Below are 144179 nucleotides of genomic sequence, written 5' to 3' on the forward strand. Positions count from 1 at the left end.
ACAACTAGAGCTTTCTTTTGGTGGTATTTAATCACCGCTGGGGTTTTTATTTTTTGCTAAATTAAGACAAAAATGTTGAAAAAAAAACATGTTTTTCTTTGTTTCTGTTATAAAAGTTTGCAAATAAATAATTGTTCTTCATAAATTTGGGCCAAAATGCATTCTGCTACATGTCTTTGGTGAAAATAACCCAAATCAGTATTTATTATTTAGTCTGTAGGAAAGTTATAGAGATCACAAACTATGGGATACAGTCAGGTCCATAAATATTGGGACATCGACACAATTCTAACATTTTTGGCTCTATACACCACCACAATGGATTTGAAATGAAACGAACAAGATGTGCTTTACCTGCAGACTGTCAGCTTTAATTTGAGGGTATTTACATCCAAATCAGGTGAACGGTGTAGGAATTACAACAGTTTGCCTATGTGCCTCCCACTTGTTAAGGGACCAAAAGTAATGGGACAGAATAATAATCATAAATCAAACTTTCACTTTTTAATACTTGGTTGCAAATCCTTTGCAGTCAATTACAGCCTGAATTCTGGAACGCATAGACATCACCAGACACTGGGTTTCATCTCTGGTGATGCTCTGCCAGGCCTCTACTGCAACTGTCTTCAGTTCCTGCTTGTTCTTGGGGCATTTTCCCTTCAGTTTTGTCTTCAGCAAGTGAAATGCATGCTCAATCGGATTCAGGTCAGGTGATTGATTTGGTCATTGCATAACATTCCACTTCTTTCCCTTAAAAAACTCTTTGGTTGCTTTTGCAGTATGCTTTGGGTCATTGTCCATCTGCACTGTGAAGCGGCGTCCAATGAGTTGTGAAGCATTTGGCTGAATATGAGCAGATAATATTGCCCGAAACACTTCAGAATTCATCCTGCTGCTTTTGTCAGCAGTCACATCATCAATAAATACAAGAGAACCAGTTCCATTGGCAGCCATACATGCCCACGCCATGACACTACCACCACCATGCTTCACTGATGAGGTGGTATGCTTAGGATCATGAGCAGTTCCTTTCCTTCTCCATACTCTTCTCTTCCCATCACTCTGGTACAAGTTGATCTTGGTCTCATCTGTCCATAGAGTGTTGTTCCAGAACTGTGAAGGCTTTTTTAGATGTCATTTGGCAAACTCTAATCTGGCCTTCCTGTTTTTGAGGCTCACCAATGGTTTACATCTTGTGGTGAACCCTCTGTATTCACTCTGGTGAAGTCTTCTCTTGATTGGTGACTTTGACACACATACACCTACCTCCTGGAGAGTGTTCTTGATCTGGCCAACTGTTGTGAAGGGTGTTTTCTTCACCAGGGAAAGAATTCTTCGGTCATCCACCACAGTTGTTTTTCGTGGTCTTCCGGGTCTTTTGGTGTTGCTGAGCTCACCGGTGCGTTCCTTCTTTTTAAGAATGTTCCAAACAGTTGTTTTGGCCACTCCTAATGTTTTTGCTATCTCTCTGATGGGTTTGTTTTGTTTTTTCAGCCTAATGATGGCTTGCTTCACTGATAGTGACAGCTCTTTGGATCTCATCTTGGGAGTTGACAGCAACAGATTCCAAATGCAAATAGCACACTTGAAGTTAACTCTGGACCTTTTATCTGCTCATTGTAATTGGGATAATGAGGGAATAACACACACCTGGCCATGGAACAGCTGAGAAGCCAATTGTCCCATTACTTTTGGTTCCTTAACAAGTGGGAGGCACATATGCAAACTGCTGTAATTCCTACACCGTTCACCTGATTTGGATGTAAATACCCTCAAATTAAAGCTGACAGTCTGCAGTTACAGCACATCTTGTTTGTTTCATTTCAAATCCATTGTGGTGGTGTATAGAGCCAAAAATGTTAGAATTGTGTCAATGTCCCAATATTTATGGACCTGACTGTATATCTGAAAATTGATCAATCCTGAAGTACTGACAGCCAATCGAATTTCTTGAGGCCCAAAAATGTCAGAACAGTACAGATATCCCCCAAATGACCCCTTTTTGCAAAGTAGACAGTCTGATGTATTTTATAAGAGGCATGGCGAGTTTTTTGAAGTTGTAATTTTTTTGTTATAATTTTTCGGAAATGAAGAAATTTCCATATTGTCACCAGTGCAGTTCAGCGTCATCATATAACTGGCATGGCGGTGATCAGGGACACTGAAAAGTGAAAGTACGAAAAAAAAAATGATAATTTGTTTTTTATTTTTTTATTAGTTAAATTTTTTTATTACATTTTTTCTCTTTTTTAAGATTTTTATGTCATATTTCACTATGACCAAAGTAGTATAAAGTTACCATAGTAACATTGTAATACTTTGGGGAAGTGATCAGTATTTTTTTTTTTTTTACACAATTTGCTTATAGCAAAGAATTACTTTGCTATAAGCAAGCATTTACCTGAATGACATTGATTCATTCAGGGTTTTTTTTTGTGCTTAGCTGTGATTTGGCCACGGCTAATCACATGACACAGCTGGGCTGTGATTGGCCCAGCTTGTGCATGTGATCGCTGTGACCATTCACAGCTAGACACAGGTGTATACAATGGATGGCATGATAGGAAGCCATCCATTGTATACAACTGTCATGTGACTTGCTGTGATTGGTCACAGATCTGTCATTGGCCGTGTCTGATGTACACGGCCGAAGACAGATCGCGCCGCAGAGCAGCCCTGCAGGCAGGCACACTGCGCATGCCTGAATGGACGCCATATGGCGTCCACCCGGAGGGACAAGGTATTCGCCTGGCCACCATCTGGCTATAGGCCGGGCGGCAACTGGTTAATGACACAGGTTCTGAGGCTAATTTAACACAGATAAGGCACCAAGTGAGTTTAATCACCACCTTAATCAGCCACAGAACCTGTGTAATTAATATGTGTTCGGTTTTAAAGGGATGAGGTGACAACCCTACTCTCAGGCAGGGGCAGACTGACCATTTGGAAACTCGGCACTGCCCGAGGGCCCAGGGTCAGTAGGGGGCCCCTGGTACCTTTTTCATAGTTTTTTTTGAGTTTGGGCAAGGACACAGGGGCCCCATGATCCCCTATTGCCCGGGGGCCCCATGAGTTGTAAGTCCGCCCCTGCTCCCAGGTCACCAGAACTAGTGTCCCCAGAGGAAGATTTACACTCTATCACTTTTCTGGGGACAACTCAAAATTTGGAGGTTTTATTTTACTTTCACTTTTAATGATAATGGTAAACTGGACAAATAGAAAGTGAATCCCTCTAACGGGGCCACAGACAGCAATGAAAACTGACAGGGGTTCTAATCCCTTTCCAGTCAAAAACTAAAAAAAAGTTTGCCTTTAGTTCTACTTTATATCCTGCTAGATCACATCAGGCTGGTTCCTTTTGCAAGTATAGCTATGTAAAACATTAAAAATAAGTGCCTATACTGTTTAAAATCCAGTAATACACTGTCTAATCCTGCTTTGCACATGCTCAGTCGCTCTCTATTTTTCGACACTGTGCCAAAAATGTAGAGGCCAATCTACTTATAGCCTAAAGATTAACTGCTGGTCAGGGCCTTGGGCTTCAGCAAAATGACCGCCTCCAGCAAGAAGGAACAGGAACTATGCTGGAGGCAACTTACAGCACACACTAATTTTGGAGGCATAATTATTAATATTTGTTAATATGGAATGTATGTTCCTGGCTAAAGAACAGTATTTTTTTTCAGGATGTTATGGGTAAAGCTCTGCATTAAGAGAGGAATGATAGAAGGGAAGGGTGCTGTGAAGATTTACTGCTGCTCAGGGGCTCTGGGCTTTCTGCAAAATGGCCGCCTCCAGCAAGAAGGAACAGGAACTATGCTGGAGGCAATTTACAGCACACACTAATTTTGGTGGCATCGTTAGTAATGTGGAATGTATGTTCCTGGCTAAAGAACATTATTTTTTTCAGGTTTTTTTGGGTAACGTTCTGCAATAAGAGAGGAATGATAGAAGGGAAGCATGCTGTGAAGAGGGGAGATGGACATGTGACTTCCTCTTCCTGATACAGGATATTTGGGGCACCCACACCATCAGCATACCACCCAGATAATGGTAACAGGGAGCTGGGCCATTGGGGAAAGCGTTCCCTGTGCCATAGTGAATAGTGGGGGTGGCCTAAAGAGGCGTGGGTAAATAAGTCTTTACATCATGCATGTCAGGGCTTGTACTATCACACATGAGCTTATTTATTAAAGTGACTGTAAGCTCTGAATAAAAAAAAATGAAATAAAATTCTATTCAAGTATGTATTCTTAGGTCAGAAAAGTAAGTTCTATAGTTCTCAGTCACCTCCAAATCTGCAAATTCTTTTATTGTTGCTGCTATGATCGGACTTCCTGTTAGAGGGTGGCTCCGTTCATCCTCTATGGTCCCACTGTATGTAGGAATGTAGTCACCCTCTTTTGCTGACTCCTGAGATGACTATGGGATGTGTGTCGTGCATAGAGCAGTGGATATGACTGCAACTAACGTGTGAGGATAATGTGAACTAGGCAACTCAAAAAAACTGCATAAGAAACAGGGCAGCCATTGTTCTGTCTCTCCAATCTAAGCATTGAAAGTGTGATCTCTGTAACTTACAGTTGTGATGAGATAGTGATAACTCCAATCTTAGTTGAATAACACAGTCAGTGACTCAATCTAGATGACACCTTGTAGATCTTGTGAAGTTTATTCCATAAACTGAGAGAATCTTACAACAATGAACATCTGATAGGTCAAAAGATCAGAATGTGATCTGCTTCATGACATGAGGTTTGAAGCTGAAATGCACTACTGGGAAAAGGGGTGGGCCATAAACACACAGCATGAACCAAACCAAAGGAAAAGGAGGAGCAGAGACAAAATGCAAAGAACACTTAAAGGCATATGCCAGTCATGTGAAACATGACAGCCATGTTCAGAATTCACAAGTCAGCCATGACATTTTGTAGAACAGGAGACACATAACAATATACTTGCCAACTATACCAAATTTGCTGGGCCTGTCCCGATTTTCAGTAAGCTGTCCCGCCCTGGCCATGTCCTGGAAGCCAGTGCCACAAGGACAGCAGCAGCCCTGTCTGTTCTCTCTCCCAGCAGTTGCACCATCCCCAGCTGACTCTTGCTAACCTTATAACAGCTTTAGCACCACCCCATAGCAGAAATACTGCTACAGGGTGGCAGCTATGCACAAAATCATGTATATATGTGAGTTTGCATCTCCATGTCATTCGTGGCCACGGTTGTCAATCACCGGGTCCCAGCAGGTGATTACTCTACGGCACCCGGCGATTGCCGAGCATCTCCAACGTGGGGGGGAAACTGTTAGTAAACAAAACAGTTCTCTCCCCTGTCAGCTCCTGCACACTGCTTTGCATGGCTGTGCATCGCCCCACATGTTAACCCCTTCCTGTCCAGTGCCAGTAGTACAGTGTCAGTGCTTTTTGTTAGCACTGATCACTGTATTGGTGTCACTGGGGATGTCAGTGACACCAAGTGAGTTCTCTCCAGCGTCAGAATTCCCTCTGCAGTCCCGCTATAAGTCGCTGATCACCGTCATTACTGGTAAAAATAAAAATTCCAGTATCCATACCACCATCTGTAGACACTATAGCTTTTACGTAAACCAATTAATTTACACGGATTGGAATCTTTTTTAGCAAAGACATGGAGCAGAATACATTTTGGCCTAAATTTATGATGAAATTTGATTTATTAAATTTTTTTACTGGACATGTGTAATAGCAAAAAGTCAAAAATATTGTTTCTCAAAATTGTTGGTCTTTATTTTTTTTTATAGCATAAAAAATTGAAAAAATGCACAGGTGATCAAATATCACCGAAAGAAAGTTCAATTTGTGGGAAAAAAAGAAAGTAAATTTCATTTGGGTGCAGCATTGCATGACCGCGCAATTGTTAGTTAAAGTAACACAGAGCGATAACCCCAAAAATGGCCTGGTCAGGAAGGGGGGGGGAATCCTCAGGAGGGCAAGTGGTTAATGATGTTTTGGACATTTATAAATATATTGCTTTTTACTTTTACTCCTTGTGGACAATTGTGTTACATCATGGATTTTTATTCCTTGGAGCTCCTTACACAATTGTTACCATCCCCTACTGACTGCTTTGCTTTTCCTTCTCCAATATTCACCCACTGATCTTCTCTGCACCCCCAATCCCCCCATCTCCAATCAATACCATCCTCTGTGACTCCCCTGTAGCTGCTGAATTTTCCTCCTCACCCCTACCATCAGCTTCAGCTGCTGCAAGGGAGCCACAGGAGGATTAAAACTTTGCAAGAAATATAAAGCTGCAACCTGGAAAGAAAAGAAAGTTTGTGGCTACAAAAATTCTTTTCTGTAGCAACATGAGGAGAAATTGTAGGCTTGGTTGGTTGAATTTTGAAATCAATGGTGGCACCATCGCATTACAAAACACAAAATTTCTAACTTTCTAAAGAAAATTTGTTCGGAATTCGACCCATGTATGGTCTGCATTAGTAAATAAAAGGCCACACCGCTTTTTTACCCTCACTTCCTGTATTGGAACCCCCATTGTGTCTCTTTTCCTTTGTAATACCTTTTTTCTGTAAATATTTTCTTTGCACCTTTTTTACCTGTTTTTATTAACAGGTTGCCGCCCGGCCTATAGCTAAATGGTGGCCTGCAAAACTCCTCGTCCCTCCGGGTGGACACCATATGGGGTCCTTTCAGGCATGCGCAGTTTGCATGCCCGCAGAGCCACGCAGTGGCGCGATCTGTCACCGGCCGTGTACCTCGGACACGGCCAATGACAGATCTGAGTACCAATCACAGCAGGTCACATGACAGTTGTATACAATGAATGGCTTCATTCATGCCATCCATTGTATACTAGTGTGTTTAGCTGTGAATGGTCACAGCGATGACATGCACAAGCTGGGCCAATCACAACCCAGCTGTGTCATGTGATTAGCCGTGGCAAAATCACAGCTAAGCACAAAAAAAAAAAAACCTGAATGAATCGATGTCATTCAGGTAAATGCTTGCTTATAGCAAAGTAATTCTTTGCTATAAGGAAATTGTGTAAAAAAAACTGTGGTAACATTGTAATACTTTGGCCATAGTGAAATATGAGAAAAAAATCTTAAAAAAAAAGAAAAAAAAATTATATATTTTTTTTTCATACTGTCACCAGTCAGTGTCCCTGATCACCGCCATGCCAGTTATATGATGACGCTGTACTGCACTGGTGACAGTATGTAAAAAAAAATAGTGAAAATAATTTTTTTAATTTTCTGAAAAGTTATGACAAAAGAAATACAACTTCAAAAAACTCGCCATGCCTTTTATGAAGTACGTCGGACTGTCTACTTTGCAAAAAGGGGTCATTTGGGGGATATCTGTACTGTTCTGATATTTCCGGACCTCAAGAAATTAGATTGGCTGTCAGTACTTCAGGATTGATCAATATTCAGATCTATACCATTATCAGTAGTTTGTGAACTCGATAACTTTCCTACAAACTAAAAAATACATCCTAATTTGTGCTATTTTCACCAAAGACATGTAGCAGAATACATCTTGGCCCTAAATTTATGAAGAACAATTATTTATTTGCAAACTTTTATAACAGAAACAAAGAAAAACGTGGTTTTTTTTTTTCAACATTTTCGGTCTTTTTTTGTCAATTTAGCAAAAAATAAAAACCCCAGTGGTGATTAAATACCACCAAAAGAAAGCTCTAGTTGTGTGAAGAGAATGATAAAATTTTAGTTTGGGTACAATGTTGTATGACCGTGCAATTGTCATTCCAAGTGTGAGAGCGCTGAAACATGAAAAAATGGCCTGGGCAGGAAGGGGGTAAAAGTGTCCTGTATGGAAGTGGTTAAACAATATTTCAAAATGATTAATATTGTTTCTAATGCAGTAATCTAGAATTTAAAGAATCCATGTCTCTTTGAAGATCGCTACTTTACTGAAAATCTCTGGAATATCCCTGTCTGTGGTGGCAGTGTATAATACAGACATTTATTAAACGTCATTATTGTTAACACTTGATATTTAGAGTGGTTTCAAAAAAATATTCAGGCCCTCTTAATTTTTTTTAAATGTTATGTTGCAGACTGATAGTACAGTTGTTTAAATTCGTTTTTTTTCTCATTAATCTACACTCCATAGCCCATAATGACAAAGGGAAAACAGAATTTTAGAAATGTTTGCAAATGTATGAAAAAGGAAAAACTGAAATATCACATTGGCATAGTGTAAGTATTCAGACCCTTTGTAACAATTCTAGCTCAGATGCCTCCTGTTTCTCTTGATCCTTGCTGAGATGTTTCTACACATTGATTGGAGTCCACCTGTGGTAAATTATATTGATTGAACATGATTTGGAAAGGCACACACGTCTCCAGAAAAGGCCTCACAGATTATTATTATTTATTTATTACATGTACTTATATATCACCATCAATTTACGCAGCGATTTACATATATTGTACATTCATACGTTCCGTTTCCTGTGTTTCCCAGTTCCTGTGTTCAATTGAGGCTGGTTGTGCTCCAAATCGAGGCTTGGCTCTCTTCTATATATGCATGGTGGCGGAGGACGGCTCCCTAGCCCCGAAAGAAGTCTTTTGATGATGAAACGCTTCAGATGGAGCCTCCCTCTGACGTAGTCACGCTGTCGGCCATCTTTGGAAGAAATTTTTTTGAATGCTTTTCATTATTCCTAAGCTTGTAAGTAGGATTTTTATTTACACAAAAAAGGCTTATCAAACATATTGCACTATGAGAGGTATGCTTTAACTTCCATGAAACTATTTTGGTATTGTATTGGGGAGGATTCATTGATGTTGGTGGAGTTCACATCCTGATTTGCGAAGTTTGGGAGATCTTTGATCCTGACATGGCATGAAATGGGTGCATGCAACTTTAAGCCTTGACATGTTTGGTATCTATTTAGTTGGCCCAACCTCATCTTTTATGTTTAAAAAAAATAGTAATATATTGTGCTTGTGTGACCTAAAATTAACTTAGGCATATTTTATACTTATATTTTGCATTTCATAAACAATTGAGCAAATATCATGTGACATAACCAGAAATTGGAACTATCATTGTTTTTTTGTCTTTGTGCTGTCATAAATTGTATCATTTTTGGGGGTTTTAACTAATCTTCAGGCCTAAAAATTATTTTTTAAGTATTCAAACAAAAAAGGCTCTGGCAGGGGTGAAGCATCAAAGTCCACATCAGATTCTGTGTGCACCAGTTTTAGTAAATCTCCCACTGTGCATCTACAAGTTGTGGTAATATCAGAGAATACCATGCATGATCACCCCAAATACATCACCAAGGACCATTCAAATTAAAAATTCCACATTGGTCACATTGGTTTTCATACCCCCTGAATCTTTCCACATTTTGTCATGTTACAACCAAAAACAAAAATTTATTTTTTGGGGAGTTTATGTGATAGACCAACACAAAGTGGCACATAATTGTGAAGTGGAAGGAAAATGAAAAATGGTTTTCAAAATGTTTTAGAAATAAATATATGAAAAGTGTGGCGTGCATTTGTATTCAGCCCCTTTTACTCTGATACCCCTAACTAAAATCTAGTGGAACCAACCAATTGTCTTCAAAAGTCACCTAATTAGTTAACAGAGTCCACCGGTGTGTAATGTAATCTCAGTATAAATACAGCTGTTCTGTGAAGCCGTTAGAGAACATTAGTGAACAAACAGCATCATGAAGGCCAAGGAACACACCAGACAGGTCAGGGACAACCTTGTGGAGAAGTTTAAAGCAGGGTTAGGTTTAAAAAAATATCCCAAGCTTTGAACATCTCACAGAGCACTGTTCAATCCATCATCCGAAAAAGGAATGAGTATGGCACAACTGCAAACCTACCAAGACATGGCTGTCCACCTAAACTGACAGGATGGGCAAGGAGAGCATTAATCAGAGAGGCAGCCAAGAGGCCCATGACAACTCTGGAGGAGCTGCAGAGATCCACAGCTCAGATGGGAGAATCTGTCCACAGGACAACTAATAGTCATGCACGCCACAAATCTGGCCTTTATGGAAGAGTAGCAAGAAGAAAGCCATTGCTGAAAGAAAGCAATAAGAAGTCCCATTTGCAGTTTGCGAGAAGCCATGTGGGGGACACAGGAAACATGTGGAAGAAGGTGCTCTGGTCAGATGAGACCAAAATGGACATTTTTAGCCTAAAAGCAAAATGCTGTGTGGCAGAAAACTAACATTGCATATCACCCTGAACACACTATCCCCACTGTGAAACATGGTGGTGGCAGCATCATGTTATGGGGATGCTTTTCTTCAGCAGGGACAGGGAAGCTGTTCAGAGTTGATGAGAAGATGGATGGAGCCAAATAAAGGGCAATCTTAGAAGAAAACCTGTTAGAGTCTGCAAAAGATATGAGACTGGGGCGGAGGTTCACCTTCCAGCAGGACAACGACCCTAAACATACAGCCAGAGCTACAATGGAATTGTTTAAATCAAATCATATTCATGTGTTAGAATGGCCCAGTCACAGTCCAGACCTAAATCCAATTGAGAATCTGTGGCAAGACTTGAAATTTGCTTTTCACAGACGCTCTCCATCCAATCTGACAGAGCTTGAGCTATTCTGCAAAGAAGAATGGGCAAAAATGTCCCTCTCTAGATGTGCAAAGCTGGTAGAGACATCCGCAAAAAGACTTGTAGCTGTAATTGCAGTGAAAGGTGGTCCTACAATGTATTGACTCAGGGGGGCTGAATGCAAATGCACACCACACTTTTCACAGATTTGGAAAAAAATGTTGAAAACCTTTTATCATTTTCTTCCACTTCACAATTATGTGTCACTTTGTGTTGGTCTATCACGGGTGTCAGCAACCAGCGGCTCCAGAGCCGCATGCGGCTCTTTTTCACCTTGGCTGCGGCTCCGGAGCACACTGCCCACCAGGTGACAGGCAATAGGGCAGCAATGGGCAAACTACGGCCCGGCGGACCTTTTAATCAGGCCCGCGGAGCTAGGCTCCCGCTAGGCTCCTCTCACAGTCCGCCTTGAAGACTGGTGTAGCATGAAAATCTGTCTCCTATGAGGATCTGTCCCCCTCGATGTATCTGCGCATGTGCCGGGATCGCCGATCGGCTGCTAATGCCTGAAACTGGCACATGCGCAGATACGTCGAGGGGGACAGATCCTCATAGGAGACAGATTTTCATGCTACACCGGAACGGCGCGGGAACACGGCGAGAGGAACGCGCGGAGCAAAGGTAAGTGAATTAACACAGGGGGGACTTGGGGACTTAATATAGGGAATTAATTACTATATGGGGGATTGAATTAATATGGGGGATGAATTACTATAGGGGGGATGAATTACTATATGGGGGATGAATTACTATAGGGGGGATGAATTACTATGGGGGATGAATTACTATAGGGGGGATGAATTACTATAGGGGGGATGAATTACTATATGGGGGATGAATTACTATGGGGGATGAATTACTATGGGGGATGAATTACTATATGGGGGATGTATTTTCGGTTTTAAAAATGTGGCTCTCAAAATAAATTTCAATCGTGGTTTTGGCGAGATTTGGCTCAGTTGAAAAAAAAGGTTGCCCACCACTGACCTAAGGCTATGATTGTGATTATGACGATACACTGTGGCCCTGATTAACCCTTTGCTTACTGGGCCCTTAAACCCCCTTCATGACCAGAGCGCTTTTTGCAATATATGCAGTGTCGGATTTGTTTTAAATGTTGCAATGGTTTTGCGGCTCCCAGTCTTTTTTTCCCTCTCGGAAACGGGTCCAAGTGGCTCTTTATGTCTTAAAGGTTGCAGACCCCTGGTCTATCACATAAAATCCCAATAAAATACATTTGTTTTTGGTTGTGACATGACAAAATGTGGAAAATTTCAAGGGGTATGAATACTTTTTCAAGGCGCTGTATATTAAGGATTAATACCTAGCTCTTCAAATATGGAATGAGGGGCAACTGTATACTGAACATCCACATTGCATGTACAGAAAACAAATTGCTGGATATATCCTTTAGAAGAAGTGTGCCATCACAAGTACAGTCACTCAATGTCCAAATATGACTAATGATGGACACATGTTTTGTCACTGTCCATGGTCCCATTCACACTTGTGTTCAGGGCTAGAGTGCAAATTCCAGCAGCAAGTATCAGAGGAAAAACAAGTGCTTGCTAACAGCTGTGGCGGCTCAGCCGATACAAAACAATGACAGGTTATTCGCAACTGCAGCTATTCACAGCTGATCACACATCCAGTGATTAGCTGTGCTTAGAGAGAGATGTTCATATTGTTTCTATTATAAAATTTTGGAAACACGTAATTTTTCTCTTTCACTGATGTGCATTGATGAGGCTGCACTGATAGTTGGCACGGCTAGGCACTGACTGGTGGCACTGATGGTGGGCAGTGTTGGGCACAGATGGGTGGCACTGCTGGGCACAGGTAGGCGGCACTGATCAGTGGTGATCAGTGCCAATCGGTTTGCTGACAATTGCCAGTTCTCAGCAGTACTTTCCTCACGCTGTGACAGCGTGAGGAAAGTGCAGCCGATAACCGGCAACTGTATTTACCTGGTGATCTCCTGTGGCATTGGACTAAGCTTATCACGTAGTAAAAGGCCGCTGTGAGTAGCCTTTTACCACAACACATGATCAGCTTTGTCCGTAGGACACAGCGATCACGGAGATCGCCGGGTGCGCACCACTGGGGGTATGCGGGAAGGTGCGTTCTGGGAGGATGTCATATGACGCCCTCCCAGAACTGGACAACTGCGCTGTAGCCATCATACAGCTATAGCATGGTTGGCAAGTGGTTAAGGGAAAAAAGCTGTCCAAACCTGCCTGGCCCTATGTGAAAAAGTACTTGCCTCCAAACTAAAAACTGGTTGTCAGGAATGGGCTCACCTGCCGTGTGGGCTGCAGTACCGGTGCTTGCCAGCGGGTGTGTCAGGAATGGGCTCAACTGCTGTGTGGGCTGCAGTACCGGTGCTTGCCAGCAGGTGCTTTCAGCAGCCAGAATCTCACTCCTGCAATCAAACCATCACCTGAGGCTGATTGCAGGAGGTATATTTAAGCAGTACCAGGCCTGCGATCAGTGCCTTGGTGTTTTCCCATGTGCCCTGTTGTCCTGATCCTGTTTCCTGCCTGCTTGACTCTGACTCTGCTAGAACTCCGCCTGCACTGACCCCGACTATTCCTGACCATTCTCCTGCCTGCTCCTTTTGTACCTTGTCTGCCCGATTGTTCCTGACCCGGCCTGCCTGACCACTCCACCTCTCCAGCCCTGACTACAATCGTACATATCTATTATTAGTTGGAGGTTTGGTTTTTGGTTGCATGTGCATTTGTATATTTGTGCTCCTAATAAATTTTATTATTATTTCATCATTTCTGAAGCCTGCTGTTCCCTGTGTCAGTCCACACATCTCTGGTCATACCTGGATCCCTGACACTGGTTTTGCCACCCTTGGCAGCAACAACTGCAATCAAGCATTTGTGATAATTGGCAATGAGTCTTTCACAATGCTGTGGAGGAATTTTGGCTCAATATTTTTTGCAGAATTGTTTTAATTCAGCCACATGGGAGGTTTTTCAAGCATAAACATCCTGTTTAAGGTCATGCCACACTATCTCAATTGGATTTAAGGCTGGACTTTTACTAGGCCACTACAAAACCTTATGTTTGTGTTTTTTGAGCCATTCAGAGGTGAAGTTGCTGGTGTGTTTTGGATCATTGCCTTAATGAAATTAAATCATCATTTAAGAACTGCATTTTGTATTTATTCAACTAATGTTTGTGTAATATTAAAATTTGTTTGATGATTTGAATCTTTAAGTATGACAAATATGTAAACAAAAAAAAAAAAATCCAGGACGAAGGCAAATACTTTTTCATAGCACTGTATGCTAAGCAGCCATAGTTGTTTGCAAGCACCTGTCAAGCTGGCCACAGGGCGCCACTGCTTCTTGCAGCTATAATTTGCACTATAGCCATAACTGCAAGTGAAAATAGGGCCTCAAGATGCAGATAGCACCTGAATCATCAGTGAAAAGATCAGCTGTAAAGCTGACCATACACTGATTAAAATTTGGCAGCTTCACCAGGGATTGGACAAATCATGATAAGTGTGTGACCATCCCTACCTAATAAAAGTCATTTGACTTCTTTTGTAGGGACTTGCTGGAAATGTTTTCTTGATCAGCAGCTGCAGCCAGTCAGCTACAGCAGCTGATCACCATATTCTGTCAGGGGTGGGTGCAGCTGTCAGAAGACATTGTCCTGGCTGGGGGTGGGGGATTACTCCATCTACCATGTATCCAAACCACTGTAATGACGTGTCATCCAGTCAAGGGCGTACAGCGCGCCACAGCTATCACATGGTACCTGGACCAATCACAGCACAAAATAAATCACAGCTGTTGTGAATGTAAACCACTCATGACAGTTAAAACATTGCTGTTACAGTGACCACTGTAACAGCAATCGATTTGGAGGGGGTATTACTACTGTCCTGACATTTTCACGGCCTCAAGAAATAAGATAGGCCATCAGTACATCAGGAATGATCAATTTTCAAATACATAGACACTATAACTTTCACAAAACCAATTACACTTATTGAGATTTTTTTTGTACCAAAGACACATAGCAGAATACATTTTGGCCTAAATTTATGAAGAAATTTGATTTTATTGGAAATGTTTTAGAACAGAGAGTTGAATTTTTTTTGTTAATTTTCTGTCTTTTTCATTTATATAGCAAAAAATAAAAAACCCAGTGGTGATCAAATACTATCATTGTGTGAAAAAATGATATACATTTCATGTGGGTACAGAGTTTCATGACCGTGCAAATACCAGGTAAAATAGTGCAGTGCTGAATAGCAAAAATTGGCCTGGTCAGGAGGAAGGGGGTAATACCTGCTGGAGGTTAGTTAACCACTTGCCCTCAGGAAGATTTTACCCCCTTCATGACCAGGCCATTTTTTGCTATACCGCACTGTGTTACTTTAAGGCTAGGTTCACTCATATGGCTCCGTATATCACATGTGATTCGCACAGGAAATCGCATTCCTGTGCAAATCATAAGAATTGTGTGCGGTGCGCTTTGAGCCATACATTATTTATGGCTCAAATCGCACCGCATCCGCACCAAAAAGGTGCAGGACCCTTTTTTGGGTCTTCACTAGAATTGGATCGCATGGGTGGATTTTCAGAGGCGTTTTTTACCTGTAAAATCTCTAACGCTGAAAAACGCAATAAAATGCGGCAAACCTGCGTTTTTGGACTTTGTGCAAATAAAAAAAGTTGAAAAACTTGCGTCTTAAACGTGACTTTAAACACCTAACGCTACCAGCATTATTAAACACACCCAGTGTGCATGGAGCCGAATACAGTGAGAAGTGCTAATAATATACACTGACACTATACCAATGATACTGGCTGGGAAGGGGTTAATCTAGTGGCGATCAAAGGTTTAACTATGTGCCTACCAGTGCACACAAATTAGTTTTTTTTATGGAGAAACACACTACAGTCCATTTAACATGGTTTCCTATGGAACAAGTCCCCATCTATGCATTTCTGAGCTGCTGCATTTTTTTGGAAAGGGTCAGGACTTTTTTTAAACGCAAAAAGTAGCATTTTTGCTACAGTACAATTGCTGCTGAAATACGTGTAGTGCCTTGACACGTTTTTGGTGTGTTTTGCGCTTCTTTTCTGCCCAGCAACTAAAACATTTTGCCTTTAACAAAATTTAAAAAAAAAAAGGCAAAATGCAGCAAAAACGTGTAAAAATGCAAAGCAAAATCATTGCAAAAACTGATCAAAAGATCGTACTTATATGTGACTATAAATCACAAAGTTAATAAAAACATATGAAATACCATATCATAAATATCAATGAAACCATAGAATAGTGGTAGGAATAGAACCCCCCACTTCTGTGCTAAATTGCACATAAAAATGGGTTGTGACAAATGCCCTAAGCAGGAGGAGCTTCTAGTCTTCTGCTGCTGGTCACATGTTCAAAAAAAAAAAAACAAAAAAAAAAACAAAAAAAAAAACACAGCCTTTGGAATACAAAGTAAAAATAAATAATTAGTATCAAATTGTTTTAAAAATTGTCATACAAATCTATATTTAAAATCAAATCTTTATTATTTTTGGCAATACCATGGTGTGGGTGGATTTCTGCCAATCACAGGCTGTGCCATGCTCCCCCACAGGGGCGGACTGACCATTTGGAAACTCGGGCACTGCCCGAGGGCCCGGGGTCAGTAGGGGGCCCCATGAGATGCCCCTGGTACCTTTTTCATAGGCTTTTTTGAGTTTGGGCAAGGATACAGGGGCCCCATGATCCCCTATTGCCCGGGGGCCCCATGAGTTGTCAGTCCGCCCCTGCTCCCCCAGCCTATGTCTTAGAATAACAGGGAGATGAAGCCTCTGTCAATCAAGCTGTAATATCCCGCCTTCATAGTGTTTAGCTGGTTAGTGAGCATGGAGGAGGAGACAGGGAGGGAGTGGGCTGTCATTTACCACTGTGTATACATCCACACGTGTGACTCAGATGTGATGGGGAGGAAATGCTCAGCATAGAAACTCACTGAAAACTGAGCATGTGCAGAGCTGCCACCATGGTTCTGCAAAATCCACAGCTGCATTTGGGACTTGCACAAAAAGGGGCGGGGGGGGGGGTAGAGAACAACAGGATCAACCAAAATACACAAAACAAATCTCACAGTGACTGAGTGAATATGAACAGCATGTAATATAGCATTTCTTGATTTTTTTTAATGATGTGGGTTTAGTGACACTTTAACAATTAGGTTTTTATTTATTAAAAATATTTCAATATGAATGTCTCAGTATGTGTGCAAAAGTCATGACCCATACTGTTTGTAGTATGTGTACACTGTAAACCAAGGGGTATATTTATAAGACAAATTTCAGCTATTTGTTCTGTAAAAACTGCATCTACATAATTTATTTTGTGCAAATATGAATGTTATTACGGTTATTTTGTGCAAATATGAATGTTATTACGGTTTTTTTTTTAGGAATCAGGAAAATACCACAATATGACCAATGGATGGAGCTGAAAAACATAAATACGAATTTAAAGGAGTTCTATGGTCACAGCATAGACAGCATAGACTTTCATTTTAGGCAGTTCTGATGGGCACTGATATGTGGCATTGATGTGCACTGGTAGGCACTGATATGTGGCATTGATGTACACTGGTAGACACTGATATGTGGCATTGATGTACACTGAAGGGCACTGGTATGTGGCATTGATGGACACTGACAGGTGGCACTGATGGAGCTACACTGATCATCAGTGCCCTGATTATCAGTGTAGATGTCCCCTCAGAGGAATGCCACTTACCGACTCTCCTCTCATGTTGTCAGCGGGAGGAGAGGACTGCCGATAACCGGCATTTCCTTGTTTACATATGATCAGCTCTGATTGGGCACAGCTGATCACATGACAGAGCCCATGTCATCGGCTCTTTACTGTGATTGGTGATCCCGTGTCCCAGGGTCACGCATGTGCACTTAGAGTAGGAGGATGTCATTTGACGTCTTCCCAGAACAAAAGAGCCACCTCCCATCATTTCCTTATATGGCGGGTGGGAGGCGGTTAAGTGTAAAGAATCAGTTACTGCAGAGAGTGAACTACTATACAGAATTTATAGTGTTGCTGAAATGAAACTCCATTGTTTTAGAAGTTTACTGAAATGATAATCTTTAGGCCTTGTTCACATTAGTGCGGTTTCAGATGCAATTTCAGTTGCACAAAATCACATTACAAAGGAAATCACATTCAATGGTACCTATTCACATCACATGCAAATTTGGGGAAGGTACCTGTGCTACTTTGGTGCAATGCAGCTTGATTTTGTGCCCCACAGCTTTCAATGGAGATGCACCAAAAACGTATATGCATGCATTTTTGGTGTGCATTTATCTGTGATTTTTAATGGTTGTTAAGGGGTCAGCACCCACCAGCTTCCTAACAACCAGTGACTCATCACTTCTGACAGCAGGGATGAGTCATTGGTTGTTAAGAAGCTGGCCAACTAATAACCAGTGTATCATCTCTGCCAAACCCTTCAAGACCATGCACCTCCTCCCCACTCCTACAGGATTGCATATATAGACCAGAATGGGATTCACTTGTGTAAAACTGCTTTTATTAAAATTATTTTAAAAAAAAGTTTACACTCAAGTGCCCGTCACTCAGCACTAAGTAAACTGAGCACAGACCTCTAGGGCAAGACTGTCAAACTGGCGGCCCTCCAGCAAAACTACAAGTCCCATCATGCCTCTGCCTTTGGGAGTCATGCTTGTAACTGTCAGTCTTCAAATGCCTCATGGGACTTGTAGTTTGGCAACAGCTGGAGGGCCGCCAGTTGGACACCCGTGCTCTAGGGGGAGCCACCCCCACTCCAAATACTCTTTATGTTAATACTGGAAGTGATGTCACCCACTGAAAGCTCCGCCCCTGAATAGGAGCATGGTTACTGGTTTTAATTGTAATGATATTTGAGTACCATCAGAGGGCACTAGTGTGGAAACACAAACAGATTTAGACGTGTATACATCCCAGTGCAGGTGACACCCCAATATATTTGCAGTTTGTCTTGACCTTACAATGATGTTTCCATTACAAACTATGGCAACATTAAGTGCATATGAAATAAAGGCATTTCTTCAAAAGTGCATTTTATTTTTATTTTGTCCTTATGCTACAAAAATAATGGAAAATAAACAAGAAAATGTACAGACAGACAGACAATCTTAAAACTTTTAAAACTAAGTGTGTATATTAGGTCAGCATTTCTCAGTATTTTTTTTTTCTTTTTTTTTTTTTATTGACAGCACCCTTTAAAAAAGTATACAAAATCCAGAGACACTCCAGTCCCATTACAACAAAGGCTGCCCCCTTCACATCACAGTCCCCGCATCAGTGTGTTAAGTTTCATTGTGTAACATTCATTGTATTTATATTCAAATGAAAAGTATATTATATATTTTATTATTTGTGATGAAAAAGATCCTTGGCTATCTGTGAAACACTTCAAAGTTCTACCACCATCCACTTTTCTAATGCTACAGCTTTGAAGGACACTTAATCCTAAACTAATGTAGTGGTTGGGGAAAGACTATATGGACATAATATCTGTGATGTCAGTATGCATTAGACCTCCATACCTTACAGGAGTGTATGTATTTTAGATATGAACGCTTATCAAAAAAGTTTAGATGAGATGTGAGGCACGCTCAGTATGCAGGTACGTCACACTTCAGGCTATTATACACGTTTTTGAAGTTCGTTTCGGAGGAGAAGCACCCCCCTTCATCAGGGCTAGTATACAATAAAATATTAAAGCACGTCATAAACATTCTATACTTACAATAAAAGTGTTGACAATAAAATTCGAAATATTCATAAATTCAATATATTTTTAATAAAAATAAATATATTTATAATAAAATGAAAATGTAATATATTAATAGACTAAAATAATTTTATTATACATATTGAATTTTTTTTTGTGAACATTTTGAATTTTATTGTAAGCCCTTCAAATTTTGTCACTTTTATTGTAAGTATAAAATGTGTATGATGTGTTGTAATATTTTCTTGTATTTTAGCCCTGATGAAGAGGCTTCTCCCCCAAAACGTGTGAACTTCAATAAACATGTATAATAGCCTGAAGTGTGATGTTCCTGCATATCGAGCATGCCTCATATCCTGTCTAAACTTGTATTATAAACTTTAATATCTAAAATACATACTCCCATGTCAGGTATGGAGGTATAAAAGTTTATAATAAAAGTTTAAATGAAATATGAGACGTGCTCGATATGCAGGGACGTCATACTTTGGGCTTTCTATATGTGTTTATTGAAGTTCGCAGTTCACAGGGTGCACAAGAACGCGTTTCAAGGGTGTCAGTATGCATTAGACCGCCATACCTTACATGGGTGTATGTATTTTAGATATTAATGTTTATTAAAAAAAGTTTAGACAAGATATGAGGCGCGCTCAGTATGCAGGGATGTCACACTTCGGGCTATTATACATGTTTATACGTGGCTATTATACGTGGGATCCCTTTGAAGAGCATAATATCACGGATCACCTCCAGTGATTACCAGACTCTAGATAGGTCCAGTGCTGTTTTATACATATTTTCTTCCTACAATAAAAGTTGACATTTTTTAAAATATTTTTTGGAGGCTATTGCAAACATATTTGACACCTGAAGAGCCCCCTATTGTTGTTTTTTTGTATTGTTATACATTATATTATGCATTCGTATTAACATTCCATTTTATCATATCATGATATTGTTTTTCCATTAGGTAATTTATCAGTTTATTGGCATGGTTGCATTTTTAATCAGTGTATTCAAATACCCGAATTTGTATTCTCAAATAATCCATATAAATACCTATACCCTAGATATGAAGATAGTTTTTCCTAAATGTATTGATGAGCTTACGGATTTACAGCAAATAGGAAAACAAATGGTTTCTTGATAATAGTCAGCTAATGCTTCAATTTACTTTTCAAACCTTCAATAAAAAAAAAAAAAACAATAGATGGGGAAAAAAAAATAAAATTATATATATATATATATATATATATATATATATATATATATATATATATATATATATATATATATATATATATATATATATATATATATATATATATATACACAACCCTGTTGTCTTGTGTACCCACTGATGACAATGAAATAATCATTTTTATAAAGCTATTTCTAGCACATTTATTTTTCAATATAGACTCAGATTGACATGAACAGACTTGTAGCTTATTCGCATAAATTACACACCCTAAATGTTGGGAGGTATAGCAGGATATGACTGTTCGTGGCTGTGTTTTCCACATTGGTACAATCCACAATACTGATGTAGTTACACCATGTTGAAATTTACCAATCCTCATTTCCATACACTGAGCAAAGTAGCGGTAAAATGCAATTATGTTTGTGATTCATGCTTACAATATAATATCCTGTGTACATTTAAAAGATATATATATATATATATATATATATATATATATATATACACATAAAATGTCCCCCATCATTCTCAGAGTGGTGGAGCTATATGCAGCCATATGTGTTTAGGTTTTGTGCATCAATGCCAACTGTCTAGTAGATAGTCTTTATTGGTCCATGTGCCATGCTTGGTCCTGTTATATTACACTGGTGGCATGGTGGAACAATGGATAGTATTGTTACCCACTAGGTTAGCACTTCTGAAGTAAGTTGAGAAGCACACCAGGATCCCCATTATATATGAGGATAGTACTGGTGCTCTATTATTTTGTAGGGGAATAATTCCACAAAGTAGAAGAACATGAGGTTTGTATGTGTTTTGGATTGCTGCTTTATGACAATGATGATGTCTTGGGCCCAAAACATGCCAAGATGCCATTGGCACATTTTGTGCATTTATCCCATTTATGTGTATTGTTTCATTATGTGGGCCAAAACTGAAATGCAAGTACACACTACATTATTCCACCCAAAAAAAAAAAAAAAACACAAAACCCCAAAAATAAAATTAGTTATACATACAAATGACATTTGGAGACAAACAGATGGCCCACAGAGAAGCATGCAGCAATCAAAAAGTGTATCACAGTAGCCACACATTTAGTGGATGTCAGAGAACATCATAAAAATTATTCTTAAGCTAGGTACACGCTATATGCATTGTGACCAGTTCCCAAGGAAACAGCCAAAATTCACTATGTGGGTGTCCCTATTGGTAACCTCCCATCCAACATTCAATTGGAAAAAAAAATAAAAACTGGTATCCCTGGCAGGAGCAGCTTTTCTTTGACACAAATGACATAATTAATGACAGTAACACGATGTATGGGTGACTGTGTACCACCTCTGAAAGCACTGTTATCCTTGGCCATGGCCTATGTTGGCTGTGCAAAGTCCGACCCTGCAAATCACTGTACAGTATGCCAGTGCAATATAAAGCAGGTAATAATGATCAGTTCCCAGTTCTGTCCATGGACAGAAATCTATGGACGGATCTGAAAGCGACTGTAGACCTTATTTTCTAGCATTTTGTTATTGCTCTCTGTAATTAGTGCTAGCTTACTATGTCCCAGGGTCATTCTCTTGCCTGTTTCTTCCCTTTTCATATCAGCCAGTGGGGTGTTCTTGTTTGTGGAAGTGCCATTGGAGTTGGGGGCTTTATTTAGGGACACTTCATGTTTTATTCTTGGGGAGGATTTAATCTGTGGGTTGAGAAACTTATTCTGGATTTGTTCAAACTTGGTCCTTAAAAGAGAAGAAGGCTTGTCAACCAGATCAGGTGAAGACTTTGATAAGGCATTTCTCTGCATCCCCATGAGGTTATTCGGTTTCAAGTGAGATTCTGATGGTCGTTTCTGATCATTGACTTTTTCCTCTGTCTGTTTACTTGTTTCTGCTAGTGTATCATATGAGTTTATATTCACAAACTTTGCCATGACAGGCTTATCTTCACGAATGACTGTGGCAGCCTGGTTCCGAAAAAACGGTGGGGTTTTTACACTTGACTGACTATCAGAACTAGAGTTGCTGTCTGAGTGAACAGAATTTTCAATGACTGGTGGAGGTATAGCAGGGGTTTTCATGGGAATCCATCTGGACCTTGTAGGACTTTGTCCAAAAAGATTGCTGTTCTCATTTTCTAGGCTTGAGAAATAGTCCGTTTCCATTGAACAGGCATACAGGCAACGGAATTCTCTGTCAAACTCTTCCACTATGTTTCCCTTGAAGTAGGTCACCATGTTGTTGTGAACTTGACTAGAAAGCCAGCTGAAACTGAAAAATAAGAAGAAAAAAAAGTTGGACTAGACATCTAGGCGGGATAATACAATAAAATATATACTGGATTCTTCGGATATAATCTAAAAGGTGTGTAATCTCAAAGTCATGATCAGCAACCCTGTATTCTAAAAGAATTTTCCATATATTGTATACCTTCATTTGTTTGTATTGAAGATGCCATTGCGCTCTGTTTGAAATGATTAAAGTTTTTTAAACCCCAAACCCGGCATTCACTATACCTGGTCTACCACAGTACACACAACATGGAAATGCTATTATTTTAGTAAATATAAACTGCTAAATACCTTTTATCATCAACAGTTAGAGCGGTCTTGTGGCTTCTATCAGTGGTCAGCTAAACACTGGTTAAAGCTTGTAGGAGGAGTTTTCTTTCTGCTCTAGGAGGATGCAAAACCCCTGACTATTGTCTGTCCAGTGCTGATTGGCCCTGTGCTGTTTGCATGCACATTCCCAAGAACAAAAAAATAAATAAAAAACCTCTCTAGCAATACACACAAAACTGAGCATTGGCAAATGCCTACGGTTCAGTCTGTCTTATCAGGAAATAAGAGGTGGACTTAAACGAGGGAGTAACAGAGCAATCAAGATCAAATAGCCTTTTTACACAACGCAGAGGATTAATGTTTGTCTGTTTTTCTCACATTTAAAAACCATAGAAATCTTCCAATGGGGACACTAGTTCTGGTGACCTGGTAGTCCCCAAGGAATTCCTCTAATTTCAGGGATGTTCCCTCACTTCCTGTTTTGGCAATGGGACAGGATGTGAAGGCAAACCTCCCCAATGGGACACAGATTGTGAAAATAAAATAGCAAGGGTTATAACCCTCCCTTAGTCTATCCAAAATGAGGAAAAAAAGTTTCCCCTATAGTTCTGTTTTAACCACTTTATAAACAGCAGGGCGGTGGCAGTCCAGGGGCGGGTTGCCGTTCATAAAAGGCACCCGCCTTTTCTAGCTGTGCGCGCTCCCTGGGAGCGCGCAGCACCGATCGTCGGACGGGACCCTTGTACGAGGTCCTGATCATGTGATCACTGATTGGCCAATCAGTGATCACATGCAAAGTAGTAAGCAAGATGTCACTTGTGACATCATTGCTTACTACGTGTGAAATCTGTGAATGATCACAGAGGTCATATGGTACAAGGCTATTCACAACAGCCTTGTACCATGTGACAAGCTGTGACCAATCACAGCTCACTCAGTACTTCTCAATGACTGCAAGAATGCAGACAGAGAGAAAGAGAAATGATTGCTTTTACATCCTATATGGGTGTAAAAAAAAAAAAAAAAAAAAAATCTTCATCACCCCTCACAAGTAGTACAGTGTCACCATGGTGACACTGTACTGCTAGGGTGACAGTATGTAAAAAATAAATAAAAAATAATATAAAAAAGTAAATTAAAAATGTAAAAAAAAAGGTTTAAAAATTATAATTTTTGGTTATAAACTAATTTGGATTTTTGTTTTTACTAAAAAAAAAATAACGGAATAAATTGTGGCCAAGATTTATGATTAAATATTATTTATTTGCAAAATTTTATTAAAAAAACACTTTTTTTCAAAATTTGTGGACTTTTTTATTTACATAGTAAAAAAAAAATCCCAGCGGTGAATAAATACCACCAAAATAAAGCCTTATCTGTCTCAAAAAAATGGTAAAAAATTCATATGGGTACAGTATTGTATGACCGCGCAATTGTCATTCAAAGTGCAATAGCGCTGAAAGCTGAAAATTGCCCTGGACAGGAAGGGGGTAAAAGTGTCCGGACAGGAAGTGGTTAAAGAAAGCATGGCGTAAAGAGGGGGAGCTGCATGCGGAAGGCTTTTTTACTTTCATGAATAGAATGCATGAAGGTAAAGAAACTTTCTGCCTTTAGATCCACTTTAACTATGAATTGCTGGTATATGCACAGTAGTACATAGTTTCTCCTATCCCTTCTTAGAACAAGCAATATCTGAACGTTCTAACAATGAAATAATCAAGAGATTTTGCAAACAAAGAGACACAAAATAGTTAAGTGTGCTATATACAGTGGTATTTTTTTTTAAATTAAAGGCTTTTATCCAGATTAAACATTTTAACAAAATACATCATGTCCTGCGATTAGCCGTGACATACACAATTGTGATAAAACAAGTAATCATAGGTAAACCTGTGTCAAGACAGAAAACTAGAACTGTAAGTTGTCAAAGCTGCATCTCTCAGAAAGGAGATTATTTTACATTTAACACCCAATTCCGGAAATTAGTCAAAATCTACCCTTGTTGTGCTCCCCCCACACACACACACGTACGCACCATGTTTAGGGCAGGGGTGTCAAACTAGCGGCCCACCAGCTGTTGCGAAACTACAAGTCCCTTCATGCCTCTGTCTCTGGGAGTCATGCTTGTAACTGACAATCTTGCAATTCCTCATGGGACTTGTAGTTTGGCAACAGCTGGAGGGCTGCCAGTATGACACCCGTGGTCTAGTGGGTAGAATGAGAGGTAGTATTACTTGCCCTGCTGTCCTCTTTCCTGGCGTTCTGGTCTGTAAGCAAGCACTCTTGGCTATTATCCCTGCTTTGTAAGTGGCAGGGGCAAGTGTGAAACCGTGAGCACCCTACAGGGGGGGCTGCACTGGGGAGGGAGCCTGCTGGAGTGCAGATTAAGGGCTCTAGTACACTGCAGCTGATAAACTGACATTCAGGAGCTTTTCTGCGTTTTTTTCAGCAGCCCCTGAACCCTGCCGCATTATGCACATGATGGGATCCACAGTGAATACAACCAGAAAAGACAGGTCATCTCAACACATACTGCTCTCTCTGCTTCTGCTCTATTTCTCTCAAAATGTCTGAAATAGTTAATTTTTTTACTGTTTTTCAGTGCATTCTGGGCATTTGGGAAGGTCTCCTGATGTCATCTTTAAAAAACGCTTCTAAACGCAAACGCCTTTTTTATTTTCATTTATGGTGCAACAAATAAAAACCCCAGTGGCGATTCAATAACACCAAAGAAAGCTATTTGTGTGAAAAAAAGATACAAATTTCATATGGGTACAGTGTTGCATGACTGCGCAATTGTCATTCAAAGTGCAACAGTGCTGAAAGCTAAAAATTGACCTGGGCAGGAAGGGGGTGACAGTGCCCGGTAGGCAAGGGGTTAAATGCCAAACATGTCTATACTTACCTGCTCTGTGCAGTGGTTTTACACAGAGCAGCCCCGATCCTCCACTTCTCAGCTGGTGCTCCTGGCCCCTTTACCCCACCAAGTGCCCCTAGAGCAAGCTGCTTGCTTCGGGGGCACTTGTGTATGCTCACTCCTGAGCCGCCTCTGTGTGTCCAAAATACACACAAAGTGCACTCGGCCCCGATCCCTCCTCAATGGCTGTGAATGCCATTGGCTCCTGCTGCTGTCTCTAAGCCAAGTAAGAGAGCCAATACAGCCTTTGTTGTTGTGCACATCCCTAGATCGAGCTCAGGTGGGTATAGGAGGGATGGGGGGGTAGCTGCACCCAGAAAGTTTTTTTTTTAGCTTTATGCATAAAATGCATGAAAGTAAAAAAACGGAGTCTTTACAACCACTTTACACAACCCTCCATCACGCAGTCAGATCATTTCCTAAAACCTGACTTCCCTGATCAGCTTTACTGCAGTATCTGACAAACTACAAGATTTACATTTGTATAAGAAATTCTCTTATAGTCAATAATATTATCAGAATTAATTTTTATAAATAAAATTTTGGTCCCATTTTGTTCAAAACGGGTTTCACTACCAGCTGAAATATTGTTCTGTTAAAGTGCAGCAAGAAAACCAAGGTTTGCAGATAGGCTGCATAGACCCAGGACGGAATATAAAAATCTATTGTTTGTTAAGATTTACATTCCTTTCTGAATCTATGCTGTGTACAAAAACCTACACTAAATAAATTGGGCATCACACCACAATCAATAAAGCAAAGCAGTGAAAAATATAGTTGGGAATAAGTTGCATAATCGTGACATATTTAAACACATAGGTGTCTATTTAGAAAACAATTTGTCTAACATTTTGCTCAGTGAAACTACATGTACATCCATTTTCTGTGAAAGGGGCAATAATGAAATGGTATTAGGCTATTCCCAGAGCTGGTGAAGGTTTTACATTGATTTAAATATGTAAAATACTGCATTTTGCCACTAGATGGTGCTAAATATCATTGGAAATTCCTATCCAGTGGCTTAAATGCAGTGTTTTCTGTTTTAATTTAGAGCAGAGCTCCAACCAAAAATGGGAAGTTCCGCTTTAATCCTTTGTTCCCCGCTCCCCATTAAGGATTGGCACCTTTGGGGAGCGGGTACCCGAATTTGACAGGTACTTGCTCCCACTTCCGCTGCGCTTGCCTAAGGTGATCAAAAGCAGAAATTTTCTCCCCCCTCCCTCCCCATAGTCTTCTGGGACACACGATAGGTCCCAGAAGACAACGGATAATTCAGGAAACACAGTGCTTCTCGCACATGCGCAGTGGACACCCAGCTGTGTAGCAGCAAGCTGTCACAGCCGGGTGCCCACACTGAAGATGCCGTCGTCGGGGAGAGAAGACGGCCGGCAGCAGCTGCAGTTTTTGTAGCTGCTGACTTTTATTTTTTTCAGCTGGAACTCCACTTTAACCACTTGCCCTCCAGAGGATTTACCCCCTCCCTTTCTGACCTGGCCATTTTTTGCGATACGGTATTGCGTTACTTTAACTGACAATTGCGCGGTCATGCAGTGCTGCACCAAAATTAAATTTACTTCCATTTTTTCCCACAAATGGGAAAAAAAGGTGGTATTTTGGTGGTATTTGATCACCTGTGTGTTTACTGTTTGTGCTATAAATACAAAACCGACAATTTTGAGAAAAAAAACCAATATTTTTTATTTTTTGCTATTAAACATGTCCAGTAATTTTTTTTTTTTTAAATCAAATTTCGTCATAAATGTACACCAAAATATATTCTGCTACATGTCTTTGCTAACAAAAATTCCAATACGTGTAAATTAATTGGTTTACGTGAAAGTTATAGTGTTTACAAAAGGCAGTATAGATACTGAATTATTATTTTTTTTTAAATACCAGTAATGGCGGCAATCAGCAACTTATAGTGAGACTGCTATACAGAGCAATACAAAGCAGTGTGCAGGAGCTGACAAGGGAGAGATCTATATTGTTTACAAAAAGATCTCTCCCAGTCAGTGATACTCGGTGATCGACGGGTGATGGCAGGGAATCACCCAGTGAGGTTGCCAACGGAGGCGCGGGTATCGCGTGCATGTCCCGTACTAGGAAATGCAAAATCACGTATATATTACACAGACGTGATTTTGCGCAGCCCTACCCTGTAGCAGTATTTCAGTATTACAATTGACCAGCACAGGAAATAGCTTAACATATTTTTGCACAGAACGAATGTACATCCACTTTCATTGGGTGAAATGGTTATGTACATTTTTGTTTTAGAAATACATCTGATGGAGTTGACACTGGCAATGCATTTGGGACCCTCAGCTGCCTACATTGCTGTTTTGTTGCAGAACATATTTAGACACAGATAAAGTGTGATACAGTCCCATGGTCACTGGCTCTGGTCTATTCCAGTGCCTTGTGACTAGTTAATGAGACCACCTAGCAGACCAATGAGCCAGCAGTAAGGGCATTAACAATAAATTAGATGTCAAAGCCACACGAGGTACACCAGTTGCTTGATGTTCGATTGTAACTGAAGTGTATGGCCACCAACATGATGTGTGGGAGGTTGGGTGCCATCCCTGGTGACCCCAATGGACTTGTTCAAGCCTAGTATGAGAACATAAGTGATAAGTCACGTTACCTGTAGGAACCAGCGATGACATGCTCGCAGTCAATCAGAAGAAATTTTGAAAGCGACTGTCCAGAGAATTTCTTCCCAGACTTCGTACAGTATGTATCTCCTGTTATAGTTCGCATCTTCATATTCTAAAATAAAACAAAGATATTGCAGAACTGTGTTTTTTGTATTGCATTGGACAACCAATTTTTTTTGTTGGTTAAATAATTAAACAAGTCAGCATGCTTCCAGTGTTCCAATGATGCGGGATTGAAAATACAATTAGAACAACTATGTCTGTTTTTCTCACATTTAAAAACCATAGTTAAAGTGTTACTAAACCCCGGACCCTGCATTCACTATATCTGGTCTCCCACAGTACACACAACATGGAAATGCAATTATTTTAGTAACTATAAACTGCTAAATACCTTTTCTCATCAGCAGTTAGAGCAGTTTTCTATCAGTGTTCAGCAGAACACTGGTTAAAGCTTGTAGGAGGAGTTTTCATCCTGCCCCGATTGTCCTATGAGACTGCAGGACCACCGACCTTCAGTCTGGACAGTGCTGATTGTCCATGTGCTGATCACATGCGCTCTCCGAAGAAAAAAAAAAAAACTCTCTAGCAATACACACCATGCACAATATGCAGACTGAGCATGTGCAGCTCCCCCCCCCCCCCCCCCCCAAGGCTCTGTTCTATCAGCACCCCTACAGCAGTATTTCTGCTATAGGGCGGAGGGGAAGCGGTTAACTTTGATGATTTTTAAAATAAACTTCTAATTAGATGGGCACAGTGCGTATGACAAATTTTGACTTTCCATGCACATGTCTACCTTGGCCCCACCCTCTACCACCTCCTGAGCCTCCCAATTGGCAAGTTAGACTAGCAATCACCAACAAGAAGTGGCAGAAGGAGAAAGCTAACTAATGAAAAAAAAAAAGTTCTTAGAATTTCAGAGGCCTATATTTGTCAATCTACGGATTATTTTTCGCTAAAGCCATCTTCTGCATATTAGTGTGAATTGCCTGGGTTAGCGACAGGTCCTCTTTATTTACAAACTTTAAGGAAAGCTACATGCAATTCAGTGTGTTTGGCCAGTACAGGGCAGCTTCCAGGCAAGGCAGCTCTGAAAGAGAAAAATGCATCTCAATTCAAAGAATAAGAAAGAACAGGTAAACCTCACCTTCTTCAGTGATGCCTCACGACTAAACTCTGGAAACATGGCTGTACAGCCAAACTCTTTAAAAGACATGCTTCAAATAGAGATTTACAATATTATATGCAGTTGAAACTTACAGGTAGATGAATTTTGTCGAATCCCAACTTCTGAAACGTTTCTATAAAGTACTTCAGGTTTTTTTCATCAAGCAAGAGGTAAACGGGGACTCTTCTTTTGCTTGCTGCTTCTATGAGATCACATAGGAGGTCAACGTCTGTGAAAAGATCCATGACTACTGCAATGACCTATAAAAGAGAAAATCTTTGTTACTATTAAAACTCACACTCCCAGTTCAACATTGACTCTTTTTAATCTGTAAACTGCTAGTTAGTCTGGCTGAAAAAAGACAAAAGTCCATCCAGTTCAACCATTAAAAAAAAAAAAAAGTTATAATCCTTTACCCACAGTTGATCCAGAGGAAGGCAAAAAATCCAGCAAAGCATGATCCAATTTGCTTCTGCAGGGAAAAAAAACTTCCTGATCCCGCAAGAGGCAATCGGATATTCCCTAGATCAACTTTACCTATAAATGTTAGTATTCAGTTATATTCTGTGTATCTAAGAAAGAATCCAGGACTTTTTTGAAGCAATCCAATGAGCTGGCCAAAACCAACTCTTGAGGGAGTCTATTCCACATTTTCACAGCTCTCACTGTGAAGAAACCTTTCCGTATTTGGAGATATTTCTTTTCCTCCAGACATAAAGAGGGCCCCCTTGTCCTCTGTGATGACCTCAGGGTGAATAACTACACCAAGTTCACTATATGAACCACTGATGTATTTATACATGTTGATCATATCCCCCCTAATCTCCTCTTCTCGAGAGAGAATTCAGTTCCTCTAATCTTTCCTCATAGCTGAGCTCCTCCATGCCTCTTATCAGTTTGGTTGCCCTTCTCTGTACTTTCTCCAGTTCCCCAATGTTCTTTTTGTGAATTGGTGCCCAAAACTGAACTGCATATTCCAGATGAGGTGTTACTAATGATTTGTACCAGGGTAATATGATATCTCTCTCTCTGGAGTCTATACCTCTTTTAATACAAGAGAGGATTTTGCTCACTTTAGAAACCGCAGCTTGGCATTGCATGCCATTATTAAGCTTGTGATCTACCGGAACTCCCAGATCCTTCTCGACCATTGATTCCCCCAGTTGTACCCCCCCCTCTAGTATGTATGATGCATGCATATGCTTAGCCCCCAAGTGCAGAACCTTACATTTATCAACATTAAACCTCATTTGCCACATAGTTGCCCAATTAAACAGAGCATTGAGGTTGGTTTGTAAGTTTTACTCTAGGTTCACACCTAAGCATTTTTTGCAGTGTTTTGCAGAAACGCAATACGGTCCATGTAACATGATTTCCTATGGGACACATTCACATCTCTACGTTTTCACCCGATGCATTTTTTGGAAAGGGTCAGGGACTTTTTTTAATGAAAAAAGTTGCATTTTTGGTTCTATAGACTTCAATGGAAATGCTGCAGAAAAGCCTGTAGTGCGTTTTTAATGCATTTTAAATCTGCTTAGCAACAAGAAAAAAAAAATTGCAAAAACACATAACCAAGGCAAAAAATGCATGTGCAAAAACACAACACACTGCAGAAACGCAAATTGCATACTGCATAGGTGTGAACTTAGCCTTAGGGTCTTTCACACTGGACAGGAACCATCTGATTTACAGCCCATGGATTGAATGAAAAAAACCTCCTGTATGTACACCTCCTGTATGTACCCGGCATAACACAGCATCCGGTCTCCTACTGCACACAGTTTTTGGAAGTTTTTGTTGGCTTCACCTGCCAGTAGCCAGTGAGGGGAAGCAGTGAATGCATAACCCTGCCCCCGCATTACACACTGGAGCACAAATAAAATGTATGCCATAAATTGGAGGGGCTGCATTGTGGGTGGAGTGGGGGCAGCAAAATGCACCCGAGTAGACAAAAACAATCCTTGCACCAACTCTGCAAACATGCTTAAAGGCTTCCTGGTGAAGAGGAGTAAAATGTCCCCACCACTGTCCTACTGAATATGAACAGTGCTGGCCAACGACCCCCCCCCCCTCGGCATGGATGGTGTCCGAGTGTCTGAGCAGAGGCTGGCTCTGTGCCCCACCAGAGGCTCTCCTTATCTAGCCAGCCCCGACTGAGCCGCCCTGTCTCCCCCCTGCACGCCCCCTGCTGGTCAGTTCGGGAACTCAGAGTTGGTGCAGCAAGCGCGGGCCAGCCGGACCCACCCCCAAAAAGTACCTGGAGCGGAGCTTCAGTCTGGAATTGGGGTTGGGAGGAGTCAGGGAAAAAAAGACACTGGGAGGGGGAGCTTAGTCGCTGCACAATGGGCCTCTGGGTTGTACTGGCACCCTGGGCCAAAAGTTGCCAGTCAGCCCATGTAACATGGGACCATGGAATGTAACAGGAAGTCAGATCACAGCAACAAAAAAAAAAAAAAAAAGGAATTTGGAGATTTGGAGGATTAGAAGGGAGGATTAGAAGGGATTTTAAGTTAAAAATACATATTTTAAAATATGTTTTTCTTTTCAAACCAGAGATAATTGTCACTTTGTGAAATCCATAAATATGAACTGATCTCCAGATCTGGCATTTTTTTCGCTAGATTAAAGGTCTGTAGGGCAGGCCTGATTTTTTTTCTTTTTCGTAGTAAAACGTTTGAGCAGGTTGAAATATCTTGTTTTTGTTGAGGGACTGTTGCTGATCTGCCTTCTTTCTTCATGGCTCTAAAACAGAGCGCTTGTGAAAGTAGTGTGCTTCTGTTCATTTGTTCATAAGTGTATAAACTATGCCAGTAAGCTCATCCATGAATACAAGTAAATAAATATACATTTGTTTATTTTTAAAGATCGGTGTCATTACTCCAGTAAGAACATCGACGTTGGGATCAATCTTGAGCCTAAGGGCTCATGTACAATGCAGATGATAATCTGACGTTCAGAAGCTTTTCTGCATTTTTTTCAGCAGCCCCTGAACTCTTCCTAATGTTTTCCTATGTGTCCATGTACACTATGTCGTTTACAGTCATTTTTGCATTCAGGAATAGATTTTATCAGCATTTCAAACACCAAATGCATGTAAACGCTGCTACCATTGGAACAGTGTTTAGAAGCGTTTTTTTTTAACTGTTCCATATCCAAATGCTGTCCAGAGCCTTTTTTCATCATCAAAAATGCACGCAAAGCGTTTTCCATATATTCAAATGGACCTAGTACACCAGTGCAGTCAGTTCCAGGTTTTGCATGAAGGAAAAAATGGTAGAACGTGCCGCATTATGCTCATGATGGGATCCATAGTGACTACAACCAGATAATCTCAACACATACTGCTCTCTCTGCTTCTGCTCTCTCTATTTCAAAATGCCTGAAATAGTTCTTTTTTTACTGTTTTTCAGTGCATTCTGGGCATTTTGGTAGGTCTCCTGATGTTATCTTTAAAAAATGCTTCTAATAACGCAAACGCACATAAACGCGGTATGCAAACGCGGCTAAACCAATATTTTTTAACCTACGTTTTCCAGCAGTCAGTTTCCATCGTTCAGAAGTGTTTTCCAAACGTCCCATGTACATGGAGCCTAGGGCTTCATATACACGAGTAGCTCCTAAGCTTGAGTTTAGGAGCTTTTGGAATTTTTTGCCAAAGCTTCTAAACTCAAACTCCATAAAAGCCTATGTATCCATGTACACATAGGCTGTTAGCATAGTTTAGGAACTGCTATGTTTAGGTGAGGTAAACCTCCCTCTCCAGAGCACAGAAGAATCATTTTCAGGATAGGAACGTTTTGACCACCTGACTCTGGGAAACGCAAAATCGTGACAAAACTGTGGCAGCCGCATTTTCCCACGACCAGCAATCAGGGTAGGCTCATGCCCATGGAGCCTAAATCTATAGGTTATTCAACACTAACTGCTACAATGGAAACACTTGGCTAACAATTGTAGGATCCTATCAGCATGGATCTTCCATCTGCAGGTACATGTAAAAAGCAAAAATGATATCCTCTTTGGTTAACGGGAAAAATTCCCCCATTTAATATAGGTTTTGTAATTCAAATAATGGCATTTATGTTATGTGCAGGATATGCTTCTTGCAGTACGTAGATTGTACCACGAACCCCTGGAGAATCAGGATAGGGAAACTTTACTGTGGCAGAATGAATGTTAAAAGATAAACAGCCGTCAAATGTATGTAAGCATTTTAGAGAAGTACATGGAGGAGACATATTTTCTCTTCTGTGGAGTAGAAGAGGTGTGTGTGTCAGACAGGGGTATGAAGTATGGTGGCAGGGACTGAGAAAAATGTGCAATATACATTCTCTGGCCACTTTATTAGATACACCTTGCTAGTGCCAAGAAAATACAGTATCACCTACAGTACATCATTACACCACCATCCTGAACCATTCATACAAGGCAGAATGGATCCATGCTTTCATGTGGTTTACATTGATTCAAAATGCTACCATCTGAATCTCACAAAAACCAGTCTGCCCATTCTACTCTGACCAGAAGGCATTTTTGTCTACACAACTGCCACTCACTGGATATTTTCTCTTTTTCGGAATATTCTCTGTAAACCCTAGAGATGGTTGTGTGTGAAAATCCCAGTAGATCAGCAGTTTTTGAAATACTCAGACCAGCCCATCTGGGACCAACAACCATGTCACATTCAAAGTCACTTAAATCCCTTTTCTTTCCCATTCTGATGCTCGGTTTGAACTTCAGCAAGTCGTTTTCACCACGTCTAGATGCCTAAATGCATTGAGTTGCTACCATGTGATTGGCTGATTAGCAATTTGTGTCATTAAGCAATTGAGCAGGTATACCTAATAAAGTGGCCAGTGAGTGTATATGTAAGGCACTGTGTAAATTGACGGCACTATAAGTACCTGTAATAAAATACAATTATGTGTCTTTTTAATTACTATAATAAGATGCATTTGTAATCCTCCCCAAGCCTAGGGCATTGAGTATTTAATGTAGCTTTAGATAACTTTAGATTGTTTTGCTGGTTTTTTTTATGCCTTCCTCTGGATCAACTGTGGGTATAGGATTATAACTTTTTTCTTTTTTTAATGGACTTTTGTCTTTTTTCAGACAGACTAACTATGTAACTATGGCAGTTAACTATGAGAAAGACCCTATCAGCAGAAACGCCTTAGAATCTATCATGTTTTGATTGTTAGCCATATTTGAATAAAGAAGTTATCGAGGATCAGTTACTGTGTGCCAGCATTTTTACTATCAATTAGACCAACTTTTAACCAGATACTAAATGGTTCTTCAGGGGTCCCTTGGCAAAATTCCTAAAAACTGTCTCAAACTTCACAAAAATTGTTAACAAGCCAGCAGGTGGCTCAAACGTTTTTTCCCACAAAGCCGCCAGTATCCGGGGAATTGATGACCTCATTGGTTGATAAAAGAGGACATCAAGTGCCTTCAAGGAATTGTTTGTCCCTCCCCTGCCCCTCTATCAGCTCTGGGGTAACTAGCTGGGTGAGGGAGAAGAGAAACACTGGAATACCAGTCAATATCAATATGCAAAAGGTGTATTTGCTTTGTAAGAGTAAGTCACCTCTAGTGTTGGGTGGCCTACGTGTGTGGATGCTGCTGCAATATGTAAAACTATATTTTAGAATGGGGTGCCTCGAGATTGTGCAGAATTTTAATGAGTGCCTTGATAAAAAAAAAATTAAATTAAAGGATAGAGAAACACTGAATTGGACTATTGCTTGGCTTGCAGGGGCTTGGTCATGCTCCAGTGTCCCATCTTAATTGAATAAGAGTGGAGGAGGAAGAGAGCTCTCATTTTTAAATGTTTTTGATTTGAATAAATGCTTGCCAGTGGGCCCAATTCTTCAAAACATAAAATATCATATGCTTTTACATACATTTTAGGTTACACAAAAGTCTATGGTTCACAATACAAAGATGATTAATCTTCATAAATGAATAATACATATTTCAATTTAGATAAATTTGTTCTTAACAGGTATATACCTGTGTGAGATTGAATACAACGCCCTGGGGCTTCCAGCTATACTGTGAACATTCTAGCAAAGAATGCTAGTTGCAAGTAGTAACATATAACACATGGCAAATTTAAAAAAGTTGACCTAAATACAACCCTAATTCAAAAAAAGTTGGAACACTGTATAATCTATGCAAAAAACAGAAGGCAATGATTTGCAAATCTCAAACTCATATTTTATTCATAATAGAAAACATATGAAAAATGTTTAAAACTGAGAAAATAGAGCATTTTCAGAAAAAAATAAAGTCATTTTGAAACTGATGGTAACAACATGTCTCAACGTTGGGACAGGACAACAAAAAGCTGGCAAAGTAAGTGGTACCAAGAAGGAAAACCTGGAAGAACATTTTTCAACTAGCTTATTTGGCAACAGGTCATTCACATGATTGGGTATAAAAAAAAAAATAAAAAAAAACGCATCTTAGAGAGTCAGAGTGGTTCACCAATTTGTGAAAAACTGCATCGAAAAACTGTCGAACAATTGCAATGTAAATGAACATTTAAGTGTGGAATATTGCTGAACTCCTCGATACATCATTCTGGAAATATTAAAAAAAAAATAATAACACATTCAGGGCAGGAACACAGAAAGTTGACGTGTTTCACACTAAATAAATACAGTGCTTACTCATGATTCAATTGCTCACCTGGAGTGGTATCATTTTGGTCTTTTGTTGCTCAACGTAATATTACAAATAAGTTAAATATATCATCCTCTATAGTACATAATATCAAAAGATTCCAAAAATCTGGATAAATCTCTGTGTGCAAGGGACAAGGCTGAAACACAATATTGGATGCCCCTGATCTTTGGGTCCTCAGGTGGCAATAAAAACAGGCATGATTCTGTGATGGACATCACTACAGGAGCTCAGGAATACTTAAAAAAAAAAAATCACTGTCTGTGAACACAGTTAGCTGTGCCGCCCAAAAATGAAAAAGTAAAGCTTTATCATGCAAAGAAGAAGCCACATCTGAACTTGATCCAGGAATGCTGCGGTCTTCTCTTCCACTTTGGGCCAAAACTCATTCAAAATGGTCTGTTGCAAACTGTTCTATGGTCAAACGAATCAAAATTTTACATTGATATAAATTTTTGCAAAAAAGGGTGCCATTCCCTCCAGACTAAAGAGAAGAGGGACCCCTCGGCTTCTTGTCAGCACTCAGTTCAAAAGCTTGCATCTTTGATGGTATGGAGGAGCATTCGTGTGACTGGAATGGGCAATTTGCACATCTGGAAAGACACCATCAATGCTGAAATATACAGTGCCTTAAAAAAGAAGTATTCATACCCCTTGAAATTTTCCACATTTTGTCATGTTACAACCAAAACTGTAAATGTATTTTTTTGGGATTTTACGTGATAGACCAACACAAAGTGAAACATAATTGTGAAGTGGAAGGAAAATGATATATGGTTTCAAAATGTTTTACAAATAAATATCTGAAAAGTGTGGCGTACATTTGTATTCAGGCCCCTTCACTGTGATACCCCTAACTAAAATCTAATGGAATAAATTGCCTTCAGAAGTCACCTAATTAGTAAATATAGTTCACCTGTGTGTGATTTAATCTCCGTATAAATACAGCTGTTCTGTGAAACCCTCAGAGGTTTGTTAGAGAACATTAGTGAACAAACAGCATCTTGAAGGCCAAGGAACATACCAGACAGGTCAGGGATAATGTTGTGGAGAAGTTTAAAGCAGGGTTAGGGTATAAAAAAAATATCCCAAACTTTGAACATTTCACAGAGCACTGTTCAATCCATCATCCGAAAATGGAAAGAGTATGGCACAACTGTAAACCTACCAAGACATGACCGTCCACCTAAACTGACAGGCCGGGCAAGGAGAGCATTAATCAGAGAAGCAGCCAAGAGGCCCATGGTAACTCTGGAGGAGCTGCAGAGATCCATAGCTCAGGTGGGAGAATCTGTCCACAGGACTACTATTAGTCTTGCACTCTACAAATCTGGCCTTTATGGAAGAGTGGCAAGAACAAAGCCATTGTTGAAAGAAAGCCATAGGAAGTCCAGTTTGCGAGAAGCCATGTGGGGGACACAGTAAACATGTGGAAGAAGGTGCTCTGGTCAGATGAGACCAAAATGTTACTTTTTGGCCTAAAAGTAAAAGCTCTGTGTGGCGAAAAACTAACACTGCACATCATCCTGAAAACGCCATCCCCACCGTGAAACATGGTGGTGGTAGAATCATGTTGTGGTGATGCTGTTCTTCAGCAGGGACAGTGAAGCTGGTCAGAGTTGATGGGAAGATGGACGATGCCAAATACAGGGCAATCTTAGAAGAAGAATGGGCAAAAAATGTTCCTCTCTAGATGTGCAAAGCTGGTAGAGACATTCCCAAAAAGACTTGGAGCTGGAATTGCAGTGAAAGGTGGCTCTACAAAGTATTGACTCCAGGGGGCTGAATACAAATGCACGCCACACTTTTCACATATTTGTAAAAAATGTTGAAAACCATTTATTTTTCTTTCACTTCACAATTATGTGCCACTATGTGTTGGACTATCACATAAAATTCCAAGGCACTTTATATCAATATCTTTTTTCATGGAAGGCCTTGCATAGTTCAGCAGGACAATACTAATCTATGACAACAGTATGGCTATTCATAGTAGAAGAGTCTGGGTGCATAACTGGCCTGCCTACAGTCCAGACCTTTCACCAATTGAAAATATTTGATGCAGGTGAAACTCGAAAAATTAGAATATCGTGCAAAAGTTCATTTATTTGAGTAATGCAACTTAAAAGTTGAAACTAATATATGAGATAGGCTCATTACATGCAAAGCAAGATAGTTCAAGCCGTGATTTGTCATAATTGTGATCATTATGGCTTACAGCTCATGAAAACCCCAAATCCACAATCTCAGAAAATGAGAATATTACATGCAATCAATAAAACAAGGATTGTACATAGAACAATATCGGACCTCTGAAAAGTATAAGCATGCATATGTACTCAGTACTTGGTTTGGGCCCCTTTTGCAGCAATTACTGCCTCAATGCGGCATGGCATGGAAGCTATCAGCCTGTGGCACTGCTGAGGTGTTATGGAAGACCAGGATGCTTCAATAGTGGCCTTCAGCTCTTCTGCATTGTTTGGTCTCATGTCTCTCATCTTTCCCTTGGCAATGCCCCATAGATTCTCTATGGGGTTCAGGTCAGGCAAGTTTGCTGGCCAATCAAGCACAGTAATCCCACTGTCATTTAACCAGGTTTTGGTGCTTTTGGCAGTGTGGGCAGGTGCCTAGTCCTCCTGGAAAATGAAGTCAGCATCCCCATAAAGCTCGTCTCCGGAACGAAGCATGAAGTGCCCAAAAATCTCCTGGTAGAAGGCTGCATTGATCCTGGATTTAATGAAGCACAGTGGACCAACACCAGCAGATGACATGGCTCCCCAAATCAACACAGACTGTGGAAACTTCACACTGGACTTCAAGCATCTTGCAGTGTGTGCCTCTCCATTCTTCCTCCATACTCTGGGTCCTTGGTTTCCAAATGAGATGCAAAAGTTGCTCCCGTCAGAAAAGAGGACTTTGGACCACTGAGCAACAGACCAGGTCTGTTTTTCTTTAGCCCAGGCACGACATTTGAAGCCCATGTCCAGGAACCGTCTGAGTGTGGTGGCTCTTGATGCACTGACTCCAGCTTCAGTCCACTCCTTGTGAAAGTCCCCAACACTTTTGAATGGCTTTTCCTGACAATCCTCTCCAGGCAGCGGTCATCCCTGCTGCTTGTGCACCTTTTTCTTCCATACTTTTCCCTTCCACATAACTTTCTATTAATGTGCTTTGATACAGCACTTTGGGAACATCCAACTTCTTTTGCAATTACCTTTTGAGGCTTTCCCTCCTTATGGAGGATGTCAATGATGGTTTTCTGCACAACTGTCAGGTCAGCAGTCTTTCCCATGATTGTGATTCCTACTGAACCAGACTGAGAGACCATTTAAAGGCTCAGGAACCCTTTGCAGGTGTTATGGCTTAATTAGCTGATTAGAGTGGGACACTTTGAGCCTAGAATATTGCACCTTTTCACAATATTATAGTTTTCTGAAATTGTGGATTTGGGGTTTTCATGAGCTGTAAGCCATAATCATCACAATGATGACAAATCACGGCTTGAAATATCTTGCTTTGCATGTAATGAGTCTATCTCATATATTAGTTTCACCTTTTAAGTTGCATTACTGAAATAAATGAACTTTTGCATGATATTCTAATATTTCGAGTTTCACCTGTGTATATATCACATTGAAACAAAAAATACAACAAAGAATATCCGGGTTTAGAATCCTATATCAGGCAAGAATGGGATAACATTCCACTCCCAAAATTCCAGCAATCGGTCTCCTCAGTTCCCAGGAGGTTTACAATACAGGAGTGCTAAAAGAAGAGGGGATGCAACACTAGATGGACCACTCGGTCTTTTTTCTTCTGTCACCCTTCTATGTTTGTACACTGTGGTAAGTGTGGCCCTGTCCCAACGTTTTTGAGACCTGTTGCTGCCATCAATTCCAAAATTTCCTTATTTGTTTTTCCTAAAATGGTACATGTTCTCAGTTTAAACATTTGATATGTTTTCTATTGTGAATACAATATGGGTTTATTAGATTTGCAAACCATTGCTTTCTGATTTTACAATGTTTTTGGAATGGTGGGGGTGTAATTTTCATATAAATATTGCAATAATATAATATGTAGTTAAATTGCACACATACCACCATAAACAAAATGTAATTTCTTTATGTACTCATGCCATGGGGCAGCTGCCTATAGCAGCAGTTAGGTTTTGAAAAGAATCTGACGGGATACGAAGGGTAACTATAAGTTAAAGTTAAAATCTGAAGGCCAAGGGGCATTGACAGAAGAAAACATAGGGTGACCTAGAATTTGCTTTGTTTTACTAGTTTTACATTAACTGAGCCCTAGGACTTCGTTATGCAGGTTTTTTTTTTTTGCATGACATATTGGATTTAAATGGTTTCTCAGAAAGCTGACAGCAGAGTGAGAAATGTAAAAATACTGTACATCCTCCTGCTTATGTAAAATACAAGTAAATCCAGTTCTCCAAAATAACTAAAGACATACGGTAACATTGCTCTGGATTGATTAAAGATCTATTTTTCAAATTCTATAGGACTATGATGTGATCTTCTTATAATGCAGGGGCTAACGTGTATCTAAACTGTATAATTGTAATATTTTACCAGTTCATGTCCTGTTCTGCAAAATTCGGGGGAGACATCTGTGCAGTTTTACCTATAGCAGCCACCTTTCCCTTAAGGCAAGCTGGCCTAACTTGGATGCCCCCAGAACTTTAGGCACAATGCTATATTTGCAGAACTTGAAGGCTACCCAGTAACCCAGAGGCAGAGTTTGAATAGCATGTCAGATGTCTTCAAGATGGTAATGTTCAATTCAGATACTGTGTGCAGTAGTGACCAGACTGGTGGCTGACCGGTTGACAAGCAAGGAGGGGTCTGAGATAATAGCATAGTAGGTTATCCATGCAAGGGTCAGGGCAGGTAACATTCTGTAGCATAATTTGTATCTAGGCAATGGACAGTAACAGATCAGGGAAGGCACAAGAGCCAGAATGCCAATGCTATCACAAGCTCAAAGTCCTGAGCTTGTGATAGTCAAATAAAGCACAGCAGCACTAGAGCCTCCTTGACGGCATAGACAATTTTCTGGAAAAGGAGAATTTAGCCTAACAAGGCTAAGTGGACCAAAATTTAAAAATGAACATTTGCGATGTTATAAGGAGTATATAAAAATGTTAACTGTGCTTTAGCAGTATTCTAAAAAATGTTCTTCTGAAACTAGCAGGGCATTTCCAGCGTCTGGGCACTCCTATGCCTGGAGCCTCATAGCTGTTTATTTGCAATGTGAGATCTCAGAGTTTGACAGGCTATTGGCAGCGCAGATGGATGGGACACCCATGCCCTCTGCCCATAGCTAAACCCTGGACCTGGAGCCTCATGCACCAAGGCTAAGCGTCCATTGGTCCTAATGCTGATGACTAGACCTTTGTCCTAGTTGTTTTTCATTTTTTGTTTTTGTTTTTTTTAAAGACATGGCTTGTACACTTCAGGTCCCCTATATAGGTTTTCTTAAAAAACAAAAGGATTTTATGACAAAAATTGTACAAATACAGATATAAATCATTTTAAAAATGTATAATTTTATATAAAAATAACCTGACCCAGAACCTCTCTAGTTTACCTTTAATATCAGTTTAAATGCCAATAATGTGAGCAATAAGGATTTTTACAGCACTTGTTTGTGACACTGACACACACACACACGAATCATGGTCAACTTCTGAATCATGGGAAATGTAGTCTCTATGAGCAGATTGGATGTGATGTGTGGTTCCTATAGAGCAGCGTTTTTCAACCACTGTGCCGCGGCGCACTAGTGTGCCGTGAGATATTGTCTGGTGTGCCGTGGGAAAAATTGCAATTTCATCCGTAACATGTGGCCTCGGCTCACAAATAGACCAATCATTAGAACAGCAATGGGCAAACTACGGCCCGCGGGCCGTATACGGCCCGGCGGACCTTTTAATCCGGCCCGCGGAGCGTGATACTGTCAGGATGATCTGTCCCCCTCGACGTATCTGCGCATGTGCCGGAGATCGCCGATCGGCTGCTAATGCCTGAAACTGGCACATGCGCAGATACGTGGAGGGGGACAGATCCTCATAGGAGACAGATTTTCATGCTACACCGGAACGGCGAGAGGAACGCGCGGAGCAAAGGTAAGTGAATTGACACAGGGGGGGCTTGGGGACTTAATATGGGGGGTGAATTAATATGGGGGATGAATTACTATATGGGGGATGAATTACTATGGGGGATGAATTACTATGGGGGGATGAATTACTATAGGGGGGATGAATTACTATAGGGGGGATGAATTACTATATGGGGGGTGAATTACTATGGGGGATGAATTACTATGGGGGATGAATTACTATATGGGGGATGAATTACTATATGGGGGATGAATTACTATATGGGGGATGAATTACTATGGGGGATGAATTACTATATGGGGGATTAATTACTATGCTTACTATGGGGGAATATTACTATACTTACTATGGATGACACATACACATCATTCATCTACTCTTGGTCCGGCCCCCGGGTCCAATATATGAACCCATTGCGGCCCTCAAGTCAAAAAGTTTTTCAATAAATTTTTTTAACATTTTCTAATGGTGGTGTGCCTCGTAATTTTTTTCATGAAAAAAGTGTGCCTTTGCACAAAAAAGGTTGAAAAACACTGCTATAGAGATCCATCCCCCATTGCCTTTGCCTGCGTGGAGTGCAATTTTTCAGCAGTGATTATGTCACAATGAAGAAAATATATTTATGTTTTTTTAAAAGTACAGCAGTTATTTAAATTATTATACAGGAATAATAATATATATTTAAATAACTGCTGTATGTTTTTTAAAAAAATATTTTTTTCATTGTGACATCACCACTCTTTCAGTGTTTTTACTGTGATTGGGGAAGTCCCCCTTGTAACAGTTTTATTACCAGTTGATCCTGCCAGTAATTCCTATTATTTAACTTCCTTTAGCAGATCAAGCTGTCCAGCAAACGTGTCAGTTAGAGAATTGAGACAATCTATTTAACACTGACAGGGGTTCTTACAATGATCAGCTATTATTTATGGAAAACCTTTGTCCCAAAAGTAAAAATATCTGCATCTGCTTAAAAAGTGTTAGCTGGGGTTAAGCTGTCATGTATAAGGGCTCATTCACAGAGGTGACATTAAAAGCAGGCAGTTGAGCTATGGTTTTACAGTCTCTTAATTACCAACCTAAACATTGGAAAAACAGCCACTCAGGGCTATACCTATACTGTGGCTGAAATGCTTTGCTTCATCGCCGCAGCAAAGTTTAAATGTGCATTGACATAGCCCATTCAAGTGAATCGGGCCACACCGAAACTACCCTCCAACCACATGCATAAGGCGTGGTGATTCCACACTCAGGGTTAAAAGGAGGTGGAGAGGAGGCAACATATTACCTGCTCACTGCCTGTCAAGCCTTCTATGAAAATCAATCCACCACAGATCTCTTTTTAGAGGGGCAGCAGCGTAGCCGCACATGTGAACAAGCCCTAAGTCACATATGCAGGGCTGACATGAGTTGGATACACAATTAGGGGCCCTGGGTTCCAACCAGGGTCGTCTTTAACGCGGGCCAGCTTTCAGAGTGAGCTGGCTGCAGAGGAGGGTGGAGTGGTGGGCGAATCACAGGTGTTTGCAGGGTGAGGTTGAGGCCCGCTGTCAGACAGGCTCCAGTTAGTGTAATGGAAACTTTGAGAATACCAGGTAAAACTCCGGACACAAACTTGAGGAAAACAAACTTTTTATTAACCAGTGCTGGTTGAGACTTAGCAAGGACTCGTGTCTGCAAGCTAAGTGCCTTGAAAAGCATCTCACAGGGTATAGATATCAGCAATTATGTCACAATGCATATATTTCCTCTTTCACTTTCTGTACATTCAAAAGACTTTCTAAACAGTGGCAGAGTATGACCTTGTGTTTTCACAGATAAATAAAAACTCTTCAGCTGAAAATAAGGGTACCAGGTGCAGACTGGAACACATTGTTACACAGGAAATACAGGAGGAGGGAAGTGAGCTGATAACTTTGCTTTTCAAACAGATGCGGTTAGAAATGTTAAAATTTAAGGGGAACTCTACAATATTTGGGTGCTGCCACAATAGGAACTGCAGTGTGTTCCGGGCTGTGCAGGGAGGTTGAGGCCAGGAGGTGCCACCGGTGGGCCCCGTGGAAGAAGAGCAAGGAGAGTACGAGGTCAGAGTGGAGGAGCCCCTCCCTCTTTATTCCGGGTGCTGCCAGAGAGCCTGGTGGAGATAGGAGACAGGCTAAGCGACCATGTCCTGGCACCAGATCCTCTCCACTGTCTGGAGGACCCGCTGCTGGATAAGTGAGAGCTGGGAGGACTGGTGCTTCCCAAGGTGTGTGTGAACACATAGTGAATGACACTCCCCCTTCTGTCCCGCTGCCCCCATCCAATGACACTTCCCCCTCCTGTCCCAATGCCCCCTCTTTTCTCCCATTGCCCCACTCCTGTCATGCTTCCCCTCTCCTGTCCCACTGATCTTCTCCTGTGTCACTCTCCCCTCATGAGCCACTCTCCCCTCCTGTGCCATTGCCCCCCCACATGGAAGAAAAATATATATGAAATATATTTTAAAAATATTACACATACTGTATGTTGAAATGCGTTTTTAATACAAAATATGTGAAAAATATTTTTAAAAATACATTTTCAAATATACTGTATGTCTTTAAAAATCCAAATCTACATTTTTGGAATGCATTTACAAATCTATGTTAAAATCTGAAGAGGAGTAGGCCAAAATTCCTCCTGAGAAACCTGGTGGCCAATTACAGGAAACGTCTGACCTCTGTGATTGCCAACAAGGGATTTGCCACCAAGTACTAAGTCATGTTTTGTGAAGGGGATCAAATTCTTATTTTCTTCATGAACATGCAAATCAGTGCATCATTTGTTAGACATGCATTTCTTTAGAATTTTTTGTTGCTATTCTGTCTCTCAGTGTTACAATACACCGAACATTCGATTTTTAGACTGATCATTTCTTTGTGAGTGGGCAAACATTCAAAATCAGCAGGGGATCAAATACTTATTTCCTTCACTGTATGTACGTATATATCTATATATAGTTTTCATATGAGCCCAGGATAATACATATTTCCCCTTTAGATGGTTTTCTACCCCATTGGCCATCTGAGAAGTGTCTTATTAGATTTACATTTTTGTCCAGCCCATTTTGGTCTGATAAAATACATTTAATTTCATCCAGTTTCCCTTAGCATTCTTTGTATTCCTCATTCAGTCATTATAAGTGCATGACTTTTTAAAAGAATTCTATTTAATTTTTATCTAACAGGTTAGAGAGATTGCCATTTATATATACACACACATTTTGTATATATATTTCATGTGGTCAGCCCATGCTGCACATATTTGGGACTTCTCTTCACTCCCTCCACCATCACCATTATATTTTTTTTATTTCAACATCCTGTCAAATTACAATTTCCAGTATTATTACCATTTATTTGACTCTGGCCCCTTAACATTCCCTTCCTTCTTTTTGGAAGCTGTCATATGCTTCCTTTGCCCATTTTCGCAGTGCACTTTCGCCCTACAAATAATGCATTTCCTGTGCGCCTCCCTCTGGGTGCGTTTGAGAAGGCACGTGTGCCCTGCACTATTCCTAGTAGCGTGCATGCGCAGTTCCTGGGGTAATGGCCGGTGCCATCACGGTGTGCGCTCCACATACTCAGAATTCCATGAGGCTGCACAGTCATCGCCACCTCTCCTCCATTTAAGGGACATCATACCATATGCAGTAAGTCCTTCATATTATTCATGCTTGCGGCATACAGTTCATTGTTTGCACACATCTTTGTACAAGCATCATTTCCATTTTATTTAATTCATGGAAGTGACACCCGCAGAAAATAGCTTTAGGACCCAGCAGTGGGGCTATTTTCCATGGAGGGGGTGTGGTGATGATTTCAATCAGTATTTCTCCCTATATATGGGGCATGTGTATTTCCTACCATCTTAGCTTTGAAAAAGGGAGTTAAACTCCCGAAATGCATCAACTTTTTCCCACCGGGGACTCCATCATCACAGGACTCCAGTCGTGTGACATTGAACCATTTGGCTTTATGTTCGTTTTTTACATTTGTTTTGTGAGTATTCATTTGTTAAGACTGTAATAAATTCATTTGTAACCACGTTAATGCACGAGGAGAGTGCGCCCTTTTGTGTTTTTCATTTGCTAGTATCAAGAAATAAGAGTGTATCTAAAAAGGCATTGGATAGTGTGGGAGAAAATAAGCCTAGGGCAACTCAAGCAAAGAAACCTTTTAATCAACTGCATGTTTGTCCACAATACACTATGTTCAAAGTGATGCTAAAAAGGTGACCTGTAACCTGCAGATAAAGTGTCCCCCCCCCCCACTATGTTATGTGTTCTCATTAACATAAAACATACCTAAAGAAAAAAAAAAAAAAAGGAAGAGGTATTTATAGCACTACCCCCTTATGAGATTTTGGGTCCCTTAGGAGATTTTATAGTCCTGCACAGCCAGGCATCCCACATTTCCACAATAGCTTGCATCCAGAGTCAGAAACCAGTCATTCAGCTTTGGTTTTGTTGTTTTATTGAGGGGATTTGAACTGGGATAGGGTTAGGGGTGTACAGGATGCCCAAGGGAACTGATAAAGTGAGGACAACTTCCTGGAACCATTCACAAGCCTTCTCTGCAAGCAGAGTCTCTGTTGGAGAGCTAGCCAACATCTCCTTAGTGCAGGGGTGGGCAACTGTGGCCCTCCAGCTGTTGGTGAACTACAAGTCCCATCATGCCTCTGCCTTTGGGAGTCATGCTTGTAACTGTCAGTTTTGCAATGCCTCATGGGACTTGTAGTTCTACAACAGCTGGAGGGCCACAGTTGCCCACCCCTGCCTTAGTGTATACTACTCCAGATCCTAGATGAACTCCTCTTCTTCACCCAGCAATCTGGAAGTGTCCCTGAACAGTGGATCCGGTTCCTGTCACTTTAAAAGATGAAACAGTCACTGGTAGGTGGCAAATCTGGTTTCCTACCAGAGTGCTCCTTCCCCTATCCGCCCAGGGGGTGTAGGTGTACTCACTCAGATCTTCTCCTGTACCGCTGGTGGGTTTGTGGCTTCTACCAGGCCTATCAGCTGGGCTGTTCCTTCCCTGCCATACAGGTGGTCCTCTCTCAGGGGGCCAGTAAGTGCTGAGCTTTCCTCCTTTCCAGCTCCAGGCCTACAGGTAGGCCCCATCCCACTGGGCCTCCTCACAGCCTCCTTCCTTCAGTCTCACATCTTTCTCTCTTGCTCCCACCTGAACTCTCCTCACATTGGACAGGCTCACTCATACTTAAGCGCTATTCTGACCCCTTGCCAAGCCTCCTGTTTGGGATTGGTCAGAGTCTCTTGAATATGCAGATCAGCCACTCCTTACATCTGCCTGCTGCTTCTAGAACTTTTTCCAAAGTTCTAGGTGGGGGGGGGCAAGTCTCAGAGGGATGAGTCTGCAGAGCCTTCCAGCTCCTAACCAAAATTTGACCCCTCTATTATACCTGAGCTGCTATTTAGCCGCTGTCTAACTATTAGGATCTAGATCCCCCTACCTGACTGGGAGGGCACTACAGTATGTTTTGAATAGCTTGCAATGTGCAATTAGGAGATAGACGTAAGGACATTTTACATACAACGTACAACCAAAGCCTTGAGATCTTTAAACCTTTGTTAGGACTAATTTAAAACCGATAATGCAATCTGCCAGCACAGTACAGACAGGGTTAATTATAAAAAAAAAAAACATAACTCTCCAGTCCCCCTCCTTAGCATTACATTAAACAAGGGAAGCTAGGTAGAGTTTTTAAGCATGTAAAAAGCAGCAATTTTTGAAATATTTAATTATAAACGTTATGCCATGTGAGTGGAAACATGTAACAAATATAAAGTAGGTGTTATCCCACTTAGGCTACAAAAGTGGAAATACAATTTTAAATCTCTTTAGTAGCACACAGAGATGTTGCTGTCTCCATCTCAAATTTACTCTCTGCACCCTGGAAAATCAGAATTCTAAATTTTGAGTTGTCATCAGAAATAAAGGGAGAGAAAAATTTCCCAATTAGGCTATTTGCTTTAGTGACACTGATCTAAAGCTGGCTATAGAATAGTACAGTGGTCTCCAAACTGTGGCCTTGGGGCCAGATGTGGCCCTTTTCATGCTTCTATCTGGCCCTTAGATCATTATGTCATCCACTGACACCAACAATGAGAGCATAAATCCCCCCATTGCCACTATTATTATTATTATTATTATTATTACATCGCATTTATATAGCGCCAAAGGGTTTGCTCAGCGCTGTACAATAGAGGGGGGGGGGACAATACATGAAACAGTACAGCAACAACAAACAGCACACGAGGGGTTAGAGGGCCCTACTCTTTCAGGAGAAAGTGGCTGTGGGGGATGGAGTGGTAGGAGGAATGAAGGAGAACGGCTGTTAGGTGAGGGTGGGGTAGGCTTCTCTGAAGAGGTGGGTTTTTAGGGAGCGCCTGAAGGTGAGGAGGGAAGGTGACAGTCTGATGGATTGGGGTAGTAAGTTCCAGAGGATGGGGGAGGACCTGGAGAAGTCTTGCAGTCGTGCATGGGAGGAGGAGACCAGTGAGCAAGATAGAAGGAGGTCCTGTGAGGAGCGAAGGGTACGGGTAGGGTGGTACCTGGGAATCAGGTCGGTGAGGTAGTCAGGGGCAGTGTTGTGAACGGCTTTGTAGGTCAGGGTTAGTAGTTAGTTTGAATTTGATGCGTTGGGCAATAGGGAGCCAGTGGAGGGATAGGCAGAGGGGGGTGGCAGAGGTGGAGCGGTTGGTGAGGTGGATGAGTCTAGCCGCTGAGTTCAGGATGGTCTGAAGCAGGGAGAGCTTGCACTGGGGTTAGCCGGTGAGGAGGGAGTTGCAGTAGTTGAGGCGTGAGATAATCAGGGAGTGTACGAGTAGTTTAGTGGTGTCTGGGGTAAGGAAGGTACGTATCTTGGCGATGTTGCGAAGGTGGAGCCTGCATGTGTTTGTAAGTGATTTGACATGAGGTTGGAAGGAAAGGTTTGAGTCCAGAATGAAATGCCACTATTGAAGGGACACAATTCCTCCCAATGACATTATTATTATTATTATTATACAGTATTTATAAAGCGCCAATAGTTCGCTCAGCGCTGTACATTACAAAGGGGGACAGAACATGTGACAGAACAATACCAATACAATGCAAAACATGAGGGGATCGAGGGCCCTGCTCTTTCGAGCTTACAATCTAGGAGGGAGGGGGTGGTGGCACAGGAGGAGATAGCAAGTTAGCAGGGGGTGGGGTAGGCTTCCCTGAAGAGATGGGTTTTCAGGGTGCGCCTAAAGGAGAGGAGAGTAGGTGATAATCTGATGGGTTGGGGCAGGGAGTTCCAGAGGATGGGTGACACCCTGGAGAAGTCCTGGAGGCGGGCATGGGAGGAGGAGACCAGGGAACTAGAGAGAAGGAGGTCTTGTTAGGAGCGGAGTGTGCGTGCTGGGTGGTACTTTGATATTAGGTCAGTGATGTAGTTCGGGGCAGTATGGTGAACAGCTTTGTACATCAGCGTTAGGATTTTGAATTTGATCCGTTGCGCAATCGGAAGCCAGTGGAGGGATTGGCAGAGGGGGGTGGCGGAGACAGAGCGGTTGGAAAGGTGAATGAGTCTGGCAGCCGTATTCAGGATCGACTGAAGCGGGGATAGCCAGCGGCGAGGCAGGCCAGTGAGGAGGGAGTTGCAGTAGTCGAGTCGTGATATGATGAGGGAGTGGATGAGCTGTTTAGTGGTTTCTGGGGTTAGGAACGTGCGGATTTTGGCGATGTTGCGGAGGTGGAGTCTGCACGAGTTTGTTAAAGATTGGACTTGGGGCTGGAAGGATAGGTTGGAGTCCAGAATGACACCCAGTACTCTGGCCTGCAGGGCGGGTTTGATGGTAGCGTTGTTGGACGTGACGGAGAAATCAATGGGGGGTGGTGTCTGGGCTGGTGGGAAGACAAGAAACTCGGTTTTGGAGAGGTTCAATTAAAGGAAGTGGAGCGACATCCAGTCTGATATGTCGCTCAGTAGGTGTGTGATTCGGGCTGAGACCAAGGGGGTGAGGTGGGGGGTTGAGAGATAAATTTGTGTGTCGTCGGCATAGAGGTGGTAGTTGAAGCCGTGAGAGTGTATGAGTTGGCCAAGGGAGGAGGTATAGATGGAGAAGAGAAGGGGCCCGAGGACAGAGCCTTGAGGGACCCCAACAGAGAGGGGGAGTGAGGGGGAGGTGGTAGCATTATAGGTAATGCTGAAGGAGCGTTGTGACAGGTAGGATGAGAGCCAGGAGAGAGCAGAATCTCTGAGGCCGAGGGAGTGTAGTTTTTTGAGGAGGAGGGGGTGGTCGACTGTGTCGAAGGCCGCAGAGAGGTCAAGGAGTAGGAGCACTGAATAGTGGCCATTAGCTTTGGCGGTTAGCAGGTCGTTGGAGAGTTTGAGTAAGGCAGTTCCGGTGGAGTGTAGGGGACGGAAGCCGGACTGTAGGGATCGAGGAGGTTGTTGTCGTTGAGGTGAGAGCATAGGCGGGTGTAGACTAGGCGCTCGAGGAGTTTAGATGTAAATGGGAGCAGGGAGATGGGTCTGAGGTTGTTCGGGTCATTGGGGTCCAGGGAGGGCTTTTTAAGTATGGGGGTGATGTGTGCATGTTTCAGAGGGGAGGGGAAAGTGCCTGAGGAGAGGGAGAGATTGAAGATGTGGGTGAGGGAGCGTAGGATGGAGGAGGAGGAAGGTCGTAGGAGTTGTGAGGGGATAGGGTCGAGGGGGCAGGTGGTGAGGTGGGCATCAGAGAGGATCTTGGAGACTTCCTCGATGGTAGTAAGGTCAAAGGTGCGGAGTGTGGGGGGAGCTTCAGTATGAGGAATGTAGGGTGGGGTGGAAGAGGAGGTCAGAGCAGTGGTGGGGCCGTGGGAGAGGGGTGATGAGGGGGTAGCTGAGTGAGGGTGAAGGGGGTTGGAGAGAGTTTGAGCAGCGACGAAGTCCCTGCGGGTTATGTCGAGGGGGAGGGGGGATAAGGGGGTAGCTGTGTGAGAGGGGACGGGTTGAGAGGGCGTGTGAGTTGCGGCAATGTCCTTGCGAATTGTGTCAATCTTGTTTTTGAAGTGATTGGCAATCTCAAGGGCAGTGAGTGAGGTGCTGGGTGGAGGTGGGGATGGAGAGAGTAGAGAGCTGAAGGCAGAGAAGAGTTGGCGAGGATTGGAGGAGAGGGCCTTGATGAGGGTCAAGAAGTAGGCCTGTTTGGCAGCATGGAGGGAGGAGGTGTAGGTGCGGAAGGCAGATTTATAGCGGGTGAAGGCTTGTTGGGATTTGGATTTGCGCCATAGTCGCTCCAGGGCACGACTTTGTCGTTTGAGGGTTTTGGTGTGATCAGTCTGCCAGGCACAATTCCTCACTATGACATGAATGAAGTGGCACAGTTCTCCCAGTGACACCAACAATGGGGCTCAATGACACTAACGATGGAGCACAATTTCTCTCAGTGACATCACTGATGGGGCACTATTCCTTTCACTGACACCAAAGATGGTGCATTGTTTATGCCTGCTGATGCCGGGACATTTCCTACTCTCAATGTCCACAGTCCAGCCCCCGTAAAGTCTGAAGGACAGTAATCTGACCTTTTGTATAGTTAAATAGTATAAGTATGGAGACCCCTTCACTAGTAGAACAAAATGTTCTTAAATTGAAACTCTTCAAGCAAAATTCTATTTTCTAATTGTTAGTGGGGTCAAATCAATGTTTATTATAGTAACAGGAAATTTAAAGGGGCAGAATGGAAATTTTTTCTGAAGCAAAATTAATTTCTAACAGTGTATGTGGACTTGTTTGGAAGATTAAATTAATTCCAAAATCGAATGTTATCGGCAAAATAACATTTTGAATTTCTTTAAAAAATGACATTGATCAAATGTACTGAGACGTTTCATACAAATGTTCATTTGAAAATCTGCTAGCCTACAGTCAGCTTTAGAGGGGAGCTTCCATGGTTTGGAGAAAAATTCTCTAATATCCTGTTGGGATAGAAAGTGATGAGTGAAAGGACTGGCTTTGGAAATACTTAACACACACCTAACCCTTGCTGGGCCAAGGAATTAATGGAGTCTCTGTGTGACTGACATGTAGGAATGATTCAGACACCTGCTAGAAAGTCACTGGTTTCAGTATACCCAACAATGATGAGTCACACACAGGATGTCATTACAGTACCTTCACGTGGTTTATTTGGTTCTTTCTACATCCAAACTTTCAGTGTAAACAGTCAATCTTCATACAAGGCTGATATTTATTTTAGAATTAGCTGTAGCAATTTTGTAACAGCGTGATCACATTGGAGGTTTTCCATTTCCCTTTTCTTGTGCCAAATGCACGGCACGGATTTATTATAAAGAGTACCTGTAGTATACACAGAACTGAAACTCCTATTTATTCCCCCATTTATTCCATTGATTTAACAACTTACTTAAAGAATAACTCCATTTTTATGGGAAAAAAATAATCAAAAATTAAAATAAAACATAGAAAATATAATTGCAACACAAGCCATAATATATAACATTATTAACCACTTGCCCTCCAGAGGATTTAACCCCTTTCCTGACCAGGCCATTGCTTGTGTTGCGGCGCTGCCAGAGACGTATTTACAGCGAGGCAAACAAGGCATTTGCCTAGGGCGGCATTCTCAGGGGGGGCGGCGCCGCCCCCCCCCCCCGGCAGAAGTGACACAGGACATGGCAGTGCACACAGGAGCCGTTATCTGCAGGGTACACACAGTCAGGTCAGAGGGGATAGAGAGGAGGAGCTGAGTGGCCAGACGAGGAAGGAGCCTCCACTGATCAGAGTGATCTGAGTGCTGGGACTGGATGCTCAGCTCTGCTCATTGCCTGTGTGTGCAGTGACATTGCTATGGGGTGGGCGGACCGAAACAGGGTCCATCAGCAGGGGCATATGGGCCGACACCGTACCAGCGACACTGATCTGCAGCTCTGTCCCTGGCTAGCTTCCAGCAGAGCGCACCAAAGCCGCCTCCTTCTCCTCCGCTGTCTATATGTACACAGGAGGAGGAGGAGAGACACCGCTGTGCATGTCTGTGCTGATCTGAGGTCTGTACCAAGTTTCTTATATTGGACTTGGGCAGAAGAGGGGGACAGAGTGACTAGGAAGGGGGGTTAAAAAAAAAAAAAAGTGATTGGGGGGGTTAAGAGGATATGTGCTGGGGGGGCAGCTTGGGAGGAGAGAGGATCTATGCTAGAAGATGGCTTTGGATTTGAAATCCAACCTGACACGAGCACAAGCCTTCTCCCCTCCCAACCCCCCCCCCCCACATATCCAACCACCCCACCTCCCTACTAGCACAAGTGGAAGGGGGGGGTCTGTACTGAGAGAGGGGGGGTTCTATAATGATGGAGAAGGGTCTGTACTTAGTGGGAGGGGGGGTCTATACTGAGGGAGGGGGATCTATATTTAGTAGGGAATGAGGTTTGTTCTCAGGGAGGGGGGGTCTGTACTGGGGGGGGGGGCTTGGGGACTATACTTGGTGAAGAGCAGGGGTGTATTTACCACGAGGCGGCGTTTTTCGGGGGACGGTACCACTGGGGCAGGGAATTGGGGGGGGGGGTAGATTTTTGTGTTGCCTAGGGCAGCACAAACCCTAAATACACCACTGGGCGCTGCGTTGTTTTAACTGACAAGTGCGCATTCATGCAACGCTGCACCCAAATGAAATGTATGGCTTTTTATTCCCACAAACAGAACTTTCTTTTGGTGGTATTTGATTGCCTGTGTGTTGAAACACAGATTGCTGGCACTCAGGGCATTTCTATTTTAATGTTGTTAGTGGCCAGTTTGCATTTGTTTGTTTTTTTTGAAAATTCTTTTTTTGTTTGCATTTGATTTTAATCTTAAAGCTTTTAACTCTACTGCCCTTTTTGTGCGCTCTTCTTGCGGTCTGTCAGATTGACAGGATGCCAGCAGAAGAGCTGGACTAGAGCCTGTGGCCTCCGACTGCAGCTAAACACTTGGGCAAAACACTCATCGTGCATGAAGCCTTAGGCCCCTTTCACACGGGCGTTCTGTATGTCCGTTCATCTGTCTTTACGGATGAAAAATTGACCCCCATGTATTTCTATGGACTAGCAGATGTAATTGGATGATCATCTGTTTACATCCGTTAACATACGTTTTTTATGAACAGAAGAAAACCCTATTTTTCTTCGGATATAAACAGACAAAAAATGGATGTAAATTGTTGAAAAACTCTGTTGTTTTTTTTTTTTATCAGTTCAGTCACATTTTTTCCAAGAAAAAAAACGGAACGCCCATGAGAAAGGGCTCTGAAAATACTTCTGCTTTTAGGATATGAAAAGAAGTTTGTCTTTGGCTGTGAGCGGTCACAAGGACAGAGATGGAGTCCTGTGTCCCGTGTAAGCTCCAATAGGTTAGGTTTGCACTTTCACAGGCTCTTCTTTTCTTGGTCCTGACACCCAATGGAGCTGCATGGAAGCAAATAATATTTAGTATATACTTAGGATGGTGTGGTTTTGTGACCCTTCTATTTTATAGGGCTACAGAGTCACTAAAAAAAATACAAATTAAAAAAATATAGCATATACAGTTGTCACACCAGCCATATTATAATTGAATGTTATTTAAAAAATTACAGGGGTTGGACAAAGATATGGACACACTACATGATTTGCAGGTGTGCAATGGACGGCATGTTTCACGCTGAAAGCAAAGTGATATACCTCCAGGACTTCTCCAGAGCTTCCCCCATCCTCTGAAACTCTCTACCCCAATTTATCAGACTATCACCTACTCTGCTCACTTTTAGGCGCTCTCTCAAATTCTCTCTCTTCTGGGAAGCCTATCCTGCCCTCAGCTAATAATGGAATCTTCTACTCCTCCTACCAGTCCATCCCCCACAGTTACTTCCTTTTGTACCACTAGCCCCTCCCTCCTAGATTGTAAGCTCCAAAAAGGAGCAGGGCCCTCCTAACCCTCTTGTATTGAACTGTATTGTCTCCTGTTATATTGTAAAGCGCTGAACTGTTGGCGCTATATAAATCCTGTATAATAATAATAACAACAACTAAAACATTCTTTTACTTCTGCTGTGTGATGAGACCCCTAGCTTACAGGTAGGAAGCCTCAATTTTGTCATTCACTGCGTGCGCTGCTAGTAATACGGAGTCATGTCAGAGCTTACTGAGCAAAGACAGAAACTTTTGGTGTCCGCTTAGCTGGTGCCTCTGTGACTGAAGTTACCAAAGTTGTCGTGTCACGAGGTACAGTATCAAAGATTATGACGGTATATACAGTTTCCCGGAAAACATTGATAAGCATAAGCACGGTTGACATGGTCAACTGACCGAAACAGACAGATGATATTGTGGCCTGGAATAAGAAAACAACTGCTGCAAAAGTGACTGCAGAGCTCAATCTCAGTCTTCCAAAGTCTGTGTGCACAAAAACTGTGTGGAGGGAACTTCATAAGCAAAACATTCATGGCAAGCTGCAATTGCCAAACCACTAGTGACCAATATTAATGCTCAGAGGAGGAGAGAGTGGTGCAACACCCATACATTGTGGACCATCGATTAATGGAAGACTGTAATATGGACTGCTGAATCAAGTTTCAACCACCAGATGTGCTTGAGTGTGATGAACACCATCCCAAGCTTAAAACCAGGACTGTCTTGTGAAAATGGTAAAGCATGTTGGTGGCCCAATCATGGTTTGGACACCCATGTCTTGGTATTCTGCAGGCCCCATCATCACCCAAGGTAGAGTCACTGCCAGCAACTATGTACAAATTTTGGCCGACCGTGTGCATCCCATGGTGTTGACATTGTCCTGTTGACAGTGCCATTTACCAAGATGATAATGCTCCAATTCACACAGCTGGTGTTGTAAAATCCTGGTTTGACAAGCATGCAGCCAAAGGCTTGCAAATTCCCTGGGCGCTGCAATTGCCGGACCCCAATATCAGAATTTCACTATGGTCAGTTTTGGATAACAATGTTCGGCCTTGTTTTCCACCAGCGGCATCTCTGCGAGAACTGGAAAGATTTTTGCATGAGAAGTGGTATCAGATTCCATTATCTACCATCCAAGACTTATATTTGTCAATTCCCAGGAGAATTCAGGCCGTCTTGGATGCCAAAGGTGGTCCAACACCATATTAGGTAACAATTTTGTTCTTTTCGTTTCTAGGTTTCCAGAATTGTGTCCCTATACCTTTCCTTTTCAATCTGCAGCACTATAAATTCCTGTAAATTGCAATGCAATATGGCAACCTAGAGGCATTGGAGAAAGCCCCCCAGAAATGTAATGTCCTGCTTGTGTGATTGGCTTATTGATTTTACCAATTGTCTGCAATAGTTTGCAATTTGGATTTAGATATCCTCTTCAACCAAAAATGTAATTTGACGAGATACTCCTGAAGGGAAACGTGATCTACATACATGTTCCCAGTTAAAGATTTAGAAAGGATTGAAGCTATTGGATCAAACATGCCAAACTGGTGCTCTTTGGGCCATATATGGCCCTCTTAAGCTGGCCATACATGTAAGGATTTTTTTCTTCCACCCTAAGAAAAATCACTTGGTTCCCTGTTTAGTGTGAATGGACTAGACGGTTTTCGGCCAAGAATTTTCTGCCCAAATACAGTTTGTCTCTTCAGGCAGATATTCCCGAAACCTGTTGATGCTCCTTTACCAAAGACAGTTTGCCGTTACAAAGTTGATGAACAGTGTACAAGTGTATGACGCACACCAAGCAGACTTCCTAGGTTTTAGGCCTCTGCCACCAGTCCTGGGACAAGGTCATCCAGTGCCCAAGGTGAAGGTGGCAAAAAGCACCCCCTCCTATTCCCGGGTGGAGGATGGGGTAATTGCATTGTGTGCAACGTGCTGTGGAAAAAAATGCTTGTTTGACATATGCTCTAAAATAGAACCATTAGTGGTGATGAACCACAGCAAACTAAAGAGTTTAAAATGGGTACAGAAATATGGAACTTACAGTGGAGAGGGAAAAATGCCCATGCATCGGGGGCATCTCTGGAGGGAACAAAAAAAATGTTCCTGCATTAGTGGTTTCACTGAAAGAAATAAATGCCCCTGCATCAGTGGGGTCACTGGAAGGGAAAATTTTGTGTCAGTGGTTTCACTGGAAGGTAAAAATGCTGTGTGTCAGTGAAGTCACTGGAAAAGGAAAAAATGTCCCTGCATCAGTGGGGTCACTGGAAGGAGGAAATCTCCTTGTGTCGCTGGTTTCACTGGATGGAAATATATGTCCCTTTGTCAGTGGTGTCACTAGAAGGAAAAAAAAAATGTTCCTGTGTCAGTGGTGTCAATGGAAGGAAAAATTGTCCTGGTTTCTGTGGTATGATTGGAAAACTAAAAATGTCCTCATGTCAGTGGTGTCATTGGAAGGAAGACATGTCTCTGTGTTGCTGGCTTCACTTGAAGGAAAAATGTGCCTGGATTTGCAGTGTTGGCAAGAGGAAAAATGGTGATGATATGTTATGTGACATGTGAACACAGGAAGAAGGGCAGATTGCCCTCATTCCCTAGCAGTGCCAGAATGAGGTACGTTCTTAGTGGCTGCCCATCTCTCCTGCCTGCAGTAGGCTGCTGTCGGAGGGAGAAGGCAGCAGAAACCCCTCCAGCAGTTATTGAGGCCCCTGCTCCTTCTGATAGGAGTGATGAAGAACAGAGTGACTGAAGCTCCATGCATGCACTTCCCATATGAACATATGCTCCTTCTGTCCCCCCACGCATATCAACACTTCTCCCAGGGCACGTGGCCCTTCCGCCCCCCTCTCCACATGTCAACACCACACCCTCCTTGTCCCGGCCTTGCCTACCACTATGCCTGGATATCATAGCAGATTGTAGATAACATTTTCCAGGTCTGGCATTGTATTCATGCCTTTTCTTCTTGCACATATAGCACTGCCTGAATGGTTTGTTTGGGAATGTTTCTGGTATTCCTGTACATCAATAAAATCTAAGACGTACAAAAAGCCACATCTATCGCAGCACCCTAGTACAGCAGGAGGGAAACCTCACCCTGGCAGGCAGGGTGTAGATGAACACTTATATATAGCAGCAGTGACATCATTTTTATGTCTCATTACAACAAATGTGTCTACAACCAAAATTCACGTGGCACAGCCCACACCCTGCTGTCTGCACTGGTTCTGGCCAAATCCTATTAACATCCTTCATTAAAATTCATTTACAGGTCATTTGTTACAGACAGCATAAATTTCAGTAAAGTATTAGAAATAGCTAGCTTTGGCTGTACCTTTTTTTTTTTTTTTTCTTTTAAGACAAAGTAAGGAAGGGTTAGGACTTCTGTCAACGTTATATTGCTGCATTCTCTCCCTACATTCTGCGTGTTTGATGAGTGTCAGAGCAAAAAGTGACAGCACTTGTTTTTTTAACAATAAAGTTAAATGGAAAACAAATGTAAAAAAAAAAACAAAAAAAACATATGCGACAGCAGGGGCAGGTGACAGATCATCTTTGTGGAGACTTCATGGGGTCAGAATGCCCCCCCCCCTGCCACAAAATGCAGCTAATCAAGCACAGATTGTGCTTGATTAGCTGAATGTTCTGCTATAGTAGCCAAGAATTGACAGCTCTGAAACCTGAAGCGACACAATACGCGTCTCTTCTGGATCCATTAGTCATGGGGGAAAATGGGAACATTCAGAGCCCCATATAAAAGTCGATTGGGTGCCTGGATCACTTTTATCTGAAAGCCCTTCACCGGCTGGTGAAATTCAGATCAAGCTCACAGTTGCAGTAGCAGCCTTGAGTTTGCTTTACCTCTTGTCTACTATGCCATTTATAAACATACCTTGGTAGACAAGGGGTTAACAACATGTCTTATTGTAGGGTGGGGACGGGCTAGACTAATAACAAGAGAGCATGAGGCCATATATATTTATCACTATCGCTGAACGTATTTTATCTGCCAAGTAACAAAAAAACAAACAGCAAAAAAGGGGGGATGTGAAAAGAAATTCACAAGAAAAGCAGTTACATCATGGACAGAAAGCAATACCCAAAAATGTATCAAAAAATTATGCTTTATTGCAAATTATGCACGTTAGACATTTAGGTAAATACCACAGTTAGCCATCACCACAAGATGAGACAATACCAAAGAATCTGACCTAAAACAAAAAATTATTTAAAAGAAGGACGTCATGACCGGCCATGAGTATAGTTATGCTGTAAAGACAATGACACTGGGTCTAGTGTATATGCAGCACAGGCACATAGGAAACACCACCATGCAGGGGTAGTACACAAATGTTGTAGACAAAGGGCTATGCATCAAAATTGCAATGTAAAAACATTGGTATGAGTGTTATATATGGACTGAGGAGACCAACGAGACAATGCTAGTATGCGAGCCAGCTCGGGGCAAGGATCAAAAAAGAGATATATATGCGACACAAAAATTAAATACTAATATAAGCACCAGTGAAACTGATGCTGTGATATGTAAAAACACACTTTCCTTCAGATAAATATGACTTTCAACAGGGATGGGTGGTTCTTGACTAATAGGTTGACAATAGTGTCCATAGGTGACACCGGTTAAACATAAATCTTTGGAAAAAACATGATGACAATAGTGACTTGTCCATATGACATCCATCATCTGTAGTTGAAATGGCAGGACCCTGCCAATATAATGTAGGGATTCTTCACCGCCAGCATGCGGACTAGATGCCTCCCTTATTGCTTAGCTGATGTGGAAGTAATATGAATATCTGTGCTGTATAATGGAAGTAGGGTGCTGCGCACCATCTAAGAAGTGTGGCATAATGTCCCCATCCTGTAGTAAATAAGTGACATGGACGACAGTCAATATGGTAGTCACTATGTACCTCAAATAGTGGATGCCATAAGGCCGTAATTCCTTTTCAGTATAAGCAGTGTTCCACTCACCACCCGTTCAATGAGTAGAGAACGGTGCATAGTATCTCTTGTTATTGGATTCAAGCCCGGAGTCCCGGAGGCAGCCGCCGGCATCGACTATAAACACACCAGCTCTGCTTCCATCCAGGTACACGTGCAGATTGATGAGCAAGAGCGTGTATTTCCGTGTCCCCTGCAGGACTGAGTGTAAAGCGCCAAACAATGCGCCTGCCCGGTCGTTACGTCACTGACGTGTGACGTCAATGCGTTTCGCCGATGGGCGTATCTTACTCAGCTTCATCAGGACCAATAGAATGCATAACTGGAGACTCCATTTATATCAGGCGAATCTCCGCCCATATATGCAAATACACATCCAGCAGAGCATTTCATTGGTAAATGAATAAAAAATGGTCATTATAGAAAAACTTATGAATACCTGGCAGTAGTCACAATGGAAAACAAAATAATTATATACTTTAGCTATACCCATAGCGGGAACAAATTTGAAAATACCCTGTTCAAAGAGAAGAAAGTACTTTATAATCTAATTTAGTTTCTTTTACTTCCCTATTGATGCAGAAACACTTGTAGATCAAGTTCAACATTTAACCCTTTAGGATATAGAGTATCAAGCTTATATATCCAGTGTTTTTCATGTTTTAAAAGCTCTTTGTCAAAATCACCCCTTCTCTGCAGGAAATTAAGGGCATAGATTCCTTTAACTCTAATACCCTCTAATTTACCTCCATGATACCTTGAAAAGTGTTGAGTTAAATTACTTTCTGGTTCATTGGATTTGATATCCCTAAAGTTTTCTCCTATCCGTACTTTAAGTTGCCTTTTAGTTTTCCCAATGTACATTTTGTTACATGGACAGGTTAGCATATACAATACTCTTTATGTAGAACAGTTAATAAGGCTTTGAATTTTATATTGGGCCTTATTGTCAGCATCAGAGAATCTGTATGATCTACAAATTTACAGATCTGACATCTTCCACAGCTAAACATCCCCTTGTGCGTGAGGTAAGCCAAGTAGATTGTTTTAAAGGTTGATAGAATGGATAAGTAAATCACCAAGATATGGTGCTTTTCTAGCTACCATTTGTGGACGATCTCCTACAATTTTACCCAAATTGGGACACTGGGTAACAATCTTCCAATGTTTTTCCAAAACCTGTTTAACTTCCTTCCATTGTGCTCCATATTGGGTTATCATCCTAACTGGTTGGGGAATCTGTTTATCCAAGTTGCCTTCCTCTTTAGGGCACAGCGACATTTTCCTATCAACATTGTGTGCTCGTTTTCATGCCTTCCTAATCTGAGAATGAGAGTAACCACGCTCCCTAAATCTCTCATAGGAGATCCTGTGCCTCCATTTTAAAACCATTAATATTTGAGGAGTTTCTCTAGCAACACAGAAACTGTCCAATAAGTATCCCCTTGATCAATGAACGTGGGTGATGAATCCTTGCCTCAAGTAATGTGTTAGCTGCAATAGGGTTTCTAAAAGTTTTAGTAACTAATCTGCCATTCTCAAGTCTGATGTTAAGGTCGAAAAAGGAAGTTTGCCATCTATCATGGACTGACGAAAGTTTAATATTCAATACATTGTTATTCAACTCATCCATGAATTGGCTCAACTCCTCAATGGACCCTCTCCAGACAAGGAACAAGTCATCAATGTATTGCAACCATATCTGTACGTGAGCGAGAAACATTTGTGACCTATATACAAATTGTTCTTCCCAGTATCCAAGATGTAAACATGCATACGCTGGGGCCCAAGGTGCTCCCATGCTTGTACCTCTTATCTGTTGATAAAAGCCATTATTGAACTGGAAGAAATTATGATGCAAAGCAAAATCTAATAAATCAATAATGAACTCATTCTGTCCACTCATTTCTGGGTAGAAAGTATCTAGAAAGTGTCGAGCTGATCTAAGACCACATTCATGTGGGATGGACGTATAGAGTGATTCAATATCCACCCCAACAAGAATGGATTTTTCTTCAATTTTCAAATCCTGTACTTTAGCAAGGACATCCTTGGTATCTCTCACATAGGAGGATAAATTAGGAACCATATCTTTAAGAAAGAGATCACTATATTTACCTGTTCTTTCAAGGGGGCCTTGAATCGCAGAAAATATTGGTCTCCCTGGTGGATTAACCGGATCTTTATGAATTTTAGGGATTATATAAAAGGTTGGAAAATTGAGTTCCTCAATCTTGAGGTATTCATATTCTTTTTTAGTTAGAAGGCCAGCTTGTTTTCCCAAAGATAATGTGAAATGAAGTTTTTTCACCAAAATGGATTGATATCTAGTTTACGTTATGTACTATGGTCACTTAGTTGGCGTTTTACTTCCTTCATATAATTCTGTTCTTTCAGGATTACAACATTTCCACCCTTGTGACTTTTCTTGATAATAATATCCTTAGCTTCCTTTAGTTCTTTGAGTGCCTTTCTCTCTTGAGGAGATTATCACCCAGAGGCATTTTACACTCAAGGCATTTTAAGTCTGCTGACACAAGGTCCAGAAATGCTGCAAACCTTTTTTTACTATGTATTTCTGGAATTTTTGTAGATCTAATTGTTAAGTCTACCTTTCTAATTACATCTAGGTGGCCAATTTCTTCATTATCTTCCTGATCACAAAGTCTTCCATCTTCTGCCAGGGAAATTAACATTTCAAAGCTTTATTGTCCTCCATGGGTGTATCTGAATCAGATTCACAAACAATCCATGGTCTTTCATGTACCAATCTTAGGAATGCTTTCCTTAAGAATAAGTTAATGTCTTTAAAGACTTCAAATTCATCCTTGCCCGGAGCTGGATCACATACTAGCATTGTCTAGTTGGGCTCTTCAGTCCATATATAACACTGGTACCAATGTTTTTACATTGCAATTTTGATGCATAGCCCTTGATGTCTACAATATTTGTGTACAACCCCTGCATGGGGGTGTTTCCTATGTGCCTGTGCTGCATATACACTAGACTCAGTGTCATTGTCTTTACAGCACAACTATACTCATGTCCGGTCATGACGTCCTTCTTTTAAATATTTTTTTGTTTTAGGTCAAATTCTTTGGTATTGTCTCATCTTGTGGTGATGGCTAACTGTGGTATTTACCTAAATCTCTAACATGTGCATAATTTGTAATAAAGCATAATTTTTTGATACATTTTTGGGTATCGCTTTCCGTCCAGGATGTAACAGCTTTTCTTGTGAATTTCTTTTTCACACCCCCCCTCCCCTTTTTTTGCTTGGGATGGGCTAGAACCTTTTCTTCAGGTTGGCTAGAGGGATGTTCTAGCCAAACTATATTATTATTACTATTATTATACATATAGGGCCAATGGTTTGTGCAAAGCTTAACAACATAAGGGCAGACCACCAGGTTATTGTTTTCCTTTTATCTGCCATGGGTTGAGCAAAACCCCCCCCCAAAAAAAAACCAATTCCCCCATGCCGAGTTATTGTATTCTGTCAGTGGGAAGACTTCCCCGCCATCGGAATACACCTATCAGCATTGCAGGCTATAGTGGCACTGATCGAGTGGCAAAAATCCAACAAGGTGATATTACAGAAGTCAAGTTGACGTCTTTACAACCTCATTGGATACATGGATTGAAATCTGGAGAGTCCCCGCTGAGTTGGCTTTATTTTGATCCATGCATCGCCAGCTTAAGGCTGGCCATAGAAGACTCCAATTTAGACTGATTCCTGTGGGTGGTCCTAATGACCCTATGGTATGGACGGTCTGGGTAGGAAAAAAATAAATAAAAAAAAAGTCAGCCAAACAGTGATGGCAGTCAATCAGGATTAGAGTCTTCTGATAGCTGCGGGCGGTGCGACTGACTGAATACAATAACGAGCAGCGGGAGAATCCTCAATGCACACTGCGTAGAGTGGATGGGGGGGATCTATGGATTTATTTTGTTCAGCCCACGTCCATGATCTATGGAAGGAGGAAGGGGTGGGGAGGCTGACATGCCCAGGAGGGACTGATGGTCTCTAAAGTTATGTCAATCCAAAAAATGTAGGTAGGGTCTAAAATCTCCTGTATGTGTAGTGCACCCCCAGACCACAGATGATAGACCGATTCCTTTCCCCAAATTAGTGCAAGCACATCCAGGCACACAGCATTTCTTCTCTCTCTCTATGGCTCTAAGGACGAATCCTTAGATTTTTATAGCAAATTAACTTGGATGGGGTGAGAGGGGGACATGGGATACCCCAAAAGAAATTCTGAACTAGCAGAGGACACTTCTTTTCCCACTGTCCTAGTACTGGGGCCCAAAGCAAGATGAGAAAGTAGAGATTTGCACACAGTCATGAGAGCTTTCTGGATTCAGGTGGGAACTCACAATGCCACAGGATTATCGGTTGCTTCCCTCTGATATCCATTGGGCACTCTTCAGTGAGGGAGAAGCAAAAAACCCACATTACTACAGGACAGCTGTACACTTTCCTCCAACTTCCACCAAGCTCGTACCTAGTAGATCTGCATCGCTGACAGTCATAATTTTAAGTGAGAGTCTTGTTTGTATAACAGGAGAGGGATTTTATATAAAGGGGGTATTTATGAAGACCAAATCAAAAACAACAATCTATACATTAAAACACTAATATTCCAAAATGATAGGATTCCAGGTATTCTTTGAAACAAATTTGAAAAAAATAATAAGAATGTCTCCTAATGCTCACTAAACAGCAATAAAAAGGACAATTTAATAATAAAAAAAGCAGTTCTCAATCTTTCAAAATCAACTAATATAAAGGCCACATAGGGATTAACACTATATGAATAACCGCTCGGAAGTTTAAAGGGGCAGAGCAGAAAAAAATTTAAATAAAAAGGGAGAACCAGCCACATTCAAGTATACTATAATCTATAAAAATATGGGAAATGAGCTCTAACAGTCAGGGATGATGGCCCACAGTTACAAAAATAATAATAATAAAAACTACGTAACATTAATTGATGATATAATGATATAAACCATACTGATAATCCAACAAAACTGCTAAAAATACAAAAGAGATAAATATTTCATACCATAAAAATTAAATACAATACAGTCTGGGAGGTTATAAAAGTCAAAACAGTAATTCATCAAATGTATAATAATGTGTTAAAAGTTTTTACCTATTCAAAATTAATGAATATACATAAAAAATAAAATACGATAGACATGAATATAATTTAAGTTGAGATCACACTGAATGAGTGAGAAAATATAGAGAAACGATAAGGAAAAGGATCACTTTATGAATTATGGTGATAATACTGAATGGGAACAAAAATGGGGCTAGTTGTTATCAATTAAACAGGTTACATCAGTATCTATGTTGTGCCCCAAGGGAGCCAACGTCTGAATTTCAAAAATCCACTTGACCACTCTTACTTACCTTCTATTGGCGTTATATTGATGACGTCCTCCTTCTGTGGCATTGTGAAGAAGCATTAATACATTTCTCTGGAACTGTCAACAATAGTTTAAATATACAGTTGACATTTTCTTACAGTACTAAAGAAATTAACTTCCTGGACCTCACCCTGACTAATCAAGTAATACAGATTAGCACGAAATCTTATTTTAAAACTACAGATAGAAACGGCTATATTCCAGCTGATAGCTGTCATCATCCATCTTGGTTATCTAACATTATGAAAGGTCAATTTATGAAGGTAAGGCAAAACTGTGCATATTTCGACATATTTTACACCCAGGCTGCAATTTTGAAATGTAGATTTCTTGAAAATGGTTATGATGAAATGGTACTGAATCGTACCATGGAACAAGTCGCCTTTATGGAAAGGGAACTTGTGCTTAATGGGTCCAAGAATGATAAGCCAACAAGGTTCTGCCCTTTTATTACTAATTTTTCTATACAACACAGAGGTGAACAAGATTATAAATAAAAATTGGGGAGTTTTAATGACTGATCCGTCTTATCTAAACTAATTCCAGAGAAGCCGGAAATTACGCTACCAGCAAGCAATATGATATCTCCACTTTTATATCATGTAATAGTTGGTTTGTTGTTTACCTGTTAGAATGTCCATGCTGTAAGCAGTACATAGGTTGCACTACTAGGAGAACTAGGGATAGGCTTAGGGAACATGTCTACAACATCAGGAAAGGCCTTAAAGAACACCCCCTCTCTAAATATAGGCATCATCATGGCAAGGATCCTTCACCCTTGAAATTCATGGGTATTGATATTATTCACCCTCACTGGAGGGGAACCAACAAGCATAGAGCAGTCTCTCAAATGTAAACCAAGTGGATTTTTGAAATTGAGATGTTGGCTCCCTTGGGACACAACATACAGATGAAACTCGAAAAATTAGAATATCGTGCAAAAGTTCATTTATTTCAGTAATGCAACTTAAAAGGTGAAAATAATATATGAGATAGACTCATTACATGCAAAGCAAGATAGTTCAAGCCGTGATTTGTCATAATTGTGATGATTATGGCTTACAGCTCATGAAAACCCCAAATCCACAATCTCAAAAAATTTGAATATTGTGAAAAGGTGCAATATTCTAGGCTCAAAGTATCCCACTCTAATAAGCTAATTAAGCCATAACACCTGCAAAGGGTTCCTGAGCCTTTAAATGGTCTCTCAGTCTGGTTCAGTATGAATCACAATCATGGGAAAGACTGCTGACCTGACAGTTGTGCAGAAAACCATCATTGACACCCTCCATAAGGAAGGAAAGCCTCAAAAGGTAATTGCAAAAGAAGTTGGATGTTCCCAAAGTGCTGTATCAAAGCACATTAATAGAAAGTTATGTGGAAGGGAAAAGTGTGGAAGAAAAAGGTGCACAAGCAGCAGGGATGACCGCAGCCTGGAGAGGATTGTCAGGAAAAGGCCATTCAAAAGTGTTGGGGACTTTCACAAGGAGTGGACTGAGGCTGGAGTCAGTGCATCAAGAGCCACCACACACAGACGGATCCTGGACATGGGCTTCAAATGTCGTATTCCTCTTGTCAAGCGGCTCCTGAACAACAAACAACGTCAGAAGCATCTTACCTGGGCTAAAGAAAAACAGACCTGGTCTGTTGCTCAGTGGTCCAAAGTCCTCTTTTCTGATGAGAGCAACTTTTGCATCTCATTTGGAAACCAAGGACCCAGAGTATGGAGGAAGAATGGAGAGGCACACACTGCAAGATGCTTGAAGTCCAGTGTGAAGTTTCCACAGTCTGTGTTGATTTGGGGAGCCATGTCATCTGCTGGTGTTGGTCCACTGTGCTTCATTAAATCCAGGATCAATGCAGCCTTCTACCAGGAGATTTTGGGGCACTTCATGCTTCGTTCCGGAGACGAGCTTTATGGGGATGCTGACTTCATTTTCCAGGAGGACTTGGCACCTGCCCACACTGCCAAAATCATCAAAACCTGGTTCAATGACCGTGAGATTACTGTGCTTGATCGGCCAGCAAACTCGCCTGACCTGAACCCCATAGAGAATCTATGGGGCATTGCCAAGAGAACGATGAGAGACATGAGACCGAACAATATTGAAGAGCTGAAGGCCGCTATTGAAGCATCCTGGTCTTCCATAACACCTCACCAGCTTCCATGCCACGCCGCACTGAGGCAGTAATTGCTGCAAAAGGGGCCCAAAACAAGTAAAGAGTACATATGTATGCTTATACTTTTCAGAGGTCCGATATTGTTCTATGTACAATCCTTGTTTTATGGATTGCATGTAATATTCTCATTTTCTGAGATTGTGGATTTGGGGTTTTCATGAGCTGTAAGCCATAATCCTCACAATTATGACAAATCACGGCTTGAACTATCTTGCTTTGCATGTAATGAGTCCATCTCATATATTACTTTCACCTTTTATGTTGCATTATTGAAATAAATGAACTTTGCACGATATTCCAATTTTTCGAGTTTCACCTATAGATATTGATGTAAACATTGATAACAGCTAGCCCCGTTTTTGTTCCTATTCAGCATTAATCATCACCATAATTCATAAGGTGATCCTTTCCCTAAATCTGCACAGTTTCGCCTTACCCTCATAAATTGACCTTTCCGAATGTTAGATAACCAAGATGGATGATGACAGCTATCAGTTGGAATATAGCTGTTTCTATCTGTAGTTTTAAAATAGGATTCCGTGGTAATCTGTGTTCCTTGATTAGTCAGCGTGAGGTCCAGGAAGTTAATTTCTTTAGTACTGTAAGAAAATGTCAACTGTATATTAAAACTATTGTTGAGAGTTCTAAAGAAATGTATTAATGTTTCCTCTTCCCCATGCCACAGAAGGAGGACGTCATCAATATAACGCCGATAGAAGGTAAGTAAGAGCGGTCTCTCAATTGGAAACCAAGTGGATTTTTGAAATTCGGATGTTGGCTCCCTTGGAGCACAACATGGATATTGATGTAAATGGTTTCATTGATAACAGCTAGCCCAGCAATGGGCAAACTACGGCTCGCGGGCCGTATACGGCCCGGCGGACCTTTTAATCCGGCCCGCGGAGCTAGGCTCCTCACACAGTCCGCCCTGAAGACCGGTGTAGCATGAAAATCTGTCTCCTATGAGGATCTGTCCCCCTCGACGTATCTGCGCATGTGCCGGAGATCGCCGATCGGCTGCTAATGCCTGAAACTGGCACATGCGCAGATACGTCGAGGGGGACAGATCCTCATAGGAGACAGATTTTCATGCTACACCGGAACGGCGCGGGACACGGCGAGAGGAACGCGCGGAGCAAAGGTAAGTGAATTGACACAGGGGGGACTTGGGGACTTAATATGGGGGATAAATTACTATATGGGGGATAAATTACTATATGGGGGATAAATTACTATATGGGGGATAAATTACTATATGGGGGATGAATTACTATATGGGGGATGAATTACTATATGGGGGATGAATTACTATATGGGGGATTCATTACTATGCTTACTATGGGGGAATATTACTATACTTACTATGTATGACACATACACATCATTCATCTACTCTTGGTCCGGCCCCCGGGTCCAATATATGTACCCATTGCGGCCCTCAAGTCAAAAAGTTTGCCCACCCCTGAGCTAGCCCCATTTTTTTTCCCATTCAGCATTAATCATCACCATAATTCATAAGGTGATCCTTTTCCTTACCGTTTCTCTATATTTTCTCACTCATTCAGTGTGATTTCAACTTAAATTCTATTCATGCCTATCCTATTCTATTTTTTTATGTATATTTGTTCATTAATTTTGAACAGGTAAAAACTTTTAGCATATTGTTATACATTTGATGAATTACTGTTTTGACTTTTAGAACCTCACATTTTTCACATTTTTTTCCAGGAATACCTGGAATCCTATAATTTGGAATATTAGTGTTTTAATATATAGATTGTTTTTGATTCGGGCTTCATAAATCCCCCCTTTATATATGATCCCTCTCCTGTTATTTTAGGTAAGAGTCTTGTTTGTATGACGGTTAGCGATGCAGATCTACTAGGTACGGAGATGACGTGTGTCCTCTTCAATTAGTCTTCAAGAAAATGGCGGCTGCCTCTGTGTGCATGCCTCTTAGTCTATTTAAGGCCTTCAATTGACGTCTGGCGTGTAGGCACACCCATTTTGATAACGTGCGTGCGCACAAAACGCATCAAGGAAGAGCCGCACGCTGTGACGTCAAGCCTCCCGAAGGTCCAGTGGCCATCTTAGTGAGTGGCTGTTCATCCACATTGATTTTATCCTGTGATTTTTTTGTAGTGTGGGAGCTACTGCAGCGCTAACATGTAACATGTTACACCCTGAACACGGGTAACACATAACATGCTAGAAAAGTTGTACTTATCCTTTAACCACTTGCCTACCAGGCACTTATACCCCCTTCTTTACCAGGCCAATTTTCAGCTTTCAGCGCTGCCGCAATTTGACAATTGCGCGGTCATGCAACATTGTACCCATATGAAATTTTGATCATTTTTTTCTCACAAATAGAGCTTTCTTTTGGTGGTATTTAATCGCCACTGGGCGCTTTACTTTTTGCACTAAAAATACAAATTGTAAAAAATTTGGAAAAAAAAAAAAAAGTTTCATTGTTTCTATTATAAAATTTTTCAAACAGGTATTTTTTCTCCTTCACTGATGTGCGTTGATGAGGCAGCACTGATGGGCACTGATAGGTGGCACTGATAGGCAGCACTAATGAGGTGGCACGAATAGGCGGCACTGATAGACAGCACTAATGAGGTGTCACGGATAGGCGGCACTAATATGCAGCACTGATAGGCGGCACTGATAGGGGACACTGATGATGGGTACTGATAGACGGCACTGACTGGCATCACTGCTGGGCACTGACTGGCGGCACTGACTGGCACAACCCCTGGGCACTGACTGGTGGCACTGACGGGCGGCACTGGTGGGCGGGCACAAGTGGGTGGGCACAGGTGGGTGGGCACAGGTGTGGGCACAGGTGGGCACAGGTGGGCGGAGCTAGTGGGCGCACTGCTGGGCACAGGTGGGCGGAACTTGCGGGCGGCACTGCTGGGCACCGATCATCAGGGCACTGATCATCAGTGCCCTGATGATCGGTGCCGATCCCCGCTCTGACAACTGCCGGTTCTGTGCAGTACTTTCCTCACGATCTGACAGCGTGAGGAAAGTGCAGCCGAGAACCGGCACTTGCATTTTCCTCTGATCAGCGTGTCATTGGACACAGCTGATCACGTGGTAAAAGGCCGCTGTGATTGGCCTTTTACCACATCACGTGATCAGCTGTGTCCGTAGGACACAGCGATCATGGAGATCGCCGGGTGCGCGCCCCCTGGGGCGCGCAGGAGAGCGCGTTCTGGGAGGACGTCATATGACGTCCACCCAGAACTGGCCGGCCGCAGTGCAGCCGTCATTCGGCTATCTGCGGTCGGCTACTGGTTAAGATAAGAAGGCAAGTGTTCATGAAACGGTGCGGTCGCAAAATGTCATCTACTATTACCTTACCCTGGGTCCACACCCAAGCGTTTTCCGCAGCGTTTTGCAGAAACACACAGTCCATTAAACATTATCTCCTATGGCGTTTTTACCTGGTGCATTTTTTTTTGGAAAGGTTTAGGGACTTTTTTTAAAACGCAAAAAGTTGCGTTTTTGGTTCTATAGACTTCAATGGAAAAGCTGCAGAAAAGCATGCAGTGTATTTTTGCTGCATTTTTGATCTGCCTAGCAACAAGTAAAAGAAAAAAAAAAAATATGCAAAACACATCAAAAACTTGGCAAAAACGTATGTGCATTGTTACTGTACTGTCGCATGTTCTGTCTCCCTTTGTAATGTACAGTGCTGAGCGAACTGTTGGTGCTTTATAAATAATGTATAATATTAATGTGCAAAAAAAAAAAAAACCCCGCAAAATGCACTGCAGAAACGGATCAAACACAAACTGCAGAGGTGTGAACCTAGCCTTAGGCTGCACTCACATCTGAATGACTTTGAAGCACAGGCAGAGATGCATGTTTCTGAAAACGCAGATAACAGTCGTGTGCTGCCTAGTTTACTCGGCCCAGTGCCAAAAATTGGTACTTGAGCTTCTTTGGGGCATTTGTCGCACAGCAGTTTGTCCATTCAAGGCAATGGGCTGTGGTCTGTAAAGCCTGTGACGTATTGCCACACTCAGACATGAACATAGCCTTAAGGCTGTAGAGCATAGCCTATAGACAAAGCAGCAATGTGGATTAAGAAGAAGAACCCCCCCCCCAAAAAAAAAAAAAAACAGAAACAAAAACCCCAAACAAAACACACGCTTGTATCTGAGATCAGGCTGAGATCATTCTGAAACTGGTATGAAATAAGTTTCAGACAGATTGACAGTCCTTCATTTTAATTTGCTAGGAGGTAGTTTGCTAGGAGTTGTTTGGCAGAAGAAACATGCAAAGTTCTCTCTCCCAAAAAACAAAAAAAACAAAAAAACAAAAAACACCTTCTTGCTCCCAGCAGTTTTTTATTTTTGTGTTTATTTTCAAAATGTCTAATTAGACATTTGAGTAATCTGAGATGTTCTCACGTGTTTTTTTAGGAGCTCCCATAATAAAAATCTATGGACCAAAAATACCAAAGAAGCTCCTGTACGGCCCTTTACACATAAAAACACATTTAAGAACAGCCTCAGAATCGTCCACCTACACTACAAATCAGGTGTGGATGGGGGCTACAGATCAATTCCAGACTAAATGTTATTGTACTTTGACATGAGTAGGGAAAGGTTTTAACTCTCTTTGGGTTTTCCTTACTGTGTGTTATTCAAGTGAATCAGCTTTGTGACATTCTGGGTGTTTCCGGAGTTTCTCCAATGATTGTTTATGTCAGGCAGATTAGGTCACTTACTGTATATTGGGAAGGAAACAACTTTCACATTTGATCAATACCTCTGTCAATATGGAATGGATAGGATGGGATGGATGGATGGACGAACAAGTGGAGGAAATGGGTGGGATGGATGGACAAACAGGTGGATGGGATAGGTGGACATACAAACAGGTGGATGAAATGGATGGGACGGGAGGGACAGACAGGTGGATGAAATGGACGGGACAGGAGGGACAGACAGGTGGATGAAATGGACGGGACAGACAGGTGGATGAAATGGACGGGACAGACAGGTGGATGAAATGGACGGGACAGACAGGTGGATGAAATGGACGGGACAGACAGGTGGATGAAATGGACGGGACAGACAGGTGGATGAAATGGACGGGACAGACAGGACAAACAGGTGGATGAAATGGACGGGACAGACAGGACAAACAGGTGGATGGGATGGACGGGACAGACGGGACAAACAGGTGGATGGGATGGATGGGACAGACAGGTGGATGGGATGGACGGGACAGACGGGACAAACAAGTGAATGGGATGGACGGGACAGACGGGACAAACAGGTGGATGGGATGGACGGGACAGACGGGACAAACAGGTGGATGGGATGGACGGGACAGACGGGACAAACAGGTGGATGGGATGGACGGGACAGACGGGACAAACAGGTGGATGGGATGGACGGGACAGACGGGACAAACAGGTGGATGGGATGGACGGGACAGACGGGACAAACAGGTGGATGGGATGGACGGGACAGACGGGACAAACAGGTGGATGGGATGGACGGGACAGACGGACAAACAGGTGGATGAAATGGATGGGACAGACAAACAGGTGGATGAAATGGATGGGATGGATGGACAGACAAACAAGTGGATGAAATGGGTGGGATGGATGGACGGACAGAAAAACAGGTGGATGGATGGATGGACGGGCAAACAGGTAGATGAAATGGATGGGATGGATTGCCGGAGAAACAGGTGGATGAAATGGATGGACGGACTGACAAACAGGTGGATGAAATGGATGGGATGGATGGATGGATGAACAAACAGGTGGATGAAATGGATGGACGAACAAACAGGTGGATGGATGGATGAACAAACAGGTAGATGAAATGGATGGGATGGATGGATGAACAAACAGGTGGATGAAATGGATGGACGAACAAACAGGTGGATGAAATAGATGGGATGGATGGATGAACAAACAGGTGGATGAAATGGATGGGATGGACGAACAAACAGGTGGATGAAATGGGTGGGATGGATGAATGGACAAACAGGTGGATGAAATGGATGGATGCCAGAGTTAGACAGACAGAATGGATGGGATGGATGATGTGTTTCTATAGTGAAGGAAATCAGACACATTTCTGACACTAGCTACTTGCTGCCTCCTCGTCCGCGGGCAGGCGGCTCATACAGGCACAATTAGGTACCTGTACGTCGGCAGTGGCTTCCAGGTTCAGGGTGTCAGCACAAGCCCCCCTCCCCTGGCCGACTTTTTGTCAGCAGGATTCAGCTAATAATTCATGGCTGAGACCTGCTGATCGGCTGTGTCCAATCACAGCCCACAGCCCTGTGTTGACAAACCACACAGGGCTCTGAATAGAGGGAACAAACTGTTTGTTTATTCTCCCTGTAAAGCTAGGAGAAGGAACAAACAGATATTTAGTAAAAAGCAGCACATAATACACACATTAGGCACACACTTAACCCTTCGGTTGCCCTTAGAGGTAAACTCCTTTACAGCCAGTGTTATTAGTACAGTGAATAGTATTATCACTGAATTAGTGGCTCTGGTGATGCCAGTTAGGGTTTCTCCCAGCCAGCATCAGTTAGTGTCAGATTGCCCGCCACAGTCCCATTGCAAGTTGCTGATGACCACCGTCACTAGTATGAAAAATTTATAAAATTTCCAGTATATACTAGTTTGTAGATGCAATAACTTTCGCACAAACCAATCAACACAAACTTACTGGGTTGTTTTGTTTTTTTTTTCTACAAAAAAGACATGTAGAATATATCTTGGCCGAAATTTATGAAGTAGATTTTTTTTTTATTGGATGTTTTTTATGACAGAAAGTAAAAAATGTTTTTTTCCAAACTTTTCGGTCATTTTCGTTTATATAATAAAACCCAGTTGTGATCAAATGCTACCAAAAGAAAGCTCAGTGTGAAAAAATTATATAAATTTAATTTGGGTACAGTGTTGCATGACAGCACAACTACTAGTTAAAATAGCGTAATGCTAAATTGCAAAAAAATGCCCTGGTCATGAAGGGGGTAAACCTTCCAGAGGTCATGTGGTTATAGTGTGTACTGCAGGTCAATAAATCAGAAAGGTGTTGATACATACTGAGATCATACATAAATAGGATATAACTGGATACTAACATTTATAGGTAAAGTTGATCCAGGGAATATCTGATTACCTCTCAAGGGATCAGGAAGGATTTTTTTCCCTGCAGGAGCAAATTGGATCATGCTTTGCTGGGTTTTTTGCCTTCCTCTAAATCAACTGTGGGTATAGGATACATTTTTTTTTTTTTAAATGGTTGAACTGGATGGACTTTTGTCTTTTTTCAGTCAGACTATGTAACTTAAAGTGTTACTAAACCCACAACAGTAAAATCAGTCTGTATATGCAGTAAAGCATGCTTGTCATACACTGTGGAACCTATGGGGTTAATCCTCTGCATTGTGTAAAACTCCTGTCTTCTCTGATTCTCCCCTTCTTCTACTGTCCCCAATCCATCTGCTGATAGAACAGAGCCTTGGGGGCAATCTGCACATGCTCAGTTTGGTGTGCATTGCTAGAGAGTTTTTTTTTTGGGGGGGAGAGTGCTGTGATCAGCACAGGGCTAATCAGCACTGTCCAGACAGAGGGTCAGGGGTTATGTAGCCTCATAGGACAATCAGGGGAGAAAGAAAACTCATCCTACAAGCTTTGTGCTGTGCTGGACACTGATAGAAGCCACAAGAATGCTCTAACTGCTGATGGGAAAAAGGTATTTAGCAGTTACTAAAATAATTGCACTTCCATGTTGTGTGTACTGTGGGAGACCAGATACAGCGAATGCAGAGTCCGGGGTTTAGTAACACTTTAAGTTGGCATAAAGCCATTATACAATTTTCTTGTACAATTTTTCCTTTAAGATTACCAAAAATCATGTAATATGTAGGTCAAACCTAAACAACACTTTACATTTGTATCCAATCAGGCAAACCCTTGTACTAACTAGCTGGAGGTAAATCTAAAAGGAGATTGCACAGAAACTGTAGTGCATGCAGATCCTTATGATGAATGGCTCTTTTTGGTCGGATTATATATACATATAGATTAATTATTGAAAGTTATGTGTTTGTTGTATCTATTTGATACATACAAAAAAAAAACAACAACCTATTGAACCTTCCAGAAATCTTGTAAACGGAAACATGCTGTGCTGTTTTTCCGAATTGTTATCAATTATATTATTGCAGTTCTCTAAGTAGACTATAAAACACCGCCCCCCGGTATGGAAAGAAAGCAGACTACAAAACACCTCCCTGGTATGGAAAGAAAGCAGACTACAAAACACCGCCCCGGGTATGGAAAGAAAGCAGACTACAAAACACCGCCCCGGTATGGAAAGAAAGCAGACTACAAAACACCGCCCCGGTATGGAAAGAAAGCAGACTACAAAACACCGCCCCGGTATGGAAAGAAAGCAGACTACAAAACACCGCCCCGGTATGGAAAGAAAGCAGACTACAAAACACCGCCCCGGTATGGAAAGAAAGCAGACTACAAAACACCGCCCCGGTATGGAAAGAAAGCAGATTACAAAACACAGCCCCGGTATGGAAAGAAAGCAGACTACAAAACACCGCCCCGGTATGGAAAGAAAGCAGACTACAAAACACCCCCCTGGTATGGAAAGAAAGCAGACTACAAAACACCCCCCTGGTATGGAAAGAAAGCAGACTACAAAACACCGCCCTGGTATGGAAAGAGACTACAAAACACCCCCTGTTATGGAAAGAAAGCAGATTACAAAACACCCCTCTGGTATGGAAACAAAGCAGACTACAAAACACCCCTCTGGTATGGAAAGAAAGCAGACTACAAAACACCCCCCTGGTATGGAAAGAAAGCAGACTACAAAACACCGCCCTGGTATGGAAAGAGACTACAAAACACCCCCTGTTATGGAAAGAAAGCAGATTACAAAACACCCCTCTGGTATGGAAACAAAGCAGACTACAAAACACCCCTCTGGTATGGAAAGAAAGCAGACTACAAAACACCCCCCTGGTATGGAAAGAAAGCAGACTACAAAACACCGCCTTGGTATGGAAAGAGACTACAAAACCCCCCCTGGTATGGAAAGAAAGCACTATTCTGTAGTTCTGTTCCAGAAGGGGACAACATACTCTTCAGTAGATACAGTACTGTTGTCACCATAGAGACAGGAAGTGGGTTACTGGCAGGAATACAGATAAAAACTATAGAACAAAACCTGAAAAGAGAACACTAATGCAGCCATGACATCTAAGTACTGAAATACATTACATTTTTGATCTTGGGTTCAGACACAATTTGCAGTCATCCCCCCAAAATTCCTTGCAATGTCACAGTTTCCATCACACCTTACGTACATTCTGAAGAATCCACACAGAAGCAAATGACACTATTGGTTGAACTAGATGGACCTGTGTCTTTTTTCAACCTGACTAACTATGTAACTATGATGCTCCGGAATGCTTTTCATTGGTATATAAAATATAGAGTTGGATCATATCTGGGTCAAATATAACCCACTTTACTGTAAAAAAAAAACAAAAACAAAACACCACAACAACCACCACAACATTAAACACTCCTAACTGCAATTTTAAAAAATGTGATGACATTACTGAAAAATAAATTAATTGCATCAACATTGCATACAAAAATTAAAGCGTATGAAGGAAGGTCCAGAAATAAACAATGCTTGCCAAGAGGGCCATTGTTGGGGTAAAGACAGCAATTACAGCAAAGGAGATCAGGGCATTGTGCTCGTATGAGTGTCTAGCAACAGTCCTGAAGGGACACTAAACCTTGGGGGGAAAAAGATAAATAAATAAATGTAAAAAAAAAAAGGAAATTCTATCCAAGTATGTATTCTTAACTGGAAAAGTCCCTTCTATTGCCCTCAGCCCCCTCCAAATTATTTTTCTTTGCTCCTGTGATCTGACTTCCTGTTAGAGGGTGGCTACGTTTATTCTCCACTGTTTCACTGTATGCAGGAACTTAGCCACTCTCTCTTGCTCACTTCTAAAATGGACTAGGGACCATGTACTATGGAATGTGTAGAGTGCATATAGCATGGATGCAGACAGGGCAGCTTGGGAGCGAGCCCATATGTGTGCCCCCATGGAAAGCGGCTTTCTGTGGGGACACCTGCAGAAGAGCTAGGGTGGCAGGAGCTCCAGCGATGGACCCCAGAAGAGGAGGATAAAGGCTGGTCTGTGCAAAAGCATTGCACAGAGCAGGTAAGTATAGACATATTTGTTATTTTAAGTAAAAAACAAAAAACACAACAAAAACACTATTAACTATAACTTTATGTAGTGGATGAGCATGGTTTATGTTTAAAAAAATAAAGATATAATTTAGTGTCACTATTGTCAACATTTTTTTTTTATCTTATTTTTGAAGAATAAGGATATTGTTTAGTGTCAATGCATTCAATCTTCTTTATAAAATGATTATTATTCTATGAATGGATATTTTATACATTTTTGGAGAACAAAAGACTTTTCTGGTGCCACTTTATTCAATATTCTTTTATACATGATTATTTATAAATGGATTATTTTTGAAGAATAAGGATATTGTTTAGTGTGACTGTATTCAGTATTCTTTTACACATGATTATTCATCCGTAAAATTGATTATTTTTGAATAATAAAGATATTGTTTAGTGTCACTTTATTCAATATTGTTTTATACATTATTATTATCAAAATAGATTGTTTTTGGGGAATAAGGATATTGTTTTGTGTCACTTTACTCAATACTCTTTAGAAATGAATTATTTTATAAATGGATTATTTTAGAGAATAAGGATATTGTTTCATGTCACTTTAGTCAATATCCTTTTATCAATGGATTATTTTTGCAGAATAAGGATATTGTTTAGTGCCACTTTATTCAATGTTCTTTTATACACAATTATTCATTTTTAAATGGATATTTTATAAATGGATACTTTTTGGGGAATAGGGATGTTGTTTCATGTCATTTTATTCAATATTCCTTATAAATGGATTATTTTTAAAGTATAAAGATATTGCTTAATGCCCCTTTATTCATTGTTCTTTTATACACGATTATTATGTTTTAAATGGATATTTTATAAAATTGATTATTTTTAGGGAATAGGGATATTGTTAAATGTCACTTTAGTCAATATTCCTTATAAATAGATTTTTTTAAAAATGGATTATTTTTGGAGAGTAAGGATATTGTTTAATGTCAGTTTATTCAATATCCTTTTATAAATTGATTATTTTTGGAGTATAAAGATATTGTTTAGTGCCACTTTATTCAATATCCTTTTATAAATGGATTATTCTGAGTATAAAGATATTGCTTAGTGCTGCTTTATCCATTGTTCTTTTTTTACACAATTATTTTTTAAATGGATATTTTATAAATGGATAATTTTTAGGGAATAGGGATATTGTTTCATGTCACTTTAGTCAATATTCCTTATAAAATGAATTATTTTAAAAATGAATTATTTTTGGAAAATAAGGATATTGTTTCATGTCACTTTATTCAACATTCTTTTAAAAATGGATCATTTTATACATTGATTTTTTTTTTTTAGAAGAAACATGATGTCTAGTGTCACTTTAAATATAAAGTTATAAGAAATCTTCAGAATGCTGTGACCTGTGTTAAATGCTTTATAATTACAGCTTTTCTTTTATTATCGCCATTGTATAATGAAGCTGGTCAACTTACCGATTTTGCCTTGTTAATGAGGGATCTGATCAGATCCTTGATTTCGTTGTTTCTGTGCTTCTGGAAGATAACCTGTACCTCTGTCCCTTTACTGCGGGTGAGCAGAGGGATTTCAGGCCAGCCCAGCTCTAAAACGGGCACATCGATGTCAGACATTAAAGGAAAGTATGTGCCGGACGTCAGCTCTGAAGGACAGTTGTCAATGACACCGTCGCCATCCTTCTCCAACATGGTGTCTTGGGATTTGTTGTTGATGTTGGTATTCCTGCAGATGTATTCTATATCTAAACTTGAGAGGAACGGCAGTTCTTTCTCGTCGGTCAGGGCTTGGAAGTACGCCTTTTCTCCTTGCTCCACCAGAGCGTCGGTGGCCAGTCGGGCAGACTCATTGTAATTGAGAACTAACGGGGAACTTTGCCTCCAAGGGTTCTTCAGCTCTTCCACTCTACTTTTCAGTTGGCCGAAGGACCTCGCTCTACTTCTTACCTCCGGATTGAGCATGGCTGTCAGATGAAAGGCACGCTTCCCAAAACCGATGCACCCAGCTTTGGTTTCTGCCTAGCGGATGTTCCTGCTAAGCCTTATATATAAGATCAGCTGTCCAAATAGCTTTCGGTCTACTTGTCACTAGAGAATATCAGATGTGCTGTGTTTCCACATGGTCTTTCCTGTAATTGTGGAATGGACTTCCTCATACTGCCTGCTAAACTCTTTTTACTGCCTAGCTTTGCAATCGCACAGCCCAGTGTTGCCCTTCCCCCATTCAGCTACCTGTTTGTTGAGTTTTCTCCACCCCTCCTCAACTGTTGTAGCAGTTACTATCCAACTTGTTCCAGCAGGCTATAGATAAGCCCTACTGACAGCATGCGGCCACTTTATTGGAGTATTCAAAGCTGAATCCATCAGATGGTTGCTCTAGTTACTATATGCCACATAAGGGCTGAGACAGGGGAACATCGATGTGCAAAGTGAGTCTCTAGTAATGTTGGTGTTATTCCACTACATAGTTCAGTGCTGGCCGAAATACTTCTTTATTTGCACTAAGGCAGTAGATTTTCAAAACTCTCAGTATATTTGATGAAATGTTATTTTATTATTATTATACAGGATTTATATAGCGCCAACAGTTTGCTCAGCGCCTTACAATATAAAGGGAGACAGTACAATTACAATACAGTTCAATACAAGAGGGTTAGGAGGGCCTGATCCTGGGAGCTTACAATCTAGGAGAATGTTGTCTGAAAGTACTTCAAAACTTCATTTTCTTTTAAAATTTTGCCACTCGCCCTCTAGAAAATTTATCCCCCTGCATAACCAGGCCATTTTTTGCTACTTTAACAATCGCACGGTCATAGTTACATAGTTAGTCTGGCTGAAAAAAGACAAACGTCCATCCAATTCAACCACATAAAAAAAAAAAGTTATAATCCTATACCCACAGTTGATGCAGAAGAAGGCAAAAAAGCCCAGCAAAGCATGATCCAATTTGATCCTGCAGGGGAAAAAATTCCTTCCTGATCCCCCTAGAGGCAATCGGATATTCCCTAGATCAACTTTACCTATAAATGTTAGTATCCAGTTATATTCTGTGTATCTAGGAAAGAATCCAGGACTTTTTAAAAACACATTTTTAAATTGCACAGTCATGCAACACTGTACACAAATGAAATGTATACATTTTTTTTCACGCAAATAGAGCTTTCTTTTGGTGGTATTTGATTTTTTTTTTTTTTGCGCTGTAAAGGAAAAAAAGAGCAAAACATTTGGAAATTTATTTATTACAGGTACTTATATAGCGCTGTCAATTCACGCAGCACTTTACATATATATTGTACATTTACATCAGTCCCTAACCCTCAAGGGGTGTACAATCTAAGGTCCCTAACTCACATTCATACATATACATACTAGGGACAATTTAGACAGGAACCAATTAACCAACCATCATGTCTTTGAAGTCTGGGAGGAAACCGGAGTACCTGGAGGAAACCCATGCAGACACAGGGAGAACATGCAAACTCCAGGCAGGTGGTGCAGTGGTTGGGATTGGAACCAATGACCCTAGTACTGCCAGATGGAAGTGCTAACCATTTAGCCACTGTGCTACCCATTTTATAAAATTTAACCAAAAATGTAAAAGAAAAACACCATTTTTTTTTACTTTTTGCTATAAAATATATCCAATAAAATAATATATATAAAATGTCTTCATAAATATAGGCCAAAATGTATTCTGCTAGGTTTTGGTAAAAAAAAAATCCCAATAAGTGTATATTAATTAGTTTGCATGAAAATTATAGCGTCTACAAACGTACAGTGGGCATTCTGACACACCAATGCGTTTTTCAGGGCTTTTTGCAGAAATGCACTACAGTCCATTTAACATGGTTTCTTATGGGACATGTTCACGTCTATGCTTTTTTGAGCTGCTGCATTTTTTGGAAAGGGTTTGTAAACGCAAAATGTCACGTTTTTGCTACAATTGAGTTCAACAGAGAAGCTACTGAAATGCACGTAACATGTTTTTGTCTCGTATTTTGCCCAGCAACAAAAAAAATCCCGTTTATCCAAGAAAAAAAAAAAACCTGAAAAAACGCAAAATGTGGTAAAATCGCTGAAAAAACTTGCATGCAGAAACCTAAGAACACACTGAAAAAAGCACTGCAAAACGGACAAAAAGCACAATGCATTGGTGTGAACCAGGCCTAACTGCCACTGGATGGGAACTGACTAACTGCCACTGACAGCTCCAGTGACACCAATACAGTGATCAGTGCTAATAAAAAGCACTGACCAGGGGCGGACTGACCATTGTGGAACTAGGGCACTGCCCGAGGGCCCGGGGTCAGTAGGGGGCCCCATGAGATGCCCCTGGTACCTTTTTCATAGTCTTTTTTGAGTTTGGCAAGGAAACAGGGGCCCTATGATCCCCTATTGCCCGGGGGCCCCATGAGTTGTCAGTCCGCCCCTGGCACTGACACTGTACTAATAACACTAGGCAGGAAGGGGTTAACATCTGGCGCCATCAAAGGGCGTGTTTTTACTGTTTACTAGGGGATGTGCTTTGCAGGGAGATAACAACCAGCACATCCCCTCAGGAGGGAGATCTGTGTTTCATACACAGATCTCTCTACTGTCAGTTGCTCTGCGGATCACCGAGTTCCGACCATGAATTGCTGGCCAGAACCCGGTGATTGACCTGTACAGGAGCCAATGGTAGTGCGGGTAGGTACGTGCCCCCTACCTGGAACTGCAGATGTGTGTGTATATATATATATATATATATATACACACATATTCTGCGCAGAGCGGCCGCCCTGTAGCAGCAAAGCTGCTATAGGGCGGTCGGCAAGCGGTTACTTATGGGATGTTTTGGCGTTCCTGAACAAAACCCATATACACCGTCAGGTTAGGTTCGTATCTATGCACGTGCAGTTGATGCATTTTTAAGACCCATTTTTCAGCGTGTTTTGCATTTTTTAGTCCGTTGTGTTTTGCAGAAACGCACAGCAGTCCATTTAACATGATTTCCTATGGGACATGTTCACATCTCCACGTTTTTACCTGGTACGTTTTTTGGAAAGGGTCAGGGACGTTTTTAAATGCAAAATATTGCATTTTTGGTTCAATAGACTTCAATGGAGACTCTGCAGAAATGCAAGCAGTGCCTTTTTATATGCGTTTTGTGTTTTATTCTGCCCAGCAACAAGTTGGAAAAAAATACACAAAACACATAAACGCATGTGCAAAAACACAAAACGCACCGCAAAAAGCACTGCAGAAATGCAAACTGCATAGGTGTGAACCTAGGCTTATGTGCTTTTTTATGTCTTTTTATGCATTTTTAATGCGTTTTGGGTATGTTGCTAGAAGGAGGTTTCTGTTGTCCTGTAGTAAAATGCACCAAGAAATGCAAGTAATGCATTTTTTATGCTTTTTGCATTTTAATCTGCCCAGCAACAAGTTGGAAAAAAAATACACAAAACACATTAACGCATGTGCAAAAACGCACCGCAAAAAGCACTGCAGAAACGCAAACTGCATAGGTGTGAACCTAGGCTTATGTGCTTTTTTATGTCTTTTTATGCATTTTTAATGCGTTTTGGGTATGTTGTTAGGAGGAGGTGTCTGTTGTCCTGTAGTAAAATGCACCAAGAAATGCAAGTAATGCATTTTTTATGCTTTTTGCGTTTTAATGTGCCCAGCAACAAGTTGGAAAAAAATACACAAAACACATAAACTCATGTGCAAAAACGCACTGCAAAAAGCACTGCACAAATGCAAACTGCATAGGTGTGAATAGATGTGTTTTTAATGTATGTAACGCATGTATGTGCATTTTTCATGCATTTTTAAAATGCAATTCTATTGAAGTCTATGGAGCTAAAAACACACCGTGCTGCATGTAAAAAAACGTTCTTGCACCTTTCCAAATAAACACACCGATGGGAAGACCCATAAGAACTAATGTAAAATGGACTGTAGTATGTTTCTTCCAATCTGAAAAGGCACTGTAAAATTCATGGTGTGAACCTAGCCTAAGGGTGCTTTCAGACTTGTCCTCTGCAGAGCGATTCACATTCAGATCACTTTTCAGAGGGTGTTTGACAGGCAGTGAGAAGTTCTAACACCTCCTCACTGCCTGATTTAACCCTATAATGCCGCACTACCAATGCACTCAGTTGTGCCGCAGTCCTATAAGTCCCCGGTCACATCAAAGCCGATTTTGAAATTGTGTGACTTACAGTGAAGTTGCACGATTTCAAAATCGGTGACATGCCAATTTCAGTTGCGATTTGCAAGACATCTGACACAGATATCTATTCAAATCGCACCAAAAGTAGTGCATGCACTATTTTAGAAATTAGTGCGGCTCCGACCAAGTCAGAACAGCACCAATATGACAGCTCTAAAAGCGGACAATAGGGTGGGACTTGGCATATGATCTGCAAGTCATCTGGTATGCAAATTGCATGCCAAATCGCACCCGATGTGACTGGGGTGTTAAAGTGTTACTAAACCCAGGACCCTGCATTCACTATATCCGGTCTCCTTGGACCCTGCATTCACTATATCCGGTCTCCCAGGACCCTGCATTCACTATATCCGTTCTCCCAGGACCCTGCATTCACTATATCCGGTCTCTCAGGACCCTGCATTCACTATATCTGGTCTCCCAGGACCCTGCATTCACTATATCCGGTCTCCCAGGACCCTGCACTCACTATATACCGGACTCCCAGGACCCTGCATTCACTATATCCGGTCTCCCAGGACCCTGCATTCACTATATACCGGACTCCCAGGACCCTGCATTCACTATATCCGGTCTCCCAGGACCCTGCATTCACTATATACCGGACTCCCAGGACCTGGCGTTCACTATATCCGGTCTCCCAGGACCCGGCGTTCACTATATCTGGTCTCTCTGGACCCTGCTTTCACTATATCTGGTCTCCCAGGACCTTGCATTCACTATATCTGGTCTCTCTGGACCCTGCTTTCACTATATCCGGTCTCCCAGGACCCGTTGTTCGCTATATCCGGTCTCCCAGGACCCTGCGTTCACTATATCCGGTCTCCCAGGACCCTGCGTTCACTATATCCGGTCTCCCAGGACCCTGCGTTCACTATATCCGGTCTCCCCGGACCCTGCATTCACTATATCTGGTCTCCCTGGACCCTGCATTCACTATATCTGGTCTCCCTGGACCCTGCATTCACTATATCCGGTCTCCCTGGACCCGACATTCACTATATCTGGTCTCCCAGGACCCTGCATTCACTATATCTGGTCTTCCAGGACCCTACATTCACTATATCTGGTCTCCCCGGACCCTGCATTCACTATATCCAGTCTCCCTGGACCCTGCATTCACTATATCCAATCTCCCCGGACCCTGCATTCACTATATCTGGTCTCCCTGGACCCTGCATTCACTATATCTGGTCTCCCCGGACCCTGCATTCACTATATCTGGTCTCCCCGGACCCTGCATTCACTAGATCTGCTCTCCCTGGACCCTGCACTCACTATATCTGGTCTCCCCGGACCCTGCACTCACTATATCTGCTCTCCCACAGTACACAGAACATGGAAATGCGATTATTTTAGTAACTATAAACTGCTAAATACCTTTTCCCATCAGCATTTAGAGCAGTCTTGTGACTTCTATCAGTGTCCAGCAGAGCACTGGTTAAAGTTTGTGGGAGGAGTTTTCATTTTGCTCTAGGAGGATGCAGAACCCCTGACCTCTGTCTGGACAGTGCTGATTGGCCCTGTGCTAATCACATGCACTCTCCTAAGAAAAAAAAAACTCTCTTGCAATACACACCAAACTGAGCATGTGCAGAGTGTCTCCACACACTGTCTCATCAGGAGATATGAGGGGGGGGACACTGGAAGAAGGGGAGGATCAGAGAAGACAAGATCAAACATTTACACAATGCAGAGGATTAACCCCTTAGGTTCTACTGTGATTATACCAAGCATGCTTTACTGCACATACAGACTGATTTTACTGTTGGGGGTTTACACCCCGGTCACATGGGGTGCGATTTGCATGCTAAGCGACTTGCAAATCGCATGAAAAGTCACACCCTACTGTCCGCAATTAGAGCGGTCATATCCGACTTGGTTGGAGCCGCACTGATTTCTAAAGTAATACATGTACTACTTTTGGTGCGATTTGCATAGACGTCTGTGTCAGATATCTTGCAAATCGCACCTGAAATCGGCATCTCACCCGACTTTGAAATCGTACAACTTCACTGTAAGTCGCACGATTTCAAAGTTGGGCTTGATGTGACCGGGGGGTTAGTAACACTTTAAACTCAATGGGAGAATTTGACAGGCAGTACCACCTGTCAGACTTTGCTTGGTGGCCACAGCATTTTTAATATGGGGTGCAAAGTACTGCAGCTGTACCGCCCTGTCCAGTGGAATTGGGACAGTACAGATGGGCAGTATAACTGCGGTTCAGCTGCCCAACTGATTTAGAAATGTGTTCCTTCAAGAAAAATTTCCATCCTCCTCCTTCTTATCACTGCAGACGAAAATGAACGTCAATTTGACCCTGCTAATTATTAGAAAATCAAATTGACATTCCTAAAACGAACAATTTCATCCTAAATTCTACAAGTGTGAAGCCAGCTTAAAGCAGTAATAAACCCAAAAGCTAACATTTATTATATCGCATCTTACCAATCCTTATATGTGATGGCTGCATTGGTTTTCTTTTTTAGGCTTTCTTTCTTTTATTTTTATCTGGTGATCCAGCCCGTAAGTCTGTTGTTTTTCTGAAGCTCAAGACCCCCAGCACAATGTATCAGTTTACAGGGATAAGACAAACCATTTAACACTGTTATGGGTGATTAAAATGATCAGCTTTCATTTTTTTCATGTAAAACCTTTATCCCAAAAGGAAAACAAAAACGGATGCTGCTACTCATGAAAAAGTGTTAGTTGGAGTTTGTCTTCAGTTGTTAGTGTATTCAAATCTGCTAATACATTTAATACTCACCTTCCCCCAAGACGGCTGCCTGCTGTGCCTCCTGTGCTCATTCGTCCAGAGTGGTGTGAAAACAGAGTGAAGAAAGCCAAGGGAAAGAAAAAAAAACGAATGCAGCCACCACATCTAATGATTAGTAAGCTGCCACATTTTTGTTTTTGGGTTTAATACCGCTCTATTGCACTCATGTGCACTCCTAGAAATGTGACATCTGCATCCCCCTCATTGCTGACCTCTGCCAGCTGGTGGTCACATTTGCATGTTGGTGAAGTCTCACTCCAGGCGCAGTAGAATCGATAAACGCCATTACATCCTATAAAGCCTATGCTGACCTCTAATATTGTGGGCAGCACTACTGAGCACTGATGGGCGCAACTGCTGGGCAGCACTGATGGGGGGTGCTGATGGGTGGCACTGCTGGGCATTGATGGGTGACACTGCCTGGCACTGGTGGGTGGCACTGGGCACTGGTGGGAGGCACTGCTGGGCACTGATTGGTGGCACTGCTGGGCACTGATCATCAATGCCCTGGTTATCAGTGCCGATCTGCTCTGTGACATTTGCTGGTTATCAGCAGTACTTTCCTCATGCTGTGACAGTGTGAGGAAAGTGCTGCCAATAACTGCATTTACCGGTGATCTGCTGTGTCATTGGATACAGCTGATCACGTGGTAAAAGACCGCTGTGATTGGCCTTTTACCTCATCATGTGATCGGCTGTGTCCAATCATGGACAGAGCCAGGTGTGCGCCGCTGGGGATGCGCGGGAGGGCAGGTTCTGGGAGGAAGTCATATGACGCCCTCCCAGAACTGGACAATGGCGCTGTAGCCATCATTTGGCTATAACACGGTTGTGAAGAGGTTAGGTGTATTCATACCTTTTCCTATGAGTCTGCCTGGGTTTTCCAGCTTGTGGATATTAGGCAGCTTACAGAAGTCACCAATTTCTGAATGATCTGCGAAATTCTGCATGTAGCATTAACCCCTTGTAGGCCGGTGTAGCTAGCTAGTGTTCCAGCATACTGACAACTCCTATTGTACCTGTCATTAGGCACACACATGATTGCACTGAAATAGCAGCATTGAAGCATCACAGCTCAGAAGCAACACGCAGCTGGTCATACAGAGTAAGTGTCTTGTTTTAGGCCCCATTCACACTTGCACGACTTTTCGTGCGACTTTGGACACATAAAGTTGTATGACAAGGTGCAGCCCATGTATTTCAATGGAAGCTGTTCAAATCTATGTGGCTTAAAGTTGCGGCGACTTTAACCACTTCCCGTCCAGCCCATGTACATAAACGGCTGGGCGGGAGCAGTGCAGGAGCGGGTTACCGTTCATACACGGCGCACACATTTTCAGACTGTGTGTGCTCCCTGGGAGCGTGCGGCACCAAATTGCAGTGCCCACTGAACACGGACTGTTGTACGGAACCTCTGTGTGAGGTCCTGATCATGTGAATTGGCCAATCAGTGATCACATGAATAGTAGTAAGCAAGATGTCACTTCTGACATCATTGCTTACTACTTGTGAGATCTGTGAATGATCACAGAGGTCACATCGTACAAGGCTATTCACAACAGCCTTGTACCATGTGACAAGCTGTGACCAATCACAGCTCTCACATTATTTCTCATTGGCTGCAAGAATGAAATGATTGCTATTACAGCCTTTATGGGTGTAAAATAAATCAGTGTAAAAGAAAAAAAAAATCTTTATCACCCCCCACAAGTAGTACAGTGTCACTATGGTAACACTGTACTGCTAGGGTGACAGTATGTTAAAAAAAAACAAAAAACAAATAATATAAAAAAAAATAAAAATGTAAAAAAAAGTTTGAAAAATTATAATATTTGGTTATAAACTAATTTGTTTTTTTTTTTTTACTAAAAAGATAACCGAATAAATTTTGGCCAAGATTTATGAAGAAAGATTATTTGCAAAAAAAACACTTTTCAAAATGTTTGGACTTTTTCATTTATATAGCAAAAAAAATAAAAATGCCAGTGATGAATAAATACCACCAAAATAAAGTTTTATCTGTCTCAAAAAAATGCATAAAAAATATGGGTACAGTGTTGCATGACCACGCAATTGTCATTCAAAGTGTGACAGCACTGAAAGCTGAAAATTGGCCTGGACAGGAAGGGGGTGAAAGTGTCCGGACTTCAAGTGGTTAAAAAGGTTACTGTACCACTTTAATGTGGCTTTTATGCAACCTGAGGGCCACAGACTGCAAAAAATTGCATGGAAATCGTATCTTAATCTTATCAATGTGAAAGTTCTGCAACAGTCAAAGCCAAACTCAACTGCCAAAATCACATCAAAGTCTCAATGTAAAGTCACAATGGAAACCGCACAACACAATTTCCTTTTTTTCCCTCAGTATTATTTTCTCCCCATTTTTTTCTTTTTTCTTCTCTCCTTTCATCTGCAACATGTTTTCTTAGTCTCTCACAATCACGCATACACACCTGTTTTTCTTTCACAGTCAATGATGCACATTATCTGGCTCCCAACATCCTCACAACCTCTATGATCAAGCCCCAGTGGCCGGAACGAAACGCGTCAGTGGGCGTGATGAGAGCAGCATACACCGTACTCCTGGGGTCAGTTGAGCGGCATCCATTTCTCCATTGAATGAGTTGGACTAGACTCTTATTGTTATACATGTCATTTAATTCTTTTATGTTCATCTTTGCACAAAGGATTTGTGTGTGAGTGCTGAATGTGATGTTTATAGTGATCAGGTGCTAGGCCCGTTTTAGTTAGAGCCCTCCTGTAGTGATATCAGAGGTGAGTCAGTGCCCACATATAAGCCAGGTTGGAAGGAACCCTAGTGTAGATGGGGCATGGGCAGGGGCGGATTGACCATTTGGAAACTTGGGCACTGCCCGAGGGCCCGGGGTCAGTAGGGGGCCCCATGAGATGCCCCTGGTACCTTTTTCATAGGCTTTTTTGAGTTTGGGCAAGGACACAGGGGCCCCATGATCCGCTATTGCCTGGGGGCCCCATGAGTTGTCAGTCCGCCCCTGGGCATGGGAACCACACACCCCACACCAGGGCAGAAGGCTGAGGAGAGATAGTCCTGCACCCAGGAGAGCAAGTTGCAGACTTCCTGATCCTTATGGAGGTGGGGGCTAGAGTGGGTTTCAAAAAGCGTTTTAGTTTAGGGCAAGAGCTCCTTGAATGAGGCTTTTACCCTGGAGGGTCCTGGAGAGGCTTTTTTTTCAGTTCAAACTTGGTGGAACTCAGTTTTACCACCTCTGGCTTAGGCTCTCTGTTGACGGTGCTGACCAATCAAAAGCTGTCTAGCCCATACTGTCATCCCTGCATTGAGTTGAGAGAAAGCCGCGGGGATTTCAAATCACCACCTTTTCCTACTTTGACAGCATGGGTCTGGTGCTGGGAGGTTTCCCGCACCTCTCCTGGGATCACACAGGAGCAGTGGCAATACCACATGCGATTTGGACAGGAATTGAATTCTTGTTCAAGTCACATGCTATTTTTGGCGGTGCAATTTGCATCCATACATTGGTCAGATAGGGTGACCAGTGGATCTAGATTACCCAGCCCGACTGTTGATAGATGATCTTCGCATGAAAAAAGCCAAAATTCCATAAAAATAGGAAAAAGCTGTGGGACCAAAAGTCCCAACAGAAACAACAAGTCCATACTCCTGAAGACACTAGGCAGAAATGACAGGATTGCCTATAGCAGAGAGGGAGTTTAGCTAGGACTGCCCATAGGCGGTGCTGCATTCCTTTTCTGCCTAGTGCCCTACTCCAGTAGGTGGCGATATATCCCTATAGTCAGGATTAGAAGAGTTGTGTCTGTCAATGAACATAAGAGAAAACTGGGTTTGGTTGTTAACCACTTGCCTACCGGGCACTTATACCCCCTTCCTGCCCAGGCCAATTTTCAGCTTTCAGCGCTGACGCACTTTGAATGACAATTGCGTGGTCATGCAACACTGTACGCATATTAAATTTCTATCATTTTTTTCACACAGATAGAGCTTTCTTTTGGTGGTATTTAATTAACCACTGGGATTTTCATTTTTTTGCTAAATAAAACAAAAACACCTGAAACTTTTGAAAAAATATACACTTTTCTTCGTTTGTTGTAAAATTTTGCAAATAAGTAACATTTCTGCATAAATTTAGCTCAAAATGTATTCTACTACATTTCTTTGGTGAAAATAATAATTGAATTTGTATTTTTTTCAAATGTTTATATTATTTTTTTAATTGTTTATCATTTTTTTTCTTTTTTTTACTATTTTATTTTTCAGCACACTGTGACCAAAGCAATACAGTGTTACCATAGTAACATTGAACTACTCTGGGCAAGTGATCAGGATTTTGTTTTTTTTTTTAAACACATTATGATTGCTAATACCAATGTATTTCATTGATATTTGCAATCATTGTTACTGAAAGAAACTGATTCATTCAGTCTTTTGTTGTGATTAGCTGTGATTGGGCAACGCTGATCACATGATACAGATGGGCTGTGATTGGTCCTGTCTGTATCATGTGACTGCCTTGACCACAGTGGTGTATTTAGGTTTTGTGCTACCCTAGGCAACACAAAAATCGTTTGCCTCCTCAGACACCAACCAACACAACCCCCCCTTCCCCCTCCTGCAAAGAAAGCCTGACATTGACCAAAAACACCCCTGCATCCCACCCAGGAGCCTTCCTCTAACCCCCCCCCCCCCAGCAATAGAGAGACACTCATCTTCACAGCTCCGGACATCCCTGGGAATGAGAGTCAGGCTCTACATACACCATCAAGCAGCCTCTCTCAGATCCCACCTGGTTCCCATGGTGTTCCCCTTATTTCATCCCTTCTTCTGGGGGGAGGTGCTGCCCCCCTGAAAAATTCCGCCCTAGGCAAGTGCCTTGTTTGCCTTGTGGTAAATACACCCCTGCTTGACCAGTCACAGCTAACATAATTGTATACAATGGATGGCATGACAGGAAGCCATCCATTGTATACAACTGACATGTGATCTGCTGTGATTGGTCATAGTGATCACATGACACTGGCAACGGGCTGGTGTAGTGATATGTCATCGGCTTTGTCCCGTGGAAACAGCCGGTGACAGATTGCGCTGCTGCGTGGCTCATTTTGACAGGATGTCATGACGCCCAGTCACAACGAGGAATGTCTCGCCCAGCCATCAATCTGCTATAGGCCGGGTGGGAAGGTGGTAATATTTATTTAGATCTTGGTTATGTAGGAGCTAAACTAAAAAGAATGATAATAATAATCATAAACATAAACTCAACGATGTTGTTGTAAGTAGACTAATAGAGCTACAATCACCTTAGGCCAAAGGCACACAGTTGTACATACAGGTGTAGAGCCGTACAGCATAAATCACACCAATATTTACTGCGCCTGGAAGCCCCAGCTGTACCGTACATTTGTCAATGTTACTCTATTAAAAAATACACTGTGTGCCTGTAATCGCGTGTAAGTACCAGTGCTTGTGATTACACGTGCATGCGCCTATTGTCACAAACAAAAATAGACATGTATGCATGTAACTACAAGCACCGGCTTTTACGCGAGAAAGGAAATACACGAGGCAGGAAATAGTTTGTTTGAGCCAGCTTGGCCCAAGTGAACTATTTAAAGTTACAGGAACCCTGGACTTTGACTTTAACCAATTCAATACCGGGCAATTTTACACCTTCCTGCCCAGGCCAGTTTTCACGTTTCAGCGCTCTCACACTTTGAATGACAATTGCGCTGTCATACAACATTGTACCCAAACTAAAATTTTATCATTTTCTTCACACAACTAGAGCTTTCTTTTGGTGGTATTTAATCACCACCAGGGTTTTTATTTTTTGCTAAATTAACAAAAAAAGACCAAACATTTTGAAAAAAAACCACGTTTTTCTTTGTTTCTGTTATAAAAGTTTGCAACTAAATAATTGTTCTTCATAAATTTAGGCCAAGATGTATTCTGCTACATGTCTTTGGTGAAAATAACCAAAATTAGGATGTATTATTTAGTTTGTAGGAAAGTTATAGAGTTCACAAACTATGGTATATATCTGAAAATTGATCAATCCTGAAGTACTGATGGCCAATCTAATTTCTTGAGGTCCAAGAATGTCAGAACAGCACAGATATCCCCCAAATGACCCCTTTTTGTAAAGTAGACAGTCCGATGTACTTCATAAGAGGCATGGCGAGTTTTTTGAAGTTGAATTTTTTTTGTCATAATTTTTCGGAAAATGAAAAAATGTAAACAATTATTTTCACTATTTATTTTTTACATACTGTCACCAGTGCAGTATAGCATCATCATATAACTGGCATGATGGTGAACAGGGACACTGACTGGTGACAGTATGAAAAAAAAAATATATCAATTTTTTTTTTTTTTTTTTAAGATTTTTTTTCATATTTTACTATGATCAAAGTAGTACAATGTTACCATAGTACCATTGTACTACTTTGGGGAAGTGATCAGTATTTTTTTTTTTTTTTTACACAATTTGCTTATAGCAAAGAATTACTTTGCTATAAGCAAGCATTTACCTGAATGACATCGATTCATTCAGGTTTTTTTTTTTTTGTGCTTAGCTGTGATTTGGCCACAGCTAATCACATGACTTGTGCATGTGACCTGCTGTGACCATTCACAGCTAGACACCAGTATACAATGGATGGCATGAATGAAGCCATCCATTGTATACAACTGTCAGATCTGTGTACCGGCCCCGTTGCCAGTATCATGTGACCTGTTGTGACCAATCACAGGAGATCACATGACAGTTGTATACAATAGATGGCTTCCTTTCATGCCATCCATTGTATACAAGTGTGTTTAGCTGTGAATGGTCACAGTGATCACATGCACAGGCTGGACCAATCACAGCTAATCACAACAAAAAAACCTGAATTCATTGATTTAATTCAGTTAAATGCTTGCTTATATTTGCTATAATCAATCAAATTATGTAAAAAAAAAAGAAAAAAAAAAGATCACTTCCCCAAAGTAGTGCAATGTTGCTAGGGTAACATTATACTACCTTGGTCATAGTGCGATATGAAAAAAAATCTTAAAAAAATAATAAAAAATGTAAAAAAATTATAATTTTTTTTTTTCGTACTGTCATTAGTCAGTGTCCCTGATCACTGCCACACCAGTTATATGCTGACGCTGTACTGCACTGGTGACAGTATGTAAAAAAAAAACAAATGTGAAAATATTTTTTTTAATTTTTTAATTTTCCAAAAAATTTCAATTTCAAAAAACTCGCCATGCCTCTTATGAAGTACGTCGGACTGTCTACTTTGCAAAAAGGGGTCATTTGGGGGATATCTGTACTGTTCTGACATTCTTGGACCTCAAGAAATTAGATTGGCTGTCAGTACTTCAGGATTGATCAATTTTCAGATATATCCCATAGTTTGTGAACTCTATAACTTTCCTACAGACTAAATAATAAATACTGATTTGGGTTATTTTCACCAAAAAAATGGAGCAGAATACATCTCGACCTAAATTTATGAACAATTATTATTTAGTTGCAAACTTTTATATTATTCTTTAAAATAAAAACCCCAGCGGTGAATAAATACCACCAAAAGAAAGCTCTAGTTGTGTGAACAAAATGATAACATTTTAGTTTGTGTACAGTGTTGCATGACTGCGCAATTGTCATTCAAAGTGTGAGAGCTCTGAAACCTGAAAATTGGCCTGTGCAGGAAGGGGGTAAAAGTGCCTGGTATTGAAGTGGTTAATATACACCCTGCACCTTTCCTCCCCTCCAGGAGATTGCCCCCACCCACCTCTGTAGTTCTTTGCTTCTCATTGTCAGTGAACATCATGCTCACTGAATACACAGCCAGTACCTTCCTCTGCTGATCATTTGCTTTGTACCCTTTTGTCTTGTTGCATAGATTGTTCATTTAGCAGAGTGTGCAGGAGCTGAGCGATCACACAACAGCCTATGTGATGCAGATCTATAGTACAAATAACACGTGTGTCCCTGAAAGTCTGTAAAGCTCACCATGCACTACACAATCTGATTGTACAATCTCCTTTAGATCTACCATCAACAATGTAGTGGAAGGGCCTGCCTGATTGGATACAGAGTGATTGGATAGGTAGGTGTGTCCTCCTATTAAATAGTTTTGGTACATATAAAGGAGATCGTACAGAGATTTTACACCAAAATGTAATAGTCACATCTTTCGTTCTATTAATTCTTATTGGCATCCCAAATGCAAAAGCAAATGCAAATTTTGCTGCGTACATGTGTACAATATGGCGTGTGCTGGATGGTCAAATGATGATACAGGAAGCAATGGGCTAAGATGAACCATTTTGAAATTAGGGGACTGAAGGCTGCGATGGATGAGGCAAGTGAGCGATCAGCACATTGGGATGGCTTGACCAGAAATGACATTAGAAAATGCTTCTCTTTATTATGAAAAGTAATATTCTGCCGGAAATGGTGAACTTAGCCTTTAAGCTGGTCATACAATATATGGTTAGATTTGCGAACATTCATAACATTTGTTCTTGCCATCATTGAGTCAACACATTTTGTTAAAAAGCCCTTAAAACTTTGTCAAATGTAAAAAAATAAAGTTACACCCAAAAATAAAGTTATAACAAAGCATTTTAAAAAACTACTGAAAATTGAGTGCACAGCCCCCATGTACACACACACATACAAACATAAACACGTGATGGGGGTGCCTACGTACAAAAAAATGGAAATTGTACTACATATTGCTGCGTATGCTGGAGTGACATCAATAATTCTAAGGCCATTATTCATGGTTAACTCTAGATTAATGACCTGTATACACTTTTAAAGCATCACCTATGGAAAATTTGGGGTACCAACGTTTGTTGCTTCACAAGTGCGTAATTTTAAGGCTTGACATGTTTGGTATCTATGTACCAATGTTTATTTATTGTGTTTGTTTGCAATAAAAATAACCCAAATGTATTTTTTACTGAAAATGTGCGTTTGATAAACTATTAATACCCACTTCCCTACCAGGCCAATTTTGGCATTTTTCTCCTGCATGTAAAAATCATAATATATATATAATTTTTTTTTTAGCAGAGACCCTAGAGAATAAAATACACTTTAAAAAATTTTAATGAAAAAAAGAGCACAATATACAGTATAACTAATTTTTATTTTTGTAAAATATAACAGATGATGTTATGCTGAGTAAATAGAAACTGAATATGTCATGCTTTAAAATTGTGCACGCTCATGTAATGACTACAATACTTAGAAATCTCCATAGGTGATGCTTTAAAACTATTTACAGGTTACCAGTTTAGAGTTATAGAGGAGGTCCAGTGCTAGAATTATTGCTTTTCATTTTTTAAATTTTTATCACTTTTATTCATATTACAAGGAATATAAACATCCCTTGTAACAGGAATAAGGCGTGACAGGTCCTCTTTATGGAGAGATCTGGGATCTATTAGACTCTACATCTCTCTATGCTGGAAAGCATAAGATCAAAAAAAAAATTGATCTCAGGCTTTCTATCTGGCAGAGCCAGGAGTGATGTCCTGATGTTATTTCCAAACATCCAGGATCATAGAGATGACCATTTAGTCCATGGCCAGCTCTATGGTAAACCAACACTGCTGCCGGATTGGATCTCCAGCTCCCTGATTGCACAGGAGAGGCGTCATTGGGCTTGGGGGAGGTGAACTAACCCTTAAAATACTGGAATTCTATTGCCATCAGTCAGTACACGCTGGTTGTACAACACAGACACTCAACCAAGCAGAGAAAGCCCTAGAGGTATGGAAACCAATTGAAATGTGCAGTGTTGCAGCAGGCACAATGCCACAATTACAGTCCCCATTCTATCCTCAGTGGGGTAAGCTAAGCACAGGGGAAGTTCTCTCATTGGCTGTTGCCAGAATGAAGGTGGCTTTGCTGGTAAAGCATGTGGTGGCTGCTATCGCACGTTGGAAGCTGTGACTCCTCACTTTTTTTTGGTACTTCATATCAGTGGCCCTGTTGGTATGTTGGAGGAGGTATGCTGTGATCCTGGGACACAAACACTGTAGGACAATTAAATATCCCTGCGTAACACACTGCATGGTTACTGATTGCAGGATGTTCATTTCTACAAGATAGTGTTCTGCAGTTGAGTTATTACATGTAGCACTACCCCCTTAGGAGTTGCTGATGTTTTGGGTCCTCCTATAGTCCTGCACAGCCAGGCAACACACATTTTCACATAGACTTGCGTTCAGGAGTCCATAACTAGACCTTAAGCTTTCTTTTTGTGATTTTATTTAGGGGATTGTAACTTGTATGGGGTGTACAGGATGCCCAATGGAACTGCAACTGAGGACAATCTTCCTGAACTATGTACAAGTCTTTACACAAAAATCCTCTTCCTGGAAAGCTAGCCAGCGTCTCCAGTTGTACCACCCCAGACCCTAGAAACTCCTTTATCCTGCTGCCTGGAGGAATCCCTCAGCATGGGGATAAAGTGCCTGCCATTTTAAAGTAAGACAGCCCGAAGTAGTTGTTAATCTGGTTTCCCACTAGAGTACTCCTTCCCCTATCTAGCCCAGGGGGTGCTGATCTACTCACTCAGTCCTTCTCCTGTGCTGCTGGTGGGTTGGTGGCTCCTACCAGGCCTTTTAGCTGGGCCACTCCTTTTCTGACTCACAGGTCATTTCTCAGGGGGCCGGTGAAGTTCCGAGTTTTCCTACTTCCATGGTCCTTTGCCTATAGGTGAGCCCTTCTCCATCTGGGCCCCCTCCCAGGCTCCTGCCTTCCAGCTTCACATCTTCCTCTTCCAAGCAAACTCTCCTCCAATTCTCCTGCTGCTGAGCAGGCTCAGTTACTCCTAAAGGCTGTCCTGGCCCCTTGCCAAGCCTCCTGCTGGGGATTGGACAGGATCATCTAAGAGTACAGACCAGCCACTCCTTAGATCTACCCACTGCTTCTAGACCATTCTCCAAAGTTCTAGAGCAAAGGGAAATTCCAGAGGGATAGTCTACACAGCCTCTCAGCTCTGACCACAATTTGACCCCTGCATTTCCGGGTAGGGGGCACGCCGTTTGCGGCCACAGCTGACAATCACAGGGTCCCGGCCAGTGATTACCTGCCAGTGCCCGGTGATTTACGAGCATCTCCGACGGGGAGGAGAACTGTTTGTAAGCAAAACAGTTCTCCCTGTCAGCTCGTGCACACTGCTTTGGATGGCTGTGCACAGCACAGTCATCCAAAGCAGTGTACTCACAGTGAAGCACATGGACACAGCCCTCAGTGAAACAGCACACAGTTAACCCTTTGATCACCCCTCATGTCAACCCCTTCCTGCCCAGTGCCATTAGTACAGTATCAGTGCTTTTTTTTTTAGCACTGATCACTGTATTGGTGTCACTGGGGATGACACCAGGTCAGTTCCCACCAGTGTCAGAATGCCCGCTGTAGTCCCGCAGTCCCGCTATAAGTCGCTGATCGCCGCCATTGAAAAATTAAAAAAAAAAAAATCCCAGTATATATACTGCTATTTGCAGATGCTATAACTTTTCACATAAACCAATTAATTTACACACATTGGGATTTTTTTTAGCAAAGACATGTTGCAGAATACATTTTGGCCTAAATTTATGTTTGAAATTTGTAACTGGACATGTTTAATATCAGAAAGTCAAAAATATTGTTTTTTTTCTCAAAATTGTCAGTGATTGTTTTTTTATAGCGCAAAAAATAAAAAATGCACAAGCGATCAAATACCACCGAAAGAAAGCTCAATCCGTGGGGAAAAAAAGATGTACATTTCATTTGGGTGCAGCGTTGCATGACCGCGAAATTGTCAGTTAAAGTAATGCAGCGCAGTAAAAAAGCAAAAAACAGCTGGTCAGGAAGGGGGGAAATCCTCTGGAGGGCAAGTGGTTAAACTCTGGTCCTGCAGGACAATTGGGTCCAGGGGCGGACTGACCATTTGGAAACTCGGGCACTGCCCGAGGGCTCGGGGTCAGTAGGGGGCCCCATGAGATGCCCCTGGTACCTTTTTCATAGGCTTTTTTGAGTTTGGGCAAGGACACAGGGGCCCCATGGTCCCCTATTGCCCAGGGGCCCCATGAGTTGTCAGCCCGCCCCTGATTGGGTCTATTTAAGTGGTACTGTGTATGTTCCTTTTGACTAAGATTATCTTTTGTACACAACTACCATTGTTTCTTTTTGTGCTTGCATTACTTTTATTCTAACTTCAATAAAATCAGAACATTGGCTCACTTTAAACTGCGTGATTATTTTATGTTTCACAGCCAGGGGGTTCTCCTGGTCAAAGGTATACAGTGGTGTCAGCAGGGGTTGAGCTTCAAATCAGGATCAGAGCGAACAGGGGACCCAAAATACTCAGCCGCTCCTGAGTGGGTAGTGCTACACCTGCAAATCAAGGACAGATAGAAATTAAAAATATTAAACTCCAGTTTTAAAGTAGATCTCTGAACGTTTATTTTAATAAAATGCGCCTTCTAACAAGTAGTTGACTCTTATGAGGTGTATGTCACCTCCAGGATTGCTGCCCTTTCTTTATTATTTCCAAATTTACTGATCTTGGATAACATAGCTTTCACTGTACTTCCAGTGTTGCAACTATGAGAGCTGTGGCAGAAGCTGAAGAGTTGTTCAACCCCTTCACACCAAGCATACTAAAAAATGTGGCCCCTCTGCGGCTGGGCCTTGCTGCCGATCAGGCGCATATTTGCATACCATTTGTAAACAAACATGTGCCGTGAGCGCGTACCCTGCGCGCTCGCAGCACACGTCGGCGTTCCACGAAAAGGTCCCAGTCTCTCCTTGCGATTGGGACCTTTCCGATCATGTGACCGCCGTGACAGTCAATCATTGCCGTCACATGACCCTAAACCCCGCCCCCGCCTCCCAGCATCAGAAACCCTTTAAAGGTCCAAGAGGCGCCAGCGAAAAGGGGTTAACTGTGCTCCCCTTTCCATTCACAGAATGCCTTGTATTTTGTGAATGGTTTAAATTCACTCACAGCATCTCATTTGGGAAAAATAGCTTTTGGAAATTAAAGTCTACACCATGTTGTGATACCAACATCTTCTAATTTTGAATCAACCTAGGCAGCCTTGTACTCTGCAACTTGTATCCTGAAGTAGGTGCTTCCCTGGAAAGACACCCCACTAGCAGTGGTGTATTTAGGTTTTGTGCTGCCCTAGGCAACACAAAAATTGGTGCCCTCCCCCCCGCAGAAAGAGCCTGACATTGACCAAGAACACCCCTGCCCTCCACCTGAGCCTTCCACTACCACTGCCCCCCATACACCAGCCACCATCCCCCATGATGAGAGAGAGACACTCACCTTCACAGCTCCAGACATCCCCAAGAATAAGAGTCGGGCTGTGCATACACCGTCATGAAACCCACAGCAACTCTCGGAACCCACCAGGTCCCTATGCCGCGTGTGTCCCTTCTTCCGTCCCTTCTTCCAAGGGGCAGTACTGCCCCCCTGAAAAATGCCACCCTAGGCAAATGCCTTGTTTTGCTTTGTGGTAAATGCTGCCTTACCCACTAGGTTGGTCTGGGCTGTTGCTACGCGCAGAAACACCAAGGCTGCGCATGCACAGCAACACAGCCAAAGCAGGATAATTAACACATAAATTGGATCGCTCTGCAAATCTGCGACAATTGGCAAGTATGTAAGTCCAGTTTGATTGTCGCTCTTCTGTATCTGCAGAAAGCCATATGATGGCAGATGTTCTGCATATATGGCTAGATTCTCCAATTCCAATAGTTGATATCTGTATGGATAGTTACACTGGATAACAATGATTTTGCTTCCTGAGCACTGTTTGCTGTATATTATAGATTTTTGGCTGGCAATCATAAAAATAATGATTTAATCTATTATGTACTGTTTTATAGAATATTCTGGTTTTGCAGTTTACAATACCTGCTGCCTATGCTGCAGACATAAAAGAAACATACAAAAACATGGAACTGTTGAAGCACATCCAGTACACCAAGTAAAATTGGAAGATCTGTGGAGATCTAAAAGTAGCAGCTCAGATATAACAAGTACTGTTGTTGCATACTGTACCTTCGCTTGCTGTTTTGGAGACACTACAAAAAGTGGGAGAAAACCTCTCCAAAATAAGGGGAAATCCCTTATCATAAAAACACATTTCCATTGGAAGATTTCCACTTACCATGAATGTAACTCTAAGCTGGTTACCTGTAAAGTCTTTTAAAGAGTCACCTATGGAGATTTTCAAGAACTGTAGTTTGTCGACATTCCTGGCAGTGTGCTTCACATTCATCTGGACATCAGAGGATGGCAGGTTGTCAGGCAGGAGCTGCTCTTAAGATGGGATGCTGACCATAGTGGATGTGTTAGGGAATGATTTATCTATTGATCATGTGAGTGCCTTTTATGTTGTGTGATATATCAGGCAAATAAAGGTTTTATTGTGCTAGTTTGTGTTTCCCTTGTGTTTTCATTTGTTTCAGCATTCCACAAGCATGCATAATCTTAAGACATGTTAAGTATCTATTTACTTGATGTAAAAACATTTTTCATGTTTTACCAATTGTGTATACATATTCATTAAAATGTATTTTTCTAAACAAAAAATGTTGTTTATAATGCAGTTTGCGTAAAAATAAATAAACAAAATGTTATATGTATGTACAGTTAAGTCTATATATATTTGGGCACAGGCACAATTTTTTAGATTTTTCAGGTATTGACCAAAACATATTCAAGCTATAGTTATATAATGGATATGGACTGAATGTGCGTACTCTCAGGTTTAATTTGAGGGTATGTACATCCAAATTAGAGGAAGGGTTTAAGGCTCTTAAGAGTAGCCATCCCTCCTTTTTCAAGGGACCAAATGTAATTGGACAAATGAATATAATCATAAATAAAATGTTCATTTTTAATATTTTGTTCAGAATCCTTTACTGATAATGACTGCCTGAAGTTTGGAACCCATGGACATTACCAAAGACTGGGTCTCCTCCTTTCTGATGCTTTGCCAGGCTCTAACTGCAGCTGTCTTCAGTTGTTCTTTGTTTGTGGGTCTTTCTGCCTTTAGTTTTGCCTCCAGCAAGTGAAATGCATGCTCAATTGGGTTGAGATCAGGTGATTGACTCGTCCATTGCAGAATATTCCACTTTTTTTCCTTCAAAAGCTCCTGGGTTGCTTTTGCAGTGTGTTTTGGATCATTGTCCATCTGTACTGTGAAGCGCCGTCCAATCAACTTTGCTGCATTTGGTAGAATCTGGGCTGACAGTATATCTCTAAACACTGCAGAATTCATCCGGCTGCTTCTGTCTTCTGTCACATCATCAATAAACACCAATGACCCAGTGCCACTGGAAGCCATGCATGCCCATGCCATCACACTGCCTCCATCATATTTTACATATGATTTGTGTGCTTTGGATCATGAGCTGTTCCAAGCCTTCTCCACACTTTTTTTTCTTCCCATCATTCTGGAACAGATTCATTTTAGTTTCATCCATCCAAAGAATGCTTTTCCAGAACTGGTCTGGCTTTTTTAGATGTTTTTTGGCAAAGTCTAATCTGGCTTTTCTATTCTTCAGGCTTATGAACGGTTTGCACCTTGTGGTGAACCCTCTATATTTGCTCTCGTGAAGATTGTAGACTTTGACAATGATACGCCCACCTCCTGGAGAGTGTCCTTCACATGTTTGGATGTTGTGAATGGGTTTTTCTTTACCATAGAGAGGATTCTGCCATCATCTACCACTGTTGTCTTTCGTGGACATCCACGCCTCTTTATGTTGCTCAGCTCACCAGTGCATTCTTTGTTCCTCAGAATGTACCAAACTGTTGATTTGGCCACTCCTAATGTTGCTGCTATCTCTCTGATGGATTTGTTGCATTTTTGAAGCCTTACAATGGCCTGTTTCACTTGCATGCACAACTCCTTTGAACGCATGATGTAGGTACACTACACAATAGATTCCAAATGCAAATACCACACTTAGAATCAACTTCAGACCTTTTACCTGCTTAATTGATTGAAGAAATAATGGAGTAGCCCACACCTGGCCATGAAAAGCTTTTGATTAATTTGTCCAATTACTTCTGGTCCCTTGGAAAAGGGGGGCTGGCTACTTTTAAGAGCTGTAATTCCTAAATCCTTCCTCCAATTTGGATGTACATACCCTCAAATTAAACCTGAGAGTGTACACTTTCAGCCCATATCCATTATAGAACTATAGCTTGAATATGTTTTGGTCAGTACCAGAAAAAATCTAAAATTGTGCCTGTGTCCAAATATATATGGACCTAACTGTATGTGTGTATGTGTGTGTAATATATATATATATATATATATATATATATATATATATATATATATATATACATACACACACTGCTCAAAAAAAATTAAAGGAGGACTGAATTCAAAGACACCCCAAAAATCAAAGTGGAAACATGATGCAGCAAGCAAGTCAATTTTGCTGAAATTTCATTGCAGCAACTCAAACTGGTACTCAGTAGTTTGGAACCCATGTGCTTGTATGCATGACTGACAACGTCGGGGCATGCTCCTAATAAGACGACAGATGGTGTCCTGGGATATTTCCTCTTAGATCTGGACCAGGGCATCACTGAGCTCCTGGACAGTCTGAGGTGCAACCTGGCGGTGTCGGATGGACCAAAACATGATATCCCAGAGGTGTTCTATTGGATTTAGTTCAGGCGAGTGTGGGGGCCATTCAGTGGTATCAATTCCTTCATCCTCTAGGAACTGCTTGCATACTCTCGCCACATGAGGCTGGGCATTGTCATGCACCAGGAGGAACCCAGGACCCACTGCACCAGTGTAGGGTCTGACAATAGGTTCAAGAATTTCGTCCAGATACCTAATGGCAGTCAGGGTGCCATTGTCTAGCCTGTAGAGGTCTGTGCATCCCTCCATGGATATTATTATTAGTATTATTATACAGGATTTATATAGCACCAACAGTTTGCTCAGCGCTTTACAATATAACGGGAGACAATACAGCAACAATACAGTTCAATACAAAAGCTCCTTGGAGCTTACAATCTAGGAGGGAGGTGCTAGTGGTACAAAACGTAGTAACTGTGGGGGATGGACTGGTTGGAAGAGTAGAAGATTCCATTAGTAGCTGAGGACAGGATAGGCTTCCCTGAACAGATAGGTTTTCAGAGATCGCCTAAAAGTGAGCAGAGTAGGCGATAGTCTGAAAAATTGGGATAGAGAGTTCCAGAGGATGGAGGAAGCTCTGGAGAAGTCCTGGAGATGAGCATGGGAGAAGGAGACAAGGAAGCTAGAGAGCAAGAGGTCTTGCGAGGAGCGGAGATGCCTCCCCAGACCATCACTGACCCACCACCAAAATGGACATTTTGGACATGCTAAATGATGTTACAGGCAGCATAACGTTCTCCACGGCTTCTCTAGACCCTTTCACATCTGTCACATGTGCTCAGGGTGAACCTGCTCTCATTTGTGAAAAAAGCATAGGGTGCCAGTGGCGGACCTGCCAGTTCTGGTGTTCAATGGCAAATGTCAATCGAGCTCTATGGTGACGGGCAGTGAGCACAGGGCCCACTAGAGGACCGCGGGCCTTTAGGCCACCCTCATGAAGTCTGTTTCTGATTGTTTGGTCAGAGACATTCACACCAGTGGCCTGCTGGAGGTCATTTTGTAGGGCTCTGGCAGTGCTCATCCTGTTCCTCCTTGCACAAAGGAGCAGATACCGGTCCTGCTGATGGGTTAAAGACCTTCTACAGCCCTGTCCAGCTTTCCTAGAGTAACTGCCTGTCTCCTGGAATCTCCTCCATGCTGTTGAGACTGTGCTGGGAGACACAGCAAACCTTCTGGCAATGGCACGTATTGATGTGACATCCTTGAGGAGTTGGGCTGCCTGTGCAACCTCTTTAGGGTCCAGGTATCACCTCATGCTACCAGTAGTGACACTGACCCTAGCCAAATGCAAAACTAGTAAAACACAGTCAGAAAAGGTAAGTAGAGAAAAATTTGTCAGTGGCCTCCACCTGTAAAACAATCTCTGTTTTGGGGATCATCTCATTGTTGCCCATCTAGTGCACCTGTTGTTAAATTCATTAACACCAAAGCAGCTGAAACTGATTAACAACCCCCTCTGCTACTTAACTGACCAGATCAATATCCCAGGAGTTTCATTGACTTGATGCTATACTCTGATTAAAAAGTTTTCCTTTAATTTTTGTGAGCAGTATGTGTATATATATATATATATATATATATATATATTGTAAATGAAATGTTTGGGGGCTATAAGTATTTTTCTAGCAAAACATACTGATTTTTAAATGTAAAGCAACGTACCCAAATTGGCCTGGTCCTAAGGTGGTTAAAGCTGGCTATTATGCTATCTTACAATTTAATTTTTGGTGAAGCCTAGTACACAGTACTAGTTTTTTTTTTTTTTCGTTCAACCCAGTGGGCTGAATGAAAAAAACTGACAGCTCAGGAGGAGCGGCTGTACTAACATTGAATACTTCCTACTGTGCTATTGTGTTCTGACAGGGGTCGCCCAACATGTGGCCTGTGTGTACTAGGCTTTATTTCTACCCTAACAATGAGAATTTCAGATGTACATGTGCTCCTGTTTAGGAATGGGGGAGATATGGGAAGCTGAATAAAGATAGACCTGGCACCACTGAAAATAGCAATCAGCAAGGTTATCTATTGTATGCTCCATAGACATTTGATCATCCCTTTTGATCAGGTGAGAATAATGCAAGTCAGTGATACAAAGATTATCATTGTTTCTTTATGTGGAAAAAAAAAGAAAATAAAGGGGTATAGTGGGCCCTTTATTGTCACAAGTACAGGTCAAGGATAGTTGAAAGCATAACCCTCAGGAAACCTTTATATCCCTTTGCTTCCTTAAAAATACCAAAAAACACCTTAATTTCGCTTTCCCTATTGACTGCAATGCCATGTGCGATGTAATCATCATTAAATCAAAATTTCCCACATTTCAACAAAATCTTGGAGGGAAAAACAACTTTCAGTATTGCAACCAGGGGCGGACTGACCATTTGGGAACTCTGGCACTGCCGGGGTTAGTAGAGGGCCCCATGACATGCCCCTGGTACCTTTCATAGTCTTTTTTGGGTGTGGTTTAAGTGTGGGTGAGGACACAGGGGCCCCATGATCCCCTATTGCCTGGGGGCCCCATGAGGTGTCAGTCCGCCCCTGATTGCAACATACTAGTCCTTGGATGTAGTAGCTTCATTAGTTTTCATTTTTCATGCAAAGAGCATTTTTAGCAAATACAGAAAATACCTGTCAATCATCCCATATAGAAAAATATATTTGAAATCTATTTTAAAAATATTCTTCCCAAATATATTACCATATATTTGAAATGCTGCAAATATTCAATATATTTAAATAAATATATATATAGATAGATAGATATACACACATATACTGTATGTTGAAATGTTTTTATTGCAAAATATATGTACATTTTTGGGATTCATTTACAAATTATATGTAAAAATATATGTTAAAATGACTTTTTTATATGTAAAAAAAAAACTAAAGAATATATTTAAAAAAATATATTTTTTTAAATATAATCAGATTTTTTTAACACATAAAAAAGTAATTTTAACATATATTTTTGACAATCTATTTGGGAAGAATATTTTTAAAATATATTTTTCTTCCATATGGATTGCTAGAAATTTCCTGTGAGCTGAACAGACAACATAAACATCTTTCTTGTGTAAACTAATAGTCTCATCAATCTGCCATGTAATCGAGATGAACAAAGGTCCCGCCTGTGTTGTAACCATAGCACTATCCATAGATTCCGTAGTGGTTTGTAGACATGAAGAAAAACAAGTATGTTATTTTTAGGATCAATAGCTGAAAATAAAGGGGAAAAACCCTGAACAATTAAAACAGGTACCTTATCTAAAGACTGGTAAGCTGCAATTTATTACATTATTTTTTGGGGGCTTACTGGTATACAATATAAGTTAATATGCAGCTACAGCTGAAGAGACCTAAATCGGTAGCCCTGTGTACCTGTGCTGGATGCAAGTTCTCTATGTGCACAGCCTCCTATTGGGGGAAATATCACTACTCTTTAACCTGCACGTTAGGTTGGCCCCGTGGGCCTCATTGAGGCACTATAAAGACAGACTTCTGATAATCAAATAGACTGCTGTATTGCCAAGAAGGAGTAAGGAGGCAAGGCAGCCCAGGTCATCCATTGCCTAGTAGCTGGTATGCTTCCAGAAGGGCATGTGCCACAGTTGACAAATCAGGGGACACGTCCAGCTGGGAGGAGAGAGCAGTCACTGGATGCATAGAGGTGTGACTCTGTACGGTGGCTACAAGAGGAGAGGGAGCACATCCAACCCTCCTAATATTACCATATCTCTGAGGAGGGGCCCCCAAACCCTATTGGGACTGGTTTGCAAGGATGAAGAAGCCTGTGTATATTGACTAAGATAACAGGAACCAAAGACTTTTTTTTTCAGGACAAAAACTATCCCTGGCAAGGTACTGATTTTCCTAGATTTCAAGTCATGGGGCACTTAATATTCCAACTGACCGTTGACGATTAAGGGTGACTGAGTATAAATGATGGTGGTAATTTGGTGAACAGGCTTCAGAAGAGAGACAAGAAATGCACTAAGAATTCTCATGGAAGCAGGAAGTTGTGTCTAAAGGAAACCAGGTTAACCACTTGCCGACCGCGCATAGCCGAATGACGGCTGCACCGCGGCCGGCTAGTTCTGGGTGGACGTCATATGACGTCCTCCCAGAACGCGCTCTCCTGCGCGCCCCAGGGGGCGCGCACCCGGCGATCTCCGTGATCGCTGTGTCCTACGGACACAGCTGATCACGAGATGTGGTGAAAGGCCGATCCCACCGGCCTTTTACCACGTGATCAGCGGTGTCCAATGACACGCTGATCACAGGAAAATGCAAGTGCCGGTTCTCGGCTGCACTTTCCTCACGCTGTCAGATCGTGAGGAAAGTACTGCCGAGAACCAGCAGTTGTCAGAGCGGGGATCGGCACCGATCATCAGGGCACTGATGATCAGTGCCCTGATGATCGGTGCCCAGCAGTGACCCCCGCAAGTTCCTCCCAGCAGTGCGCCCACTAGCCCCGCCCACCCATGCCCAGCAGTGCCCCCACCTGTGCCCAGCAGTGCCCCACCTGTGCCCAGCAGTGCCCCCACCTGTGCCACTCTGCAGTGCCACCTACCTGTGCCCAGAAGTGCCACCTACATGTGCCAGCAGTGCCACCCACCTGTGCCCACCCACCTGTGCTTACCAGTGCCACCCACCTGTGCCCACCAGTGCCACCTACCTGTGCCCACCCACCAGTGGTGCCCACCAGTGCCGCCCACCAGTGCAGCCCAGCAGTGCTGCCAGTCAGTGCCACCAGTCAGTGCCCAGGGGTTGTGCCAGTCAGTGCCGCCAGTCAGTGCCCAGAAGTGATGCCAGTCAGTGCCGTCTATCAGTACCCATAATCAGTGTCACCTATCAGTGCCGCCTATCAGTGCTGCATATCAGTGCCGCCTATCCGTGACCCCTAATTAGTGCTGTCTATCAGTGCCGCCTATCCGTGCCACCTCATTAGTACTGCCTATCAGTGCCCTTTAGTGCTGCCTATCAGTGCCCATCAGTGCCGCCTATCAGTGCCCATCAGTGCCGCCTCATCAATGCAAATCAGTGAAGAAGAAAAAATACCTGTTTGAAAAATTTTATAAAAGAAACAAATAAACTTTTTTTTTTTTTCAAATTTTTTGCACTTTTTTTAATTTATAGCGCAAAAAGTAAAGTGCCCAGTGGCGATTAAATACCACCAAAAGAAAGCTCTATTTGTGAGAAAAAAATGATCAAAATTTCATATGGGTACAATGTTGCATGACGGCGCAATTGTCAATCAAAGTGCGGCAGCGCTGAAAGCTGAAAATTGGCCTGGTAAGGAAGGGGGTATAAGTGCCTGGTAGGCAAGTGGTTAACCTGCTGAATGACCCTATAAGGATAGTTAAATCTAGGAGCCAGTTTCTGAATGGGAACCTTCAGGGTAAAGTTCCTTGTGTAGAGCCGGACCTGATTCCTCACCTTAATCTAAGGAGCATGGCTTCTTAGGTAATCTGCTGCGTGCTTCTGGAAAGCAGAATCGGAAGACAGGCTGAGAATGAGAGTGTCTGAACTATATTGTTGACATTAAGAACATCCAAGGGAATGTCAGAAAAAAGAGCAAGATTTAGGATGAGAGCACACAAATGAACACACTATAAAGGGGACACTCCCAGGGAAAAATGGGGCGAGGTATTGTATGCAAATTCTGCCCAAGGTAGGGCAGAGCACCATTCAAGTTGATTATATCTAGGGACTGATTGGTGCACTCAATCTGCCCATTAGTTTAAGGGTGATAAGCAGATGAAGAGGACACTCTGGTGCCAATAAGAGAGCAGAATGCTTTCCAAGACTTGGATATGAATTGTGTGCCTCTGTCCAAGACAATGTTTTGGGGTACACAATGGAAATTAAGCATCTTATGAACAAATGAATTGTCCAGTGACATGGAAAAGGGAAGTTTCAGCAAGGGCATAAAGTGGGCTATTTTACTAAAGAATTTAATGGTGACCCAAAAAATCATATGTCCTTTTGAGGGAGGAAGATCTACAATGAAGGCCATAGCCGATTGGATCCAAGAACACTTAGAAACTGGTAGAGGAAAGGCTTACCTGGAGGGCTTGGACTGAGAGGATTTGGAATCAGTACAGGTCTAACCGGCTTTAACAGAGGCATCGAAGTCCCTGTGAAGGGTAGGCTGCCAGAGATTAGCAGAAACTAAAGAAAAGGTTTTCTTTTACAAAGAATTTTATTATAGAATAGATAGGAGCAAAGAATTAGTCAAAAACAAATGCATTGACCAACAGAAATAAGACATACAAGATATTCGAGGAATATTCCAGAATATGTACTGGTGGAAAGACATAGAATTAAACTGTATACTTAAGTGCCATGTATATAAAAAAAAAAAACAAAAAGGGAGAAAACAATGAGTAAACAATTAGAGAGCAATGACAATATAAACTCTAAGGAAAAATTGTCACTATATCAGCTTACAGAAAGCGGAGAAGATATAAAATAGAGCCTCTCCAAATGTAGATAGGTATTCCACACGTAGGGCTCTCGAAGGAGTCCAGCATGAGGATTTAGTATTGCGGGTGCGGCACTCAAAGCAATAATCACAATCAGTACAAATAGTATAAAACAGGTTAGACAAAAGAAAAGAGAGGGACGAAGAGTAAGGAGATGAGGACAAAAACAAAAGCAAAAAGGGCTTCAGGGCGATCGCAACCAAATTTTTATATCGACAGAAGGGACTGGTTGAATCTTGATGGTTGGGCTATATCAAGCCAGGGACGTCATGTCTTCAGGAAGTTGGTGTGGGTATCCAACAGTATAGCCGTCAGTTTTTCGTTAACCATTATGAAGTTCATCCTGTCTTTAACAGCCTCGAAGCTGAGGAGGGGAGTCTTCCAAGCCCTCGCAATTGTCAGCTTGGTGGCCATAAATAGGTGTGAAGCTAGCTGCCGTTTGGGACGTAGTAGGCCCACTAATGGTTTAAATAAAAGCGATTCATATGGGTTGCGCTTAATGTCTGTGTGAAACATAGTACGGAGGAGGGCATAAACTCTGATCCACAATCTACAGACCTTGGGGCAAGTCCACCAGATGTGAACCATAGTACCCATCTGTTGACAGCCCCGAAAACAAGTTGGTTAATATGTAGGGATAAAACGAGCCAGACTAGCAGGCATGTATTACCATCGATAAAGAACCTTATAGGCATTTTCTAGAATGATAACATTCCTAGAACATTTAGATAACGCTTGGGTCATGGTCCGCCAATCCTGTTGATCCACAGTGCCCCCAAGTTCCGACTGCCAACGCTGATAATAGGAACGGACCGGAGGAGTTCTATAAGAAATAATGGAAGAGTAGACCAGAGAGATTAGGCCCAGAGCATGGGGTCTGTGTCTACATTGACTTTCAATTGCTTTTCAACCTGTAGGGTCCCGAGTGCATCCGTATTAGTGTATTAATAAAGTGGCGGAGTTGAAGATAGCCAAAATGTTCTCGCAATGGGATATCATGAGAGGAGCGCAGAGTTTCAAAGGTGAGTATTCGAGTGGGAGATAGCATCGAATGTACATCATGGAAGCCATTTGCTTGCCACCAGGCAAACTGTCCAGGATTATCACGACCTGGGGGGAATAATGGGTTATGTAGCAAACGTAGTAACGGTAAGTGGGCAGAGATGAGGCCAGCGGAATATTTAATAGAATCCCAAAGACGAAGCGTTAGCATCAGCGTTGGACTAAGGGATGAAGGTCGATGAGTAAAAGGAAGCCACGGCAAAGAAGAGAGTGGTATCGGGTGGGAGTCCTTCAAGTCTACAGTAGCCCACAAGGGGAAACGGTGAGATGCATGGAGATGGGCTAAGGGGGCAATATTGGCCGCCAGATAGTAAGACTGAAGATTTGGGACAGATAACCCACCCTCGGTCTTACGAGCAAATAAAATATGTTTACTAATTCTGGGTCGAGAAGAACTCCAAATGAAAGACAGAAGTTTTCGCTGATGAATACGCAATATATGCGAAGGAACAGGGGCAGGTAAAACACATACAATAATTTGGGAAGATAGGTCATACAGATCGCATTGATTCTACCGAACCACGAAAGCGGGTAGTGAGACCAGGAGGACAGCAGCTCGGTCAGTTCATTAAAGACAGCGGGGAAATTAGCCCGATAAAGTCCTTCGTAAGTCGGGATGAGCTTGTATGTTGTAACTGTAAAATGCATCTGATGGCATCTCTGATGGCATCAGACGCATTTTAAAATGCATCTGATGGCATCTCTGATGGCATGGCTTGTCTGTGGGGGACAAAACCCACCTGGTCTTTTTTTATTAGACGAGAAAGGAAAGAATTCAAACGAGTGGCTAAGATCTTAGTGAGGATTTTCATATCAATGTTAATAAGAGAAATAGGCCTATAATTTGCCCAAGAGGTATGATCTCGATCCCGTTTGGGGATCATAACCACATTAGCAGTCAAAGAGTCAGGAAAAGTTCAAACCTTCCTTCACGGCATTGAAGATAGCAACAAGGTGAGGGGCAAGCACATCGGCCAATTTCTTGTGGTATAAAGCCGTGTATCCATCTGGACCTGGGCGTTTGCCCGTCTTCAGATCTGCTATGCATTGCAGAACTTCTGATAATTGGATATCACGGTCCATCAGGTCCTTATAAGCCTGAGTCAAAGTAGGCAAGGACAAATGGGATAAAAAGTCAGAAATAGACTGAGGGTCAGCCCGTGTAGGATCCGTATAAAGTCTGGCAAGTCGATGCCGAAACTCCTCCAATACCGCTACAGGATTACTTGTGAGAGCATTCTGACGATTGCGTAGAGAAATCGGTTTGGGTGATGTGCAAAAGAGCGTAATCTATGTGCCAACATGGAGTCTGGTTTATTTGCTTTACTATACCACTTCTGGCGCGTCCAACGCAAAGAACGCTCAGCCTCTTCCGTCAAACAAAGATCCAGTTCCAGGCGGGCCTGATCTAGCAATCTATGGTTCGATGGGGTAGGTACCTGCTTAAACTGAGCCAACGCGGAAGCTAGCTTTGATTCCAGCTGACACTGTTTATGTTGTCTATCCCTCCTCCACCTCGAAGCTATCTGAATAATATGGCCCCTAAGAACAGCCTTGTAAGCTTCCCATACCGTTACCGAAGAAGAGACAGAACCCGAGTTTAGTTGGAAATATTCTTGGGATTTGCGCTGCAGTTCCACCTGAATCTCCTTTAGCGAAAGTAGGGAGTCATTCATAATCCAAGAGCAGTAGGCTGGCTTACAGAGGAGAGATCGACATACCACCAAAATGGGGTTATGATCAGACCACGGAACTGTGAGGATAGAGATGGAGCGAACCAAAGGGAGATGTTCGCGTAGTACAAAAGCATGGTCAATTCTGGAATGAGAATGGTGAGAGTAGTAAGTATAGTCCTTCCTGCGGGGGTGGAATTCACGCCATAGATCTACCAGGTCATGGGTACTTAACGTACGTGTAAAGGATTTAGCTGACTCGGAAGAATCAGAATTCTCTGCAGGGTATTTATCCAGTGAGGGATTTAATACTAAGTTGGAATCTCCTGCCATCAAAAGGTACCCCGTTGATGGATAGCCAGGAGGGAGCAGATATGTGATAGAAAGGGTCCGGGGTTGACATTGGGAGCGTAGTAGGACATTATTGTGACATCTATACCCTGAATCATGCCCTGTAATAAAAGATATCTGCCACTGGGGTCAGCAATACGCTTCACACAGACAAACGGAGTTGTGCTGAGAAAAGCAACTAGAACTCCCCTTTGTTTAGTTAGGCCAGTAGCCTGAAATACCTGAGGGTAGCGTGCATCAAAATATTTTGGGGCGGAGGTAGTTGAGAAATGATTTTCCTGCAGACAAGCAATGTCGACATGGTGAACCCGGAGAAACTTAAATATCTTTACCCGTTTTTGCATAGAGTTCATTCCCTGAACATAAAGAAAAGGTTTTAATGATTTTATATATATGTGATTTTCCAGTTCCAGGTAGGGGGCGTGCGCCACGGCTGTCAATCACCAGGTCCAGGCCGGTGATTCCTCGCCGGCACCCAGTGATCACCGATTATTACCGACGGGGGAGAGACCTGTGTATAAACAACACAGATCTCTCCCCTGTCAGCGCCTACACACTGCCTTGTATGGCTCTGCATAGCAGAGCCATACAAAGCAGTGTACTTACAGTGTAAAGCACAGACACAGCCCCCATAGTGAACACGCACAGCACACAGCTAACCCTTTGATCGTCCCACACGTTAAATATCAACATTGTTGCCAAAAAGCAACAAACAGTCCAAAATATCTAGTCTTTCCTGTGGTCTTCCACCTATAACAAACTTGTCCAAGTGAGACCTTTACATCCCTTATGGACACCTCTTCACCTTATCAATATGATGTTTTAATGAAAAAAGGTCTACAGGGCATATCCATTTGTAAAGCCTGAACAGGGCTTTCCGCAGTGGTGGTTGCATACTGATTAAACTTCTAGGATTATTACCAATGCTCAAAAGACACAAAGGAAGAAAAACATTTTGAATACTGCTCATGTGCAGTTGATTGTTGGATATTATTAGCACAAAACACTTATATACACTATATTGCCAAAAGTGGATGCCTGCCTTTATACGTACATGAACTTTAATGGCATCCCAGCCTTAGTCCGTAGTGTTCAATATTGAGTTGGCCCACCCTTTACAGCTATAACAGTTTCAACTCTTCTGGGAAGGCAGTCTATAAGGTTTAGGAGGGTGTCTATGGGAATGTTTGACCATTTTTCCAGAAGTGCATTTGTGAGGTCAGACACTGATGTCGGCCGAGAAGGCCTGGCTCCCAGTCTCCGCTCTAATTCATCCCAAAGGTGTTCTATCGGGTTGAGGTCAGGACTTTGTGCAGGCCAGTCAAGTTCCTCCACCCCAAACTCGCTCATCCATATCTTTATGGCCCTTGCTTTGTGCACTGGTGTACAGTCATGTCACACCATAACACCCTGGTCACATCAAAGCCGATTTTGAAATCTTGCGACTTACAGTGAAGTCGCACAATTTCAAATTCAGGTGACCTGCCGATTCCCTTGTGATTTGCCTGACATCTGACACAGATGCAAGTCACAACAAAAATAGTGCATGCACTACTTTAGAAATTGGTGTGGCTCCGGCCAAGTCAGAACTGCACCAATATGACTGCTCTAATAGCAGACAATAGGGTGTAACTTGGCATACGATTTTCAAGTCACCTGGCATGCAAATTGCATGCCAAATCGCACCCGATATGACCGGGGGCTAATCCCCCCCTCCACCAAACTTTACACTTGGCACAATGCAGTCAGGCAAGTAAAGTTCTCCTGGCAACCTCCAGACACGTCCATTGGATTTCCAGACAGAGAAGCATGATTGGTCACTCCAGACAACACGTCTCCACGTGCTCTAGAGTCCAGTGATGATGTGCTTTACACCACTGCATCCAACGCTTTGCATTGCACTTGGTGATGTAAGGCTTGGATACAGCTGCTTGGTCATGGAGACCCATTCAATGAAGCTCTCTACACACTGTTGTTGTGCTAATCTGAAGACCACAAAAAGTCTGGAGGTCTTTAGCTTTTGACTTTGCAGACAGTTGGTGACTTCAGCATGCGCTGACCCCGCTCTGTCATTTTACGTGGCCTACCACTACGTGGCTGTGTTGCTGTTGTTCTCAGTTGTTTCCACTTTGTTATAATTCCACTAACAATTGACCATGGAATATTTAGTAGCCAGGAAATGTCACAAATTAACTTACTGCACAGGTGGCAACCTATCACAGTACCACACTTGAATTCACTGAGCTCCTGAGAGCGACCCATTCTTTCACAAATGTTTGTAGAAGCAGTCTGCATGACTAGGTGATTGATTTTATACACCTGTGGCCATGGAGGTGATTGGAACACCTGAATCCAATGATTTGGAGGGCTGACCCAATACTTTTGGCAATATAATGTATGTGTGTGTGTGTGTATATGTATATGTATATGTATATATATATATATATATATATATATATATATATATGTGTGTGTGTATAAACTATAGTTGTGAAAAGAGTTTTCATTTTATCACCGATAACATTGCCATTCACGTGGATTGCACAGACTAATTTCCGTTTTTCACAGTAGCCCATCATTACTTTTCTATTACTTTGAAGTGATTGTATTTCCTTTTTGGGGATTTTCACTTTATGCTTGTAGCTCACTATAAGTGTGTGCAGGATCATTTGGACACTGATATTCTCTTGGTAAGTATTCTCTTTTTTCTTTACAGGTATGTGCTTGCTTGATACCTTTTATTTATGTGACAGGGTTGCTTTAAGTGCTAGATTTAAAAAATGTAATGCAGAAGCCAGCCCCAGGCTGACTAAAATCCAGAAAAGGCTTTTGTAAAATGTAGACAGAAGGATGGCACTGTGCATTTAGTTATTAGTGAATTGCTGGGAACTACTCTATTTGTCAACCCTGTGACCAACAGGCCTTAGGAAACCATCAGATCATCAGGCCTGGAACTGTAGCATCTGCCCCGACTTTATGTTGCAGTCTACTGTTTGCAGTTGGTGCCATGGATCCAGTACCAAAGATGTTACATACTCCATATACCAATGGATAATTATAGTTTTTTTTATATACAGCCGGCTAGACGTGTAGAATGGAAAAATTTGTTGCATCTCAATTCATTATTGAAATAATTTAGTTTTGTTTAATTCGTTTTTGGAATTTGTTTTGTTTCATTTCATTTTCGATCTTTGCTTTGACTGAATTTGAAAAATTTGAATTGGCATTTGAAATTCAATTGGCATTCTATTCTATTCTGTTGAATTCTATTCTATTGTTTTTCCTATTCTACTCTATTCTTTTCTATTCTATTCTTTTCTTTTAATTTAAATATTTATTGATTTTCAAAATATTGGGAAAGATAAAATCCACAGTACAAATTCTTTACATTCTCATAAAAAAAAACCCAAAAATAAACAATCATTCCCATATTTTCCTTGTTTCTCCCATCCCCCCCACTAACAAAATTGCCCTCCCCCCCCCCCACCCTCCAACCTGCACTTCTCTTCGCTTTCTGCTCTTAGGCAAGAGAAAAAGAGACTTCAAAAGTGTTCTTATTACAAAGGGACAGAAAAAAGAGAAACCCTTCTTCATCTATTCACCTTCGATCTAAACTCTTCCCATTTTTTCCATTTTGTTTAATATGTCTCCAACCTATCTTCCTGTATATAAAATAATTTCTCCATTCTACCAATCTGGTCCACTCTATCTATCTAGTCCTCCTCTTTTGGAGCTTCTACTTTACGCCAAAACTTTGGTATCAGACTTTTGGCTGCATTTAAAAAGTACCATGCACCTGTTTCTTTATATTTATTTACTGATAATTCTGTATTATGTAATAGGCAGATTCAAGGGCCCAACTAATATCTATTTCCGTAATCGTTTTAATTTGATGTACTACGTTTCTCCAGAATACTTGTATTTTTGGACATTTCCACCATATGTGATACATCGTGCCTATCTCTCCGCACTCCCACCAACACAAAGGTGATTTCTCCCCATTCATCTTGTGCTCTATACTCAGTGTAATATACCCTCTTATCAAACATTTATAGTTCATTTCCACCTCGCGTGTACTTACATTCTCGTGAATCAATCTAAATATTTTTTTTCTGTTTAACCTCCTCTATCACCACCCCCAAATCTCTTTCCCATTTTTCTATATACATTAGTTTTTTTTCCCTATATCTAACTTAGTGAGAATTTGCCATGTTTCCCATCTCCTCGTGATTCCAACAACCTCTCAAACAAATTCCAATCTTTTCTAGATCTCAAGGGCTTAGGCAAATTCCCAACAAAACATTTTAATTGATTATACCTCCAACTATCTATCTTAGTGAAAATCTTTCCCTCTTCCTTTTCCAAATCCTTAAGTGATCTCAGTTCTACTCCTTTCATTATATCTCTCAACTGGGCTTCCTCCTTCTTGATCCATTTTCCTGAGATTTCCTCCCTACCTGGCGGGAAAAGCCCTGAATTTCTCAATGGCATCAAAAATGAGTTAAAGTCCCACTTATCTGCTTATGCATTTTATCCCAGAATCTTAAAACATTTAAAGTATACACACTAGTGCTCTCTTAAACCTCTATACTGTGTTGGCACCCATATACTCCTACTTAAATTATTACCAGTAAGTGAATTTTCTATTGTGACCCAACTTTTCCCTTTTAAGTTATGTGTCCAATCAAATATTCTAGCCAAAATTACTGCTTTATAATATCTTTTAAAATCTGGCATTCCCAATCCGCCTTTTTCTTTATTTCTACTTATCACTTCATAAGATACTCTAGGTTTTTTATTTCTCCAAATATATCTTATTTTTTTAATCATCTTAAAATATACCTCTGGAAGCTTAATAGGGACCATTTGGAATTTATATAGGTTTTTGGGGACGATTACCATTTTTATCAAATTTATGCGTCCTATCCAGGACTGATTTCCTCCTCCTAATCTCTTTAGTTCCTCTCTAATTTCATTTAACATTACTATATAATTTGATTTATAAAGGTTTTTATATGCCGAAGTGAGTTTTACCCCCAAGTATTTTAATTCTCTCTCTTTCCACACAAAGGGAAATTCCCCTTGTATCCCCCTTTTTTTCTTATTTAGAAGATGTTTAGTGTCTCTGTTTTAGCCGGGTTGATTTTTAAATTTGACATCTCTCCATATTCCTTCAATGCCCTCATTAAATTAGGGAGCGTTATCCTAGGATTTCCGACATAAAACAATAAATCATCCACAAAAGTGGCAACCTTATGTTCTATATTTCCTATACATATTCCCTTTATGTCTGAATTTTTCCTTATTGTTGACAACAGTGATTCCAAGGACAAGACATACAACAATGGGGACACGGGCAGCCCAGTCTTGTTCCATTTGTCATCCCAAATGACTCCGACATCTCCCCATTTACCATAACCACTGCGGAGGGACTCCTGTACAACTTTCCTATCCATGCTCTCATTCTAACTCCCACTCCCAGGACCTCCAATGTATCCATCATGAATCCCCAGTTAACTCTATCAAATGCCTTCTCTGCATCCACTAAAAGAACCACCACTGGAGTCCTTCCCTTTCTACTTTTCTGAATAAGCAGCAAGGATCTCAACCCATTGTCTCTGCCCTCTCTCCCTTGAACAAAACCCACCTGATCTTCATGTATCCATTCGGGCATTAAATCTTTCAGCCTATTTGCTAAGATCTTTGCATATATCTTCGTATCTGTATTCAATAATGATATTGGTCTATAACTTGAACACTGGGCGGGATCTTTTTCGTGAATAAGGACCACCTGAGCCTGCAGGGATTCTCGTCTCATATCCATCTCTACCGCCAAGGTGTTGAAATAGGACTTCAATTTAGGTATTAGCAATTCGCTGTATTTTTTATAATATCTAACAGTGTATCCATCTGGCCCTGGGTTTTTACCCATCATGGAGCTTTTTAATGCTATCTTTATTTCTTCATATGTAATTTCAGAATCTAGGGAGTTCAGAAGATCTTCATTTAATTTCGGTAGACCTGCATTTTTTATATATATCCTTCTTTTTTCAATAGTTGCTGTTCCATCCTTATTTATTAAATCTTGGGGGGCAATATTATAAAGTTTACTGTAATAATCCTTAAACACCTTCGCAATATCTCTAGTTGTGTGAGCCAGTTCTCCCTTGGGGTTTTTTATTTTATCTATATAATTCCTATTCTTCTTTTTCCTCAAAGCTCTCATTAAAAACTTTCCTGGTCTATCCCCCCATCTATACTTTTCACATAACACTTTATTAAAGACTCCCCTCTTCTCCTCTTCCATCATATTCTCTAATTCTTCTTTCTTTCTTTTTTTACTTTCTGCATTCTCTCTTTTGTTCTTTTTATGCAACTGTTCAAACTCAGCTAATTCCTTTAGGAGCCCACTAATTTTCTCTCTCCTTTCTCTTTTCTTTCTTGCCCCAATTGCGATAAGGATTCCTCTTATATATACCTTATGCACCTCCCACACTGTAGCCACTGACACATCTCCTGTTTCATTTTCCCCAAAATATCTCCTAATCTCTCCAATCTTCCGCTCGGTCTCTTGATCCATTAGAAGTGCCTCATTCAACCTCCATACCGACCCTCCTGGAGACCTCCTTCCCCATCCCACTTTCATTACAACAGGGGCATGATCTGAGAGTGACATTACCTCTATTGTTACTTTAACCAAAGACTCTATTAATCGGTGATCTATCAGTACGTAGTCCAACCTAGAATACATCTCATGTACCTTTTGAGAAAAAGGAATAGTCTCTGTCTTTCATGTGCATGATTCTCCAACTGTCCACCAATTGATACTCCCTTATCCCTTTCCTCAGTAATCTTAGGGACTTACTCCCCTCCCTTTGTGCAAAAGAAGTTGTATCCATTTGTGGGTCCATACATAAATTAAAATCCCCAGCTACTATCAAATATCCCTTTCTAAAATCCATCAATCTTTTTAAAACTCTTTTCAAGAATAACTCCGGCTTCTTATTTGGGCAGTAGATGTTAGCAACTGTACATTCAATATCTTGTAGTTTACCTTTCAGGAATAAAAACCTCCCATCCGGATCAGTCTTTCTATCCTCCAACTCAAACCTTATATTCTTTGCAAATCTTATAGCTACCCCCTTTGCTCTCTTAATTGGGGAATCTGCATAATACCATGATGGATAGTATCTGGAGTTCAACTTAACGTTTGACTTCAATTTAAAATGCGTTTCCTGTTGGAAAACCACTGAGGCTGTTCTATGTTGTAGTTCCTTAAATAATTTAAACCTTTTCCCTGGACAATTCAACCCGTTTACATTATAAGTTATAAACCATAAATCTTCCATTTTCTTTATATCTTTTACTTTCTCTCTACCTTCTCCTCTCCCCTTCCTTCTCTGCCCCTGTTACTCCTTTCTTCACGCAGCCTATCAACCATAATATCCTCCCCCCTCCCCCACCCCTCCTCCCTCCAATCTACCCTCCCTCTCCCTCCCACCCCTCCCTTCATTTAGGCTTGCATTTTGCCTATACATCTTTTGAGGGTCCAAACCCACCATAGATTTACCACCTTGGGGTTGAACTCCACCCATGGACGGCCCCCCTACTTCCCACCACCTCAGATACCCCAAGTCTATCTAGTCAATTCGATATGGTCCCAGCAACTCTTAAGGCCTGGAAAAGAAGAGAAAAAAAAAGAAGAAGGGAAGAGGAGAGAGGGAGAAGGGGAGAGAAGAAGACAAAAAAACAACAAAAACAAAACCCATCACCACCCCCCCCCCCCCTCTATTCCCTATCTCCCTCTTCTAGCAAACTGCCAATCTTCTTTCCCTCTAGCTCTAAAATCTCCTTTTTCAACCTCCCAACCAGGAACCTCTATCATTTGTAAGTCAAGTCTGTCACAGAAGTCTCTTAAGTCCTCGGGGAATCTCAAATACGCTGTAACTCCATTCTTCCATCCAATTAAACACTCCGGAATACCCCATCTATAGTGCACATTCTGCTTTATCATCTGCTCTAACAGGGGTTTCAGAGATCTTCTCCTCCATAATATCTCTGATGTTAAGTCCGCAAAAATCTGTATATTCATTTCTCCATATTTAATAATTGATCTTCCCTTAATCTTTCTCCATATCTCTTCTTTATCTCCCACTTCTGGAACTGGACAATTATATCTCTTTGTTTCTCTTTTCCACTTCCTTGTTGAATCTTTCCTATCCTGAAAACACCTTCCAGGTTAACCAATTCTGTTTCTGGTCTGTCCATTATGGAGTTTAAAATTTTACAGACAAGGCCTCATGTTTCTTCTCCCTTTGCAGACTCTTACACTAAGATTGTTTCTCCTATCCCTGTTTTCTTGTACTTCCATTTTTGTAAAGCAATTTTTTTTGGTCTTTCCTGATATCTATTGTCCTTTTCTCTAGGTCAGAGATACATTGGACATGGTTTTTAACTCTTTCCTCCATCTCCTCCACCCTCAATAACATCTGCCCCAAATCACTTCTTTATATTTGCCATTTCTTGCTTTATTGTTTTTTCTAAATTCTTGAACATGTCTGCCATCTCTTTCTTGTTTGGTACTTGTAGTTCACTTTCAATATCCCTCGTCTCCAAATTTTCTATAGCTTGCTTGCTACTACATTTCTTTCCCAGGGAGAGTCTAGGGCTACCATCTATACTCATTTCCAGTTCACTTTTTTCACCAACACCTTGAGACCTTTCTGAAGTCACATTTCCTTGAGACGTATTTTTTTTAGCGTACCGGTTTGAGACCCCTTTGGCCCACCCTTTTTTTACATTTTTATTCTTCATGTCTTCTATGCGTCTTGTTTTCTTCAATAAAGGGACCACAAGGAATAGTAAAAATAAGCTCCAGGGACCCAAATTTTATACAAGCTTATTATTATCCACTTTTCCACTTAGTTCTCCTTCTAGGCTGCTTTAATTCCTCCTTATCTCATTCAGACCCCCCAGGGAATCCCCCATTTTACAAATCCTCTTTTTTCCTTTACACAGCAAACAGTCACTATTGCATAATAATAACCAGCCCAGGCTGCTCACACTCACCATCCACTTGCTGTTTTTCTGATGAGACAGCTGCAGCCACCAGCAGATTCCTCAACTGTCCAATTCCGTTGATCTCTTCGGGGGGGATTCCTCTGGGTCTCTTCAATCTGTCAAGTTCACTCCCCCGTGGATAGGTCACTTCCATTCAGGGGGGGCATACTGCTGAGAGACTTTAGTCGTATTCACTAGTGTGCACTGGGGGGGGTGAACCGGCGTCTTCCTCTCTCCTCTGAATGCCGGCCGGCTTTTCCCCTACCCAGTGCTTCTCTGCGGCTGGCACGTGATCAAGCTGCGCCTCCTTGTCTCCCCGGAAACCCTGCACTCAGCCTGCACTTCCTCCAGCGGGTCTCCAGCATGCCTCCGTCCCGATGCCGCAGTCCACCCACTCCTCACCGCTCCCGGGACTACCGTCTCCACTCCGGGACCCACCGCACTCGGGTAGGTCCCCCAGCCCCTGTGCATCCAAAAATATGGGTATCCAAGGCAGTGAAGAAGCATGGAGAGCACCCACCCCGTGCTCTCCTACGCCGCCATAGTTAGGCTCCGCCCCCGCCTCCAGCAGTCCTTCTATTCTATTCTTTTCTAAACTATTCTATTCAACTTTGAATTTATTCTTTTCGAAATGTGAATTTTTGAGGACAGTTATATTATTTTTTATTTTATTCTATATTTTTTCTATATTATTCTTTTCTATCCTACTATTCTATTCTAATCTGTTCTATTCTAATTCAAATGTATTCTATTTGAAATTCAAATTTCAGAAGACAGTTGTATTCTTTCTATTTTATTCTCTTGTGTTTTATATTCTATTATTTTCTATTTCATTCTATTCTAATCTATTCTATTTGAATTCTAACATATTCTATTCCAATTTTGAAAGACAATTATATTCTATTTTATTCTATTCTATTGTTTTTTTCTATTATATTTCTTTCTATTCTTTTTCTATTCTATTTGAAATTCGTATTTCAGAAGGCAGTTATATTCTTTCGATTTTCTTCTATTCTATTGTTAATTCTGTCCTATTTTATTCTAATCTTTTCTATTCTTTTATTTTGTGTTCTATTCTTTTGTATTCTATTTTAATCTATGCTTTTATGTTCTATTCTATTCTTTTGGAATTTGAGTTGAATTAGAATTCTGTCCGAATTTTGTTTCGTTATTTCAGATTCCTTACTATTGTAATTTGGAAATTTTGATTCTTTTGAATTCCCGAATAATGAAAAATGTATCCAAATTTTGATTAGGAATGAAACGAACTGCACAACTACAACCAGCTGAAATTCTTAAATTCACATAACTTGGGCATATATGTAGCATTTACTCCCAGATGGGCCATTGAGAACATTTGCCCTGGTTTCCCTTACTAGAAAAGAGGCTGCCAGTCAGCACAGTCCCACGTACACTGACAATACAGGCTCAGTCTTGGGATGTCTTTTCAAAATGTAATGTTTAGGAACATGAACAGGAGAGAGTTTTAGGGTCACAGGATACTCCAAAATGTTAATAGCAATCAATGGAAAGACAAACTTCCTAATAGAAAATCCTTACTGGAGTAAAACACTACAGTCCCAAACCAGATCTTACTCACAATGTTCCAGGAACTGTCTGTCACCCAGCATCCACTGGTAGATCTTCAGTGAAGGAGATAAAAGATCCTTCTCCAGACCAGGATTTCAGGATCATGTCTTCCAGCAAAAGTCCCACAGTCCAACTTCTGCTGCAATCTCTTGTCTCAGTAGGTCTTTCCTAGGGGAGCAGCCCCCTTGTAGAACTGGAACCCTTATTGGAATATAAGAACACTTTGGAAAGGCCTTCCAAACTTTTTGCACCTCCCCAGTCAACTTCTGGACTCCCCTACCAGGGATTGGCAGGAGCATAATTAATATTCCTGCTGGTCTTTTGACATTCCCTGCCCTATATTACGGAAACGTCGTCCAGAAGCAGGTGGGAGAATCTCAAACACCTAGCCTGGAAACCACAACCAGAGAAAAGCAGTGAATTGGTGCTCCACTGACTACAGTGAAGCCGAAAACTTAATTTAGTCTAGCAGCCTAACTAGAGGAGGGCACTGCATGCTAATTGTGCTGTCAGCAACAATGACAAAGCTTAATATCATGATACATTCGATTTAAAGGAGTGACTTTTGAAAGAGACAGAACCCACACTTAACAGTAGACAATCCCCAATGTTCTTCAGTCAACTAAAGACATCTTTACAAACCACAGGAAATGCTATACCTATACCAGCCTTTCTCAACCAGGGTGCCCAGGCACCCTGGGGTGCCTTGAGGTTTCTTCAGGGGTGCCATGGCAAAATGTCTAAAAGTTGCCCAAAACATGTATACAAGCCAGCGGATGGAACAAGCCTGCCTTTTAGTTACACAAAGCCACAGGCTTTCATTGTGCACTATTACGACCTTCTAGCCGTCCTGACAACCAATGACATCATCAGTTGATAAGGAGGACATCAGCTGCCTGCACAGCATCCTAGTTTGACCCTCACTTGCCCCTCTCCATCAGTCCTGGGGGCACATTAGGTCAGTGATGGAGAAAACGGAGGGAGAAGAGAAACATAGGAATCTAGTCAGTACCAGTGTGCAAAAGTGTGTATGCTCTGGAAGAATAAATCATCTCTAACATTGGGTGTCCTACATGTGTGGATGTTGCTGCGTTACATAAAACTAGTAGAATAGTTTTTCACATTTTAGAATGGGGTGCTGTTTTTTAATCATGGACAGTCTAGGGGTGCCTCAAGACTGTCCATAATTTTAAAGGGTGCCTTGACTGAAAAATGGTTGAGAAAGGGTCTAGGTTTGCTCTAATAGCAGTTTTGCTGGCCTGCATACTACTGTATTTAGTGGTCTTGTCTATCACATGCCATATTGTTCACAAATGTACCAGATCATTTGATGACCGATTAACTCACAGATTACTTTTTAAGCAGCTAATACACAATGGCTTCAATGTTATTATAGGTTAATACACATTTGTTCACCGCATTGTCTTCAGAAAAGGACAAGTGTCTTTGAGGAGCAATGTGTTGCACCTTAACAAATAAACTCTCTTGTCTGCCTGTCTTGCTCTTCCCCTTCAAGAAGTTGTTCTGGTACCTTTTGTTTGTAAGGGAGTGATAAGAATTTGCTTGCTGGACTAGAATTTCTTCTTCTGTTCTCCTTTTATGTCAAGCTCTTCACAAGTAAATTTAAACAATGCACAATGGTAACAAATACCATTACAAACGAAATAACAAGCTGGACATTTGCTGGAAACGTTAAATTTGTTCATCAAAAAGGAATTGTAATAGTAAAGTCAGACACAGGGGCGGACTGACCATTTGGGAACTCGGGACCTGCCCGAGGGCCTGGAGTCAGTAGGGGGCCTCATGAGATGCCCCTGGTACCTTTCATAGGCTTTTTGCAGTGTGGTTTGAGTGTGGGTGAGGACACAGGGGCCCCATGATCCCCTATTGCCCGGGGGCCCCATGAGTTGTCAGTCCGCCCCTGGTTAGACATAAACTTTAATGAATTATCAGACATGCTTTCATGGTCCATCAACGTCACGTTTTATGGGTGAGTTTTACAGGGGAGATCTGGAGGTATATGTGTTCTAGTTTAGGCCAATGAAGGATGGAGAGGAGCCATATGCAAATAGTCCAGGCACTCGAGAAAACATTAACAATCGGGGATGTTTTGGAACCTGTCTTGGTGTCCAGGTCCAGATCTACATCTCAGGAGCCTACAGGCACAGAGAATTTAGTTCCTTAAAGTTTCTAAAGTCATTTTTTTTTTGATAGAGTGATGAGAAATGGAGGCTTAATCTCCCAATGGGGACACTTGGTATGATGACTACTGTATAAGCAGATATTTCCTTCCACTTTCTAGAGATATCATATCACTTCCTGTTGTGTCTGTAGGACATTAAAGCATAACTATAAGGAAAACTTTTTTTTAGTTTTGGATAAAGTGGAGAGGGATTAGAACACCTGTCAGATTTTTAATGCTACCATTAGGGAGATTCGCTTTCTCTAGATGTCCTGTTTTTTTTTTTTTTTTTGTTTTTTTTTTTTTATTCTTTTTATTGATTTTTATGAGTCAAAACAAATCCTATTGGGCATACCCAGGCTTGGTCAAGTCACAAAATAAAACAAAAAAATAAAAAAAACAAACGTAACACAAAGCAAGGTTCAACAACAACAAACAGACGACAACCGCACCTAATGATATCAAAAGACTTAGTTATGGCAGAAAACATTTACTTTCGGAAAGAAGACTGTTGGCAACCCCACGCTCGAGCAAAACACCCTACAATGAGAGATGGAAAATCCATACCTCAATCCTGATCAGAGCTGGAAGGGACCAATTTGCTAGAGTCAGTCCAAATATGCCACACCTTAGTAAATTTAGCAGGGCATCCCCTAGATTCATAAGTGTATTTATATAGTGGGAGGTATTAACCAAATGTTTCCAGAAACTGGATGTGGGGGCACGAGGGGACTTCCACTTCAAGAGTATGGCTTTACGAGCATAGAAAAGCAATAAACCAATCAAGGTTCTCATGGCGCGAGAGATAGCCAAGGCCTAAACCAAACCCAACAGACAGACCTCAATAGACAGTGGTCCGGAGATGGTACTTATAGAGGATATATTGTCAACTACGTCTGCCGAGAACTTCTGGATGACAGGGCAGCTCCAAAAGATATGCAAAAATGGTGCTGAATCTAGATGTCCTGTTTAACTTTATCATTAAATGTGAAAGTAAAAGAAAACCCCAAATTTTGGGATGCTCCCAGAACGGTAATAGTGGAAAAACTCCAATGGGGACACCGGATCTAATTTCCTAGGGGGCCCTAATGGATTTCCATTAATTTGCACAGATTTCCTCTCATTTCTTGTTTTGGCTATGGGGCAGGAAGTGAAGTTAAATCTCCCCAATGGGTGACAGATGGGAAAAAAATAGGGATTATAACTATCCATTACTCTATCCAAAATGAATAAAAGTTTTGCCTATAGTTCTACTTTAAAATGATTGTAAACCCTCACCTTGTAAAACAACCCATTCAGTTTAAAACAGAAATGAAAGGCAAAATATTTATTTATAGATATAACAAAATATTATAATATTATAATATATAATACATTATAAGTACCTTTTTTGCTTTTTTATAAGTGATCACATTCCCCCTGTTCTCAGCTGCATAAGAGCTAGGGGAGGAGAAACAGCAGCACACTTCCCAGTGAATGGCTGTGCAGGGGGGAAGGAGCATGTCAGGACAAGTCTGATCATTGGAGGAGAGGAGACTGAGTTCCCAGCATAGCTAGAGAACCGACTACAGTGTATTCTCATGTTTAATGTGGTCCATTTTTAATAGGAAAGCAGAGGGACTGGCAGGAACACCAGGGATTTCACACGTAAAGGCAGGTAATCATGATTGGTATGCTCATAATCATGAGGGGCATGATTACGTGCCTTAGCATGAAACGCGTTGAGGAGGATCCGTATGCAGTGATGTCATGCCGCCAAGACCAGGTGGAGGTCCGGTGGCAATCTTGGAATTGCATATGGTCAGTGTTTTTACTTTACCTTCTCATCTGAATGACCTCAATAAATACACTTTGATATACTGCACTATGGGCTTCCCTCTTTTTGGCTCTTTATGAGCGGATACTAATACAGTGCCCATTCTGGAGGACGGCTTGGAGTGCTGCAGACTACCCAGGGGAAGGGGATATATATCTCTCTGACCAGACCAGGCTGCTCATTTCCTTAAAGCAGCGGTTCTCAACCTGGGGGTCGCGACCCCTTTGGGGGTCGAACGACCATTTCCCAGGGGTCGCCTAAGACCATCGGAAAACATATTTCCGATGGTCTTAGGAACCGAGACACCGCTGCTCTGTCTCGCAATCTGTGGGCGGGATGATATGCTGCCCCTGTAACCTGGCCACACCTCTGGGATCACTCAACAGCTCCGCCTCCTCGCCGCTGATTGGCCACCGGAACTGTAGCTCAGGAGAGGCACACAGGCGGCCAATCACCGGCGAGGAGGTGGAACTTGGAGAGGAGGAGCCGAGCGGCAGAGCGCGCAGATCGAAGAAGATCGAGGGAGCTGCAGGACCGAGTGAAGAGGAGAGAGGCCAGAGAAGGAAGACAGCTGACAGGTAAGTGCAAATTTTGCTTCTGCAGGCTGTAGATGGGAGAGGGAGAGAGCGAGCCCAGGCTGGAGCAGGGGTCAGCAAGGTAAGTATCATTGGTGTCAGTGGGAGGAATAGTGCCCCATCATTGGTGTCACTAATACCAACGATGGGGCACTATTCCTCCCCCCACTGACACCAATGATAGGCACTATTCCTCCCCCCACTGACACCAACGATGGGGCACTATTCCTCCCACTGACACCAACGATGGGGCACTATTCCTCCCACTGACACCAACGATGGGGCACTATTTCTCCCACTGACACCAACGATGGGGCACTATTCCTCCCCACACTGACACCAACGATGGGGCACTATTCCTCCCCCCACTGACACCAACGATGGGGCACTATTCCTCCCCCCACTGACACCAACGATGGGGCACTATTCCTCCCCCCACTGACACCAACGATGGGGCACTATTCCTCCCCACACTGACACCAACGATGGGGCACTATTCCTCCCCCCACTGACACCAATGATAGGCACTATTCCTCCCCCCGCTGACACCAACGATGGGGCACTATTCCTCCCCCCACTGACACCAATGATAGGCACTATTCCTCCCACTGACACCAATGATGGGGCACTATTCCTCCCACTGATACCAATGATGAGGCACTATTCCTCCCACTGATACCAATGATGGGGCACTATTCCTCCCACTGACACCAATGATGGGGCACTATTCCTCCCACAGATACCAATGATGGGGCACTATTCCTCCCACTGACACCAATGATGGGGCACTATTCCTCCCACTGACACCAATGATGGGGCACTATTCCTCCCACTGACACCAATAATGGGGCACTATTCCTCCCACTGACACCAATGATGGGGCACTATTCCTCCCACTGACACCAATGATGGGACACTATTCCTCCCACTGATACCAACGATGGGACACTATTCCTCCCACTGACATCAGTGATGGGGCGCTAGTCCTCCCACTGATACCAATGATGGGGCACTATTCCTCCCACTGATACCAATGATGGGGCACTATTCCTCCCACTGACACCAATGGCGGGACACTATTCCTCCCACTGATACCAACGATGGGACACTATTCCTCCCACTGACATCAGTGATGGGGCACTATTCCTCCCACTGATACCAACGATGGGACACTATTCCTCCCACTGATACCAATGATGGGGCGCTAGTCCTCCCACTGATACCAATGATGGGGCACTATTCCTCCCACTGATACCAACGATGGGACACTATTCCTCCCACTGATACCAACGATGGGACACTATTCCTCCCACTGATACCAATGATGGGGCGCTAGTCCTCCCACTGATACCAATGATAGGGCACTATTCCTCCCACTGCAAAATTACAGTTCTGAAGTAGCAACGAAAATAATTTTATGGTTGGGGGTCACCACAACATGAGGAACTGTATTAAGGGGTCGCGGCGTTAGAAAGGTTGAGAACCACTGCCTTAAAGGGACCTCCGGCAGACAACACCATATATACAAATGCGTATTATGATTACGCATCTGGTGAGTGCGTAATCTTAACATATTCACGGCACCTCACCTGGATAACTATTGAGTATACGGAGCACTTACCTGAGATCATTTGATGGATCTTCACGATCAGCACTTTGATTTCTAATGTTTACTTATTTATTAGCATTATATCTGCACTTTGTGTTGTGCATTTATACAGAGATACATATAAGATCGCATTTTATTGATTTTATTGATTTATTATTGATTTTTAGCACTGCACCTTTTTCTGATTTTGATTACCTTGGAGGTTGTTTTGGTTACCTTTCGGTGCATTGGCTGCTTTTGGTTCTTAGCGCTCGCTTATTCTGCTTTATATTTATACCTTTGTAAGACTTGATCACCAGGAGATAGCTCTACTTTCTTTGGCAGAACTGCAGTTGTATGAGGAAGTCTCCTTAGATTTTTTTCTTATTCCTATTCTCTATCAGGTGACTATTTCTACTACTACTATATTAAATTCCTATCTTTCACTCCTCAATGGAAGATTCTGCTTTTAAAGGAGTAGGAAGCATGATTGTTAAAATCATATATTTGGTACAGTAATTGGTTAAACAGATTTGCAGTGTGGTTATCACATCCCGGAAACTTCAATTGGTGTTAGTTGGAAGAATCCTACCCATTCTGTGGTCCTGATATTAACATACATCAGTTTGGTTATGGTATATCAATATCCCTGTCTACCCATTTATGTGGGTGTTATTGAGTGCCTTATCCTTCACCTTTAAGGCTCGGTTCACACTACTCTGATGCAATTTTCACTCATTTTGCAGTGCGATTATGTATCACGACTTTTATATGACTTTAGTTGAGTTTTGGAAGTGGTTTTCATATTCTATGGGGCCAAACTGCACCAAAGTAGCACAAGATCGTTTCCCAAGTGACATCGCAGATGCACTGCATTGATGTAAACAGGCACCATTGGGAGCAAGCGCTATTTACCTTTTAGGTGCAAGACCCAACTAGCTCTCATCCGGGACTACTTCATTGTTAGATCTTGGAATCCCTTGCCCATGGATACCCTCAGTGCAGCTAGGTGAAGAGGAGGATTCATCTGGGGTCTGAGGAGCTACACCAAAGGGGACATCAGTTCTCCTTAACCTCCCTGGCGGTATGATTATTTCAGATTTTTGGTGCTGAAAGCGGTACCATTTTTTTGCATGGAAATATGTATTTTTTTTATTGTAGGCTGTAATTTTTAGGAAAAACTCACTGAAATCTGTCCGAACAAGAGTCTAGTAAACATCCCAGGTATGATAAAATTTGAAACACAAAATCATAAATTATAATTTAATAAATAATCATAAAAATAATATAAAAATAATAAAAAATTTAATTCAATAATATAATCAAACCAAAAACACTGAAATGTGAAATATAGCGCCAAGTTCGCACATTGCTGAGCTCAGTCGCAAAATCGTTTTCAGTGTCTGATGACGAATTTCCCCCACGAATCATTATCACTCAATTCTGCAAGTGGTTCTGATTTACTATCGCTGTTCTCTAGCTGATCTAAACCGCTTTTGACCTAAAGGGACACTTTTTGGACGCCATGGACATTTCTCAGTTTCCAGGCAGAAAGAACAGACAAAATGCAGGCAGGGCGCAGGACAAAGCACTAGGGACAATATGTATGTGAAATTGGTTGAGACAGCAATGTTTTACTAGGTAAAATGTAAAAAAAAAAAAATGACATTTTTTAAAATTTTTAAATTTCCCGCCGCCGGCGGCTGCGGAGCCCGTACGTCCCGACGTCACAGGGACAGGACACAGAAGCCGGATGCCGGCATCGGCCGGAGGAGATGGCCGGGGACGCTGCAGGGGACACATCGTGGGAGCGCAGGGTAAGGTAAGTGAAGAACACTTGCCGGAGCAGTGCCTCAGGGTAAGCCCGAGTGTAGCTCGGGGTTACCGCTTTTGGTACTGAAATGTTACCCCGAGCTACACTCGGGAATACCGCCAGGGAGGTTAAAGAGACAGTGCTAAATTTGCTGTTTTTTTTGGAGCCACTTTTTTTGTACAGTGTACAGGTTGCTAAGAAGTCTGTCCTCAAGTTGACAGTTTCTTGGGCATCCCATATACCCCTAAATCCCATCCAAGTTGTTAACCACTTAATAAAAACAACTAAAAAAGCAGCTCAATGATTGTTTACTCATTACAAGTGTGCAGGTGTGGAAAATGTGTGTTGCCTGGCCGTGCAGAGTTTAGGGGGACCCAAAACAAATCCAGCGACCCTCAAGAGGGTAGTGCTACAAATATAATGTAAAAAATTATTTCCTTCTCTGTTGTCAGAAGGTACTTTCATCTTTGTAGGTAAAACTTCCTGCAAGGGGATCACAAATAGCTTCATGCAAATAGGATCAGGAAAAAGTTGGACATGAGTAATATAAGTTATGGTAAGGAAACGTTAAATGCACAGGACATGTGACTACATATAACTACATTCATGAGACATGAAGTTTTAAAGGAAATACAACTTATCTATGTGATCAGAGATTCCAGATCAATTGCATCAAAAGTGACTTTCCTGGTTTTAAAGTGTATCTGTAGTCATTTTTTTTTTTGCTCTAGTGCAGTGGTCTCCAAACTGCTTGTTTTTATCTGGCCCTTGGGCCACTATTTCATCCACTGATACCAACAATGGGGCATAAATCCCTCCACAGACACCAATTATGGGGCACAATTCCCCCCAATGACACCAACAATGGGACCCCATGTCATCAATGATGGGGTACAATTCCTCCCAAGGACTCCGACAATGGGATGCCATTCCTCCCACTGACACCAAAGAAGGGGCATAATTTATTCCCACTGATGTCAGAACCTTTTCTACTCCCAACGGCCACAGTCTGCCCACCCTCCCCTAAAGTCTGAAGGTCAGTGAACTGACCCTTTGTTTAGAAAGTTTGGCGTCCCCTGCTCTAATGCATATTGCTGGGGGGGGGGGGGGGGGGAGTTGCACCCAGAAGTTTTTTTTTTACCTTAATGCATAGAAAGCATTAAGGTAAAAAAATATTCTGCCTTTGGAACCACTTTAAGCATTCCATACTTTATGCAAATCTAAAAAAAGTTTTTTTTACATATAGATGCACCCCTTCAGTTTCCCATATGTCCTAGAGCAGTGTTTCCTAATCTGTAAGTTGGAACCCATATTGGGTTTTGGATGTGTTTGAGGTGAGTCACCACTTAATATTGTGTCCAAGCGCAAAGTCTGCAGATCAAAGGCAAGTTATAGCACGCTAACTGAATGACTCCACAGACACTATAGACCACAAAAAAAAAAAATAAGAAACACAAGACCAAACACTTCAAAAAGCAGTAGTTTGACCATGAAAGGTTAATTCCATTGAGGTAGATAGATGGAATCATACAACCAGTGTAGACAACATTCTGCAGTTGTTCTCATGTGCAGATCTTTGCCTACCTCCAACATGTATTTTGAATACAGAGATACAGTAGGTGTGTGTGTGTGTGTTTATGGGCCCTTAGATTAAAGAGTTTAAGAACTCACATCCTAAAAGTTGTATTTATTTATTACAGGTATTTATATAGTGTTGACAATTGACGCAGAACTTTACAAATACTGCATATTGCACATCAGTCCCTAACCCTAAGGAGCTTATAATATAAGGTTCTTGGCTCACATTCATACATACACATACTAGGGCCAATTTAGACAGGATCCAATTAACCTACCAGCATGTCTTTGGAGTGTGGCACAGGGAGAACATGCAGACTCCAAGTAGGTAGTATTATGGTTGGGATTTGAACCAACGACCCTAGTGCTGCCAGGTGGAAGTGATAACCACTGATTTTTATTTTTCTTTTATTAACATATTTTCATTGTATATATAAATATTATATTTCTTATATTTTATATTACTGAAACTTAATAAAAAATGGGAGATTAAAATGTACTTATCTAGCTACATGCTTTAAAAGAAAAGTAAGGCCAAAGCCTTTTTGACCATACATCTCTTCTGGATCACAGGAGTGCACTTATCTTTCCCATGTTATATTTGTAATATTGCCTTGCAAAAAATATTTTATTTTCTATGTAATTTGTAGACAAAAATAATTTTTCTATTTTGACCAGCATTAGTTTTTTAGGTAGTTTTACTGTAACTAAAAAGTGTACATTTCATTCTACACTCACCAGCCACAGCTCCTAATTCACTTCAAGGTTACCTCTCGCCTCGATTAATGCATCTCCTCATTGGCTTAGCTATGCATAGGCTATCCCCCTTTTAGTTCACTATGAATGCTGCTGCCAGGCCCATCCACCTTACCAACCGTTCAGTGTCTGCTACCCCTCTCTGCCAATCCCTCCACTGGCTGCCACTCACCCAACAAATTAAATTCAAAATACTAACAACTTACAAAGCTATCCACAGCTCGGCCCCAGCTACATTACTAACCTAGTCTCAAAATGCCAACCAAATCGCACTCTTCATTCCTCCCAAGACCTCCTGCTCTCTAGTTCTCTTGTCACCTCCTCCCATGCTCGCCTCTCCCATCCTATGGAATTCCCTATCCCAATCTGTTCGACTGTCTCCTACTCTGTTCACTTTTAGGCGATCCCTGAAAACTTTTTCTTCAGAGAAGCCTATCCTACCTCCACCTAACTACTGTACATGTATTTTCTCCATCATCCCATCCCCCACAGTTACTGCATTTTATATCACTTGAGCCTTCCCGGTTAGATTGTAAGCTTTAACCAGCAGGGCCCTCTGATTGCTCCTGTATTTAATTCTATTGTAACTGTACTGTTTGCCCTCACATTGTAAAGCACTGTGCAAACTGTTGGTGCTATATAAATCCTGTATTATAATAATAACAATAATAATAAATATGAGAGTGCCTGGTCATCTGGGGAGATGGGTTGGAAGATGGAGGGAGGAGGTGCTGCTGGTGTGTAGCCTGGGAGGGGGCCCCAGAGGAGGGAGGTCTGCCTACAGACTGATGGACCTCCACTTTCTCACAGTCTACCAGGGAAAGACAGCCTGTCAGCACGGAAAGAGCCAGCCCAGCGTAAGGTCTGATAGCAGCTTCAAGCCTCTAAAGCTACAGGAACAGGACAGTGTGAGTACTTCTACCCCCCTGGACCAAAAAAGAGAGAGGGAGGTCAGGTGCAATACCCAAATAGTTCTCTCAGGACAACCAGGTGGATGAGGAGGTTTTCATCTGGGGTCTGAGAAGGTTCATTTAAGGGGACCAAGTGCTTCTTGCAAAGACTGTGTGCTAATCTGTCAGAAGGGAAGTACCACTCCTGGAGGAGTAGAGAGCCTAGGATCTAGTTTGTGCTGTTTGCTGGATTCTAGCCATTTTGCCTAAAAAGTTTGTCTTCCAAGTTGTTCAGGACCATTGGGTATCCCATATACCCCTAGACCCCATCCAAGTTGTTCATCCCTAATAAAACAACAAAAACCAAGCTCATGGACTGTTTACTGACTGTGAATGAAAGTGTGGAAAATGTGTGTTGCCTGGCTGCGCATAGCTTAGGGGGACCCAAAAAACTTAGCGTCCCTCAGGAGGGTAGCACTACAGTTTTAAATGAAAATCCTCTTAAGGCTCCATGCACACTGTGCATTTTAATAACGCTGGTAACGTTAGCTGTGTAAAGTCACGACAAAAACTTGAGTTTTTGCATTAGAATTTTGCAGCGTTTTTTGTCGTTTTTGCTTATTTTTAAATTTTTTTCTCAAAAAAAGTTCAAAAATGCTGATTTGCCGCGATCTATCGTGTTTTACCACGTTTTTCAGCTTTAGTGCGTTTTTACAGCTAAAAAAACTCCTCTAGAAACCCACTAGTTCTGGGGGGGTTTTTCCAGCCAAGAAACGCCCATGCCAAAAAATGCTGATTAGTCTATGTGTGCATGGGCACACATGATAACATGCTGGGGAGTTTACTGGCTGTAGAAAAAAATGTCAAAAGCCAAAAACAGCCGCTGTAAAAATGTCCAGTGTGCATGAGGACTTATGATGATAAAACGTAGCTGCAGCAGAAAGTATTTACCTGCAGAAGCTTAACAACATATACCTGCTGCAAAAAAAAGTCTAACCTTAGAGCTTTCAAGAACCTTCCAACAAGTCACAAACAGCAACTTTGTAAAGAAAGAACAAATGCACCCACCATCACACACATGAAAAAGCCCAGACCTACTGACAGGTCAGTCAAGTTTTTGTGATGTATTGTATTGTATGATGGTGATACAAGCCTAATTTACTCATCACAACAGTGGAAAAACTGCTTGAGGCATTGCAGCAGATGGTATGTGCTGACAGCTTGTGCTCTTGCTGTCATTGTTATTTTGTTTTACACACAGGTATGCCTTCAAAGGAAATATATACTAGTAATTAAACTGAAATGTTCCAGTAATCCACTGAAAACTAAATATCCTTTACCTAGGGCTCCATGTCTCAGCACTGCCTTAAAACGACTCTTGCCACCCTAAAAAAATCGAAGACCTGTAAAAGAAGTATTTTAGTACTTACCTGCCCCACCACCTGGGTGCCAATTTTTACTCTACTGAGGAGCTAAGCTGGGGAAGTTTATTCAGCATCCGATTCATTTGTGGAGTATCAAAGCACTAGTCTCCTGCTGCATGCGATGGTCTCACCCACTGGCCACTACTGTGTGCTGTTGCTGGATGAAACCATGGCATGTAGCAGGGGACTGGATATTCTTTTCTTGTTCTCTGTATGTTTTTTCTTTATAAATATAAGTAGGTTTTTATGGCTTCTATTAACATTGGCCAAGTGTGTGTATGGATAATTGCCGTAGAGACATTAGACAGATTCTGGGAGCAAGGAGGTTGAAAGTTCTATTCACTAAAATATAGGAGACTTTCTTGGTGCAATATAAATGGACACTATCAACAAATGTTTGGTTTTCTATCTAGTCATATTTTCCAGTACCTGCATCTGAATATTCATCCAGGGAATATCCCATTGTCTCTTGGGGAATCAGGAGGGAATTTCTTTCCCTGCAGGAGCAAATTGGATCATGCTTTTCTGGGTTTTCTTGCCTTCCTCTGGATCAACTGTGGGTGTAGGATTATAACTTTTTATTTTTTCTTTAATGGTTGAACTGGATAGACTTTTGTCTTTTTACGGCCAGACTAACTATATAATGATTTGCTTCTTCCTGGCACATTTTATCTGCCTTTTATTGGTACTTATACTCCAGATTGAACATTGCCTGGAGATGGCTGCCACTACTGTGATGAACAAGATCTTCAAAAATATCTTAATTTTTAGATGTGGAATAGGTATGGACTAACAAAAATGTTGGTGTGTGTTTACCTGGGGCTTAAGTCGACCATAGACGGTTCAAATCTTGGCCGGTTTAGCAGGAAACATCCAGGATTCGAGCCAGGTATGGGCAGGTTGAATGTACCCAAGTTGATTGATCAATCAACTTGGGTACAACCAGCCTGTTGGGTTTTACATGCGATTATTGCTAGTGGCTGTTATAATCGTTAAGAGTAATCACTGTGTTCTTCCGGGGAAGATGGCCCCCCTACTGGCAGAACACAATGGCTCCACTGCTCCCCTTTTCCTTGTTCTCCTCCCTTCAACAAGCTGGCTGGAGCTTGCACTGTCCACTGTAATTCTCCACAGTCCCATTGTACGTAAGAACATAGATACCTTCTCTTGTTTGCCCCTGAGATTGAGTATGGGATTTTTTAGTTTTTGTAGGGTGGACTAGACTTTCATTTGGCTATATTATCTTCCCTTAGAGAGGCCACCCATGATGAGGCACAGGTAGATGGGCAAGTGATCTTCAGCCAGGTACGAGACTATCAGAACTGGTGTCCCAGAGAATAATAGCATGTATCTTCTCCAGAAGACCTAGCTACAGTGAGGAGCCCCTCCCAGCTAGCTACCAAAGTGCTCCAGTTTCAGTGGGTTGGTGCTACATCCTTGGATCCCTCCAGCTGTTTGCCTTTGCTACCAGAGCTACTCTGGACATCACAGAGAAGAACACTGTCCATGAGGATAACACATAGCTGTTCTGTGCTGTTTTACTATAGTAGTAATTCTCAGCTTGACTCTCTGATGGTATAAAGTTTTATAGAAACTATGCTATGCAGTCACATGTTTGCAATATCTGATGCAGTTGTGCATGAAAGCCAGTCAGCTTCTAACTTCAGCTTGTTCAATTAAAAAACCTGGAAGCTGATTGGCTGCATCATATTTTTCACATATTAATAAAGTAACCAACAGTAAAGCAGAAAATGAACAGTTTACAGATGTCTTTTGGCTTAGCGTCTTTACAGTGGTAGCATCCTATTTTTGGAGCCTGTAAATTCAATCCTTGCAGTAGGGTGAGGAATCACAGCAGGATGTGCAGAAGCTAAGATCTGGACTACTAAGAGCAGAATGCGAGGTTGGTGGGGGAGGGGTATTTTTGTGAAGGTATTGTAAGGGAAGTGGTATACATTTTATTAGTTAGGATATGTAATGTTATTTTGGATATATTATTTTATATTGTTAAGGATTATACTGTATATATGACTATATATATACTGTATTTTTCGCTCCATAAGACGCACTTTTTTCCCCCCAGAAAAGGGGGGAAAATGTCAGTGCGTCTTATGGAGCGAATATAAAGCGGCCGGTCCGGTATTTCTGCCGCCACCGTGTCAGAATACCGGGCCGGCCGCTCAGCTCTTCTCTCCTGCAGGGCCTTACCTGTTCCTCGCTCCAGCGCTGCACAGTCTTCCCGCGCTGGCTTCTGTGACATCCGGGTGCCCACTGCGCATGTGCTGCGCTTTGTGAATGATCCAGTGTCTTCTGGGACACATGACAGGTCCCAGAAGGCACCGGGCCATTCACAAAGCGCAGCGCTTCTCGCGCATGCGCAGTGGGCACCCGGCTGTCACAGAAGCCGGCCCGGGAAGAAGAGGGAAGGACAACTCCGCGGAAGTGGGAGCGGGTACCTGTCAAATTCAGGTACCCGCTTCCCCTCCCTCCCCAAAGGTCAGCAGTCTCTGGTCATTCCCTGCACTGTCTGCAGTCTCTGGTCATCCCCTGCACTGTCTGCAGTCTCTGGTCATTCCCTGCACTATCTGCAGTCTCTGGTCATTCCCTGCACTGTCTGCAGTCTCTGGTCATTCCCTGCACTGTGTCCGCAGTCTCTGGTCATCTCCTGTACTGTGTCCGCAGTCTCTGGTCATCTCCTGCACTGTGTCCGCAGTCTCTGGTCATCTCCTGCACTGTGTCCGCAGTCTCTGGTCATCTGCTGCACTGTGTCCGCAGTCTCTGGCCATCTCCTGCACTGTGTCCGCAGTCTCTGGTCATCTCCTGCACTGTGTCCGCAGTCTCTGGTCATCTCCTGCACTGTGTCCGCAGTCTCTGGTCATCTCCTGCACTGTGTCCGCAGTCTCTGGTCATCTCCTGCACTGTGTCCGCAGTCTCTGGTCATTCCCTGTACTATGTCTGCAGTCTCTGGTCATCCCCTGTACTGTGTCCGCAGTCTCTGGTGATTCCCTGTACTGTGTCCGCAGTCTCTGGTCATCTCCTGTACTGTGTCCGCAGTCTCTGGTCATCTCCTGTACTGTGTCCGCAGTCTCTGGTCATCCCCTGTACTGTGTCTGCAGTCTCTGGTCATCCTCTGTACTGTGTCTGCAGTCCATTAATTCAGAATATTTTTTTTCTTGTTTTTCGCCTCTAAAACCTAGGTGTGTCTTATGGTCAGGTGTGTCTTATGGTCAGGTGCGTCTTATGGAGCGAAAAACACGGTATATCAATTGTGACAGGATGAACGGCGAGGTGATAGAGGGACGCTATGTGTCACCTCGCATATGCTCATACCTGACAGTTTAGGTGGAGTCCACTCCGGGTTTTCGGGGCCACAGTTAAGCAGGTGGGTCCGGACCAGAGTTTGGGCTCTACTGATGACCACCAACAGGTGATATAAAAAGGGCAGGGCTGGAGCAAGGAGTCGCTCGTGGCCTGGGAATTAGAGAGGTATTCTGAGAGAGCTGTGTGTATGGACTATACCTGGAAGAAAAGGTTTGCGGTTACTTTGTTTTGGTGACAGGGAGAAGCCCTTCACCTCTGAGAGAGGAATCATCTGCTGTTTAGTTAGTGCCTGGATGGCAAGGGTTTATTTTGATGTTTTGTTTATTTTGATATTTCTTGCAAACCTTTTTAATAAAACTGACATCCAGTCAGATTTTGACGAAAGCCTGCTGTGCGGTCTACCTTTGTCCCAGGGAAGGAGATCCCCCACCTGAGCTAACCCCACATATGGTGGAGGATGCGGGCACTTCCTGAGCAAGTGGGAAGATGGAGGAAATAAGAAGAGCCTTGCTGCAGGCCAATGCAGCACAACGGGAGACAAATCACCAGTTTGCGGAGGCCCAAGAAGCAGACCGAGAGCTCCTTAAGCAGGTGGCCCAACACCTATTAGAATTAAAGAAGGAATCTGCAGATCCACTGCCAGTGGAGCAGAAATGGCGCGGGCCAGCTATGTTTTGCAGAAGATGACACTTGCGGATGATGTGGAGGCCTATCTCACAACTTTTGAAAGGGTTGCTTTTCGGGAAGGATGGAAAAAGGAGCAATGGGCAGGACTGCTTGCACCATTTTTGACAGGTGAATCCCAAAAAGCCTATTATGACCTGGAACCAGGGGATGCCCAGGACTATGAGAAACTGAAGGCTGAGGTCCTTGCACGCCTGGGTGTCACCATTGCAGTCCGGGCTCAGCGGGTGCATCAGTGGCATTTTAGGGCTGACAAACCACCCAGATCTCAGATGTTCGATTTGATACATCTCTCCAAAAAGTAGCTCCAGCCAGAGGTATTGTCAGGCCCTCAGATTGTGGAGCGTGTGGTCATGGACCAATATTTGCTGCACTCCCTGCCACTTTGAGGAAGTGGGTCGGCCGTGGAGACCCTAAATCTGCAAACGAGCTGGTGGACCTGGTGGAGAGATATGCAGCCGCTGAGGACTTTCTTCATTCACCTGGGCCGTACCCCAAGGTCACTAGGGGTGGAAAACTTTCCGGAGGATCCGGTAAGACTGTTCCATGGGCCAAGGGCTCAGAAAAAAATGATAAGACTATTGTGTCAGATAATGAGACTGTAGGCTTAGGACCTAGAGACTGGCCAAATAGGTCAGGAAGGTCCCCAAAGCCATTTAGAGGTCTAAGCACTGAACATATAATCTGTTATCGTTGTCATGCGTTAGGTCATATTGCTGCAAACTGTCCTTTAAATGATGAACCTATGCAATGTGAAAATGCTTATTTAGGAAAACGCATGTCTCTGTTTGCACAGGTGGTATGTACTGCAGCATGTCAGAAACGCATGGAAAAACAAATATGTGTGATTGCCATTGATGAAAAGCCAGTAACTGCTCTGCTAGACTCGGGTAGTGTTGTGACCTTAGTGAAAAGTGATTTGGTAAACCCTGCAAGCTTACACCCTAGCATGATTGGGGTTATTTGTATTCATGGTGATACATGTAATTACCAGACTGCTCTGGTGGAGATTGGTACTCCCTGGGGCCCTGTGACCCATTCTGTGGGGGTGGTGCCCTCTCTGCTTCATGAAGCCATAGTGGGGAGAGATTTTCCCCATTTCTGGAAGTTATGGGATAAGGAGGGGAGTCAGGAAGACCGAGCTCCCCCTGCTGGGGAAACGCCAAAAACTCCTGCACTCACTCCTGACCCCTTTGACTGCCGAGTGGAAGTGGAAACTGTGGGTGTGTCCGAGGAAGGCGTAGATCTTTTCCCTTTCTCTGTAATGGCTGGGGAGCAGGAGGAGTTGGATCCAACCCCAGACATTGAGGATATAGAACAAGAGATGATCGCTGGCTCTAGTGAGAGTGGACAGAATGTGGTGCCTGACCTAGAGGTCAGAAAAGAGGATTTTTGTACGGAACAACTGAAAGATTCCACACTTAATAGAGCCCGTGAAAACATTAAAATGATTGATGGGGAACCAGTTGAAAATGATGTAGCGGTGTCTTTTCCCTACATGGCTCTTAACAATAACTTGCTCTATCAAGTGGTAAAGCAAGGGGAGGAGGTGGTAGAACAGTTAGTGGTCCCCAAACCCTTTCGCCGGATGGTACTGGATTTAGCCCATGGGCATATAATGGGTGGACACCTGGGTGTAGAGAAAACAAAGGAGAGAATAACCCAGAGATTCTTCTGGCCAGGCTTACATGGAGACATCAAAGCGCATTGTGAATCATGCCCGGAATGTCAATATTCTGCGCCCTCACCCCATTTTCGCAGTCCGCTAGTACCTCTACCCATAATTGAAGTACCGTTTGAAAGAGTGGGCATGGACCTAGTGGGTCCAGTAGTAAAGTCTGCCCGGGGCCATCAGCACATACTGGTTATACTTGACTATGCCATCCGGTATCCTGAAGCCATCCCCTTGCGTAATACCTCCGCTAAAAATATCGCCAAAGAGCTTGTTCGGGTGTTTAGTCGTGTAGGTATTCCAAAGGAGATATTAACGGATCAGGGCACGCCGTTTATGTCTAGAGTTATGAAAGAGTTATGCAAATTGTTCAAAATCTCCCATCTCCGTACCTCGGTCTACCACCCCCAAACCGATGGGCTTGTGGAAAGGTTTAACAAGACCCTTAAGAATATGTTAAAAAAGGTGGTGGACAAAGATGGGAGAAATTGGGATTTTTTGCTACCATATCTCATGTTTGCTATACGAGAAGTACCTCAGGCATCTACAGGATATTCACCTTTTGAATTACTGTATGGTAGACATCCCAGGGGATTGCTAGATGTTGCAAAAGAAACCTGGGAGACAGAGTCCACGCCCTATAGAAGTGTCATCGAGCATATCTCACAGATGCAGGATAGAATCGCAGCTGCCATGCCACTCGTTCGGGAACACATGGAGCAAGCCCAGGAGGTCCAGAGAAGGGTTTATAACCGGGGTGCCAGGATCCGTACCTTCAACCCTGGGGATAGAGTGCTGGTGCTAGTCCCCACCGTGGAAAGTAAATTCCTCGCAAAGTGGCAAGGTCCCTTTGAAATTAGGGAGAAAGTGGGGGAAGTAAATTATAAAGTTTACCAGCCAGGGAAAAGGAAACCCGAACAAATCTATCATGTTAATCTCTTAAAACCTTGGAAAGACAGGGAAAGTTTGTTGGCAGTACCAAGCCCCCAAAAGGACGTGGTTCCCGTGGCCCCTCAGGTACCGATAACGGAAACCTTGTCAGTAGCCCAACAAAATGATGTTAAGGAGTTTGTGAGGAAAAATGGAGATTTCTTCTCCCCCCTACCTGGACTGACGACGGTCATACAGCATGACATAGTTACCCAGCCCGGGGTCCGTATAAATGTCAAGCCCTATAGAATACCCGAGGCCAGGCGGGAAGCGGTGGCAAAGGAAATAAAGGACATGTTAGAGTTGGGAGTGATTGAGGAATCTCACAGTGAGTGGTCGAGTCCCATAGTGTTGGTCCCAAAACCAGATGGAACCATTCGTTTCTGTAATGATTTCAGGAAACTGAACAGTGTGTCTAAGTTTGATGCATACCCGATGCCTCGGGT

The 144179-nt window shown here is 42.0% G+C and overlaps 1 protein-coding gene across 1 annotated transcript; it reads right to left on the reverse strand.

The window, feature by feature from the left end:
• Positions 1-20745: 20745 nt before the first annotated feature.
• Positions 20746-80795, reverse strand: SACK1C (scaffolding CK1 anchoring protein C). Its single transcript, XM_089690641.1, has 4 exons — positions 80050-80795; positions 30038-30205; positions 28762-28886; positions 20746-22904 (listed from the first exon to the last, which is right to left on the reverse strand). The coding sequence occupies exons 1-4, from the start codon at positions 80548-80550 to the stop codon at positions 22115-22117; spliced, it is 1584 nt and encodes a 527-aa protein (XP_089546767.1). The 5' UTR covers positions 80551-80795; the 3' UTR covers positions 20746-22114.
• Positions 80796-144179: the final 63384 nt, after the last annotated feature.

This window comes from Staurois parvus, unplaced genomic scaffold, assembly GCF_062004578.1.
Source record: "Staurois parvus isolate SC_StPar_1 unplaced genomic scaffold, SC_StPar_1.0 ptg000538l, whole genome shotgun sequence".
In the NCBI taxonomy this organism is placed as follows: domain Eukaryota; kingdom Metazoa; phylum Chordata; class Amphibia; order Anura; family Ranidae; genus Staurois; species Staurois parvus.

Coding starts and splice junctions, on each gene's coding strand:
- SACK1C (XM_089690641.1), bottom strand. CDS start 80,550: ATGCTCAATCCGGAGGTAAGAAGTAGAGCGAGGTCCTTCGGCCAACTG. Junction 30,206..80,049: donor TCATTAACAAGGCAAAATCG/GTAAGTTGACCA, acceptor TCTCTTTTATAG/GTCATTGCAGTAGTCATGGA. Junction 22,905..28,761: donor GTCATCGCTGGTTCCTACAG/GTAACGTGACTT, acceptor CTTATTTTTCAG/TTTCAGCTGGCTTTCTAGTC.